Genomic DNA, 144,179 nt, shown 5'->3' on the forward strand with positions numbered 1-144,179 from the left:
CATAGATTTTCAGGGCCCGGACTACATCCAGCAACTTGGAAGCCTCCAAGTCCCGAGTAGCCGCAGGCACCACAATAGGTTGGTTCAAATGAAACGCTGATACCACCTTAGGGAGAAATTGGGGACGAGTCCTCAATTCTGCCCTGTCCATATGGAAGACCAGATAGGGTCTTTTACATGACAAAGCCGCCAATTCTGACACCCGCCTAGCCGAAGCCAAGGCCAAAAGCCTGACCACTTTCCACGTGAGATATTTCAACTCCACGGTCTGAAGTGGCTCAAACCAATGTGATTTTAGGAAATCCAACACAACGTTGAGATCCCAAGGTGCCACTGGAGGCACAAAAGGAGGCTGAATATGCAGCACTCCCTTAACAAACGTCTGAACTTCAGGCAGTGAAGCCAGTTCTTTTTGAAAGAAAATAGACAGGGCCGAAATCTGGACTTTAATGGATCCCAATTTTAGGCCCATAGTCACTCCTGACTGTAGGAAGTGCAGAAATCGACCCAGATGAAATTCTTCTGTTGGGGCCTTCATAGCCTCACACCAAGCAACATATTTTCGCCATATGCGGTGATAATGTTTTGCTGTCACATCCTTCCTAGCTTTTATCAGCATAGGAATGACTTCAACCGGAATGCCCTTTTCCATCAGGATCCGGCGTTCAACCGCCATGCCGTCAAATGCAGCCGCGGTAAGTCTTGGAACAGACAGGGCCCCTGCTGTAGCAGGTCCTGTCTGAGAGGCAGAGGCCAAGGGTCCTCTGAAATCATCTCTTGTAGTTCCGGGTACCAAGTCCTTCTTGGCCAATCTGGAACGATGAGTATAGTTCTTACTCCTCTCTTTCTTATTATCCTCAGTACCTTTGGTATGAGAGGAAGAGGAGGGAACACATAAACCGACTGGTACACCCACGATGTCACTAGAGCGTCCACAGCTATGGCCTGAGGGTCCCTTGACCTGGCGCAATATCTTTTTAGCTTTTTTTTGAGGCGGGACGCCATCATGTCCACCTGTGGCCTTTCCCAACGATTTACAATTAGCTGGAAGACTTCTGGATGAAGTCCCCACTCTCCCGGGTGGAGGTCGTGCCTGCTGAGGAAGTCTGCTTCCCAGTTGTCCACTCCCGGAATGAACACTGCTGACAGTGCTATCACATGATTTTCCGCCCATCGGAGAATCCTTGTGGCTTCTGCCATCGCCATCCTGCTTCTTGTGCCGCCCTGTCGGTTTACATGGGCGACCGCCGTGATGTTGTCTGACTGAATCAGCACAGGCTGGTTTTGAAGCAGGGGTTTTGCCTGACTTAGGGCATTGTAAATGGCCCTTAGTTCCAGAATATTTATGTGTAGGGAAGCCTCCTGACTCGACCATTGTCCTTGGAAGTTTCTTCCCTGAGTGACTGCCCCCCAACCTCGGAGGCTTGCATCCGTGGTCACCAGGACCCAGTCCTGTATGCCGAATCTGCGGCCCTCGAGAAGATGAACACTCTGCAGCCACCACAGCAGAGACACCCTGGCCCTCGGGGACAGGATGATCAGCCGATGCATTTGAAGATGCGATCCAGACCACTTGTCCAACAGATCCCACTGGAAGATCCTGGCGTGGAACCTGCCGAATGGAATTGCCTCGTAAGAAGCTACCATCTTTCCCAGGACTCGCGTGCAGTGATGCACCGACACCTGTTTTGGTTTTAGGAGGTCTCTGTTGACCAGAGATGACAACTCCTTGGCCTTCTCCTCCGGGAGAAACACCTTTTTCTGTTCTGTGTCTAGAATCATACCCAGGAACAGCAGACGCGTCGTAGGAACCAGCTGCGACTTTGGGATATTCAGAATCCAGCCGTGCTGTTGTAGCACTTCCTGAGATAGTGCTACTCCGACCAACAACTGCTCCCTGGACCTCGCCTTTATAAGGAGATCGTCCAAGTACGGGATAATTATAACTCCCTTCTTCCGAAGGAGTATCATCATTTCGGCCATTACTTTGGTAAATACCCTCGGTGCCGTGGACAGACCAAACGGCAACGTCTGGAATTGGTAATGGCAGTCCTGTACCACAAAACGGAGGTACACCTGGTGAGGTGGGTAAATGGGGACATGTAGGTAAGCATCCTTGATGTCCAGTGATACCATGTAATCCCCCTCTTCCAGGCTTGCAATAACCGCCCTGAGCGATTCCATTTTGAACTTGAACTTCCTTATATAAGTGTTCAAGGATTTCAAATTTAGAATGGGTCTCACCGAACCGTCTGGTTTTGGTACCACAAACATTGTGGAATAGTAACCCCGTCCCTGTTGAAGGAGGGGAACTTTGATTATCACCTGCTGGAGGTACAGCTTGTAAATTGCCGCCAGTACTACCTCCCTGTCCTGGGGAGTAGCTGGCAAGGCTGATTTGAGGTAACGGCGAGGGGGAGACGTCTCGAACTCCAGCTTGTATCCCTGAGATACCACTTGTAGAACCCAGAGATCCACCTGTGAGCGAACCCACTGGTCGCTGAAGTTCCGGAGACGGGCCCCCACCGCACCTGGCTCCACATGTGGAGCCCCAGCGTCATGCGGTGGACTTAGTGGAAGCAGGGGAGGATTTTTGTTCTTGGGAACTGGCTGTATGGTGCAGCTTTTTCCCTCTACCCCTGCCTCTGGGCAGAAAGGACGCGCCTCTGACCCACTTGCCTTTCTGAGGCCGAAAGGACTGTACTTGATAATACGGTGCTTTCTTAGGCTGTGAGGGAACCTGAGGTAAAAAAGTCGACTTCCCAGCTGTTGCTGTGGATACGAGGTCCGAAAGACCGTCCCCAAACAATTCCTCACCCTTATAAGGCAAAATTTCCATGTGCCTTTTAGAATCAGCATCACCTGTCCACTGCCGAGTCCATAATACTCTCCTGGCAGAGATGGACATTGCATTAATTCTAGATGCCAGCCGGCAAATGTCACTCTGTGCATCTCTCATATATAAGACTACGTCTTTAATATGCTCTATGGTTAGCAATATAGTGTCCCTGTCAAGGGAATCAATGTTATCAGACAGAGAATCAGACCACGCTGCTGCAGCACTACACATCCATGCTGAAGCAATAGCAGGTCTTAGTATAGTACCTGAGTGTGTATACACAGACTTCAGGATAGCCTCCTGCTTTCTATCTGCAGGCTCCTTTAAGGCGGCCGTATCCTGAGACGGCAGTGCCACCTTTTTTGATAAGCGTGTGAGCGCCTTGTCCACCTTAGGGGATGTCTCCCAGCGTAACCTATCCGTTGGCGGGAAAGGGTACGCCATTAGTAACCGCTTAGAAATTACTAGTTTCTTATCTGGGGAACCCCACGCTTCTTCACACAATTCATTTAACTCATCAGATGGGGGAAAAGTCACTGGCTGCTTTTTCTCCCCAAACATAATACCCTTTTTTGTGGTAACCGGGTTAATGTCAGAAATGTGCAACACATTTTTCATTGCCGTAATCATGCATCGGATGGCCCTAGTGGATTGTATATTTGTCTCATCCTTGTCGACACTGGAGTCAGACTCCGTGTCGACATCTGTGTCTGCCATCTGAGGTAGCGGGCGTTTTTGAGCCCCTCATAGCCTCTGAGATGCCTGGGCAGGCGCGGGCTGAGATGCCGGCTGTCCCAAAGCTGCGTCATCGAACCTTTTATGCAAGGAGTTGACACTGTCGGTTAATACCTTCCACATATCCATCCACTCAGGTGTCGGCCCCGCAGGGGGCGACATCACACTTATCGGCACCTGCTCCGCCTCCACGTAAGCGTCCTCATCAAACATGTCGACACAGCCGTACCGACACACCGCACACACACAGGGAATGCTCTGACTGAGGACAGGACCCCACAAAGTCCTTTGGGGAGACAGAGAGAGAGTATGCCAGCACACACCAGAGCGCTATATAACAGAGGGATATACACTATACACAAGTGAATTTTCCCCCAATAGCTGCTTATATCACAATTTGCGCCTAAATTTATGTCCCCCCCCTCTCTATTTTACCCTTTCTGTAGTGTATACTGCAGGGGAGAGCCTGGGGAGCGCCCTTCCAGCGGAGCTGTGAAGAGAAAATGGCGCTGGCTGTGCTGAGGGAGATAGCCCCGCCCCTTCAACGGCGGGCTTCTCCCGCTTTTTATAACGTTAATGGTGGGGGTTTTTGCACATATACAGTGTTAAACACTGTATTATGTGCTTTTTATTGCCAAAAGGTATATTAATTGCAGCCCAGGGCGCCCCCCCCCAGCGCCCTGCACCCACCAGTGACCGGAGCGTGTGGTGTGCTGTGGGAGCAATGGCGCACAGCTACAGTGCTGTGCGCTACCTTATTGAAGACCGAAGTCTTCAGCCGACGATTTCCTCCGGTTTCTTCCGTCTTCTGGCTCTGCAAGGGGGACGGCGGCGCGGCTTCGGGAACGGACGATCGAGGTCGGGCCCTGTGTTCGATCCCTCTGGAGCTAATGGTGTCCAGTAGCCTAGAAGCACAAGCTAGCTGCAAGCAGGTAGGTTTGCTTCTCTCCCCTAAGTCCCACGTAGCAGTGAGTCTGTTGCCAGCAGATCTCACTGAAAATAAAAAACCTAACAAATACTTTCTTTCTAGGAAGCTCAGGAGAGCCCCTAGAGTGCATCCAGCTCTGGCCGGGCACAGATTCTAACTGAGGTCTGGAGGAGGGGCATAGAGGGAGGAGCCAGTGCACACCAGATATAGTACCTAATCTTTCTTTTAAGAGTGCCCAGTCTCCTGCGGAGCCCGTCTATTCCCCATGGACCTTACGGAGTACCCAGCATCCACTAGGACATCAGAGAAATCACAGATTTGGGGGTAATTTTGATCCTACGGTATTATTAACCTCAATAACATTCATCTCCACTGATTTCCAGTTTATTCTGAACACCTCACATCTCACAATATTGGTGGTCATTCCGAGTTGTTCGCTCGCAAGCTGCTTTTAGCAGCTTTGCACACGCTAAGCCGCCGCCTTCTGGGAGTGAATCTTAGCTTATCAAAATTGCGAACGAAAGATTAGCAGAATTGCGAATTGACACTTCTTAGCAGTTTCTGAGTAGCTCGAAACTTACTCTGCCAGTGCGATCAGTTCAGTGCTTGTCGTTCCTGGTTTGACGTCATAAACACACCCAGCGTTCGCCCAGACACTCCTCCGTTTCTCCAGCCACTCCCGCGTTTTTCCCAGAAACTGTAGCGTTTTTTCACACACTCCCATAAAACGGCCAGTTTCCGCCCAGAAACACCCACTTCCTGTCAATCACATTACGATCACCAGAACGAAGAAAAAACCTCGTAATGCCGTGAGTAAAAAACCTAACTGCATAGTAAATTTACTTGGCGCAGTCGCACTGCGGACATTGCGCATGCGCATTAGCGACTAATCGCTCCGTTGCGAGAAAAAAATAACGAGCGAACAACTCGGAATGACCCCCATTGTTTTAAGGCCTAAAAGTTGCACCAAGGTTGCTGTATGACTAAGCTAAGCGACACAAGTGTGCGGCACAAACACCTGGCCCGTTTAGGAGTGGCACTGCAGTGGCTGAATGCCGAAAGTGGCCCACAATTCTTCGGGCCACCGACAGCATCTCTTGCACGCCCCTGTCGTTTTTTAAAAAATTCTGCACCACCAAATTCAATGTATGGGCAAAACATGGGACGTGCTGGAATTTGCCCACATGTAATGCACGCACAATATTGGTGGCGTTGTCCGATGTCACAAATCCCCAGGAGAGTCCAGTTGGGGTAAGCCATTCTGCGATGATGTTCCTCAGTTTCCGTAAGAGGTTTTCAGCTGTGTGCGTATTCTGGAAAGCGGTGATACAAAGCGTAGCCTGCCTAGGAAAGAGTTGGCGTTTGCGAGATGCTGCTACTGGTGCCGCCGTTGCTGTTCTTGCTGCTGGAGGCAATACATCTACCCAGTGGGCTGTCACAGTCATATAGTCCTGAGTCTGCCCTGCTCCACTTGTCCACATGTCCGTGGTTAAGTGGACATTGGGTACAACTGCATTTTTTAGGACACTGGTGACTCTTTTTCTGAGGTCTGTGTACATTTTCGGTATCGCCTGCCTAGAGAAATGGAACCTAGATGGTATTTGGTACCGGGGACACAGTACCTCAATCAAGTCTCTAGTTGCCTCTGAATTAACGATGGATACCGGAACCACGTTTCTCACCGCCCAGGCTGCCAAGGCCTCAGTTATCCGCTTTGCAGCAGGATGACTGCTGTGATATTTCATCTTCCTCGCAAAGGACTGTTGGACAGTCAATTGCTTACTGGAAGTAGTACAAGTGGTCTTCCGACTTCCCCTCTGGGATGACGATCGATTCCCAGCAGCAACAACAGCGGCGCCAGCTGCAGCACTAGGAGGAAGTGGTTCTTGATCTTTCCCTATTTTATCCTCCAAATTTTTGTTCTCCATTATTTTTCTGGAGTTATATAATAATATGCGGCACAGGAGAGCATACCCCTAAACCGGGTATGAGTCGGTGGGTCGACACAAATTAGGTCAACAGTCATTAGGTCGACCACTATTTGTCGACATGCATTAGGTCGACAGGGTCACTAGGTCAACAGGGCCATTATGTCGACGTACTAGGTCGACAGGTCAAAAGGTCGACATGAGGTTTTTTTTTCCTTTTTTGGTGTCGTTTTCTTGGTAGAGTGACCGGGAACCCCAATTAGTGCACCGTGTCCCCTCGCAATGCTTCGGGCAAGGTGCCTCTCGCTCCGCTACCGCTGCGCTCGGCACAGGTTACCGTTCTCAATTGTCCACGTGGATCGAAAAGTATGAAAACGTTCAAAAAGTTAACATTTTAAAAGAATTAATGTCGACCTTTCGAACTGCCGACCTAGTACATGTCGACCTAATGGCATGTCGACCTAGTGACCCTGTCGACCTAATAGTGGTCGACCTAAGTGGTGTCGAGCTAATGACCATATCCCCCTAAACCACACACACAGGGCAAAGCCTGTAAAAATTATTTGGATTAAATATTAATAATCCCTTTATTTGGAGTACATAATACACAGCACAGGACAGCACCACTGGACTGGACTTATACAGAACCACTGGACTTATACGGCAGTACCGCTGGACTTATACGGCAGTACCGCTGGACTTATACGGCAGTACCGCTGGACTTATACGGCAGCACCACTGGACTGTACTTATACGGCAGTACCACTGGATTTATGGCAGCACGGGACACCACCCCTGGAGTATCTGGACTGATGTAGCACAAGACAGCACCACTGGACTTATACGGCAGTACTGCTGGAGTTATACAGCAGTACCCCTGGACTTATACGGCAGTACCGCTGGACTTATACAGCAGCACCATTGGACTGGACTTATACAGCAGCTCCATTGGACTTATGGCAGCACGGGACACCACCACTGGAGTGACTGCACTGAAGCAGCACAAGACAGCACCACTGGACTGTACTTATACAGCACCACTGGACTTATACGGTAGTACCGCTGAAGTTATACGGCAGTACAGCTGGAATTATACAGCAGTACTGCTGGACTTATACAGCAGCACCACTGGACCGGGCTTATATGGCAGCACCACTGGACTGGACTTATACAGCAGCACCACTGGACTGGACTTATACAGCAGCACCACTGGACTTATGGCAGCACAGGACACCACCACTGGAGTGACTGGACTGATGCAGCATAAGACAGCACCACTGGACTGGACTTATACAGCACCACTGGAGTTATACGGCAGTACAGCTGGAGTTATACGGCAGTACAGCTGGAGTTATACGGCAGTACCGCTGGACTTATACGGCAGCACCGCTGGACTTATATGGCAGTACCACTGGACTTATTCGGCAGCACCACTGGACTGGACTTATACGGCAGAACCCCTGGACAAATGGCAGCACAGGACACCACCACTGTGACTGGACTGGTGCAGTACAAGACACCACCACTGGAATGATTCAAAAGAGCAGGCCGCCACCCCACCCACGCGCCACGCCACTTTCCCGCACAGACACTGAGGAGACACGTTCTCTCTCTACACTCTCCAAAACCTGTGAGAATCCGACAGCAGGATGATGAAGTTTTGCCTTGTTCTGGTTTTCGAGTCTGGCGGGAAAACCCGAGCCTGATTCGGATCCGGGCTCGGAGCGTGAAGTTCTCAGAAAACTGAACCCGCTCATCTCTAGCATTAACATAAGGAGAAATGAGACCCAAAGGGGGTGGAGGCTACACTTAGCGCTGCAGAAGCTGCGCAATGACAGAATTATGTGCGCAAGTCCTCGCTCACTAGGGTAGATGACTATGGACCTGAGATGGACAAAAATGCAATGCCGCATACAGGTATCTATGCATCTCTGTCCGATCTCCAGGAGGGGCATGCAGGAGACGTGTCAGCAGAAGAGACGCCACCTGCACGTAGCTGCGATCCCAGTACTGCGGCCAGCCTTGCGTGCTGGGATCCAACGTCGTGATGTTCCACACAGCCACCGACGAATACAGGGGCTGCAAGGCCAGGAAGTCTGCGGGGTAACACGCAGACCCCTGGCTCTCCCCTCCTAGTTCCTCGTAGGAACGCAGCTCTTATTCCACCTACTCTCCACCCACTCAACGCCGCTGCCTGTGAATGGAGCAGCGGCAGAGGGGAATTGCGGAGAACGGACATTGCGCAGCCGCAGATTCATGATAATCAGGAATTTTCGTGCAGTGCAGGACCTGCGCCAATCTCTGAATCAGTCCTATATGCCCACAGTCCCCCCTGATGGCCATAACACTGAAAAAATATGCGCATCGCGGAAAGACCGCATGTGTACTAAAGAAAATTAAAGCAATTTACGATTTTGTCTCGCTCTTGATAAGGCGCTTTGGGGCTAAAGCATGTGTGATCGCGAGTATCGTGTGTGTTTTCACACTGATCGTGTTCCCGAACCAAACCTACAGTATGCAAATACGCATGTTGTGCGCAATTCAGTGGCCCCTCCACCTGTCACTGAAGGGGCGCAGCCGGGCTGTAACGTGGTGTTCTCACATAGAGGGTGAGTTGGTGTAACTTTGGGCGCTGCAGAGTTGGATGTAAGCTGAAATACACCGGAGATCAGATCTGTTGCGCACAGAATAAGCCTGGTACAAGCGCAGAGATAACGCAGAGGGCGGCTATGAAACAACGTATACGGATGGGAACGGTCTGACCACTGAGGTGCATACAGCTTTCCATATGAGCTGATGGTGGTCATTCCGAGTTGATCGCTCGCTAGCTGTTTTTTATCAGCCGTGCAAACGCTATGCCGCCGCCCACTGGGGAGTGTATTTTAGCTTAGCAGAAGTGCGAACGAAAGGATCGCAGAGCGGCGTCAATTTTTTTGTGTGCAGTTTTAGAGTAGCTCAATACCTACTCAGCGCTTGCGATCACTTCAGACTGTTCAGTTCCTGTATTGATGTCACAAACACGCCCTGCGTTCTCCCAGCCACGCCTGCGTTTTTCCTGGCACGCCTGCGTTTTTTCGAACACTCCCTGAAAACGGTCAGTTGCCACCCAGAAACGCCCACTTCCTGTCAATCACTCTGCGGCCAGCAGTGCGACTGAAAAGCTTCGCTAGACCCTGTGTGAAACGACATCGTTCCTTGCAAAAGTACGAAGCGCGTGCGCATTGCTACGCATGTGCAGAAGTGCCATTTTTTTGCCTGATCACTGCACAGCGAACGAATGCAGCTAGCGATCAACTCGGAATGACCCCCGATATACGCATTTATTTTGACGGACGCAATCATGGCTGATTTGCGACCAACTCTGCCGTGAGAAGGAAGCTGAGCGCTTCTTGTGGTTGTGCCGACACCCCACATGCGAGACACAGCTGCCACCTCTGCAGCAACCGTGCTTCCCTCTCTAGTATATGCACCATGGGTGTTGGTACGGGTTGCACACCCCTTACGCCCAAGGAGAGGCCAATCTTACTGGCAAACCGAATCTGAACCCTAATTTGCATATTATAGTAAAGTAGGTGGGGCCTAAATAACGGGGGGGGGGGGGCTGCACTAAAGCGTTGAAGAATGATAAAGTAAAGAGAGATAAAGCACGAGCCAATCAGCTCCTAACTGTCATGTTACAGGCTGTGTTTGAAAAATGACAGTTAGGAGCTGATTCGTTGCCACTTTATCACCGTGCAATTTATCACTCTCCAAGGCTTGATAAATCTGGCCCATTATCTCCGTCCACTTTATCTCCAGACCCCCATGATGACCATAACTGATACAATATACCAGAGCCGGCCCTAACCAATATGATGCCCTAGGCAAGATTTTGGCTGATGCCCCCTAGTACCACCGCTGGTTCCGCCTGACCTTGCACCTCTTTCCCAGCACCATCACCCCTCACCAATAGCAGTCCTTATTTTGGTGTTTGTACCCCCTATATTTTAAATAGGAGCAGTTCGCACATTTGGCGCTCAGCCCAAAAAGGGGTGTGTTTTTGCTGGCAAGGGGTGTGGCCACACAATAGTAACTCCAATTCCATTTACGCAACACAGTACTGCAACTTTATTCACATTTGATCATGCGATAGTGTCCCAAATTCATATTACATCCCACAGTAGTATCACTTTACCTTATAAACGTTACTCCTCACAGTAGAGCCCCTTATTCACATTACATCACACTGAATTGCTCCTTATTCACATTACACCACACCCTATTGCTCTTTATTCACATTAGACGACACAGTATTACCCTTTCTATACGCAATGCCACATAGTAGAGCACCTTATACACATAATGCCACGGAGTAATGCCCCTTACACATATGAGACACATTATTAATGTCCTTAGAAACATAATGCGCCTTACACATTATGACAACCTTTATTAATGCCCTTTTACACATACTGTAATGTCCCTTATACATATGCAGCACATATTTAACGCCCTTATACGCATGACACACATAGTGCCCCCTACACATTTGCTGCACATTATTAGTGCCCCTATACACATAATGACACACATACAGTAGTACCCTGTTACACATATGCCGCACATTATTAATGCCCTTATACACATGACACACATAGTGCCCCTTACACATATGTGCACATTATTAATGCATTTTTACATGACACACATAATGCTCCTAACTCATATTCCGAACACTACTGCACAACCAACCCACTCACATGCACACATCACTCACACTGCCACTAACACTGTGACCTCTGCCTCTGCTTGGATACGGATGTGTCCTTATAAATCTTGCCTCAATGCTAACGTCGGGCACCTTTTTTTTAATGAAAATGCATCTTATTTGCATTGCTATGTGGCTAGGATGCACAAGCAGCTTCTGCTGATTACAATGATATGCAGCATGCCTATATACTGTGTGAGACTGTGGCTGTATCTGCATATGAAATGCTGCACACTGAATATAGGCATGCCGCATATCATTTTAATCAGCAGAAGCTGCTGATGCCCCTAGGCATATCAAATGCCCTAGGCAATTGCCTAGTTTGCCTATGCCTATGGCCGGCTCTGCAATATACAGAAGCTATATCCTGGAAGTGGATGTCTGGTTTGTTCGAGGGAATCGGAATCTTTCACCTGCATCCAAACCGCACCGAAACCACCGATCTGTGTGAACTCTGAACCACCGCCCGAATTCCACCCGTTCCTGGTTTATATGGATCTAAAGACAAATGCCAGCTATGCTGGGGTGGTAAGAGCGCATACATAGCCAGTATGGCGTTTCCTCAGTTGTACGACCCCAGGGAACGCAGTGGGGCCGGGCAGCGGTGTCACAGCGCCAGCTTTGGATCGCAATGGATTTCTGCACACAGCCAGCTCCCATCTGCATATTTTGGGGTGTCTGCTCTCCACCCTTCCACCATAAATACACTGGGCCACATTCCTCTCATACCAGCAGGGGTAGAACCTGCAGATAACATCCTAGAACTCAGAAGTTGCCCGGCAGGTTAGGGGGGATTTTAGCATTACAAGAAGAAGACGCGCGTGTTAACCCCTTCTGTCCTGTGCTGTGTGTCAGAGAGCAGACGAGAACCTACTACCTTGAAGAATAGGTTTTTGTGTCATGCAAAATACCTCACCCGCCCACTTGAGGAGATTTCTAGACGTTATCTCGTTAGAAAATCATTGGTAAATAAGGAGAAACATTTGGCATGTTACATGAAACTCAGATATAAGTGACAAGTGTCCCTTCCTCATGCTTCTCAGAATGCACAGGAGAGCTGCACAAAGGAAAATTGCCATTGCATCAGATCTATAGATAGGGTTGCGGCGGCAGGCGATAAGAAGCCAATAGGCTGCGGTTGCGGCGGCGAAAACCTGGCGGCCGGGTCTTAGTACATTTGAAAATGCGGTAAAACCCCTGGAAAACGGAGGTTTTACCGCATTGTTTTTTTCCCATAGCACACCCCACCCACACACACACACGGGATAATTTGTGTAGGGAGCCAATTACCCTATCAGTATATTTTTGAATCGTAGGAGAAAACCGGAGTACCGGGAGGAAACCCACGCAAGCACGGGGAGAATATACAAACTCCACACAGGGCGATGGGGGGATCAAACCCATGACCTCAGTGCTGTGAGGCAGTAATGCTGATCATTACGCCGTCTGTGCTGCCCCAAAAGTCACATAGGTTTTTCACTACACTGCAAGCTATTGTACTCTCTTATCAGCCATAGGCTGAGTATAGGACCCTATACTGGAAGCCTGAGGTAATAATAACAGATAAGCTCCAGAAACTCCTCCCTATATCAGTGTATCTATTACCCCTGTCACCAGGGCCGGTTCTAGCCCTTGTGGCGCCCCGGGGTGAACAATAGGGGCGTGGCTTCATACAGGGGCGTGGTCAGTTACGCCCCCTGTAGAGTTGTGCCCCCATTTGTGCCCCCTGTACAGTAGCGCCGCTTCCTAAAACAAAACAAAAACAAAACGTACTATCCCCGCTCCTGATTCCCGACCGGTGCAGACCTCTGCCGGCGCCGCTCCTCTCCTCGGATCTATGGGAGAGACGTCATGACGTCTCTCCCATAGCGCAGCATAGACAGTCACTAGAGGTCAAATATGACTCCTAGCGTCTGTGTCAGTCCCACAATGCTGTGCGGTGAGCGATGACGTCATCGCACACCGCACAGCAAAGGTCCTCTCCACGAAGGGAAACTAGACGCGTAGCCAGTGCCGTTTCTAGCGGCGGGCGAGCCGTGCAACCGCACGGGGCGCCCGCCGCGGCACTTTAAGTGTTATTTCCCCTCTCCTCCCTCTCCCCGAGCGCTCCTGCTCGAGGGGGCGGAGTTTTGCGAAATGACGCGTTTGCGTCGTGACGTCATGACGCAAACGCGTCATTCCACGAAGCCCCGCCCCCTCGAGCAGGAGCGCTCGGGGAGAGGGAGGTGAGAAGCCTGGAAGAAGGCGGCGGCGGCCGGCGCGAGGGACGTCCGGCGGCGGGATCCGAAGAGCGGAACATGTAAGTATATCTCTCTCTCTCTCCCCCTTCCATCCCCCCCACCACTTGACACCTGCCTGCCACACTGGGGATACCTGCCTGCTGCACTGTGTAAAATGGGGACACCTGCCTGCCACGCTGTGTAAAATGGGGGCCTGCCTGCCACGCTGTGTAAAATGGGGGCCTGCCTGCTGCACTGTGTAAAATGGGGACACCTGCCTCACTGTGTAAAATGGGGACACCTGCCTGCCGCACTGTGTAAAATGGGGACACCTGCCTGCCGCACTGTGTAAAATGGGGGCACCTGCCTGCCGCACTGTGTAAAATGGGGACACCTGCCTCACTGTGTAAAATGGGGATACCTGCCTGCCGCACGATGTAAAATGGGGATACCTGCCTGCCGCACTGTGTAAAATGGGGACACCTGCCTGCCGCACTGTGTAAAATGGGGATACCTGCCTGCGTACTGTGTAAAATGGGGATATCTGCCTTCCGCACTGTGTAAAATGGGGATACCTGCCTGCCACACTTTGTAAAATGGGGATACCTGCCTGCCGCGCTGTGTAAAATGGGGATATCTGCCTGCCGCACTGTGTAAAATGGGGATACCTGCCTGCGTACTGTGTAAAATGGGGATATCTGCCTGCTGCGCTCTGTAAAATGGGGACACCTGCCTTCCGCACTGTGTAAAATGGGGACACTTGGCTGCTGTAATGTGTAAAATGGGGACTTTTTTTATCTTTTCCCCCCTGTGGTGGGCGTGATGATATCAGATGAGGCTACGCCTTGTCGGGAGCGCGCGCGCCTCCGGCGCGCGCATACTTTTTATTTTTATAGCTATATGGGGGGTGACGCAATTTTTTTTATAGCAATGGGGGGGGGGGCGCATTTTTAAATCTCGCACTGGGAGCCAAATTGTCTAGAAACGGCCCTGCGCGTAGCGTCTAGTTCCCTTCACAGCGGGGGACACAGCGGGGAGACAGCGCTACTGCCTGTCACCTGTGCAGCTATATACCGGGTTTTTGCATGTGAATGCGCACCGGCCCGTGATTTATGCATGTATGACAGGGGACAACCCGGGACTGGGGCACGGGGCCATGACCCTGCTCCACACCAGGGTCATGGAGCCGAGACCTCCCAAATTCCCGGGTCACTCGTCTGAAAGTGGCAAATATTAGTTTCTTTTATATAAAACAACCTGCACACAAATTTTTTTGTTAAATTTCACTGTGGACCATTTGCAAAAACTGCTGCACATTGCTCATCAAAAAGGTGCGGTAATGGCGAGTCTATTGGGGTTGGGTACGGGTGACCGTCGGTCGGAATCGGGGTCAGTCAGCATACCCACTCTGCGATCCCAGGCGCAAGGGTGGCGAGCCCAACGAAGCCCCTTAGGGGCTCAGAGGCTTGCTACGCACGCCACAGGTTCTGATCCCCCACTACGGGTGTCGTGGAGACCCACGAGTGGGAATAGTCCTGGGCCTCCTGCCGGCATTCTGGCGGCCGGGGTTTCGGCGTTGGTCGCACACATTGGCCGGGATCATGGATGCACTAAAGGAAAAATGCAGTAAAACCCCCATTTTCCTTTTTTTACCGTATTTCCATATGCGCTAAGCCCTCTATCCCCAGGCGTCGGTGTAGAGGGCACTGTGCGGTGCTGTGAGGGAGCCAATCACATGTTATCTGTTTGGATGGTAGACCATGTTGAGGTCGACCACTATTGGTCGAAAATTTACATGGTCGACATGGACATGTGGTTGACGCAGGACAAGTCGACACACAGAAAGATCAACATGGCTTTTTTTTTTTTTAAATAGATTTTCAACTTTTTCATACTTTACCATCCATGCGGACTACGATTGGGAACGGTAACCTCTGCCGAGCGCAGCGAGTCACCTTGCCTGCAGAATGGCGAGCGAAACGAGGGGACACGGTGCACTAATTGGGGTTCCAGGTGATGTTACAGAAAAAAATTACACCAAAAACAGTAAAAAAAAAATCCATGTCGACCTTTTCACGCGTCGACCTGTCTCGCGTCGACCAATTTTCATGTGCCGACCATGTCTATGTCGACCAATAGTGGTCGACCTAATGAATGTTGACCTAAACATGGTCGACCATTCATACCAGAACCCGATCAGATACCTCCCAGTATCCCCCTGCTGCTGCCCGGTCGCTCTGCACATGCGCAGCCGCAGACGGACATCCGGAAGTCCAGTGACCGGCGCTCATCGCAAAGGACAGCTGTTATGGGAAGAGCTGTCCTTTGCTGTACCAATCGCATATGTTAGTACATATGCGATAAGTACCACTGCGACGCCAATGCGATGTGTGACGGAATGCATTCCACCTTAGTGCATCTCGCTCTTTGGGGGGTCATTCCGACCCGATCGCACGCTGCAGTTTTTCGCAGCGATGCGATCGGGTCAGAACTGCACATGCGCCGGCGCCGCAATACGCAGGTGCATGCCAGATGGCAGACGGCCATCGTTGCCTACCGATCGCCTCTGCTTGATTGACAGGCAGAGGCGGTCGCTGGGCGGGAGAGGGCGGCACAACGGCATTTGGCCGCCGTTTTCGGGGCACGGTCCGGCCAACGCAGGCGTGGCCGGACCGTGTGTGGGGTGGGGGGAGCGTATCGGCTGCATGATGTCACACGCAGCCGCTGCGACCCTGGCAGCGGCAAGTAGCTCCCGGCAAGCCGCAGGAGCTGCACTGGCTGGGAGCTACTCTGCAAGTACAAAATCATCGCCGCTGTGCGGTGGGGTCTGGCCTGACATGTGGGGCGGACTAGCTCTGTGCTGGGCGTCCCTCCGCATGTCAGTGTGACTGATCGTAGCTGTGCTAAATTTAGCACAGCTACGATCAGGTCGGAATGACCCCCTTTGTGCGGATGCCCCTTTTTTTGCAGGAAAGTGTACGCGTTTGTGGCACAAGTTGGCTGCACTTGCAAGGGGCACAATCTCGTTAAAGTAATTGGGGCATTCCCTGGTGCAAAAAGTATGCATATTATTATTATTATTATTATTATTATTATTATTATTATTAATCCATCTCCAGAGCAAAGCCTGCCGGAATGATTAGACCCTAGGGTGGCGTTTGCCTCTATGTAAACATGATTAAACACAGCGAGAAACACTTGTAACAATCCTTTGTTTTGCCATAAACCAGTTTGGCTGCAGACACTCAGTGTGACTCCGCTGTCCCCAACAATTGGGTTATTTGTAACAGATTTATTTACAGAATGCAGGAACGGTTACAGAGGTATCTGAGGTACCGGTGTCTCCTCCCCAAAACTTTCTGCACCACATGAGATCCAAAATAACCCCACCCCAGACCCAAGCTCCACTTCTCACACTGTAGAGCCCCAGTCAGCCTAGCAGAGGCTATAAGTAGCAGTGAGGGGGGTGAGGCGGGGACATTACACCTGAGTCAGTGAGGACAGGTGTGTTGGGCAGGTGGTCTGTGCACGGCTCCTGGGGAATTAAGCTCACATCACAGGTTGGTGGGTTCTTCTGAATGCACTGCACACAATTCATTGTATTGCAATGTTGTTGTTTTATTTTGTTATGTTTAGGAATTCAAAAACAATTAAGGATTGCTGTGGTTTAGTATAGTTTTATTGTAATTACAGCAATTAGGAGTTTTGTAAGCAGTGATCGTATACTGGGATCTTGTATAAGGTGTGTTATCCAATTATTGTTTTTTTCAACCTCACGCAGTCCTAACGGTGCATGGTGTGTCAGATCTTCTCTCTGGAGCTTTATTATCCGACCAGAGATTCTAGTAAGATATCTGGAAAACCTGTCCTGTTGGGGCTGTCTGTAGAGATATATGTGGGAGTTTGATTCTTTACGAGAAAGAAATTCCGAAAGTTGAAGTGTCTTGAGTCCTCTTGGAGAAAAGATCTATATATTGCTACCATACTGTCCCTTTAAACCTGCACACTAAAGAGGTTCTGTGGCTGGCTGACTTCAAGCCTGTATTCCACCTGGGTTTTTTTTTACGGTTTAAATGGATGCTATGGTATGTATGTATGTATTTATTGCATGTATGTATTTATTGCATGTATGTATTTATTGCATGTATGTAATGCAGGGGCGGATTGGGACCAAAAAACGGCCCTGTAAAAATTTGTACTAATGGCCCCACATGGGCAGCACCAGAGGTGTAAGGTCCAGCCATGGGCCGTGGCAGAAGCACCCAAACCCAGACTTCCCAGATAGTGAAACACCTTCAGAATTTAGGAAACTATATTATTCATTAGAAAAATATATTTTCTTGCTTATTACACCAACCGTATCCCAATCACTATTCACTCAATCTTATATGTCAGCCAAGCAGGCAGACAGAGCATACACTAGATCACAGGTTCTCAAACTCTGTCCTCAGGACCCCACACAGTGCATGTTTTGCAGGTGTCCTCGCAGAAATGCAAGTGAAATAATTAGCTCCACCTGTGGACCTTTTAAAATGTGTCAGTGAGTAATTAATACACCTGTGCACCTGCTGGGTAACCTGCAAAACATGCACTGTGTGGGGTCCTGAGGACCGAGTTTGAGAACCCCTGCACTAGATCATCTGCAATCACAGGCTAAGTGGCAAAGTCATTTTCATATATGCAAATTATTTTGCATCTTATTGATTATGTCTATAAAAAGGATCACATGTCCTCAAACAAAACAGGCCCCACGGGTGCGTCGGCCCACCGGGAATCCTCCCTGTAGACCCTGTGGCCAATCCACCTCTGGAGATATGTGTATATTATAGAGAGAGATATGTGTGTATATATAGATTGTTACCCATCTGTGCCTCTCTAGGTGTTGATCTACAGGTTCCAGCATGGCCTTTGGTTATCTTTCATCATAGCTGTCAGATCCTCTGGTGTGTAGGACAGACATGTTGGGAGTTTCAGTTCCACAACACAGTTTTACTGTCAGAGAATGCTAAAGCTGTGTCAGGGCATGCTGGGATGTGTAGTTTCTCAACAGCTGGAGGGCCGCAGTTTGGACATGCCTGATCTAGAGAGACATAAGTTGGCATGCTGTAGCTATGGTGGTTGTATGTAAACCCTTTACCTGCTGAAGGAGCTGGGAAAAGCTGCCTGCAATCCTCAGTAACATAGGCTGTGGCTGTCTGATACGTGCTGCATGGGAATAGGATGGTGTTTACCTCTGGTAGTACCTGCGTGTGGGTGAGTGACACACCCAAGCTGCAGCTCCCTCGTCCTGACACTGGAAATAGTGCATCAATGCACTTTACTGGTACAGCGGGATATTTACTACAGGGTGTCGAACCCTAACGCTGGCAAAACCTATTTCCCTAAGCCTTATTTTTGCATTACCCAATACATAAGAGGGGCGTCCGTCTCCACAGCGTGCAGTCACTGGGGACGTCTATTTAACAGACTGCGGCAGTACCTGATTTGTTATGGTGCCGCTTCTGTTTCTTGGGATAATACGGAGCAAAATCCTTAACAAACTGCTTTGTGCGGAGTATAAAACCTTTTTATTACAAAAAAAAAAAAATGTAAAAAATGAAGTAAATATAGTTTAGGGCTTGAGGCAGCAAATTATATTTTACTGTCAAACCTCCATAAATGTCGTCTTCAAGGGTTTGGCCTCTTAACGTTTATATGCACCAAGCTCCGGAATGCGATACCTTCTGGGGTATTAGATGGAATGTGAGGAATCTTACCAGAGGGGGCGCATCAAAATTTTAAAGTGTCCACAATAGCCAATACAAAATCACTGAGAACTTTTATTCACACATAAAGAATGATTTCATAATAAAACTATAGCAGTTGCATATAAGTAATCCCATATATGACCATTATAGACTTCAAGGACTGATCTTGACTTCAAGGACTCCGCTTACATCACAGGTTCTCAGACTCGGTCCTCATTACCCCACACGGTGCATGTTTTGCAGGTCTCCTCACAGAATCACAAGTGAAATAATTAACTCCACCTGCGGACCTTTTAAAATGTCTGAGTAATTAATACATCTTGCACTTGCTGGGTGACCAGCAAAACATGCACTGTGTGGGGTCCTGAGGACTGAGTTTGCAGACCTATGGCTTGGAGCAGGCATGTCCAAACTGCGGCCCTCCAGCTGTTGTGAAACAACATATCCCAGCATGCCCTGACACAGTTTTGCTGTCAGAGAATGCTAAAGCTGTGTCAGGGCATGCTGGGATGTGTAGTTTCTCAGCAGCTGGAGGACCGCAGTTTGAACATGCCTGGCTTAGAGTATGTTTGTGACACTCACACTAAGTATATATCTGGGACTTTCATAGATGAAGTCTACTGCCCAGTGCAGTCGGGGCTGCCATCAGAAATTGTGAATTGTGTGGTCTGTCACTCACAACAGACAGGCCCCAATGTTACATCTCCTGTGGGAATCCTAAACTAGGGGGGCCCAGTAGATGTGTTGTTGTATCTCCTTGCCCCCAGTCCGCACCTAGTCCTGCCATAGCGGCCCATTCTCACCTATGATAGTGGCACATACGTCACCCACTTCTCGTCACTGGGCTCCAGCAGACCAGGTGCCGCCTCCTGCCCCCCTCTAGTGCACCACCTATTTCTCTGGTTTCTGCTGCAGGTGCTGCTTGTGCCCTTTGCCAGGGAGACATCATTAACCGTTCTCCCAGCTCTGGTTGTGTTGTTCCCACCTCCTAGCTATAGCTACGACCAGGGCTGCCATCAGAAATAGGTATCAACAGTAGGAGGCAGAGGTGGGCCTATTAGGGTCTCAGGATGCCAATGCTGGCAGTCCACCCCTGTTGGTGGCCCTGAGTGCAGTTACCTTGGGGGGGATTGGCAGTTGTTGGGTATAATACTTAGTGTTCATTCTAGCACCCTGCACCTTTCAAAACACGTGCAGTTCCTCTTTCTTGCCTGGAGTGTCGCTCTCTGCTGTGGTGCTTCTCAGAACACACTGCTCTGTATTTTAGTGCTGAGATACAAAGCAGAGTGTTCTGAGAAGCACCAGGGCAGAGAGTGACACCCCAGGCAGGAAAGAGGAACTGCTAAAGTTTTGAAAGGTGCAGGGTGCTAGAATGAACACTGAATACATATTTATATGGTAAAAGTTTCTTATACAGTGCAGCATATTCTGTTGCACAGTGATAAACAAGACTGCGTAATAACAGACAGACATAGAGCTTAGGAGGGCCCTGTGCGCAAGCTTACACTCTATAGGGCAATAGGCAGTGATGCATAAGGATAGCTGCTGTGTATTGAATAATGGTCCACCAGATTGCAAAGGTTCTTGGTGGGCTGTATCATACGGTCGTACAGCAATGTTGGCCAAGGGTCAGGAGGATGGGAAAGTGCAGAGAGAAAATGTGAGGATATGTGTGGACTGTACAGAGGGGATGTAATTGGGTGGGAAACTGTTTCCTCTCTGGGAAAAACCTGGAGAGGAGACACTGCTAGCCACTTCGGGGGCTGGGGTGACATATCAATAGGCCTAATGATGCCCATCGAGTTATTAAACCCCTGCAGTTACGGTGGTTTTCTCCGCATCCTGCCCGCTTCACTAGGAAGCATGTGGGACGTGGGAGGGGCACATACTGTTTCGGGGCGATGTAGTTAAAATACTGCTGGGCGGGATCCCAGCGGTAAAAATACCAATGCTGGAATTTCCTAACGACTGCATAAGGCCAGCGTTCAAATCCCAATGGAGCTCGAGATGCCGGCGTCAAAATATTGATGCCCGGAATCCCTTTGGTTGTTCCAGCAGGATGCGTTTGCGTCCTGCCACATGGAGGGAATGTTGGGTTTAGGCATTAGAAGGGGGTAAGGGGGCAGGGAAGGTTATGGTTAGGGGAGGGGGTTTAGGGGGCAGGGGAGGGTTAGGGTACTTTTGGAGGGGTTGTCTAGATTCTGACCGGCATCCTGTCAATCGGGAAATCATACTGAATCCGTTCTGGGGGTGTGGGGGTCTAAATACATCAATAGCAAGAGATTAAAAAAGGAGAGTATAGGCCCTTTGAAGGACACCTTGGGAGTCTTAAGCAAAAATGATAATGACATAGCGGACACACTAAATTAGTTTTTTTTCAACAGTATTCACTAGAGAGGACCCAATTCAGGGACTGACACACAATCTCAATAAGGACAATATCACACTGATAGGTACTTATTTAAGCGAGGAAGTAGTCTGTCACCGATTTAAAACATTTAAAGATTAATAAATCACCAGGGCCCGATTGGTATTCATCCAAGGGTTCTAATGGAGCTTCACTCTGAACTGGCAAAACCGCTATCCCTGATCTTTGAGGATTCAGTTATATCAGGTATGGTTCCCAAAGACTGGCGTATAGCGGAAGTAGTGCCTATATTCAAAAAGGGAAGTAAAGCTGAACCAGGTAATTATAGACCAGTTAGTCTTACATCTATAGTGGGGAAAGTATTGGAAGGTATCCTAAGAGATAGTATTCAGAAGTTCCTTGAAACCAATAAGGTCATTAAAAGGAATCAACATGGGTTTATGAAGGACAGATCCTGTCAAACCAACTTACTTGGCTTTTATGAAACAGTAAGCGCAAACCTAGATCAGGGTAAAGACGTGGATGTAATCTTTTTAGACTTTGCCAAAGCGTTTGATACTGTACCACACATGAGACTTATATACAAGCTACAAGAATCAGGGCTAGGAAGCACAATATGCACTTGAGTCAAAAACTGGTTAGATAATAGGAAGCAGCGCGTTGTGGTTAATGGATATTTTTCAACTTGGACTGAAGTGCTAAGTGGTGTGCCGCAAGGCTCAGTATTAGGACCGCTATTGTTCAATATTTTCATTAACGACCTAACAGAAGGTCTAGAGAGCATGGTGTCAATTTTTGCAGATGATACCAAATTGTGTAAGGCTATAAATACAGAGGAGGATGCCGAGTCTCTTCAAAACGACTTAGTTAAATTAGAAGCATGGGCAGACAAATGGAGAATGCGCTTCAACACAGACAAGTGTAAGGTAATGCACTGTGGTAACAAGAACAAAAATTACACCTACCTACTAAATGGGGTAAAACTAGGGGATTCTGTACTGGAAAAGGACTTAGGTGTCCTCATAGATAGCAAGCTAAGCAGTACTACCCAAAGTAGGACTGCAGCAAAGAAGGCTAATAAGATATTAGCATGCATAAAACGGGGTATTGATGCTAGGGACGAGAGTATTATACTCCCATTATATAAATCACTAGTGAGGCCACACCTTGAATACTGTGTACAGTTCTGGGCACCGTACTACAAAAAGGATATACTGGAGCTTGAAAAGGTACAAAGGAGGGCGACCAAACTAATTAAGGGCATGGAGACGATGGAATACAAGGAAAGGCTTGAAAGACTAGGCATGTTTACATTGGAAAAGCGGAGACTAAGAGGGGATATGATCAACATCTACAAATATATAAGGGGACAATACACAGAGCTTGCGCGGGACCTGTTTTTGGTTAGATCAACACAGAGGACTCGTGGACACTCGCTCAGGTTAGAGGAGAGGAGATTCCGCACAATACGGCGTAAAGGCTTTTTCACGGTAAGGACAATACGTGTTTGGAATTCCCTGCCCGAGGGAGTTGTAATGGTGGAATCTGTCAACACCTTTAAGAATGGGTTAGATAAATTCCTATTGGATAAGGATATCCAGGGGTATGGTGCATAGTCATGCATTATAGTTACTATTTAGTCAAATCATCATGCAGAGGACACCACAAATAGGTTGAACTCGATGGACAATTGTCTTTTTTCAACCTCAGATACTATGTTACTATGTTACCTGAGAAATCAAGAGCCTCCCCCAACCTCCAGGACCTTAGGCAAGTATGGTATAGTTTAAGGGGGGCTACTTGATGCACCATGTCCAGAGGGAAACATGATAGATACTTTTTGCCCAGTGGTGGGTTCCTGACTCCTGGGGCAGTGTTTTGTGTAGCTCAGGTAGGAACAACTCTACAATGTTACTCTGTAGATTTTTATGTAGGGATTAAGAATGTGGCATTTTCCTTTTTGTTTTTCTCCTCCCGGGCCACCTTCTTTCTGCTGGTGGAAAGAAAACGAGAATATTGCAGAGAGCAAAAGATGGCCGTTCTACTATGGGTTACGCACCATTCTTTTCCAATCTTTAAAGCTCTTCTATGTAGAAGTGTATTCCAAGGGGCATCTGGTATGAGCAGGAGAATGCCAAGCAAGGATGTAACAGTGTCCATCCAAAAAATGGTAGAATAGGGGCTTCACTTTACTAAGCGCCTATATGTAGCGTGACACACTGTAGATCAGAGAGACGCGGTGGCGGGCTACTTTCCTTAAACAGGGAAGAGCTGAGTGAAGGGTACAAAAATAAATCAACTGCTGTGAATGAAACCATGCAGTGTTCTATTGAAGTGCAACTGGTGTCCTCATTGATGGGCTCCTCCATTGCACGTAGGCCACTGATATGCCGTAACCACCATCATGCAGTATCTGCACAATATAAGAGGCAGGGCGTTAAAGCAGAGAAGTTGCGTTGTTGTATATGGCGCATTAGAACTCTGGAGACCATTCCTATCTAATCCAGTATGACATTTGTCTTTTGCAGATCGTACAGATGGCGGAGAAAGGGTCTGCAGGCCTAGTGGCCGTCATTGTGTTTGGAAATGTCGTCATTATGGTGAGTTGAGGGTTTCATCTTTGTTTGTTGGGGGTAGAGAGATTGACAGAATATAGACCCACCACCAAGCACCCAATAGTCCACTGTAACCATCAGAGCTGGTACTGTATACACACAACCGCATACAAATTGTCAATATAGGTGACGCTTTTCTTGTTTGGTCAGTGGTCTCTGTCTTAGTGAGGTGTTTGGAGTATCTGTGGGCACTTATACCTTCTAAAAGCATTGAGGAGAACAACAGGAAAGAGTCTAGTGGTGGCTTCTGTCCATGCTGGGAACACTAAATAGCTCATTGCTATGTACTCTGGAACCCATATTAATAGACACAGGGGTGTGGTATGAACATTAGGCATGGTCTGAATGTTGACATTCATAATGCAAACATGCAGTTTCCCATAGGAATGTTCAGTGTCGACCTCCAGTCCATGTCAACAGTCTTAATGTCAATATTCAGAACTTCTACTTCTGGAAGGCAACAGGTTATGGGTTTGAATCCTGGGTATGGCGGTATATTGAATGTCATTTAATAAAGGGTATTGTAACTGAATAATAACCGAGCTCTCAAGTTAAATGCATGAATGTGGTATAAAGTGTCCAAATGTGATCTGTCCAAATTTTTGTCATGCCCCTTCCTCTTGAGGGTGTTCGCCTTATGTCCCCATTGGAAAAATGTGGTGTAGGTGGGGGGTGCCAATTCACTCTCTGGCACCAAAATGTTTAGTTATGGCCCTGCCAAACAGCAACACCATCTCAAATATCCATATAATTAGGAAAAGAACTAGTCTCCAGGAGACTTCACGTCTGTTCAAGAGGTACGAGTGCATACTCTAGAACTCCCCCCCCATCCTCCCCAAAGGTATTTAATGGTGGAGTTACTTTAACAGCTACAAATATTCAGGAAACCAGGTCTTATAATAAATAGTACTTAGTGATTTCTTTCAAGGATCCTGGTCTGAGATTTACAAACTGCAGTGTTCAATAAATTAATTAGCAAATTGCTAATACAAAGAGTAATACCCCTTTCAGACCGCAACAGGCACCTGGGAACCGTACATGGGTGCTTCCCGGGAACCGTACGTGGCCCCTTTCACACTGGTGTTCCAAGCCATAGTGCCGTGTTTGTGATATCAGCGGTGATGGTGCGAGGGCGGCGCTTGGACACTGTGAATGGGAAACTGGTCGCATTGACCCGGCTACCCGCTCGCACCACACAGCGATCAGGGTTTTGAACCCTGGTCGCTAGCAGGGTTGAATACCGGGTCGACCTGGGATAATTTCCCTGGGCCCTTTCAGACCACACAGCAACCCGGGTTACTGCGTGCTCATGTGCAATAACCCGGGTCACAAGATGGCGGTCTAAAAAGGTAGTCTGCAAAACATCATTTGGGGGTGTAGATGTTTTTGTTTCCCCCCTAATTTGCATACTGTAGCCACTGGCATTAAATCAAGTGAAAGGGACGATTAAAATGGGCAAATAGTAAAACAAATTTGTAGATAGTTTTACACAATGCACTAATATACTAGTATGGGTTGCTTCTTTTTGTTTTTAAAATCCAAAAATATTACCTTGGAAAAATGCACAAAATGTTGGCAATTGGAAGTATTGTCCATGGGATAAATTATTCTGATCTTGGAGAATATGTTGATACTGTTGTATTATGTGGTCTATACTGTGTTGGACTGGCCCACAGGGGCACAGTGAAAACCACCGGTGGGCCCCACTGCCTGGGGGCCCACCTCCTCCACTAGGGATCAGGTTCCAGACTGTGCTCTCAAAATGATACATTATACATATGTAACCTTGTAGTGCACAGGACTATGTGGAAGCTGGCCGCACCCACTCTGGAGAGTGGCCACACCCCTAAACATGGGCCCCAACCACTGCATCACCCCGGTGGGCCCTTCATGCCCCAGTCCGACCCTGGATCTATATACTGGTCCCACCAGTGACCCTGCCTCCTCAGTGGCTTCAGCAAGATCTTCCCTTGGTCAGTGAAGAAATTACAGAATGTCCCGCAACATCATTGGAATTGCTCTGTTCGGGGTCACAGAGATCTCCGGCAACCAGATTTACTGGAGATCAACCTGTTAGGCCTGTATTTTAATGCACAATCATAGGAATCTTTAGATGGCTTTGTGACCTTGCACTGCCTGGGGAGGTTAGACTAGCCATTCACCTAAAGATTTATTGTCCAACCTGGCTGGTTGGAACGAAGATCTGGCAATGTATGGGGAGCAAATGACAATTGACCATTTGCTCCCAAACACTGAAAAACAGACAAAAATGGTCAATCAGACAAATTGGGTAAATCCATTTGATTTACCCAATTTGTCTGAACGACTGTTTTTGTCAGTTTTCTGGCACAGAGCGACGCCACCTCCGGCACAGCATGGCGCCACCTCCTGTCTGCGCAGTATCCATGAAGTTTATTCGGCCTCAAATGTAGCAGCGCCTGCAGTGCTTGAATAATAGTCTTATCTTTGCACGTACTCTCTGCATTTGTGGAACTGCATATTTCTTCAGGACTGTGTGGAATTTGCTGCCCCAGCCAGGTGCTGCTTTCATTAATACCCCTCCGTGGGCGATGTGCGCTCGCTGAGGCCCACACATGTCAAGCTGAGGGGCAAAAAAATGCTTGAATTTCGACCTGCTCTAATATAGAATAGTTCTGTGCTTGCTATAGATTTCTTATATTCCTGCTCACAAGCCCCAGGTACAGGTTTCCGGAATGTGGCTGTACAGGTCAATCCGGACTCTGTGTGAAACTGGTCTGGTGGGAGTGGTGGAACCGGAAGGCTATTAATGAAGTGGTTCTTTTGGCGTGGGGAACATGTGTTTTTTTTTTTTTTTTTTTTCTACCGCCTTGAGGCCATTTTAGTAATTATATGTGCTGTGTGTTTGGGGAATTTTTCTTTCCATGGGACGGGTCACTGTCTGGTGTGAGAAGGCCCATCGGTCAATGCTCTCCTGGTGTGGAGTGGGTTGGGAGATGTATCCAATCTTCTAAAAAGTAGTGACTGAGGAGGCCTAAAGCCATCAACCAATGCGCTTCTAGCTATCATTTATCAAGTACATTCTATAAAATGATAGACAGAAGCTGATTGGGTGTTATGGGCGACTTCTCCAACTGTCCACTTTAGAAGGTTTGATGGATACCTCAGTACCAATAGAGGGCAACTAGGCTGCTGTTTGTGCAACGCTTATCTTAGACACTGATATTAATGTGTGACCTGTTTATTACAGTTGTGTGGTTTGGCGCTGTTTGCCGAAACCATCTGGGCCACCACAGACCCGTACTACGTTTACCCTGTTTTGGGGGTGACTGGAAAAGATGACGTATTTGCTGGCGGCTGGATTGGCATATTCTGCGGCTTCTCGTTCTTCCTAGTGGCAATTCTGGGCATCGTAGCCGCAATAAAGGGCAACCGGATGATGCTTATGGCGGTAAGTGTTATTTCGTGATGCCTTTAGGTGTCCGTTCCTAGAACCCAAAAACAATTCGTATCCTCTGACTTGTCACCATGGCTTTTTATTGACTGTTGAATAGCTCAAGATCGCTCATTAAAAAGTCTTCGCTCCACACACAACAGATCTCCTCAGCAAGTTGATGAAACGCGTGGCGTATAGGCAATATGTGGCTTTCTGGCTGTTGTGGAACTAGAAGTCCCATCATCTTCTGCTGGTCAGTCAAAGAAAGGCGCAGAGTGTTGGGTTCTCTAGATTGCAAAAGTTAACTTTAGATAAGAGACGCCAAGAAATTAATTTTTTAAAAACAAGATCAAGGTGCAATTAGAAGTTCTAGATTACAACCATAAGGCATCAAAAAACGTAACACAAGTGATTAACAAATTGCATATTGATGATTTGGAGAATGTAGGTTAAAAATTTAATGTCCAACTATTCATTGCGTTTCTCTTCATTCAAACTTCAGTTGCCCCCTTCATCTTTCCAGTTTGTAACGTGTTTATCACACTTATTTGCACTGTATATTATTGGACGTGTGACGCTTTGTTTCTGTATTTCTCCCTAGTACCTGGTGTTGATGATGATTGTCTATATATTTGAATGCGCTTCCTGTATAACATCTTTCACCCATAGGGATTACGTAAGTTGCACTGTTGTATTTTGGGGCTGCGGTGGGCAGGATCTGGATAGTAAGCAAGTTGAACAAATGTGAAACTGCGATACGTGAATTCAGGTGGGGGTACATTCAATTGTTATGGGGTGGCCTGTTGCTGGTAGACCTATAGTTTGATGTATCTTGTGTTGTAGACCCCATGTCTCACAACAAACCATAGGTGCTTCACAAGGCAAGGGGCGGAGACTAGCATGCCCAGGGGGCTTCCCCACTGGGCCTCAGTTTAAATGGCTGTGGTCGGAGCTTAGCACGACCAGAGGGTGAAGCTTTGGTTGAGTTTTGCGTGACCAGGGGGCTCCACCACTCGTGACACAGATTGGAGTGTCAGAGGGTGGAGTTTAGAGCATCCAGCTTAGGGTGGCCGGGAACTCTGATCACCGTAGCCATCCAAATGCTTCAAAACTTCCACCGGTCCTAGGCTTGGAATAGGTTGCCTAGGGCCAGCTGGCTGAATCCCAATTGCCCAATCCATGCGTGATTGGGTGTAGAGGGAGTGGCAGGCCCTGCAGGCAGCCTGGGCCCCATAGCAGCCGCACCTGTTGCACCCATGGTAGTTATGCCCCTAGTCCAGGTTTTAAAGATATTCATGGTTCATCTATGTACTTAAAACCTGGATTGTTAAGGAGCTTTGAGGAACAAGTTTTTGAACCTCTTTGGTAGACAACTAGTTCATACATGTATCTCACAGGCCTCAGGTGGGATGTGCTAAACGGAAAATGCATTTTCCTGGTACTATTCTCAGGCCGGCCGGCCAGTCAGCGCTGCGGCGGCGTTCGCCAGCTTTTGCTGGTGATACCCCCATAGAAGCCTATGGGCTTCTCTCCGCGGTGCTGGTTCCTTCCTCCTGTGAGGTCCATCTATTGCTACCCACAGCTGCATCCCCCATAGGTTTACCAAATATTCCTTATATTGATCCCTGCAGCATCTTCAGATGGCGGTAGCCTATTGTAGCCTAATAAATAATAAATTGTAGCCTATGGGCTACACATTGCTCTTGTCGCTGGTAGAGGGTTCCCCCGGAAGTGGCCTCTGTGCTTGTGCGGTCTTAGCTGACCGCACATGCACAGAATCCCCGGTAGCCGTCACAGCACATTGGCTATTTGTACTTTGGGGTTCTCGTGCCAATAAAATGCTAAGAGTTGGAGCAAAGATGTTCTGCGGTAGTTAGGGGTGGGGTGGATAAGTTGTGTGTTGGAGACGCATACTGGGGCGTTGTCCGTTGCTAACTGCTCTGTATTTGATTCTCTGGACAGATGATAAATTCCAACATAATAAAGCAGCAGATGCTGCAGCGATACACTGACAACTCCAATCAGGGGGTGGCCATCACCAACTTCTGGAACAGACTCATGCTGGAGGTAAGTGTGATTCCACCGCTGTCTCTGCACCCGTGACGTTATGTCTCTGCACCCGTGACGTTAAAGCCCAGCAGACGATCCTCTCCTGGTTCTGTGTGACGCATGAGGCTGCCGGAACCGGTCCCCCCCCAGAACGAGAGTAGGCGCGGTTTGTGTTGGTGCAATATACTGGAATACCAAAGTAAAACCCACTTTTTTTTTTTTTTCTCAGAAAGGGTGCTGTGGTGTCGACGGGCCCGCTGACTGGATTAACTACGCGTCCACTTTCCGCAGTTCGTATAACGAGTCCACCGCGCCATGGCCGTTCTGGTGCTGCCAGAGAGACAACAACTTCCAGATCCTGAATGTGCAAGGCTGCCGTGTCGGGTACCCCGATTACATCTTCTCTACGGTAAGGATGGTCGTCTAGGTCTGTCTCTATGGCGGGGGTCGCCTGTGGAGAATAGGGCCCATGGGTGGAAGCTCCATCATTTAGAGAGACTTAGGAGAACGATCCGCTCAGTACTGATGGAAACCCTTCTCTTTCAGGGATGTTTCGATCATATTGGCCACGCGATTGACAGCTACACGTGGGGAATCTCGTGGTTCGGATTTGCTATCCTCATGTGGACGGTAAGTTGGACGACAGGAGCTCCTAGCTGTGACATATTCCACCTGCAACTTCCAAGCCGTGGAGATCGCAGCTGTTTGCCATAAACCGGCCCAGGGGTTACGGCCTGACCATTGTGTAATAGTAGTATCATGGCTCCCGTGCGGACCCATGCCCACCCTGGCACCACTAACATGGCCTGGCCATGCCCTTGATGTCTATTTTAAACCTTTAACATGTAGAATTTCTCATTTAGGAGGAGATTTATTAAAGCGTGGAGAGAGAGAAACTATGAAACTAATCAGCTTCTAGAATTTTTTGGACAGCCTGTAACGTGACAGTTGGGAGCTGATTGGTTGGTACTTTATCTCTCTTCACTTTATCCCTCTCCAAGCTTTGATACTCTGTCAGTTTCTGGGATCAGGGCCGCACGGAGGCTGCGGGAGGGGGGGATCGGAAGATCCCTCTCCTACGAATGCCTAAAAAGGAATAAAGCCGTTTATGCCATCTGTATAGGGTTTAACCTGATGGGGCTAAACTTTCTTTCAGAGGGGCCAGACTGTAGTCCCGATTGATGATGATGGAGGCTGCGATGCGCAGCGCTAATTAGCCCTCTGCAGGAGGTTTCTGTGAAATCTGCATTAGGCTGTTAGTACATCACAAGGACTCATAAAATGATGCAGACACTGCGCTTTCTACATATAATCTATGGAAAAGAAAGTTTATAAATAAGCCCCAATGTCCGCACACCTATGCTGGCAGCCATTGACAGGAAGTTCAGTGGCGGTGCTCGTCTGCATGCTGGAACATGTAGTTCAGACCTAGCCAACCTGTGGCTCTCCAGATGTTGTGAAACTACACATCCCAGCATGCCCTACCTCAGTTTTAGCATTCCCTAATAGCAAAACTGTGGCAAGGCATGATGGGACTTGTAGTTTTACAACAGCTGGAGAGCCACAGGTTGGCCAGGCCTGATGTAGTTCATACTTACCAACTTTCTTAAGTCCCTCGACGGGAGGAGGGTACGGCCAGGAGTCCAGGACAACACAGTGGGGCGGAACAGGGGGGCGGTTCGGGGGTGCAGCACGGTATAGAGAGCTGGGCGTGGTGATGTGTTCACGTCATTGTAGCCACACCCCCACTATACAAGGCCAAAAATTACCGGCATTGTACAGCAGGGTGGGGGCGTGGTTATGATGACTCGATTCGGCCCAAAATCGTGTCATCTGACGGCTAATGAGAGAAGACTGGGGGCAGATAGAGGCCAGATCCGGGGGGAGACGTGACCACCTTCCCGGGTGTGTGGGTGTGTGTAAGTGGGGGGGGGGGGGGGGAGAAAGTGCCACGCGATTTTCTTAATCCACTTGGCCGTTCCAGGAGAGCAAGCAAGTATGATATAGTTGCAATTCCTCAACCATTGAAGCCAAAATACAGTAGCTAGGTCCCCATTTATGAAGCCTTGGAGAGTGGTAAATTGCATGGTGATAAAATCCCAGCCAATCAGCTCCTAACGGACATGTCACAGGCTGTGTTTGATAAATGACAGGAGCCGATTGGGTGGTAGTTTATCACCGTGCTATTTATCACTCTCCAAGGCTTGATAAATCTGGGCCTTAAGTTGGTGCGATAAGTGAAACTTTGCCTGTGAAGATGTGCGGTGTTTTCGAGCAAGAGAAAAGTTACGCTGACCCTAGCTGGTTTAGCGTCTGCCCCTAAGAGTGAGCTCTGTGGCTGGGACTCCGCTGACCGTGCAGCCTAGGGATGCATGTGTGTATTAGGATCTGTTACACAGAGCTGCTGTAATCTGTTGTGTAACATCAATATGGCATCTGCCAGTGTGTAACCATCACCTTCTCTCTGCAGATGCTGGTCATGTTTGCTGCAATGTATTACTACTTCACCATGTGAGGAGACGGATCATAGCGTCGCGACAGGATGCCGGGGAGGATTACGGCGGGGATTTGGGTCACATTCTGCTTTCTTCAGACATTCGGGACTTATGATTTGCCTGTGTGGGGCAATGTGCAGCTGTTATCTCTGTCCCCCTCCCCGGATCTAATTTATAAGCAGATGTTTAATCCCTGGGCTCGTTCATTTTTGATGTATTAAGAGACACAAGTCCGCACTCTGTACATAGCAAGTAGCGTGTCATTCAGCAGTTTTATTTCCGGTTTATATTCTAGTATTGCATAGTGTTTTTGTTTTTTCACTTTACTCATTTTTCCATTTTGTGTTTATTTCATTTGTATAAATTGCTGAAAATGGTCATGATTGAGAACGGTTCTTCCACCGATTGTCCAGGTTCTAGAGATCGGGTTTTCGGAAATTGTCCTGGGGCTGAGATCACTTTGCTCGTTGACGCCCCCTCTCTACAGTCTCCCAAACCTCTGACTTTTTTTTTATTTTTGTATTATAAATTTTTTTGGTATGTTTTATGTATGAAATAAATGGATGTTCTTAAACTCCATGTACGAAACCTCTATTCACACAATTGATAGATTATACAAGGTGGCCATAATTCTTCCTATACGGAGAAGTTTGCCTCTCTCTCTAATAGGCGGAATGCCGCAAAGTTTAGAGCGAGTACTACTCAAGGCATGGGAGAAGGAAAGTATGTTGCCAAAATCTACCAATATGGTAAAAAAAAAAGGGGGAAGACTAGGTGGGCCAAGTGGTTCTTATCTGCCGTCAAATTCGGTTTATATAAAATGTATAGTGAAGAGAACCCATTGCACTTTTTGATTTTGGAATTAAACTTTCGGGTCAGTGCAGTTTCTTTCCCCTACCAGCAAATTTGGAACTACATGGTTTTTCCCCCCCCCCCCCAAGGGACCCTTCTCCCCATGCCTTTAAATAGTCTTCGTCCGAGGTTCACAAATGTGGTCCTCAAGGCACCTCAACAGTCCAGATTTTAAGTTTGTCCATGCTTGTCCACAGGTGACTTCATTAGTAACGCAGTCCATTTGATTTAACCATCTTTGCTGAGCCTAGGATATACCGAAAACCTGGACCATCGGGGTGCCATGAGAACCTCTGGTCTACGTGTTACATTTGGCAGCATTCTGCCTCTTAGTGCCTGAATATTAGGGAACTTGTATATGGGCATTTGTTATGACATTATTAGATTAAAACCATGTGCACAGTGTTGGGATGGAACAGGCTGACCTCTGGTACAACGAGGCTCATTGGAACACTGTACTGACTCGGTGGGTTGTGCGAGACCCTCCCGTGGCCTCTTATTCATCTATCCAGAGCAAGTGTGTGCTTGATGCTTGTGCTATATGTAATCTTTATTTGGATGTGCTAATATTACTAACCGTATTACCAGCCAATCGGGGACCTTGGCTTCCAAAACGTGACTTATAGATGTGCATACTGCCCCCGTTCTCACTGTTCCTGCTGGTAGAGCTTTGTCCGCCATGGGCAAAGGGACTCTGCATATAGCAATAAATGGCTGGGCGAGGGACAGCCAAATGGAATTGTCTCCTATATATTAATATTGGCCAACTGCTCAGTATTTGTGTTCCATCACTTCCATGGACTTTGATACTTATTTTCAATAGATAATTGCTTTATAAAGCACTAAAAACAAATGATAAAAACAAATTCAATCAATCTCTGTTGTATTGTTGGCCAATGGGCCACTAAGGTCTACCCCATCTGCATTGCATGTGGGTGCACCTACTCAATCGGAAAGCATTGTGAGAACTTTTATTAAGACATTGGTGGTCATTCCGAGTTGCTCGCTAGCTGTTTTTAGCAGCGTGCAAACGCTATGCCACCTCCCACTGGGAGTGTATTTTAGCTTAGTAGAAGTGCGAACGAAAGAATCGCAGAACGGCTACAAAATTAATTTTGTGCAGATTCAGAGTAGCTTCAGACCTACTCAGCGCTTGCGATCACTTCAGACCATTCAGTTACAGTTTTGACGTCACAAACACGCCCTGCGTTCGCCCAGCCACGCCTGCGTTTTTTTGAACACTCCCTGAAAACGGTCAGTTGCCACCCAGAAACGCCCCCTTCCTGTCAATCACTCTGCGGCAGCCAGTGCGACTGAAAAGCATCACTAGACCCTGTGTGAAACTACATCGGCCGTTGTAATAGTACGTCGCGTGTGCGCATTGCGCCGCATGCGCAGAAGTGCCATTTTTCCCCCCTCATCGCTGCACAGCGAATTAATGCAGCTAGTGATCAACTCTGAATGACCACCATTACCCAAGAGGTGTTTGTGCTGCAACATGTAGTTGACTGCTAATTAGTGGCTGCCACCATTCCCCTTCCTATAATAGGCAGGACAGGCAGACATGACTGGAGGAGCATGAGTGGATGGCATGCATCATGGTATGGTTGGGTACACTTGACAACCTGGATTGTTGCCAATGTCATTGGTATATATGTCCATTACGCCATTACATTTCAGGTAAATGCACTTACCTCTCGGGCACAGAGGGTAACGTCCACCCAACGAAGCCTTGATTGACAGCAACCAAAATGCCACCATTACATCCAAAGTTTTAAAGATATCCATGCTTGACCACAGGTGATTTAATTAGTACCTTACTCAATTCAAATTAACCATCTGTGCTCAGCCATAGACATCCTTAAAACCTGGATTGGTGCCTTGAGGATTGAGTTTGGGAACCATTGCATTACACAGATGTTGGCGCCAATGACGAGACTTTTTGTTTTGTATACATATATATGGCATTAATACTGCCACACAGCTGGTACCACGAATAATGCAGGTAAAACTGAGACGAGTCTATTTCTTTGCAAATTTGGCCTAGTGTTGTCATGGTCCCTTCGTGTGTTGTGCCCCCAACGCCTCACCATCAACCATGACCGAGGTTAGGTGAAATGACCACAGACCTCGGTCCACAGCACGTCAATGGACCCCTTGTAGTGTGTCTATGAGCTGGTCGGTGCGGCGGGCTCTTCTAAACTATTTATTTGCCCTGAAGAGAGCGTTCCTTCGCATAATGTACTCTGAGGGTGGCCGCTTAGCCCGGAGAAACCCTGCGGCCTACAGCTCATCCTTTCACTTTTGTTTACTAAAGTATGTGGCAGCTGATTTATTTGTGATGATGTCAGCGTGCCCCCACAGCTGTGATCTATTTCCCTGTTATCGGATGGGTGATAATCATACAATCACTGGATTTATGGGGACCTGTGTGTATTGCCTCAGCATACACTAAGGAAGTTGTAATATTTATCTCATCTTGATAAATCTACCCCAATCTCTCATGTCCTATCACAGTAGTGAATCCTATTTTGTGCACAGTACAATTTCTCTTGTACTACAGATGCAGGAATTGCTAAATATCATTGATACCTGTATGGATGTTATACCCCCCCTGCTCTTACTGTGCAAAAATCCAGAAGATTGCACAGTGCAACTTCTCATGTCCTCTACACATGGTGCAGTTCTCAGATTTCAATGGTGTTCCGTACACCTGGAACATTTCCCCCTGGCTGGATGGAATTCTCAGCGACTCTTTATTCTGGACATTCTTTAAGTTAATATTTATTGATGATGACAATTTAAAATACAACATCATTTTATTATGATTCTATCCAGCAGTCCTGTCTGCAAACGCAGTGCCCACCCGGACTACACAGCGTGTGACGTACAGGTGACTCCCCCCTCCCCCCCCCCCCCACCCACCACACAGTGTTCCTGGAAATTGTAATTATAAAATGTTAACAAGTACAGTAATGGACATGCACTGTTTCTCATCTAATCACAGGCATCAGTTCTCCGTGTAGAGCCGCGGAAGTCTACGTCATCGGACGCGCAGTAACTCGGGATCCGTTTATCACGTGTGCTGCAGTGCCGATGCATGATAATAAAACTGGGGTTAGGGTTTAGGTGTGCCCTTAAACTACAAACACGCTCTACGCCGCTGCCTAGTATGCGTGATAAAAAGCCCGACCATTAGTAACCGGGGTTAGAAAACACGAGTGACAGGAAAATTGCGGCCTGCAGTCGCGCCGTGGGTTCTCCGGCCTGCTTATTACGCTGATGCTTAAACCACTTTGGGGTAAATGTACTTAAGCGTCTAAAACAGATAATTGGTGATGTTATTCATAGCGACCAATCAGATGCTGTCTATCATTTTCTAAAAGGCAATAGAGAAATGATAGACAGCATCTGATTGGTTGCTAAGGGCAGCATCACCAATTCTCTGTTTTCGAAGCTTTGGTAAATTTCCCCCCTTAGACTTCTAAAAACTAAGCAATACGGAGCGATGTCTTCCGTTTTGGATATGGCCCTGTCTCTGGAGAAAGGAATGCGGTTATTTTTTGGGGGAGGTGGGTGAGTAAAAGAAATGGCAAAATAAAAAAAAACAAATAAAAAGCATTTTGCGTCTGATCTAAAACACTTATGTACACACGTGTATATACAACAGACCTCTCCCGTACACGTGGCTCTCTAGGGATGGGGCCAGTGCGGTCCATGATGTGCGATGAAGTGTCGGACACGGCGGTAAGTTTCAGGCGGGGAATAAAGTGCCACGGCTTCTGTAGGTGTGAATCACCGGCCTTATCTCTCGTCCTTTGTCCCTTCATGTTTAATATTAATGTACGCCTATCACCCTCAACAATTCCATGAACCCTGACTAATATCATTCCTCTCAGTTGTGGCCAATTCGTGGCCCCTTTAAGGGTGGCGGGCCACATACAGAATTGGGGGGTTTGCGTGCAGGGATGTATGTCGCCCCAATTTAGACTGTATATTCTTTGGAATATTACCCACCTGTTCAGTAATTTATGAACCGCTTTTCATGAATGCTATCTAGGCTTAAACAAGATGGCTGCCTGCGCGCTACACAGGTGGTGTGAGCATTTAAAATCCAAACCCACCTAACAGGCCAGGCTCAAGGATTGCCTTAACTTTGCTCTGGTAATGTAATGACATTGGTCGATCCAGTACATAAAATAAAATCGTGTTGTTAAAAAGGAAATCTGGATCTGTTCAGAACGCTCGAGGAGAGGACTCTTTGCCGCCGGTAGATTGGAAGGGGTTCGTGGGGGTTATAGATCAGATGTTATTTGTAAGTCGGGGGGAGGTAAGGGGTAAGACTGGTGGTCGGCAACTGCCGCCAACCAGAGCGCGTCGTTAATAAGAAATAAATTATAAAGCAGCAGATAGTGGTTGTGTGACAGAGCTGGACGCGGTCAGTATATATTAAATCCCCTCTTGTTGCTGGTTTTTCTGCAGTATGAGAATGTCATTAGCAGGGGTGGGGGAGGGGGCGGCTGTTACATTACAAGGCGAATTCCAGTTGGGAGATATCCCGCTACAATAGGTTAATGCTGTATGGTCTCTTTTCCCTTCTAAGTCATAAATAATTTAAGTGCATTTCCAGGGGAGAGAGACTAAAACTTTAACCTGTTGTGTCCCACGTATGACCCTTACCCTACTGTTGGGTAACCTTTAATCTTGATCCCAGATGAGACGTGGTTCTTGTGTGTAGCTCAAAGGAAGGGGGAGGGGGGGGGATCAAATATTCTTCTTGGACGTTTTGGTCGCTCCCTTTTAGTAAATATTCCCTGTATGTTCGTATCCCCACCCCCAACCCATATTGTACCTCCCCCAAATTAAAGTCTCTCCCCTGTACCCAAAATAAATGGACCCGCCAACTCCCCCCAGACTGGCGCTCAGTTGTTCTCTTCCAGGTATCTGTAGGTTGGATTCTCGTATCCCTGGTTCTGCATCTTGCTCAGGTGTTTGTCCTCTGGGTTCCTGGAAGCTTCCACCTGCAGGAAGAAGAGGTGGGGTGGGGTGGGGTGTGACAAAGCATAAGGTATGAGAGTAGAGCTAAGTAGACAATTAGGACCCCTCCACCCCCACACACCCTTCCCTCACCGATGATGAACTGCGCTACCTACCCTTTCCTCGTTCCTACCAATGGTACAGATTTTTGGACCTTTAATGGGATGCAGCTTTTGTGAAAATAGGTGGAGCTTCACTGGAATGTAGTAAATGGAGGTGGGGCTAATATCTCACAGGTTTTGTAAATGTCTGGAAGGTTTTTAGACACTGACCACTACTGTAGGTGGCGCTTGAAGGAGCCAACATTTCTGCCCACAGCCTTCCTGAGGTGGCGAGCAGAAATTTGCAAAAAGTGTCCAATTTGGCCGCCAAAATGGAACGTTTCACGTTGTGGGCACTATTTTAGCTGGGTTTAGGCACTTTGCGTGGCTAGAACCGATGCTTTTGGGCACTTAAAAAGTAACGGGAGCCCAATCAGACCAACAATTGAATTGCTTTGATGGGCGCCCAATATTATTGGCCGCTGCCCAACAACACTGGCCTAGAGCATTAAGAGTTAATGCATTGCTACACATGGTCAATCTACAGGGAATGAGTATTACATATATTCAATAGATAATAATTGTAAATATTAAAAGCATAATAGGTAGATGTTTATTACAATTAAATTAATGTAATTCTTTACAGATAACATTACTATATAGGTTTGTGACTCACTAGGCATATATTTACTATATTAACAGCAATTCGGGGTATCCTATTAGCTGCAATATCACGGTTTTGCGATAATTCTGTATCCTGTTAGTGGCGATAAGTCTCCATAGGGTTTATCGCAGATTTCTATTCACCACCTCTGAGCGAGGGATAAATTATGTAAAATCCTTATTTTAAGCTAAAAATGTCGGGATTTGGTTCAGAACCCCTGGGACACCCCCTGAATGTCTAATTAGGCACTTATATGTTTTTAATTATTTTAAATTGGCCAATAATTACGTCATTTTTGGGGGTAAAAAAAAAAAAAGCAAAGTAATGGAAATTGGGGTGTAAGGTATGGGGCATGTATATTGGGGTGCTTTATGAGTGGGACAAGTGTTTTTAGGGTTGCAGGTGGGAGTAATTGGTCTGTTTCCACGTTTTTATTTTTAAAGTCCCCTAAAATGACCCAAATACATACCCATTTTTATGTACCCCAAGTTTAATAAGAGCACTCATTTTGCTGAAAAAAATAGCTTTCTATCATTTTTTTTCCACATTTAAAGAAAATGCATATAACAGCCATTTTCCCCGTTTTCTGTTGCGTTTTTTTGGGGGTCCAGGCACATTTCCCAACTTTTTCCTATGCTTTTGTTGGCTAGAATTATCGCGTGCAATAAACGGGAACACGCAGGGTGCGATAATGTGATTTTAGTGGAGATAGATGCGATAACATTTGCCGCCATCATGGATTGCGTTATCGCGGCTATTTGGAAACCCCCCTTGGTTGGCAGACTCTTTATATAGTTGGTATCAGACAGTAATATTTATTTGTACATTAAAATTAAGGGTAGAATCCATGATTTTAATTAAAAGCGCTTCATTGTGGCATCTCATTGCGGTGAACTTGTCGTGGCTGACAGATGCGCGGTAATTGCTGTGCAGTGCAACCCTGTCCAATGAACTGTTCCTAACATGGTACAGAGAGCAAGGGTGTGCTGTAACCCAAAGCCACCAATCACGTGACAGCTTTCATTACAGTGGCTACACCAGATTTCTAACAGCTGACATCCGATTGGTTGCTATGGGTTACAGTGCACCATTTCTCTTTGCGCTGTGCTATCTGATAGACATCTCACCTCTATTATTCCATGACTGATGGTCCCATAGGGCTTGCGTCGGATGAGTAGGAGGCTGATGATTATAACCATAGCCACGGCAACCGCCACCACCAGCAGACCAATCAGAGCTCCTCGGTTAAACGTCACCAGGGTGTCCGGTTCCTGCGGGACGAATCCTTAATGTATTATTGCTATAATATAGCCTGGCAGTGACGGTATCATCGTCACAAGTTACTGCAATTAGTGTCTGCTTTGTGCCAGTCAGAAGCCCTAATTTCCATACAGTGCCAGACCCCCCTGAACCCCTTTTCCTGCAAGCAGTAAAACCCCAGGGTCTCTGGAAATGTAGAGAGACTCATCAAATTGTACAAGTGGGCGTATCAAATAAAGCAACTTCTATTCTAAATAAAGTAATCCTGAAATTAATTGAATCTGTGACCAGAATTAAATACCCTCTTTCGTCACGCCGTCCGTCGTGTTCTCAGTGGTTAGCAAAAATGACAAAATTATTGCAAATGTCTTAACAATTGCACCTGACGACAAACGTCAGTTTACATCTGACTTCACACTGATTTCCTGACACCCCTTCCCAGGGCTGCCATGGGGGGGGGGGGAGGGAGGGACTGCCAGGATTGGAGTCCCAGATCCTGAGGGGTCCCGGCCGCAGATCAAATACAGACAGCCAGCCATGGAGAGACCGCTGCTTTATTTAGAATTTGGCGCATCTGCAAACCAATCGCAGCATGCGGATCCACAGCCAAGCAGGTGCGGCCGCAGCACACAATTATGGCAAATCAATGATATGTGTGCATTCAGAACCAAAATATTCTTTGGTGTTTGTTTTAGATAAATATGGTAGATTGACGTGTTATAATAACACCCAACCCCACAGCCCAAATTTTGACAATTCTTTTTTTTTTATTACTTTATACACCAATTGATGCCCCACCTCTGCTATAGCTCCACCCACATTATCCACAGCTCCGCCCATTCTTGGGGAAGGAGGGGGGGGGGGGGGTCAGCCCAGCCCAGCCTATTTTGTCAGTCCCAGACCCCACAATTTCTGATGGTAGCCCCGCCCCATCCTCTCCAGGTATTAATGTTATTTTTAACATACTGCCATACGGCATGACAACAAGTCAGTAAGAAAATTACAGTTGTCAGTAAATTTGTTACAAGTGAAATAGGATCACAGGCGCTTAGACCTTTACTCGTGTTGTTTGTGTCTGTGATGAGGAATCCCTACAGGCTGTCTTACATAAAAAGAGCTATTAGTAACATAAACAGACACATGGATCTACAGTATTAGTGATGATTTTTTTCCTAAGCAGTGCCTGTTGCCTTACTTTACTGTGGTAGGACACGGCAGTCATTAGTAATTGTTATATATGGACTCACCAGTTCATCACGTTGGATATCTTCTGACTGGTAGTGTACTTGTTTCACTGATCCATTATCCTAAACACAAGAGGACACCCTCAAGTTACCTTTTACAGAATATATATATATATATATATATATATTTGAAACTAAAGTATCCCTGCTTAGAGCAGTTTGGAGCAAGTTCTAAGGTTCCTAATGTTGAGAAATTTAGACAACAGGCACTACAATAGGATGTGCTATCGCTTTATTGAAAAATTATTCATTACAAATTTTGTCCACCAGGTGGCGCCGTGGCAGTACAAATCACTTGAAGTTCCTAAGGCAACACTTTACATATCACCCGCCCCTACTTTCAGACATCCTGCCCCATCACCGTATCCAGAAAGATCTCTTACAGTACCCTTTAAGATCTGAAAACAAACATTACTGCTATTTCACCTGACATGTTACGTTAGCATAAAGAATGATTTTCTTCTAGTGGAAACTGTTGTTGACCACAATGGAGGACACATTGAGCAATTGTAGCACTCTTCCAGTGATTTGTAGCACTACCTGCTGTCAATTTGTGACAAATCATTTTTTTCTTCAATGAATGGCTAGCACATCCTCTGAAGTGCCTGTTATTCAAATGTATCTTCATTACAAGCCTTGGAGCTTGGTCCGGAATGCTCAAGCAGGGATACTTTAATTTTAACCGCCCTGTACATATCCTACAATTAAAAACATGAAGACAATTCTACCTTCTGTCCAGGGAAAGTAATTGTCCTCTCGCTAGGGGGCAAATCTGAGTACATGTCCCAGACTGCTGAGCCTGTAGGAAAGACAGAAAGACCTCGTCATGACAGCTAGGGGTCAATAGGCAGGTACAGGGCCGCCCCAACGGGCAACAGACAAAAGGCACAAGGCTGAAGTTCCAGGAGAAAATTAAAGACAGAAGCAGAAGCCATTCACTAACCTTTCCTTTCTATCTGCTGGGAGTCTGTTGAGGCATCCAAAAGCAAAGGTAAGAGACAGCAAGGAAGACCGAGAGAGACAGAAAACACTCGTAAGAGACAGGCAAGAGAAGAGGATTTGAAAGGGAGACTTATCAGGCTTCAGGGACCTCACCCTCTCCTTGAGATGTCTCGGCAGAGGATTGGGGCGGCACTCTAATCTCAGGGTAGTCTGTGTCTTCACTCAGCTTCTTCTGTGTTGAGCTGAGGAGGTCTCCGGCTCCCACCCACTCCGTGTGCAGCCAGCTCTCTGCAAAGTGCCAACAGCCTGTATTACCATCCCCTCCATCATTACTGTTATGCCCAACTGTCACTCGACTGATTTCCCAAAGTTGGTGTCATATTCAATGGACGTAGTCAGTGTTGGACTGGGGCATGAAGGGGCCACCGGGGGAATGTGGTTATAGGGGCCCATACTTAGGGGTGTGGCCAGCCTACAAAGGGGGTGTGGCCAGCCTCCACAGAGGATTGAAATACACAATAGTTTAGTGCAGTGAAATGAAAACATATCTACCATGTATAATACACAGTCTGGAACCTGATCCCTAGAGGAAGGAGTGGGCCCTCATACAGTGGGGCCTACCGGTGGTTTCCCTGGTACCCCTGTGGGCCAGTCCACCCTAGACGTAGTCTATAAAAGTAGTGGAATCTGAGAAAGTCTTCTTTACACCAAATTCTATTAATAAATCCTTATTTACAATGTAAAAATATATATTTTTTAGTCCTTTCGTTTTTTCTTTCAGTGTTTTCTAATCAAAATAGATAAGTTTAAAATAATTTTCTATTGTCTTCATAAAGAATCATTTCCTCCATTTTTAGTATGTAACACAAAAAAAATTATAATTATTTGCATAAAAAAATGAAAAAGTGAAGATACTGTATAAAGTTACAGAGTTTCGAAAGACCTAAAGACAATTTTAGGCAAAACTGCCATTGCTCTTCATGTTCTGGAATATACCCCTAGAATCAGAGCTGGTGCAGGATACCTGTATGCCCTAGATTCCGCCCTCTGCTCCCCCAACCTGGTTAGAAGCTTCTGGTTGCTGCCCGCCATGTCAGCGGCTTAGTAGATAAGTACACATTATGTCACGCATTCAGTGCTTTCAGCACATGCTAAACTCTGGCGCCCTTGTGTGCCAATGTTTGGGACCCACGTCCACCAACTACACCGTGAGTGGGGAAAGGAAGCACCAGAGGAGCAGGCAGTTGGCAGCCGGGTACATACAGTGGGGTGCCTCTCCAGCAAGCTATACCTGGGTGGCAGGGTGTGTCACCAGGCTGCTTTCGGGGTAGCGACCATGTTGTCCCTTGGCCTTGGGTCACCTAGCCCTTGTTAATGCCCTGCCACCTAGGATTACATAGTGGTAGCACCGGCCCTCCTGTCTTTAAGGAAAGGTTTAATATGTATATTGAGAAGGTGGAGGGTGGGTACACACCGATCTGGTCACGTAGCTCCGGAGACAGCTGGGGGTTCCGATACAGCAGTGACAGAGATTGGTTCACTCGTTCTTCAATGACACGCAGGTGGGTTAAAACCTGAAAAAGAGACAGCCAAATAACAGATATATGAGACAAAGAGAGAGACAGAGAGACATAGGACCAAAGGTCTGATCACGGAGACTTAGGAAAGAGAATGCCAGATCATAAAGACAGAAGGTCCGATCACAGAGACTGCCAGACAGATCACATCCCAAAGATGTCATTCAGCGAAGTAGGGCAGTGGAATTACCTGGAACTGGATGGTCTCGGCTCTGTCCGGTTCTGCGCTGCTCACGTGCTGATAGTGGCGCACTGTATGGCGCTGGTCCCGCTGCTCAGCATGTATGTATCTCTTCAGGGCCAGAAGAACTCGTTCTGGCTGCTCAGACAAGAGAAGAAGACCTGTTATACAGAATGCTTTTATTTTTCTACCTACAACTTTTTCCTTCTCACTCACTCTGGTAACCTGCATGTGGCCGGCCGCGCACCCCCGGTAGTTGCGTTACATAGAATTGCACTTTTTTGTCTTTTGATAGACAAGACACAAATATATATAATATAAAAAAAACTGGATAGTTAAATAGTAAAAAATTGGAATCACAGCCCTTTGGATACAGCCCCCAAAAAAGTAATGACAAAATGATTGTGCTGTATTGCATTTCCATGCATACCAACTGTCAGAGCTGATAGCCAGTTCTGAAGTTACCCCCTAACTGCTGTCATATTTCTATGAAAGTCCATCCCGCATCTTCATGTGATATAAAATTTTACATAATTTCTTCTTTAAGGATTAAAAAAAAAGACTGAAGGGGGGAGTGGCTTACATCTAAGGGCGGGGTCTGTACGCTTGCCAAGTAGTTCTCCAGTGCCGCCCTGCGGTTATCATTGAGCGCTGCAACCACACGTCCCAGGTGCGTTTCCACCAGACGTTGCCGCTGAGCGGAAATCTGACTCTCCAGGGTCTGCAAGATGGACTGGAAGTGCTGGAGAAGGAACAACGGAAGGAGTCAGGGCTGGAAATAAGAGTGGCACCTTACGGACCACTAAATGTAAAACAGAATTTAACTTACTTAATTAAGGCCTCGGGTAACCGACAAACACAACCATTATAAAAATATATATTGTAATCATATGGAATAGAATACATAGAAACATGAAACTATCACTGCTCAATATGGCTGATACTCATCAATAGTGATCCAATATCAAAACTAGTGTTCTGTGAAAGTGGACAAACTTCTACATATACATTTGTGAAGGCAAAATCATCTCTCTTTATACTGGGTCCACTTCTATCTTATATCAGGTGTCTTTGGGGGTCATTTCGACTTGATCGTAGCTGTGCTAAATTTAGCACAGCTACGAACTTCTTCCCTGACATGCGGGGGGGACGCCCAGCACAGGGCTAGTCCGCCCCGCATGTCAGTCCGGCCCCCCCCCCCCCGCAGAAGTGCAAAGGCATCGCACAGCGGCGATGCCTTTGCACTTCAAGAGTAGCTCCCGGCCAGCGCAGCTTTAGCGTGCTGGCCGGGAGCTACTCATCGCTCCCCGGCCCGCAGCGGCTACGTGTGACGTCACGCAGCCACTGCGGCCTGCTCCCCGTTCGGTACGGCCATGCCTGCGTTCCAAACGCCGTCGTTCCGCCCCCTCCCACCCAGCGATCGCCTTTGCCTGTCCATCAGGCAGAGGCGATCACATCCCTGCTATGGCCTTCGGCCATCTGGCATACGCCGGCGCACTACGGCGACGGCGCTTGCGCAGCAGGGACCCGTTCGCTCTGCTGCGTTAAAACGCAGCAAGCGAACGGGTCAGAATGACCCCTTTACTTGTTGTGCCAGATAGTCGGATTGCAGTAGCAGTCATTCCCAGTTGTGCCACTAGGGGCAGCGGAACATATGCCTGTTTGGTTGGCATCACTGATGTGAATGGTATACCAGCAATGGTACAATAAGATCACAGCTAAGGGTTAGTCACGCACTCTGTGCCACGGTCTGCTGTGAGTAAAAGGCACTAATTAACATTTTCCACTCAGTGCAGCATTTGGCCAGTGGGCTGACATGACACACTCACCGATGCACTCCGCGTGCCGCCTACTCTAAGCATTTGCTTTCCAGCTACCGGTTATCATGAACGCTGCTGCCTGCAGACTTGTCATCTAATCTACAGATCCATTGCTCCTCCAGCTTTATAGTCAGCCTACGATTCCGTGTGTCTCACCAGGCTGTACCCAACAAAAACGGGTTAATATGCCCTTCAGCGGAGAGAAGCAGTCCGTGACTCTTGCTGGGGATGTGCGTGAATAATTGACATTCAGACTGTCAACATGAATGTTATTTAAAATTTCGACATTATCCTTTATATTTAATCACACATTTCTTAATTATACCGAGAACGTTCAGTCAGAACCTCCTTTAATTAATGCACACACTTCTTAACTTACCAGTCATAACCAGGACCGTCAGTCACATCCTCCTTTATTTAAAGCACACATTTCAAAATACAGTCATACCCGGGAATCAAACCCATGACCTTGCATATTGCAGTCAGACACCTTGCTCATGTACCCTATTTGCTCCTGTACGGAAAGCATGAGAATATTTTGAAACGTGTGCCTTAAACATAAGGAGTGTGTGACTGAAGGGGACCTAAGGGGGAGTTGGGGGAGCCCTGGACATCCCGGGGATTCAAGAGGAGGAATTTGCAGGTGAGAATGATTAAAACAGAAAATTGACAGCTGCCGTAGAACAGCGCCCCCCTGCCTTGCTGTGCCCTGTCTAGTGGCACATGTAGCACCCCCCCTAGTTACAGCCCTGACACTTGGAACCCATCTCTGCAGCTAAATCTACAGTGATCTGCTAGACAGGGGTCTGATGAGCTGGTTCATGTCCTGCTACTGGAGTCTCCTCGGTGAGAACGAGTGCCGCTATGTATTAAAGTCCAGGGAGTGCGGGCTTGCAGACATTGGCATAACCCTGGAGCGGCCAGAGGGACGCTGGGCCCCTTCTGGGTATGGCGGGGCCAGCGATCAATTTTCTTAATCTATGAAAACAATGTAATGTTATTTTATCCAGACAGGTGCAATGTGCGGCCGCTCCCTTGGCACCTTATCCTAGCTCTAGGTGTCATTAACAGCTTCACTGGCGTTAAACACGGTATTAATAAACCGCGCCGCCACAAAGCCGATAAGTAACCCCTCAGATCATCTCCCTAATCAGCCGAGATAAGGAGTGGAGCTGGGCGGCTTATTCGGAGATGTGAAATCTCCTGCACCGTGTAACCATATACATCATTATACAACCTCCTCGCCCCTCACCCTGTCTGACCAGGAATTATTAGATCAAGCTTCACAGTATCACCTCTCGCTGCCTGCAATGCTATCTCCTGTGCTCATCAGTAACATGACCCCCGGGGGATGAAACGTAAGTGGCCGCTAAAAGCTATCCTTTTCCTCAGACAGCAGGGATGGGCGAGATAAATGACTTGTACGTCTGCCCTTCGTATATATTTTCATTGTTAATGGTTTGTGGGACCCTGGAGTATTCGGAACGCTGACGGAAAAAATATCCTTGTCGCTGCAAAAAGAAGGACGGCCCTTTGGGCCTTTATGCCTATTTCTGCAGTGCAGAGTGACCAATAAAGTTGTGGGAGAGGGGCTACCGGGGCCATCTTAACATTTGGGCATACTGGGCAGTGGCCACGGGCCCCACACTTCTAGGGGCCTTCGAGCAGGTGTGGGTGGTGATCACACAATCAGAGTGGCAAGGCAGCATTCTCTACCTGCCCCTCCGAGCCTGCAGCCAGACAGTGAATGGCTGTTGGCATGCTGACTGGTGGATGGCTGGAGCTATCCAGCAATCAGAGTGTAGCATTCTCTACCTGCCTCCCTGCCTGCAGCCAGACAGTGAGTGACTGTCAGCATGTTGATTGGTGGATGGTTGGAGCCAGGCCCGGCGCTACCCGCTCAGCGAAGGGATGCAGTGCAGGGAGGCGCTGGGACGGGAGAGGCGCTCCCCCTGCTCTGCATTCCTTCCCTGCTGCGCCGTCCTGTCCCCACTGCTGTGCCTGTATGACAGGCACTGGCAGCGGCGCTTGTAGCATTAAAATCCTCCTCCCTCCGCTCCCCTCCCCTCACCTGTGTGACAGGACAGCGCTGTGTATGGGACAAAAGGGGGCGGAGCTACACGGGACAGAAGGGGCGGTGCTAAACGGGACCGAAGGGGGCGGAGCTACACGGACCAGGCTGCTATAGTGTACAGACTCAGAGGGAGACTGGCTTAGGTAAGTGAAGGGTGAGAGGGAAGTGTGTGTGTGTGCGTTTATGTGTGCTTTAAGGACGCTACTACTACAGGGGGGGGCATTACGTGTAACGTCGCTACTAATGGGGGGGCCATTACGTGTAACAACGCTACTAATGGGGGGGCCATTACGTGTAACAACGCTACTAATGGGGGGGCCATTACGTGTAACAACGCTACTACTAGGGGGGTCATTACGTATGAGGACGATACTACTACTTGGGGGGGCATTATGTATAGGATGCTACTATTACTTGGGGGGCATTACATATAACAATACTACTACTACTTGGGGGGCCTTACGTATAAGGACCCAACTACTACTGGGGGTGCACTATGTATAAGGATGCTACTACTACTGGGGTGCATTACATATAAGGACGCTACTACTACTTGTGGGGCATTACGTATAAGATGAACAAGATTGTGCTACATTGTGGCGTAATTTTGAATGGGGGTACTATTGTGTGGCTATGCCCCTTACTTGTGAGACCACACCCCTTTTCCCAGTGCGCGCCAAAGGAATATGGGAGGGCGCAAATTTATAGTTTGCAGGGGAGCGCCGAACACCCTAGCACCGGCCCTGGTTGGAGCTATCCACCAATCAGAGTGTAGCATTCTCTACCTGCCTCCCAGCCTGCAGCCAGACAGTGAGTGCTTGTCAGCACGTTGATTGGCAGATGTCTGGAGCTATCCACCAATCACAGTGCTGACAGCCATTCACTGCATGGAAGTACGTGGAGAGACAACGCAGGACCGCAGGAGGGGCATGTTACGATATTCTTTAATTGGTTCCCATGAATGGGTGTGTAGGGGCCCCAGTGCATTGCTTTGCCCAGGGCCGACAAAGCTATTAGGACAGCACTGGGGGCTACAAGGATGTGACAAACCCATCCCGTACTATGGACGGAGATCATTGCCCATCCTCACTGTCAGCCATTGACACCCTTTATTCGAGCACAGGAAATGCTTCTTGTATTTCCAGCAGCGGCCGCTAGTATCAGCTCACGTAATGAAATTCATATACATCTTGGCTTTCCTCCTATTAATCTCTGGATAACACAGACACCCGGAAGCCTCCCCCGCCCCCACGCACTAGACGAGCAGCGATGAGCATAGTTAAGACTTTCCATTTATCATTCCCAAGGGAACGAGCCTTAACGTAACGCTGCATCTTCTTCTCATTAGAATTCTGCATTAGTCGCTGACTAATGTACCTCATTAAGGGCCTGGCGGTCAGACTTGGGTAGATTTTTGGCCTGGTTGTCTGCCTCCGCCCATTCCTTCATCACCTGGAAGACATCAGGTCATAAACGTCAAAGGCAGATGAAAAACAGATGAAAACTTTTTTTGCAAAAAAAAATGTTGTTGCAAAAACAAATGACCGTTGCTGATTAATAATAATAATAATAATAATAATAATAATAATAATAATAAATTATAATAAACACACATATATCATTTTATTCCAGTGACTCGGAGACAATAATCTTTTTGAGCTTTTGTTATGGTTCTGGAATAAAATCGTTTTGTACTGCAACACGGCGTTCTCTGCTCACCTCATTAATCTGTTTCATGCGCCTTTCCTCCAGTTCCATCTTTGCTCGCAGGAAGTTGGCGTGTTCAGATCCGTCCCGCGGGGACTCAAAGTAGATATCTACCCCATCGGTGGGGCGGGAAACTGCGGAACAAAGCAGAACTGTCGCGGTCAGGGAAATGATTGGGGTACAGAACAATTACTGGGGGGACGAGGTTACCCCTGATGAGAACTGCTCTGCGTAAGCCGGGGGAACAATCAAATGTGTGGTTAAAAAATTTTTTTTGGACACGAGCCGCTCCACACTTTTGTCTTAGGATGGGATAAGGTCAGGAAAGGTCAGATACAGCTTGTTCCGACTGGTGTGTAAGCGGATAGACGCCTGTTAGCGGACGCATCTCTTGTACCTTGTATAGGGCAAATGCAAGTACACTCTGCACTGACTCCTATGATATCCCCGGTTCCCAGGAAATTGATAGTGGGTTTTCCTCACAAAATGGCTGCCACCACTTTATGTAGCATACAGGTAGGTTTTAAGGGAACTCTGGTGCGGCCCGTTAGCTTTGTTTGCCCTGGTCGCCCTGCAACGCAGTATTAATGGCCGTCCCAGCACCGCAGTCTGTGGAAATATCTATTCAGTTGTAGGTTAAACGCGCGACTGACCTTTGACCTCTGGTGGAAGGGTGGGCGCGCTACTGGTTGTTTCGTCCTCGTAGCCACTTCTCACAAAATAATCGTCCCATATGGGTGGGTGCTGGTCTGGGGTGGCTTCGGCGGTGTCCTCTCCTCCGCCGTCTATGATGTCGACAGCGTCGTCTTCAATCTCCACGTCGTATCTGGGAGAAAGAGAATGTCAGTCAGCAGACCACGAGTCACTGACCCCCCCACCCCCCTTCCCTCTTCATGCCTGCCCATGTGACCCCTCAGAGATGGTGAAGTGTGCTTGGGTAGTTCTTGGCGTGAGAAGACTTTGGTGGAGGCCCGCAGAGGTTCTGATGTGGCAGTCAGTCATCAGGTCTGAATAAAGGGAAGAATGGCTGATCCAGCCATATAGTAGCTGTCCCCTAGAACAGGGTTGACGCTGGTGATCCCATAATTCCCTATAGGATCCACACTGTTATCAGATTTTCCCTGTGTGTCCTTACAATGGGAGTACCCAGCAATATATAGCGCCACAGGTCAGTATATGATGGCAGAGTGGTGAGTACAAGTGGTGACGGAACGCGGGAGCCCTCTTACCCTTTCTCTGTGTCCTGCGGCTGTATCTCAGTAACAGGGTGACCCTTTGTGGGCTCTGCCTGGTGGGGCGCACGGACAGGGCAGCACACGTACTCCACGCCGCGGAATCTGTCCGGACGGCAGGGCAACAGCATCCCGTAACTGTGCAGATCCAGGTCTTCGTTGGCGCAGGCCTGGGAAAGGAAAGACATTACTCATCTGAAAATCCTTTTCTAACTGGTAAAGATGTTCTTGCTGAAGCAACATGGGCACTCCTATGTGTGAGAGTAGTTGTATTGCTCAAAACATACTGCTTGCCGAAACCAAAAAAACATTCACTCTTTTCCTATTGCAGTTTGGCCACCAGGGGGTGCTGTTGCACTGAGGTTTACAAATAATATATTATACCTCAGTAAGCAGTATGGCAGCTCCCATTCAGTTTAATAAATGCAATATATGAGGGGAACGCAGGGACGCGGCCGTAATGAGCTAAATACCGCTTATTTCTAGTTTTATTCACAGAACATAGGCATTCTCACCGTGCGGGCTGTCTCGTGCCAGTGCTGGTAACTCTCGCACAGGTCCATCTGCTCCCGGTGGAGGAAGCGGCACTTGTCGGGTACCAGGAGAGCATCGCTGACGAATTCGTTCACTGCGAAAGACAGGCGCAGAAAGGTTCAGACACAATGCGACAATAAAGAGAAGGACATTGATAACAGCGCAGTTGGCACAGTGGTTGGGTGTGCTGCCTCACAGCCCTGAGGTCACGAGTTCAATTCCTGACCAATATATTATCTGTGTAGAGTTTGTATGTGCATGTACAGAGTTTGTATGTTCTCTCCATGATAGAGAATGATTGTAAGCTCCACTGGGGCAGGGACAGATGTGAATAAAGTGCAGTGTAATAAGAATACTCTTATTACTTCCAATCGACGAAAGTCACCAGGGCTGGAACGTCTTATATGCTGAAATAAACAATGTTCAAAAATCATATGGTGCAATTACACAGCTAGGGGGAAATGTATCAAATCTTCAAGAGAGATAAAGTACCAACCAATCAGCTTCTGCCATTTTACAGCCCATGCTAGAAAAATGACAGCCACGAGCTGATTGGTTGGTAGTTTATCTCTCTCCAAGATTTGATAAATCTCCCCCTAGTCTGAAGTAACCAGCCCGGTCCACGTCGGGAGCAGATCTGATTGGTGACGATCTGAGTCAGTGGGGCGCTCCCGTAGGATGATGACCTGTGAGGTGGGTGCGGATGTGGGGGCGCCGTGATTCTTGTCACCCAATTATTCTGCAGTGTTATTTAATGAACAAAACAAAAATGACAAAAAAAGTAAAATATAAAGATAATCGGGTAATGAGTAAGTTGTATGTATAGTGACGGTCAAAAGACCACCATGAAATTAGGATCCGTTGGGCTCACCCAGACACAGATACGGGACCACGATATGCAGGCGACGTTTGCACTCCGGCTTCTGTTTCTGACACCAGTTCGCCACCGTGACCGGCTGCGCGGCCTCCGTCACCCCCGTGATCTGCAGTTCAGGATACATCTACAGAGGGAAAGAAGACGACAGAACCGGCGGATAATCAGCCCCTGAGTTACCATTCCCTATCCGATACTTAGGCCCTCATTCCGAGTTGTTCGCTCTGTAAAAATCTTCGCATCGCAGCGATTTTCCGCTTAATGCGCATGCGCAATGTCCGCACTGCGACTGCGCCAAGTAAATTTGCTATGCAGTTAGGAATTTTACTCACAGCTTTTTCATCGTTCTGGCGATCGTAATGTGATTGACAGGAAATGGGTGTTACTGGGCGGAAACAGGACGTTTTATGGGCGTGTTGGAAAAAACGCTACCGTTTCCGGAAAAAACGCAGGATTGGCCGGAGAAACGGAGGAGTGTCTGGGCGAACGCTGGGTGTGTTTGTGACGTCAAACCAGGAACGACAAGCACTGAAATGATCGCAGATGCCGAGTAAGTCTGGAGCTACTCAGAAACTGCTACGAGGTGTGTAATCGCAATATTGCGAATACATCGATCGCAATTTTAAGATGCTAAGATTCACTCCCAGTAGGCGGCGGCTTAGCATGAGCAAATCTGCTAAAATCCGCTTGCGAGCGAACAACTCGGAATGAGGGCCTTAGTACAATACGAGGGGTTCACTAAGTTATAACGGTTCAATCCCGGATCAAAACCAAATCAGGCCGCTCAGTGGCAGGCTGGACGTGGCGCAGATTTTAGACCCAGTTCTTCTGGGTAAAGGTTCTCTTTTATCCCACCACCTGTATATTAGAGCCACAGGGTCCAACTATTCATTCTGTATGTTCTGGTCCTATCTGTAATATAGCGGAATCAGTGATAGGCTCCCTGGTATTCTGCAGGGGCCATGACAGAAGGCCAAGCCTTCACCAGGACCGTACATTACATGTAATATCACAAATAAGTTCAATGCATACAAGCAGGTCCGCCATCAGAAATTGTGGGGCCCAGGACTGATAAAAGGTGGGTGGAACTGTGGATGATGTGGGTGGAGCTACAGCGGGGGTGGGGCATCAATTGGTGCGTAAACTGGAGTCAGGTGTTATTATAACATGTAAATCTGTCATATTTATCTATAACAAACATCAAATCACATTTTGGTTCTAAACGCACACATATCATTGATCTATAATAAGTGCAGGGTCGGACTGGCCCGCAGCGGTACCAGGGAAACCACCGGTAGGCCCCACTGCCTGAGGGCCCACTCCTTCCTCTAGGGATCAGGTTCCAGACTGTGCACTTGTATTATACATGGTAGATATGTTGCATTACACTGCACTAGACTATTGTGTATTTCAAGCCTCTGTGGAGGCTGGCCACACCCCCTTTGTAGGCTGGCCACACCCCTAAGTATGGGCCCCTATCACTGCATTCCCCCGGCAGGCCCTTCATGCCCCAGTCCGACATTGAATAAGTGTCCCATCACTGAGGTAAACAATGCATTATTCCTTACCTGTCTGCAGTACTGCAAGATCTCCTCATTGCTCCCTGGGCAGCTGGGGGCGCCACGAGGGTCTGATACCCACTCCCCGCGCATTAGGTCCATGTGCAGGGGCACTCGGCCGCAGAAGAGCGCCAGCTGTGGTCGCCATGCTGTGAGACACTGGAGACATAGGGAAGGATAGATGTGCTTAATATACAATTATAGATACTTGTGCAATGTCAGGCGCTATGATGCAATTTGCTCTCTTATTATTAGCTACCTGATGTACATGGCATTCTCATCCAGCGGTGGAAATGGTATTAACACTGAGAGGAGCTATTTCTGTAGTAAATCTAGGTCACGCTAAACTGGCTGCATACAGTATGTCCGCACGTAGTGGGTCATTCCGAGTTGATCGCTTGCTAGCAGTTTTTAGCAGCCGTGCAAACGCTATGCCGCCTCCCACTGGGAGTGTATTTTAGCTTAGCAGAAGTGCGAACGAAAGGATCGCAGAGCGGCTACAAAATAATTTTGTGCAGTTTCAGAGTAGCTTCAGACCTACTCAGCGCTTGCGATCACTTCAGACTATTCAGTTCCTGTTTTGACGTCACGAACACGCCCTGCGTTCGCCCAGCCACGCCTGCGTTTTTCCTGGCACGCCTGCGTTTTTTCCGCACACTCCCTGAAAACGGCCAGTTGACACCCAGAAACGCCCTCTTCCTGTCAATCAATCTGCGGCCAGCAAGGCGACTGAAAAGCTTCGCTAGACCTTGTGTGAAACTACATTGTTCGTTGTAATAATACGACACGCGTGCGCATTGCGCCGCATACGCATGCGCAGAAGTGCCATTTTTTTTGCCTGAACGCTGCGCAGCGAACGAAAGCAGCTAGCGAACAACTTGGAATGACCCCCATAATGTCGATGCTCGGGCAATGTCAGTTTAGTGGAAGGAGAACTGTATCTTTTTGTCTTTTTCTTGAATTTCAGAAGAGCTCTGTTCAGTTATGAAAATCATTCAAATGTTTCTCAGCGCACACTGCCATATATGTGCGAGAGTCCACCCGTTGTGTAATGCTGCAATGCAGGAGGGGAGGAAGGGGGGGATTACATGAATGATCACGGCTGCATCCAGTCAGTAACCAGATGCAGGACGTTGCAGAATAGCCATTGATCACAGTCACGGGCATGAATCGACACCTTGTTTCTTAAATTATGTCCTGTCACGTTTCCAGAGTTAGCTACAACTTAATCCATTGAAAGCGCCTGTAGGAGAATATGTTTTAAGTAAAAAAATAATTTCCCTTTCAGTATATAGAAGTATAACGATTACCCGTCACATAATGCACGCACGGCAACATAACAGCAATCTAGATCAGCTCTCAGGGAAAATATAATAATTATGCAGATTAAAGGATTATATAAACATCTTGTTGGCCTAGTTTTTGCAACGGGAATCAACCATTATTTGGAAAGGGGATAAACTGCCTCTTACGTAACAGAAAACACAACGAGTAATTATACATTAATATCCCCTGGGGGCCGGCTGTGAGATAAATCATTGTTATTATTGTACATCCGTGTTAGTTGCCTTTCTCCAAATTATAAGTATAGTATAGATATATAATGTACTAGTAACTGCTCATGGTTGTAGACGGCGCTGACGCCATTTTCAGGCAGCGAGGTGTTGGCGTGCCGTCATTTCATAGAGAATGTCCAGTAACCCAGATGCTGAAGAAGTTGTGCATCCTATGGCATAAGGTGAATGACGCCGCGAAGGGCTACAGCCTTCAGTGCAACCAGAACATTGTATGGACGGCGTAGAGTGCGTGACGCTCAGGTGACGCAATGCTGGTAGGTTGGGTCGCTTGTTACGCAGCATCAATAGCTACTGGAATAATTCAACCTGCCAGTGCAAACAGAGCCAGCCCAATTCACACTGAGCTTATAAATATACGGTGTATAGGGACTCAGCAATTCTCAATTCATGGCAGCACAAGTATGAGCACGTCCAGATACTTCTCTCACTCTGGTTCCAGTCACAACAATGACACACTGACACTCGGGGTACAGGAACAATGACACACTGACACTCGGGGTACAGGAACAATGACACACTGACACTCAGGGTACCGGAATAATGACACACTGACACTCAGGGTACAGGAACAATGACACACTGACACTCGGGGTACAGGAACACTGACACACTGACACTCGGGGTACAGGAACACTGACACACTGACACTCGGAGTACAGGAACAATGACACACTGACACTCAGGGTACAGGAATAATGGCACACTGACACTCGGGGTACAGGAACAATGGCACACTGACACTCGGGGTACAGGAACACTGACACACTGACACTCGGAGTACAGGAACAATGACACACTGACACTCAGGGTACAGGAATAATGGCACACTGACACTCAGGGTACAGGAACAATGACACACTGACACTCGGGGTACAGGAACACTGACACACTGACACTCGGAGTACAGGAACAATGACACACTGACACTCAGGGTACAGGAACAATGACACACTGACACTCAGGGTACAGGAACAATGACACACTGACACTCAGGGTACAGGAACAATGGCACACTGACACTCGGGGTACAGGAACAATGGCACACTGACACTCGGGGTACAGGAACAATGACACACTGACACCCAGGGTACAGGAACAATGACACACTGACACTCGGGGTACAGGAACAATGACACACTGACACTCAGGGTACCGGAATAATGACACACTGACACTCAGGGTACAGGAATAAAGGCACAGTGACACTCAGGGTACATGAACAATGACACACTGACACTCGGGGTACATGAACACTGACACACTGACACTCGGGGTACAGGAACAATGACACACTGACACTCAGGGTACAGGAATAATGGCACACTGACACTCAGGGTACAGGAACAATGACACACTGACACTCGGGGTACAGGAACAATGACACAGTGACACTCAGGGTACAGGAACAATGACACACTGACACTCAGGGTACAGGAACAATGACACACTGACACTCAGGGTACAGGAATAATGGCACAGTGACACTCAGGGTACAGGAACAATGACACACTGACACTCAGGGTACAGGAACAATGACACACTGACACTCAGGGTACAGGAACAATGACACACTGACACTCAGGGTACAGGAATAATGGCACACTGACACTCAGGGTACAGGAACAATGACACACTGACACTCAGGGTACAGGAATAATGGCACACTGACACTCAGGGTACAGGAACAATGACACACTGACACTCAGGGTACAGGAACAATGGCACACTGACACTCGGGGTACAGGAACAATGGCACACTGACACTCGGGGTACAGGAACAATGACACACTGACACCCGGGGTACAGGAACAATGACACACTGACACTCAGGGTACCGGAATAATGACACACTGACACTCAGGGTACAGGAATAAAGGCACACTGACACTCAGGGTACAGGAACAATGACACACTGACACTCGGGGTACAGGAACACTGACACACTGACACTCAGGGTACAGGAACAATGACACACTGACACTCAGGGTACAGGAATAATGGCACACTGACACTCAGGGTACAGGAACAATGACACACTGACACTCAGGGTACAGGAACAATGACACACTGACACTCAGGGTACAGGAACAATGGCACACTGACACTCAGGGTACAGGAACAATGACACACTGACACTCAGGGTACAGGAACAATGGCACACTGACAATCGGGGTACAGGAACACTGACACACTGACACTCAGGGTACAGGAACAATGACACAGTGACACTCGGGGTACAGGAACACTGACACACTGACACCCAGGGAACAGGAACAATGACACACTGACACTCGGGGTACAGGAACAATGACACACTGACACTCGGGGTACAGGTATAATGACACACTGACACTCGGGGTACAGGAACAATGACACACTGACACTCAGGGTACCGGAATAATGACACACTGACACTCAGGGTACAGGAATAAAGGCACACTGACACTCAGGGTACAGGAACAATGACACACTGACACTCGGGGTACAGGAACACTGACACACTGACACTCAGGGTACAGGAACAATGACACACTGACACTCAGGGTACAGGAATAATGGCACACTGACACTCAGGGTACAGGAACAATGACACACTGACACTCAGGGTACAGGAACAATGACACACTGACACTCAGGGTACAGGAACAATGGCACACTGACACTCAGGGTACAGGAACAATGACACACTGACACTCAGGGTACAGGAACAATGGCACACTGACAATCGGGGTACAGGAACACTGACACACTGACACTCAGGGTACAGGAACAATGACACAGTGACACTCGGGGTACAGGAACACTGACACACTGACACCCAGGGAACAGGAACAATGACACACTGACACTCGGGGTACAGGAACAATGACACACTGACACTCGGGGTACAGGTATAATGACACACTGACACTCGGGGTACAGGAACAATGACACACTGACACTCGGGGTACAGGAACAATGACACACTGACACTCGGGGTACAGGAACAATGACACACTGACACTCGGGGTACAGGAACAATGACACACTGACACTCGGGGTACAGGAACAATGACACACTGACACTCGGGGTACAGGAACAATGACACAATGACACTCGGGGAACAGGAACAATGACACACTGACACTCGGGGTACAGGAACAACGACACAGTGACACTGCGAGGAACAGAAATAATGACACAATGACACTCGGGGTACAGGAACAATGACACACTGACACTCGGGGTACAGAAACAATAACACAATGACACTCAGGGTACAGGAACAACGACACAGTGACACTGCGAGGAACAGAAATAATGACACAATGACACTCGGGGTACAGGAACAATGACACACTGACACTCAGGGTACAGGAACAACGACACAGTGACACTGCGAGGAACAGAAATAATGACACAATGACACTCGGGGTACAGGAACAATGGCACACTGACACTCGGGGTACAGGAACAATGACACACTGACATTCGGGGTAAAGGAACAATGACACAATGACACTCGGGGTACAGGAACACTGACACACTGACACTCGGGGTACAGGAACAATGACACACTGACACTCGGGGTACAGGAACAATGACACACTGACACTCGGGGTACAGGAACAATGACACACTGACACTCGGGGTACAGGAACAATGACACACTGACACTCGGGGTACAGAAACAATGACACACTGACACTCGGGGTACAGGAACAATGACACACTGACACTCGGGGTACAGAAACAATGACACAGTGACACTCGTGGTACAGGAACAATGACACAATGACACTCGGGGTACAGGAACAATGACACAGTGACACTCGGGGTACAGGAACAATGACACAGTGACACTGCGAGGAACAGAAACAATGACACAATGACACTCGGGGTACAGGAACAATGACACAGTGACACTGCGAGGAACAGAAACAATGACACAATGACACTCGGGGTACAGGAACAATGACACAATGACACTCGGGGTACAGGAACAATGACACACTGACACTCGGGGTACAGGAACAATGACACAGTGACACTCAGGGCACAGGAACAATGACACACTGACACTCGGGGTACACGAACAATGACACAGTGACACTCAGGGTACAGGAACAATGGCACACTGACACTCGGGGTACAGGAACAATGGCACACTGACACTCGGGGTACAGGAACAATGACACACTGACACTCGGGGTACAGGAACAATGACACAGTGACACTCAGGGCACAGGAACAATGACACAGTGACACTCGGGGTACAGGGACAATGACACACTGACACTCGGGGTACAGGGACAATGACACACTGACACTCGGGGTACAGGAACAATGACACACTGACACTCGGGGTACAGGGACAATGACACACTGACACTCGGGGTACAGGGACAATGACACACTGACACTCGGGGTACAGGAACAATGACACACTGACACTCAGGGTTACAGGAACAATGATACACTGACACTTGGGGTACAGTAACAATGACACACTGACAGGGCCGGTTCAAGGGCGCAGAGCGCCCCGGGCAGGAAAGGGGCGTGGCCTAATACAGGGGGCGTGGTGAGTCACGCCCCCTGTACATTGAAAGCGCCGCTTGAATGCTGAGCGGTGCGCGATGACGTCATCGCGCACCGCACAGCAAAAGGTCCTCTCCACGAAGAGAAACTAGACGCTATGCGTCTAGTTCCCTTCGTGGAGAGGACCTTTGCTGTGCGGTGCGCGATGACGTCATCGCGCACCGCTCAGCAGTTACTCTCCACGAAGGGAAACTAGACGCATAGCGTCTAGTTCCCTTCACAGGAGGCGCCGAGGACGGGGACGGCAGCGGGCAGCGGAGGCGGACGGGGGACACAGCGGGCAGCAGTGGCGGATCTTGCCACGGTGCGGCGCCCTCCGGATGGCGCCAGCGCCCTCCGGAAGGCGGCGCCCCGGGCAAAAGTCCTGCTTGCCCGTGGCAAGAACCGCCACTGCACACTGACACTCTGGGTACAGGAACAATGACACAGTGACACTCAGGGTACAGGAACAATGACACACTGACACTCGGGGTACAGTAACAATGACACACTGACACTCGGGGTACAGGAACAATGGCACACTGACACTCGGGGTACAGGAACAATGGCACACTGACACTCGGGGTACAGGAACAATGACACACTGACACCCGGGGTACAGGAACAATGACACACTGACACTCAGGGTACCGGAATAATGACACACTGACACTCAGGGTACAGGAATAAAGGCACACTGACACTCAGGGTACAGGAACAATGACACACTGACACTCGGGGTACAGGAACACTGACACACTGACACTCAGGGTACAGGAATAATGGCACACTGACACTCAGGGTACAGGAACAATGACACACTGACACTCAGGGTACAGGAACAATGGCACACTGACACTCAGGGTACAGGAACAATGACACACTGACACTCAGGGTACAGGAACAATGGCACACTGACAATCGGGGTACAGGAACAATGACACACTGACACTCGGGGTACAGGAACACTGACACACTGACACTCAGGGTACAGGAACAATGACACACTGACACTCAGGGTACAGGAACAATGGCACACTGACAATCGGGGTACAGGAACAATGACACACTGACACTCGGGGTACAGGAACACTGACACACTGACACCCAGGGAACAGGAACAATGACACACTGACACTCGGGGTACAGGAACACTGACACACTGACACCCAGGGAACAGGAACAATGACACACTGACACTCGGGGTACAGGAACAATGACACACTGACACTCGGGGTACAGGAACAATGACACACTGACACTCGGGGTACAGGAACAATGACACACTGACACTCGGGGTACAGGAACAATGACACACTGACACTCGGGGTACAGGAACAATGACACACTGACACTCGGGGTACAGGAACAATGACACACTGACACTCGGGGTACAGGAACAATGACACACTGACACTCGGGGTACAGGAACAATGACACAATGACACTCGGGGAACAGGAACAATGACACACTGACACTCGGGGTACAGAAACAATAACACAATGACACTCGGGGTACAGGAACAATGACACACTGACATTCGGGGTAAAGGAACAATGACACAATGACACTCGGGGTACAGGAACACTGACACACTGACACTCGGGGTACAGGAACAATGACACACTGACACTCGGGGTACAGGAACAATGACACACTGACACTCGGGGTACAGAAACAATGACACACTGACACTCGGGGTACAGGAACAATGACACACTGACACTCGGGGTACAGAAACAATGACACAGTGACACTCGGGGTACAGGAACAATGACACACTGACACTCGGGGTACAGAAACAATGACACACTGACACTCGGGGTACAGGAACAATGACACACTGACACTCGGGGTACAGAAACAATGACACACTGACACTCGGGGTACAGAAACAATGACACAGTGACACTCGGGGTACAGGAACAATGACACAGTGACACTGCGAGGAACAGAAACAATGACACAATGACACTCGGGGTACAGGAACAATGACACAGTGACACTGCGAGGAACAGAAACAATGACACAATGACACTCGGGGTACAGGAATGATGACAAAGTGACACTGCGAGGTACAGGAACAATGACACAATGACACTTGGGGTACAGGAACAATGACACAGTGACACTGCGAGGAACAGAAACAATGACACAATGACACTCGGGGTACAGGAACAATGACACAGTGACACTCGGGGTACAGGAACAATGACACACTGACACTCGGGGTACACGAACAATGACACAGTGACACTCAGGGCACAGGAACAATGACACACTGACACTCGGGGTACACGAACAATGACACAGTGACACTCAGGGTACAGGAACAATGGCACACTGACACTCGGGGTACAGGAACAATGACACACTGACACTCGGGGTACAGGAACAATGACACAGTGACACTCAGGGCACAGGAACAATGACACACTGACACTCGGGGTACAGGAACAATGACACAGTGACACTCAGGGTACAGGAACAATGACACACTGACACTCGGGGTACAGGGACAATGACACACTGACACTCGGGGTACAGGGACAATGACACACTGACACTCGGGGTACAGGAACAATGACACACTGACACTCAGGGTTACAGGAACAATGATACACTGACACTTGGGGTACAGTAACAATGACACACTGCCAGGGCCGGTTCAAGGGCGCAGAGCGCCCCGGGCAGGAAAGGGGCGTGGCCTAATACAGGGGGCGTGGTGAGTCACGCCCCCTGAACATTGAAAGCGCCGCTTGAATGCTGAGCGGTGCGCGATGACGTCATCGCGCACCGCACAGCAAAAGGTCCTCTCCACGAAGAGAAACTAGACGCTATGCGTCTAGTTCCCTTCGTGGAGAGGACCTTTGCTGTGCGGTGCGCGATGACGTCATCGCGCACCGCTCAGCAGTTACTCTCCACGAAGGGAAACTAGACGCATAGCGTCTAGTTCCCTTCACAGGAGGCGCCGAGGACGGGGACGGCAGCGGGCAGCGGAGGCGGACGGGGGACACAGCGGGCAGCAGTGGCGGATCTTGCCACGGTGCGGCGCCCTCCGGATGGCGCCAGCACCCTCCGGAAGGCGGCGCCACGGGCAAAAGTCCTGCTTGCCCGTGGCAAGAACCGCCACTGCACACTGACACTCTGGGTACAGGAACAATGACACAGTGACACTCAGGGTACAGGAACAATGACACACTGACACTCGGGGTACAGTAACAATGACACACTGACACTCTGGGTACAGGAACAATGACACAGTGACACTCGGGGTACAGGAACAATGACACAGTGACACTCGGGGTACAGGAACAATGACACACTGACACTGCGAGGAACAGAAACAATGACACAATGACAATCGGGGTACAGGAACGATGACAAAGTGATACTCGGGGTACAGGAACAATGACACACTGACACTCGTGGTACAGGAACAATGACACACTGACACTCGGGGTACAGGAACAATGACACACTGACACTCGGGGTACAGGAAAAATTACACACTGACACTCGGGGTACAGGAACGATGACAAAGTGACACTCGGGGTACAGGAACAATGACAAAGTGATACTCGGGGTACAGGAACGATGACAAAGTGACACTGCGAGGTACAGGAACAATGACACACTGACACTCGGGGTACAGGAACAATGACACAGTGACACTCTGGGTACAGGAACGATGACAAAGTGACACTGCGAGGTACAGGAACAATGACACACTGACACTCGGGGTACAGGAACAATGACACACTGACACTCGGGGTACAGGAACAATGACACACTGACACTCGGGGTACAGGAACAATGACACAGTGACACTCGGGGTACAGGAACAATGACACACTGACACTCGGGGTACAGGAACAATGACACACTGACACTCGGGGTACAGGAACAATGACACACTGACACTCGGGGTACAGGAACGATGACAAAGTGACACTCGGGGTACAGGAAAAGTGACACAGTGACACTCGGGGTACAGGAACAATGACACAGTGACACTCGGGGTACAGGAACAATGACACAATGACACTCGGGGTACAGGAACGATGGCACAGTGACACTCGGGGTACAGGAACAATGACACAGTGACACTCGGGGTACAGGAACACTGACACACTGACACTCGGGGTACAGGAACAATGACACAATGACACTCGGGGTACAGGAACGATGACAAAGTGACACTCGGGGTACAGGAACGATGGCACAGTGACACTCGGGGTACAGGAACAATGACACAGTGACACTCAGGGTACAGGAACAATGACACAGTGACACTCGGGGTACAGGAACGATGACAAAGTGACACTCGGGGTACAGGAACGATGGCACAGTGACACTCGGGGTACAGGAACAATGACACAATGACACTCGGGGTACAGGAACGATGACAAAGTGACACTCGGGGTACAGGAACGATGGCACAGTGACACTCAGGGTACAGGAACAATGACACAGTGACACTGCGAGGAACAGAAACAATGACACAATGACACTCGGGGTACAGGAACAATGACACAATGACACTCGGAGTACAGGAACAATGACACAATGACACTCGGGGTACAGGAACAATGACAAAGTGACACCCGGGGTACAGGAACATTGACACAATGACACTCGGGGTACAGGAACAATGACACACTGACACTCGGGGTACAGGAACAATGACACACTGACACTCGGGGTACAGGAACAATGACACACTGACACTCGGGGTACAGGAACAATGACACACTGACACTCGGGGTACAGGAACAATGACACACTGACACTCGGGGTACAGGAACAATGACACACTGACATTCGGGGTACAGGGACAATGACACACTGACACTCGGGGTACAGGAACAATGACACACTGACACTCGGGGGGAACAATGACAAAATGACACTCGGGGTACAGGAACAATGACACAATGACACTCGGGGTACAGGAACAATGACACAGTGACACTCGGGGTACAGGAACAATGACACAGTGACACTCGGGGTACAGGAACAATGACACAATGACACTCGGGGTACAGGAACAATGACACACTGACACTCGGGGTACAGGAACAATGACACACTGACACACGGGGTACAGGGACAATGACACACTGACACTCGGGTTACAGGGACAATGACACACTGACACTCGGGGTACAGGAACAATGACAAAATGACACTCGGGGTACAGGAACAATGACACAATGACACTCAGGGTACAGGAACAATGACACACTGACACTCGGGGTACAGGAACAATGACACACTGACACTCGGGGTACAGGGACAATGACACACTAACACTCGGGGTACAGGAACACTGACACAGTGACACTCAGGGCACAGGAACAATGACACACTGACACTCGGGGTATAGGGACAATGACACAATGACACTCAGGGTATAGGAACAATGGCACACTGACACTCGGGGTACAGGAACAATGACACACTGACACTCAGGGTACAGGAACAATGACACACTGACACTCGGGGTACAGGAACAATGACACAGTGACACTCGGGGTACAGGAACACTGACACACTGACACTCGGGGTACAGGAACAATGACACACTGACACTCGGGGTACAGGAACAATGACACACTGACACTCAGGGTACAGGAACAATGACACACTGACACTCAGGGTATAGGGACAATGACACACTGACACTTGGGGTACAGGGACAATGGCACACTGACACACGGGGTACAGGAACAATGACACACTGACACTCGGGGTACAGGAACAATGACACACTGACACACAGGGTACAGGAACAATGACACACTGACACTCGGGGTACAGGAACAATGACACACTGACACACGGGGTACAGGAACAATGACACACTGACACTCAGGGTACAGGAACAATGACACAGTGACACTCGGGGTACAGTAACAATGACACACTGACACTCGGGGTACAGGAACAATGACACACTGACACACAGGGTACAGGAACAATGACACACTGACACTCGGGGTACAGGAACAATGACACACTGACACACGGGGTACAGGAACAATGACACACTGACACTCAGGGTACAGGAACAATGACACAGTGACACTCGGGGTACAGTAACAATGACACACTGACACTCGGCACAAGAACAATGACACAGTGACACTCGGGGTACAGGAACAATGACACACTGACACTCAGGGTACAGGAACAATGACACACTGACACTCGGGGTGCAGGAACAATGACACACTGACACTCGGGGTACAGGAACAATGACACAGTGACACTCAGGGTACAGGAACAATGACACACTGACACTCGGGGTACAGGAACAATGACACACTGACACTCGGGGTACAGGAACAATGACACAGTGACACTCAGGGTACAGGAACAATGGCACACTGACATTCAGGGTACAGGAACAATGACACACTGACACTCGGGGTACAGGAACAATGACACAGTGACACTCGGGGTACAGGAACAATGACACAGTGACACTCAGGGTACAGGAACAATGGCACACTGACACTCGGGGTACAGGAACAATGACACAATGACACTCGGTGTACAGTAACAATGACACACTGACACTCGGGTTACAGGAACACTGACACTCGGGGTACAGTAACACTGACACACTGACACTTGTGGTACAGGAACAATGACAAATGACACTCGGGGTACAGGAACAATGACACACTGACACTCAGGGTACAGGAACACTGACACACTGACACTCGGGGTACAGTAACACTGACACACTGACACTCGTGGTACAGGAACAATGACAAATGACACTCGGGGTACAGGAACAATGACACACTGACACTCGGGGTACAGGAACACTGACACACTGACACTCGGGGTACAGGAACACTGACACACTGACACTCGGGGTACAGGAACAATGACACACTGACACTCGGGGTACAGTAACAATGACACACTGACACTCGGGGTACAGGTATAATGACATACTGACACTCAGGGTACAGTAACACTGGCACAATGACACTCGGGGTACAGTAACAATGACACACTGACACTCGAGGTACAGGAACAATGACACACTGACACTCGGGGTACAGGTATAATGACACACTGACACTCGGGGTACAGGAACACTGACACACTGACACTCGGGGTACAGTAACAATGACACACTGACACTCGGGGTACAGGTATAATGACACACTGACACTCAGGGTACAGTAACACTGGCACAATGACACTCGGGGTACAGTAACAATGACACACTGACACTCGAGGTACAGGAACAATGACACACTGACACTTGGGGTACAGGAACAACGACACAGTGACACTGCGAGGAACAGAAACAATGACACAATGACACTTGGGGTACAGGAACAACGACACAGTGACACTGCGAGGAACAGAAACAATGACACAATGACACTCGGGGTACAGGAACGATGACAAAGTGACACTCGGGGTACAGGAACGATGGCACAGTGACACTTGGGGTACAGGAACAATGACACAGTGACACTCAGGGCACAGGAACAATGACACAGTGACACTGCGAGGAACAGAAACAATGACACAATGACACTCGGGGTACAGGAACAATGACACAATGACACTCGGAGTACAGGAACAATGACACAATGACACTCGGGGTACAGGAACAATGACAAAGTGACACCCGGGGTACAGGAACATTGACACAATGACACTCGGGGTACAGGAACAATGACACACTGACACTCGGGGTACAGGAACAATGACACACTGACACTCGGGGTACAGGAACAATGACACACTGACACTCGGGGTACAGGAACAATGACACAGTGACACTCGGGGTACAGGGACAATGACACACTGACACTCGGGGTACAGGAACAATGACACACTGACACTCAGGGTACAGGGACAATGACACACTGACACTCGGGTTACAGGGACAATGACACACTGACACTCGGGGTACAGAGACAATGACACACTGACACTCGGGGTACAGGGACAATGACACACTGACACTCGGGGTACAGGAACAATGACACAGTGACACTCGGGGTACAGGAACAATGACAAAATGACACTCGGGGTACAGGAACAATGACACAATGACACTCAGGGTACAGGAACAATGACACACTGACACTCAGGGTACAGGAACAATGACACACTGACACTCGGGGTACAGGAACAATGACACACTGACACTCGGGGTACAGGGACAATGACACACTGACACTCGGGGTACAGGAACACTGACACAGTGACACTCAGGGCACAGGAACAATGACACACTGACACTCGGGGTACAGGAACAATGACACACCGACACTCAGGGTACAGGAACAATGACACACTGACACTCGGGGTACAGGAACAATGACACACTGACACTCGGGGTACAGGAGCAATGACACACTGACACTCGGGGTACGGGGACAATGACACACTGACACTCGGGGTACAGGAACAATGACACAGTGACACTCGGGGTACAGGAACACTGACACACTGACACTCGGGGTATAGGGACAATGACACAATGACACTCAGGGTATAGGAACAATGGCACAGTGACACTCAGGGCACAGGAACAATGACACACTGACACTCAGGGTACAGGAACAATGACACACTGACACTCGGGGTACAGGAACAATGACACACTGACACTCAGGGTACAGGAACAATGACACACTGACACTCGGGGTACAGGAACAATGACACAGTGACACTCGGGGTACAGGAACACTGACACACTGACACTCGGGGTACAGGAACAATGACACACTGACACTCGGGGTACAGGAACAATGACACACTGACACTCAGGGTATAGGGACAATGACACACTGACACTTGGGGTACAGGGACAATGGCACACTGACACACGGGGTACAGGAACAATGACACACTGACACTCGGGGTACAGGAACAATGACACACTGACACTCGGGGTACAGGAACAATGACACACTGACACACGGGGTACAGGAACAATGACACACTGACACTCAGGGTACAGGAACAATGACACAGTGACACTCGGGGTACAGTAACAATGACACACTGACACTCGGCACAAGAACAATGACACAGTGACACTCGGGGTACAGGAACAATGACACACTAACACTCAGGGTACAGGAACAATGACACACTGACACTCGGGGTGCAGGAACAATGACACACTGACACTCGGGGTACAGGAACAATGACACAGTGACACTCAGGGTACAGGAACAATGACACACTGACACTCGGGGTACAGGAACAATGACACACTGACACTCGGGGTACAGGAACAATGACACAGTGACACTCAGGGTACAGGAACAATGGCACACTGACACTCGGGGTACAGGAACAATGACACACTGACACTCAGGGTACAGGAACAATGACACAGTGACACTCGGGGTACAGGAACAATGACACAGTGACACTCGGGGTACAGGAACAATGACACAGTGACACTCAGGGTACAGGAACAATGGCACACTGACATTCAGGGTACAGGAACAATGGCACACTGACACTCGGGGTACAGGAACAATGGTACACTGACACACGGGGTACAGTAACACTGGCACAATCACACTCGGTGTAAAGTAACACTGACACACTGACACTCGGGGTACAGGAACAATGACACAATGACACTCGGTGTACAGTAACAATGACACACTGACACTCGGGGTACAGGAACACTGACACACTGACACTCGGGGTACAGTAACACTGACACACTGACACTCGTGGTACAGGAACAATGACAAATGACACTCGGGGTACAGGAACAATGACACACTGACACTCGGGGTACAGGAACACTGACACACTGACACTCGGGGTACAGGAACACTGACACACTGACACTCGGGGTACAGTAACAATGACACACTGACACTCGGGGTACAGGTATAATGACACACTGACACTCAGGGTACAGTAACACTGGCACAATGACACTCGGGGTACAGTAACAATGACACACTGACACTCGAGGTACAGGAACAATGACACACTGACACTCGGGGTACAGGTATAATGACACACTGACACTCGGGGTACAGGAACACTGACACACTGACACTCGGGGTACAGTAACAATGACACACTGACACTCGGGGTACAGGTATAATGACACACTGACACTCAGGGTACAGTAACACTGGCACAATGACACTCGGGGTACAGTAACAATGACACACTGACACTCGAGGTACAGGAACAATGACACACTGACACTCGGGGTACAGGTATAATGACACACTGACACTCAGGGTACAGTAACACTGGCACAATGACACTCGGGGTACAGGAACACTGACACACTGACACTCGGGGTACAGGTATAATGACACACTGACACTCGGGGTACAGGTATAATGACATACTGACACTCAGGGTACAGTAACACTGGCACAATGACACTCGGGGTACAGGAACACTGACACACTGACACTCGGGGTACAGGTATAATGACACACTGACACTCAGGGTACAGTAACACTGGCACAATGACACTCGGGGTACAGTAACAATGACACACTGACACTCGGGGTACAGGAACACTGACACACTGACACTCGGGGTACAGGTATAATGACACACTGACACTCAGGGTACAGTAACACTGGCACAATGACACTCGGGGTACAGGAACACTGACACACTGACACTCGGGGTACAGGTATAATGACACACTGACACTCGGGGTACAGGTAAAATGACATACTGACACTCAGGGTACAGTAACACTGGCACAATGACACTCGGGGTACAGGAACACTGACACACTGACACTCGGGGTACAGGTATAATGACACACTGACACTCGGGGTACAGGTATAATGACATACTGACACTCAGGGTACAGTAACACTGGCACAATGACACTCGGGGTACAGGAACACTGCCACACTGACACTCGGGGTACAGGTATAATGACATACTGACACTCAGGGTACAGTAACACTGGCACAATGACACTCGGGGTACAGTAACAATGACACACTGACACTCGGGGTACAGTAACACTGACACACTGACACTCGTGGTACAGGAACAATGACAAATGACACTCGGGGTACAGGAACAATGACACACTGACACTCGGGGTACAGGAACACTGACACACTGACACTCGGGGTACAGGAACACTGACACACTGACACTCGGGGTACAGGTATAATGACACACTGACACTCGGGGTACAGGAACACTGACACACTGACACTCGGGGTACAGTAACAATGACACACTGACACTCGGGGTACAGTAACAATGACACACTGACACTCGGGGTACAGGTATAATGACACACTGACACTCGGGGTACAGGAACACTGACACACTGACACTCGGGGTACAGTAACAATGACACACTGACACTCGGGGTACAGGTATAATGACACACTGACACTCAGGGTACAGTAACACTGGCACAATGACACTCGGGGTACAGTAACAATGACACACTGACACTCGAGGTACAGGAACAATGACACACTGACACTCGGGGTACAGGTATAATGACACACTGACACTCAGGGTACAGTAACACTGGCACAATGACACTCGGGGTACAGGAACACTGACACACTGACACTCGGGGTACAGGTATAATGACACACTGACACTCGGGGTACAGGTATAATGACATACTGACACTCAGGGTACAGTAACACTGGCACAATGACACTCGGGGTACAGGAACACTGACACACTGACACTCGGGGTACAGGTATAATGACACACTGACACTCAGGGTACAGTAACACTGGCACAATGACACTCGGGGTACAGGAACACTGACACACTGACACTCGGGGTACAGGTATAATGACATACTGACACTCGGGGTACAGGAACACTGACACACTGACACTCGGGGTACAGGTATAATGACACACTGACACTCGGGGTACAGGAACAATGACATACTGACACTCGGGGTACAGGAACACTGGCACAATGACACTCGGTGTACAGGAACACTGACACACTGACACTCGGGGTACAGGTATAATGACACACTGACACTCGGGGTACAGGAACACTGACACACTGACACTCGGGGTACAGTAACACTGACACACTGACACTCGGGGTACAGGTATAATGACACACTGACACTCGGGGTACAGGAACACTGGCACAATGACACTCGGGGTACAGTAACAATGACACACTGACACTCGAGGTACAGGAACAATGACACACTGACACTCGGGGTACAGGTATAATGACACACTGACACTCAGGGTACAGTAACACTGGCACAATGACACTCGGGGTACAGTAACACTGACACACTGACACTCGGGGTACAGGTATAATGACACACTGACACTCGGGGTACAGGTATAATGACATACTGACACTCAGGGTACAGTAACACTGGCACAATGACACTCGGGGTACAGGAACACTGACACACTGACACTCGGGGTACAGGTATAATGACACACTGACACTCAGGGTACAGTAACACTGGCACAATGACACTCGGGGTACAGGAACACTGACACACTGACACTCGGGGTACAGGTATAATGACACACTGACACTCGGGGTACAGTAACACTGACACACTGACACTCGGGGTACAGGTATAATGACACACTGACACTCAGGGTACAGGTATAATGACACACTGACACTCGGGGTACAGTAACACTGACACACTGACACTCGGGGTACAGGCCCCCCCAGTGGAGGCTGGCCATAACCCTAAGATTGGGCCTGTGTCAGTGCATTCCCCGGTGGGCCCTTCCAGCCCCAGTCTGACACTGGCCATGGATATATATAATTGACTCCAGAACAGTCTCTGTTATTGCTATATCTGTCACTGATGACGCAGAGTCCTGAATATCATTAATTGCACATTTCTGAATGGATTGCGGTCACTGGTAGGTATATGTTTATTCCTTCTAATGCCCACTCACTCCTCCATATTACCAGACTGGTCACGGCCACCGCGGGGGAAGTATAATAGGAAACTTCAGCAGCCGTCAGTTGTCAAGGAGGGGAGTAGTGACAGGTATTGATAGAACAACGGCCAATGGCTTTACGTTATAATATACGAAATAATGATGTGACTCATGTCTTCCCACTCGCCAACTGGATTCCAAACCTTTTAAATGAGTCTATTTTATTGTGTTTTTGTATTATTTTTATGCGTCTTGTTGTTACTGTGAATGGTGACAGCGACAATTTACTGTAAGCTCGCTAAAGCCTCAATAAAACTTTATTTAACAAAACTAAAAAGTGACAGTGGAAAAACAAACCTTGTTACAGTGGGAAACGTTTCGACCTTTTCTAAAAAGCATTTACTAATTTGCCGCGCTCACGATGCTAAAATCGGCCCATGCAGGTAATAATGGCCCTAATTCAGACCTGCAAATTTACAGTGGTCAGCAATCAGATAGTCGCCGCCCAGGGAGAGTGAAAACCCGCCCTGTGCAAGTGTGCGAACAGGAGCGGTTCTTGTTGCGGGCCAGCAGTGCCTGAGCCCGGGGCGCTGCGGCCTGGAGGGAGCGGCCGCAGTCACCCCGCAGGCACCGCCGCCTACCCGCACCCCACTCCCCGGCAGCAGCAGACGCCGTGGGCTGTGTTGGCGTCCGCTGCAGCCGGCTCCAGTGACAGACACTAGAGGTCATTATTGACCTCTAGTGTCTGTGCGGCGCTACTATGGGAGAGACGTCATGACGTCTCTCCCATAGAGAGGAGCCGCGGGAGGCCAGACGGAGCAGCAGCAGCGGTCGGGAAGCAGGAGCGGGGCAGTGGTAAGTATTGTTTTTTTATTTTTGTGTGTGTTTGACAGCGACAGGGGGCACAACTACTGTGGGCACAGCAAGGGGGGGCACAGCAGCAGAGGGCACAACTACTGGGGGCACAGTGACAGGGGACACAACTACTGGGGGCAAAGCAACAGGGGGCACACCAACAGAGGGCACGACTACTGGGGGCACAGCGACGGGGCACAACTACTGGGGGCATAGCTACAGGGGGCACAGCTACAGGGGGCACAGCTACAGGGGGCACAGCTACTGGGGGCAAATCAACTGGGGGGCAAATCTGGGGGCATAACTGTGGCCACACCCCTCCCCCATAAAGCCACGCCCCTATTTTTTGCCACGCGCCTCCGGCGTGCACTAACTGTTTTGCCAGGGGGGGACGCCAGTGGAAACTTTCGCACTGGGCGCCACAAGGTGTAGAACCGGCCCTGTGTGCGAATGCATGCGTACGCCGTGCAAAAACTTCGCCACTCAGCGGACATCTGCAAATCCGTTCACAACTCCCTCACCATGGATTGATTTCCCCAGTCTGAGCAGTGTGTGCGCAGCCCAGGAATTACTCCTCCAGTGTGATACACACAGGCTGATCGGGGGGCGGAGCTGACATCACACACCCTCCCTGAAAACTCTGCCAAAAGTCCGCTCCCTGTCAGTCGCCTTGCGTACGCCGTGCAATCTAAATTCTGCGCCATTCTGCCGCTGTTTGGGCTTGCGCCTGTGCATTACGGTGCATACACATGCGCAGTCATTCGCTAATCGCCAGCTGTGCTGTTTCAGGTCTGAGTTAGGCCCAATACCTGGAGCTGTGGCGTTACCCGGGTTTTCTCTTTTCCCTACCATAATAAAAATCCTGGTCCCGGGATATAAAGCCCTATGGACAATTTGCTCGTACCTCCACGCCATTGTTTTTGTGCCTTAAAGCTTGGGGGTGGCTTTAGTAAAGTTTTTAAAAATGAAAAAGTGGGTGTTGCCCGTAGCAACCGGAGTCTATCTATCATTTTCTCTGTTACATTCCAGAAAATCTGTTTGGTTGCTATGGGCGAAACCAGAGCACGTCTGTTTTATAAGCTTTAGTAAATCTTCCCCTTTTAAGAGGGATAAAGTGAAGTTGCTCCTAGCAACCACAAAGCTTCGACCTGTCATTTGTTAAAGTGTGCTAAGCAAATGACAGAAGCTGATCTCTCCAATGCTTGGTACATCTCCCCCTAATTCTGTTGCATTAGTTAGTAGTCAGGTTTTGCCAGTTAACATTAGGCACTCGGAGCGTTAAAAGCCATTTATTGAACATATATGTATATAGCGCCAGCATAGGCCGTCGCGCTTTACAATTGGGAACAAAACGGTCATAGATGGAGGCTGGGTGATAACAGACAGAGAGACCTGGGACACGTGGGCCTGACCTCTTCATGGTCACCGGTGATGGTATGCGAGCTGCGGCGTGGAGCCAGCCCTCGGCCTCACCGGATATAGGTGGGCGCAATGGTGCCACACGTCTCCCTGACTTTCTATGCCCCTGTACAGGCGTCCCCATCTTTATCCCTGCTCACTCCCAGCCTCTCTCGCTCACTTTCGGAAGCAAGCTGCCATGGTAACAGGTTCCCGGTGGAGATGCTCTATCTCTCTCTGTTGCTATGACGACCTCTTCCCAAAAGGATGTGAAGGCTGATTTTGCTCTCTCATCTTCCTCCCCCAACCTATCTTGATCTATCCAGCAGCCTCCCCCCCTCACCTCGGCCTCCGTTTCACTTACACGCCTCCTGCGCTCCCAGACTGAAATCCCATATCTGCACTTTTTTTTCTCATCTCATATTCTTGGGCCTCTCGATTTTCTCCGGCTTTCATCCCCGCAGCGCCCGTCTCATATTCACAACATGTTTTTCACATTTCCTCTGGCTGTCACCTTCCCATTTCACCAGCCTTCATCATTCATCACCCTCCTGGTGGTTTACCTCTCTGGCCTCCCTTCTGGCCTCACCCGCCAGGCTACGTGGTAACGTCACCTTACGCGTGCTCGTGTTTGTATCCCCTCTGCCACCCATCCCTTTAACCCTATCACACGCTCCGAGACAGACGCTATACGGCTCCGGCCCACAATCCTATTAATACACTACTATCCTTTATTCGTGTAGCGCCAACATATTACGCAGCTCTGTACAGAGAACGTTTAATTTATGTTTTGGACTGTGAGTAATAAACTCAGGCAAACATGGGGAGTACATACAAACTCCACACCATGCTAATTAGTGCGCTGCCACATACAGCATACAGGGATATACTGTACAGTACGTATTTCTCTAAAAGGTCATTAATGCATTACTCTTCATACCAGCCTTTACGTATATACCAGCATTTTACCAAACAATAACGCATATGATCTCACTAGACAAGATTAAATAGCAGTCACAGTGCCCCCTATGGTCAAATGATCGGGAAATCTGCCAGGATTTGGCCGGTGTGGCCCTATGAAGCTTTCATATAAAACATTAAAATAACAGACGGAAGAAACCTTTTACGTTCTGCTGGAAGAGATGGATCACACATATATTACTTTATAAATTATTGATTATTGTATTGAGTATAAACATGTGAGCAGTAAGGGCCAGCTCCCAAGGCGGCTTTTACCGGACAGATTATCTGTCTTGGAAGCTGACCCGGACGCGCTGGGGGCAAGTCACTCGCCATTTAAACGACCCAGTGCCTCCAGCCTGTTCTGGCAGGTTTTCTCCTGCTCGCTGGCTGTATAACGGGGGTCATTCCGCGTTGATCGCTAGGTGCATTCGTTCGCTGTGCAGTGATGAGGCAAAAAAAGGCACTTCTGCGCATGCGTATGCGGCGTAATGCGCACTCGTGTCGTACTATTAGAAAGAACGATGTAGTTTCACACAGGGTCTAGCGAAGCTTTTCAGTCGCACTGCTGGCCGCAGAGTGATTGACAGGAAGAGAGCGTTTCTGGGTGTCAACCGACCGTTTTCCGGGCGTGCCAGGAAAAACGCAGGCGTGCCAGGAAAAACGCAGGCGTGGTTGGCCGAACGCAGGGCGTGTTTGTGACGTCAAAACAGGAACTGAACAGTCTGAAGTCATCGCAAGCGCTGAGTACTTTCGTTCGCACTTCTGCTAAGCTAAAATACACTCCCAGTGGGAGGCGGCATAGCGTTTGCACGGCTGCAACAAACTGCTGGCGAGCGAACAACTCGGAATGACCACCAATATCCAGTATATGATTAGGAGGGATAACGAGAAATACTCATGTCCCTACTTTACAATATGTGAGTTTCTGCATAAACTGGTTTTGGAATATCACTCCCTGTACCCTGAACACAGTAGTTCTCATCTCTTTATGAATCGATATAAAGGTAGAAAATCATTAACAAAATGCTTTATTATTGAATCAAGCGTGTTTTTTCTTTTTATATGGAATGGGTTTTTTAAATACTTCACTTTTCTGATAATTTCACTATTTTTTTGACAATTTTTTTTTATTTTTTACATTTTTTTTTAATAGAATTTAAAGCGCAAATATGAGATTTCAGGCCAACAGCGCACATGCGAGGGACTAAACGGCTGACGCATAGCAGCAGAGACCGGCTAATAATTACCGCCCCAGGTAAGTATCAGTGGTATTTTCTCGATTGCGTCAGCCAGGGATTTTATTTAAAAAATAATAATAATTCCTATCGCCGCATTTTGATACACAAACCCCTTCCCCTGCCCTCTACCCTAACCGTCAGGGGGGAGGGGGGGGCGTCTGTGGCTAACCCCTGAGGGGTGTTGGCTACGGCTAACGCTCGAGGGTTGGCGGCTATGGCTAACCAGCGCCTCTAGTGCCTAATACTAACCCCCCCCCCCCCCCCGCCCCCTCCCCCCTGTGCCTTCTAACCCTAACTTTTAACCCCGATTCTCACTTTTGGGATGTTGGCTGTCAGTTATCTGGCACCGGTCTCCTGAGTGGTGTCAGAATTCCGGCGTCGGTCACATGACCACCAGCATCCCAAACCGGCGGGTTGCTGAATGCATCACGATTTAACTTTTACTCCATCGTTGCTGTCTTATCTAATTGTCTACATCATGAATTTTAAACACTTTGAAGTGTTAGCGCTAAAAGGGATATTTAATAACTAATACTGCGCTTCCAAACTTTATTCATGGATTTATATAGTAAATATTTCTATAGCCAGATGATATTTACATAATTTTTAATAATCTTAAAGGCTTATAAATAGACGGCAGCATCCCCATAGGTTGGTCCTCTACCTGAATGGACCTCTTAATTAGATACTAGAATTGTTTCTTTAGGGGGCGCCTATTAGTAATACAGGTTGAGTCTCCCTTATCCAAAATGCTTGGGACCAGAGGTATTTTGGATATCGGATTTTTCCGTATTTTGGAATAATTGCATACCATAATGAGATATCATGGTGATGGGACCTAAATCTAAGCACAGAATGCATTTATGTTTCATATACACCTTATACACACAGCCTGAAGGTCATTTTAGCCAATGTTTTTTATAACTTTGTGCATTAAACAAAGTGTGTGTACATTCACACAATTCATTTATGTTTCATATACACCTTATACACACAGCCTGAAGGTCATTTAATACAATATTTTTAATAACTTTGTGTATTAAACATAGTTTGTGTACATTGAGCCATCAAAAATCAAAGGTTTCACTATCTCACTCTCACTCAAAAAAGTCCGTATTTCGGAATATTCCGTATTTCGGAATATTTGGATATGGGATACTCAACCTGTAATAATAATAATAATAATAATAATAATAATAATAATAATAAAATTGTCAGTGTCAGTGCCCTTTGGATTTAGATTAACCGTGCAAACACTTTTTTCCTTTTTAACAAGCTGTTTAGTGAGTACAACCACATATGATGCTCTTGCAATACACATATATTTATTAAAATGCTTCCTTAAAATGCTTCATAAATATATTTCATCAAAAAATGAAACCTTATACCAAGACCAATATTGTACAAATCAGTTTTTCAACAAATGTTTGGTAGACATCTTTCTTTTGTGACTCCAGAGAAATCATCCAATGCGTTTCGTCATCTATGACTTCATCAGGGGTGTCACAATACAGAATATTAATGTAGTAGTATTCTCTACTGATTCTGTAGTCTTATTGGTTAGCTTTTATTCAAATTGGTGTCAGTAGCAAAACAAAGCCTTTGTCTGGTACTTGGAGGTATATCATTTTTTTTTATCTCTTATCCAATAATGGATTACAATTCTACTCCAAAGGGGTTCCCTCAGAGACAAATCTTTTTCACAGACTGATTATAAGGATCAGTGATCCCGACTGGATCCAAAGAATTTAAATTGCTCTTCTGGAGCCCAATTAATCACACTGCTCCTCTAATACCTCTAGTGGAGATTCCTTTTCCTCTGATCTGTCTTGCTCATGTTTCAGTTATGCTACTGACACCAATTTGAATAAACGCTAACCAATAAGACTACAGAATCAGTAGAGAATACTACTACATTAATATTCTGTATTGTGACATCCCTGATGAAGTCATAGATGACAAAACGCGTTGGATGATTTATTCTCTGGAGTCACAAATGAAAGATGTCTACCAAATGATTTGTACAATATTGGTCTTGGTATAAGGTTTCATTGTTTTGATGAAATATTTTTATGAAGCATTTTAAGAAAGCATTTTAATAAATCTATGTATATTGCAAGAGCATCATATGTGGTCGTACTCACTACTCACTAAACAGCTTCTTAAAAAGGAAAAAAGTGTTTGCACGGTTAATCTAAATCCAAAGAGCCCTGACACCCAGAATTTTATTATTATTATTATTATTATTATTACTACTAGGCGCCCCCTAAAGAAACAATTCTAATATATGTATATATATATATATATATATATATATATATGCTCCACAATCAGCCGGCACTCGGGTACTCCAAATACACCGGGCTCAGGTGCTCCATCCAGTTCAATAACACAGAATTCCCAGGATTAAGATGGCACTCAGAGACTTAGATATATGAATGCAAAAAGAAGCTGTATTTGAGATTCAATGTTTCGGGGTGCAACCCCCTTTCTCAAGAATACAAACAGCACTGTGTTGTGCTGTTTGTATTCTTGAGAAAGGGGGTTGCACCCCGAAACGTTGAATCTCAAATACAGCTTCTTTTTGCATTCATATATCTAAGTCTCTGAGTGCCATCTTAATCCTGGGAATTCTATATATATATATATATATATATATATATATAATATATATATCCACCACAATGTATATCTGCTGTGGAACAGTCGGTCTGCGACAGTCTGTCTTCGTATTTAATCAATATGTCCCCCCATGGTGGCCCTGTCCGCTGTCACTGGCAATTATATATTTTTTCTCTATAAGGACATAAAAGAAGTTAGAACATGTTCAGAATTTTGATTTCTACTCAGAATTGTTGCGGTTTGATATTATATAACGTTGCTGCAAGTCCCGAGCCGCGAAATATCTATTACCAAAGAGAAAAACCTATTTATTTAAAAGCTGACTCGGCTGTGGTCCAAGATGCTGTTATAAAGCAGTGCTATACTAAATTTATTGTTTGGGTCATAAAACAAAGGCAAGAAACAGTAACTGTGACTAAAATGCCAAAAATTGCAGCTGTAGCAGGTGAGTAAACATGGCCGCCAGGTGGCTGCCGGGGCAACAGAGTTATGGCATATTCTGTGCTACAGGCTGCTTTATCTATTTTGTAGTATGTACTAAAATGAAGGAGATATTTTTCTTCTGGGTGCTAATAAAGATGAGTTTGTGCTCAGAAGTATTTTCTGGTGGGTGGTATTAAATATTCCAGTCATTTTGTCAATATTCAGCCATTACTTGGGGGATGATTCAATAGCCATGAGAAGGCAACCAATCAATTCACTAGGAACGAATGACATCACTGCTGACATCAGTCTCTTGCCTCAGCACGGTTGAGTGATTATCTGCTACTGCACATGCATGGAAAGTCCAGAAAACTCCCAAGGCGCATTCGTTCCCCCACCTGTATATGGAGTCACTTGCTTTAGAGCGTGGGGCGGGTGGTGTTGCCCGTGAAAGAGCAGCCAGGTCGGCTCAGCTGGGGGGCGGTGCTGGGGTGTGCGGTGCGGGAGTGTGATGCACTAATTAGGGTTCCCGGTCACTTTACGGAGAAAACGACACAAAAAAAAAACTATTTAAAAAAACACACCTCATGCCGACCTTTTTCTTGTGTCGCCCAACTGCCTGTCGACCAATAGTGGTCGACCTAATGAGTGTTGACCTAAATAGGGTCGACTAAACAAACCCATTCCCTCCATGATAGCGTACCACAGGTTTAATGCAATGGTTTCAATCATAACCGGCTGAGAATGTTAATACTTTGCATAGTACTACATAGTGTAAAAAAGTCATACAAAATAATGACTCCGTCACCCGCCTCTCCCGTAAATATAACTGGGACACCCAGACACATAGCAGAGACTGAGAATAGCACCCAGCATGCAGTAGAGGTCCTGTCTGGGGCATATTAAAACTCTTTGTTAATATTAGCTGAGGGGAATAAAGTTTTGCCAGGACATCATTACTGGGTCATAAAAGCAGCAGCCATTTTTCTGAAGACCACAAAACACTGAGACCTATGTGAAGAACTCAGCCACTATGGCTTCAGCATTGGAGACAAATTTGAATGTGACACTTGAACAACAAGGGGTAAATTTACTAAGGACCTCCAATTAAGGCCATTTTGGGGAAGATTTACTACAGTGGTGGTGGTGTTGCCCCTAGCAACTAACCAGATTCTAGCTATTATTTCTCTATTGCATTCTAGAAAATGCTAAACAAAATCTAATTGGTTGCTAAGGGCAACGTCATCACTTATCTGTTTTAGAAGCTTGAGTAAATCGACCTCTTTGTCTTTGACAGTTTCGACCGCTGGATTTCACAGGGTCGTCTATATTTTGTGCGCTTGCTCAACCTTTCTCCCTGTGGGACATTGAGGCTCGCCGGTGGGACAGTGGACAGTACCTGAAAGCAGGCCCATTAGCAGATTCAGGAAGTTAGCATGTGCCCCCATGTAATTTCTTGCCACACTTTTCTGATTATCAATAGGTGTTGGGGCTAAAATTCTGGCGTTTGGGATGCCGGCGGTCAAGAATCCCGACAGGAGTCAAATAAGTATGCTAACCTTTTCACCCTAACTCCCTAACCCTCCCTTACTGCAGCCTAGCCCTAACCCTCATCACCCGCAGCCTAACGCTAACCCTTCCCGGTGGTGCCTAAACCTAACCCCCCCCCCCCCTTCCCGCAGCCTAAGCATAATCCCACCCCCATGCAGCCTAACCCTAACCCTCCCCATAGGTGCCTGAACCTAACCCATCGTCCAGCAGTCTAAACCGACACGCCCTTTGCGCATCCTAACCCTAATCCTCCCCCCCGCAGCCTAAACCCAATCCCCATCCTCCTTGACCGTTGGAATCCTGACCGGATTCCATCAATATAAAGTACTGTTCCAGAACCCTGCCACCTCCCTGTGCTTCTCTTCGCAGTCTGGAGGTCATTCCGAGTTGTTCGCTCGCTAGCAGATTTTAGCAGCATTGCACATGCTAGGCCGCCGCCCTCTGGGAGTGTATCTTAGCTTAGCAGAACTGCGAATGAAAGATTAGCAGAATTGCGAATAGAAAATTCTTAGCAGTTTCTGAGTAGCTCGAGACTTACTCCTACACTGCGATCAGCTCAGCCCGTTTCGTTCCTGGTTTGACGTCACAAACACGCCCTGCGTTCGGCCAGCCACTCCCCCGTTTCTCCAGACACTCCCGCGTTTTATCCTGGCACGCCTACGTTTTTCCGCACACTCCCAGAAAATGGTCAGTTTCCGCCCATAAATACCCACTTCCTGTCAATCACACTACGATCACTTCAACGATGAAAATTCTTAGTTCGGACGTGAGTAGATCTACTAAGTTTTGTGCTAAAATACAAGGCGCATGCGCACTGCGTACCATGCGCATTTTTGCCTCAATCGCTCCGTTGCGAAAATCGGCAACGAGCGAACAACTCGGAATGACCCCCTCTATGCGCTACTGCAGAGCAGGGATGGACATTGGATGCCCAAACAAGCAGGTGACAAGAGTGACAGTAGCCAAAACCTTGTTTCCCCTCACTGGAATCGCTCAAAAAATAGTCTGGACATGAGGAATAATAACATAATGCGTTGTCGCTTCTAGCATCACAAAATAACAATGCAAATTTGATTTAAAATCTATTTAGAATATTGTTCCCTGCTAAAAAGCGGTGGTACTCTCATTTTAAGATCACTACTTGAGACTTTTCCTGTGTACTCTCTTCATACAAACTAATCTCATCGCATTCATTGCGTCAAGCTTCGTCTCCGACCTGTCCCACACTAAACTTAGGGGAACTGTCCTAATCTTATAATTAGAGATGAGTGACTCAGATTTTAAGAAATGCGAATCCGCCCAAACTTCAGGGATCCGAGGCGATCCGAGCCGCAGCTCGGATCTCCCTGTGTGCCCCGGAACCCTATCCGGGGCAAAGCCTTGAGATCCCACTGTCGGATCTCGCGGTTTTGCATCAGACGCCAACTTCAAAAGTCCCATTGAAATCAATGGGCTGACTGCTGATTGGCTGAGAGAGCCGTTTGTCACAGCTCTCAGCCAATAAGCGCTTCCCCATAGACTTCAATGGGGCAGATGCACGGAAGATGGCGGCGCCCACTACACTGAGGACACTGACGCCTGCACTGCTGACACCACTGGCACTCTCGTACTGCCGATACCGCCAGCACCTCCCGCACTGAGGACACTGCCGACACCCCCAGACTGCCAAAACCACTGGCACCCACGCACTGAGGACACCACCGGCACCCCTGCACTGCCGACACCCCCGGCACCCCCGCACTGAGGACACCACCGGCACCCCCTGAACTGTTGATACCGCCCACACACCCGCACTGAAGACACCGCCGGCACTCTTGCCCTGCCGACACTGGCTGCATGCCTCGTTCAGACAAAGACACTGCAGGTGCAAGTGTCGATGGAGGACTGTCTAGAACCACCAGCGGTGTTAGAGCATTCAGGGGTGCAGAAAGTGGGGGGTCACATTCCGGCGCATGCTAGTGCACAGTCGGAAGGCTTCATTTACATATTATCGCCCCCGTGACTCAGGCAGCTGGTAATAGTGCAGACGAGCAGCCTCCACCTCTGAATTAGGCTCTGGATGTTTGGCAATGCACCCATGCACCAGAAATTTCTATAGTGATTGGTCCATGTTTTGTTTCTCTGCCTTCTGCTGTGTCTCCTCATTCCCGCCATGCCAGGGCTGTAACTAGGGGTGTGCAAGCAGTCCCATCGCCCTGGGGCCGGCACCATCGCTGCCCTACGGCACCTGCATGTGGTTTGCAGGGTGGAACGGCCTGGCAGCACTGCACTGCAGCAGACCCGCCGATCCTGCAGCCTGTGGAGCTTCCTTGAGCATCCTCAGCTCCAGCCAGTGGCGGGGATGGAGAGCGCGGACGTAAGGGAGCACGGCCAGGCGGGCGAGCCCCGGCCGCGCCCACCCAGTGTCTCCTGCACCGCAGCCGCAGCAGGCCTGCCCCGGCCCGGCCGGACCTCAGAGGAGTCTATGAGCCGAGCGGGGAGGCCCGCGCTGCGTCTGGGTCTGGCGGCCATCATAATACACAGACACTTCAAGAAGGATCAGAGGAAGGTAGGACAGGAATAAGAGATAACAGGGGTCAAGAAGGAAGAATAGGGAAAGAGCCAGAAAGTGAAATGAAAGGAAATATGGAAAATGAAACTGTTATTAGGTAAATCAGTTGTACTTAGCAGTCCACGAGAAAACTGGAAAGAGGCAGGATGTCCTAGGTCTGCAGACTATATGTATGACAGACCAGCCCCTATTCACAATCCAGCCACTCAAGATGATCCAGAACGTTTTCCCTACGTTCCTCCCACAAAAAAAAACATTAACCCCCTCCACGCCAAGGTGATGCATTAAGAGGCGCGCTGCAAGCCCAGATGGTGAGTTTATGCTGCTCGGTCACATTATATGCCCTACACAGTCTTTCATAGAGCCGGCTGGCCCGCCACCTAGGTGTGACATCATGGGCGGTATTCAATTGTTTGAAAAGTCAGTTGGGTGTTTGTTTTTTCCTATGTAATAGACAGGAAAAAAACAGACACCCAACCGACTTTTCAAACAATTGAATATCCCCCCATGAGTTTAGGGGGCGTGGCCAACACATGGCGACATAGAGCCCAGTTCCGTCCCATAGATGTGCCGCACCGGCGGTAGCTACATGTAAATGCCGGTCACCTGCTAATCCTGATGCCTAAAGACACCTAACAATACCCCCAGCATATACACTTTTTACTCTACTACCTAATGTACATTATTAGATTGCGAGCTCACTGGGGCAGGGCCATCTGCCTTCTGTTCCCTGTCCTTGTATATAATTTGTGTTATGTCATTAACCCCTCGGTGTACAGAGCTGTGTAATATCTCAGTGCAAAAAAAATTAAAATAACTAGACACATATGCATAAAATAAGAAATCATATATAAACCGCAGATGCTTTTGCAATTTGTCACTAAGAGGATTACTTTTCTGGGATAGTCTAGTACTGGGAATGATACCTCGTTCTTTATTGCCTGAGTCTCAGTGAATTTACAGCTTCCTTCATTAGCAATATTGCATTGTGTGGCGCCATGAGACGGGCGTGTAAATCGTACAACACACTTTGCGAGAGTGTAATTACGCTAAGTTAATGCAGCGTCACACCTGCCAAGCGTTTATATTTCATAATAACATCCATTTCTGTAGCAGGTTTAGACAATATCACACTCCAGCTGTTGAGTAACTGCAAGTCCCAGAATGGCCTGTCAATCAACGGCCATGTCACTGTAGAATAACATGATCATTAGTATGTTGAGCGTGATAACAAAAATGTATCAGATTGGGATAATACAAAGTCATGTAACAGGGTACGATAAAGAGACATGTTTGTTAGCAGGGTGCTTGCCCCTCCCCTAAACATGTGATGCAAGGAGCTTAGTCCATAGGTTCATTCCAAACCAGAGTAAGTTTAATGGAAGATAATAGGAACAGGTGATAGAAGATAAACAGCAGTCACTATGATAAACTATCACTCTCTCTTTGGCTAAGTACTGTACAGTCATACAGCACTGTGACGCTCCAAAAACACAATCACAGGCTTGGGTACATGCAGACCCTATTATAGAGCCAAGTAAACAATGCGTGCCTGCAGTCTAATCAGCCTGACCTTTAAGTCTGGTAACTCAGACGCATGATGTTATTGAGGCTGATGAGTCATGCACAATAACGCTAAGTTAATAGACAGCTTCTAGCGTTTAACCATTTAACTACATGTCAACAGCTATGACATCAGAATGAGAGGGCGTGGCCACCATTAAGTGTCTCTAGCTGTCTAATGATGCTCTGAGCAGCTCTTACTGTTATAGTATAAACAGTAATATAATTACATGATGAACCCTGTACATATACGTGTGCAGCACCCCCTTTGGACTGGGTGTATGGTTGGTCGCACCCATTGGTGACATGGGAGAATGAGCCTCAGCAAGGGGCTGTGGTCAACCTGTTACAGTTGGGAAAAGCTAGAGCTGAGATGACCAGTAAGTGACGGTTCAGAGTGATATCAGAGCTGGGGAGAGGGGCAGGAGGAAGCTCCCATGTTACACCGGCGAGGAAGAACTATAACGAATGCCATGATGTTCATCCAGCCCAGGAGAGAGAGCGAGAGAGAGAGTGACCGTCAGATATGGGGTCCATACATCTGCAATTAATTGAGACAATTACCCATTCTGCCGATGCCTGTCTCTGGGGATCGGAATAATCGAACATGTTGAGAATAATCGATTAGCTGATTCAGAACCTAGAATGATCGGAATCATCAAGGCTGGGATTTTCAACATGTAGGATTTTACTGATGCCCGGACAAATCACGGATTTCTGAGTTGACGGAACAGATCACCATTGGGGAGTTGCCAGGTAGATGTACGGCCCGCATAAGAACTAGGGTAGGAGCCTAATGGTTGATTAGCTCCAGAGAAAGATAGAGGAGAGGAATGTGCTCATCTAAAGAGCCCCCAACAGCCATTAGAGGATGGGTCACTGTGAGGCAAATGGTCTATAGACGTAATGTTCCCAGAGAAACTGCAAGGCTTTGTATATTGGGGGATGATTCAGAGTTGATCAAATTTAGCACAGCTATGATCAGGCACACTGACATACGGGGGGACGCCCAGCACAGGGCTAGTCCGCCCCGCATGTCCGTGCCTGCCCCGTCGCACAAGTACAAAAGCATTGCACAGCGGCGATGCTTTTGTATCTCATGAGTAGCTCCCGGCTAGCGCAGCTCCTGCGCGCTGGCCTGGGAGCTACTCATCGCTGCCCGGGTCGCAGCGGCTGCATATGACATCACGCAGCCGCCGCGGCCCGGCACAGTCCGGACACACCTGCATTGGCCGGACGCGCCCCTTAAACGGCGGGATTAACGCCGCCGTCCTGCCCCCCCCCCCCCCTCTCGGCGACCGCCTCTGCCTGTCAATCAGGCAGAGGCAATCGCTAGCTAAAGACAGCCGTCGGCTGTCTGGCATGTGCCGAACTAAAGTTTTAGGGGCATATTTTTCCAAATCTGTATCCTAGATGTGGATGAAATGGGATAAATTCATCCCAATCCACACTGCGAAAATTGAATACATTGCATGTATGTAATTGTATCAATCATCGGATCCTTTGTTCCTGCTGTGACCCCCGGTGCTGTAAAGTGAGCTGACACAACGCAGTATCACTTTACTGCAGTATCACTTTACTGCACAGAGATCCGATGACCGGCAGTCCTCCCGGATCACCGCTCACCGGTCCCTGGGTGTAGGCAAGTACACATTTTTGGTACACTGTATCAGCCTGTGCATCCATCGGGCACACATAGTGGATCACACTGACCGGATCCCAGCACAGCGTTCTCTGCCAGCGGGCAGGATGCAGGGAACCTGTGATTACGCTGTATCAAAACAAAGTTATTATCACAGGGACCCCCGCGGTGTTACATAGAAACATAGAATTTGACGGCAGATAACAACCACTTGGTCCATCTAGGCTGCCCCTTTTTAAACCATATTGTTGCCTCAAACCCTATTTGATCCTTAGTTCTTTGTAAGGATATCCTTATGTCTATCCCATGCATGTTTACATTGCTCTACTGTCTCAGCCTCTACCACCTCTGATGGGAGGCTATTCCACTTGTCCACTACTCTTTCTGTGAAGTAATTTTTCCTCAAATTTTCCCTGAACCTCCCCCCTCCAGTCTCAATGTATGCCCTCGTGTTCTAATACTTCTCTTCCTTCGAAAAATATTGCCTTCCTGTACCTTGATAAAAACCATTGGTGAAAGTTTCTATCATGTCCCCCCTTTCCCTTCTCTGCTCCAAACTATACATATTGAGATTTTTTTTGTCTTTCTGGGTAAGTTTTGTGATGTAGGCCATGCACCATTTTAGTTGCCCTTCTTTGTACACTCTCGAATGTATTTATAGCCTTCTGAAGATATGGAGGGTCATTCCGAGTTGATCGCTCGCTAGCTATTTTTTGCAGCGCTGCGATCAGATAGTCGCCGCCTATGGGGGAGTGTATTTTCTCTTTGCAAGTGTGCGATCGCATGTGCAGCCGAGCGGTACAAATATGTTTTGTGCAGTTTCTGAGTAGCTCAGAACCAGGGCCGGTGCTAGGGTGTTCGGCGCCCCCCTGCAAACTATAAATTTGCGCCCTCCCATATTCCTTTGGTGCGCGCCGGGAAAAGGGGTGTGGTCTCACAAGTAAGGGGCATGGCCACACAGTAGTACCCCCATTTAAAATTACGCCACAATGCAGCACAATCTTATTCATCTTATACGTAATGCCCCACCCGTAGTAGTAGCGTCCTTATATGTAATGCACCCCAGTAGTAGTAACATCCTTATACATAATGCCCCCCAGCAGTAGTAGTGTCCTTAAACATAATGCCCCCCCCAGTAGTAGTAGCGTCCTTACACATAATCCCCCCCAGTAGTAGTAGCATCCTTATACATAATGCCCCCCGTAGTAGTAGTGTCCTCACACATAATCCCCCCCAGTAGTAGTAGCATCCTTATACATAATGCCCCCCCGTAGTAGTAGTGTCCTTATACGTAGTGCACCCCCAGTAGTAGACACGTCCTTATACGTAATACCCCCCAGTAGTAGTAGCGTCCTTATACGTAGTCCACCCCCAGTAGTAGAAGCGTCCTTATACGTAATTCCCCCCTAGAAGTAGTAGCGTCCTTATACGTAATGCCCCCCCAGTAGTAGAAGCGTCCTTATACGTAATGCCCCCCCAGTAGTAGTAGCGTCCTTATACGTAATTCCCCCCTAGAAGTAGTAGCGTCCTTATACGTAATGCCCCCCCAGTAGTGGTAGCGTCCTTATACGTAGTGCACCCCCAGTAGTAGTAGCGTCCTTATACGTAATGTCCCCCCAGTAGTAGTAGCGTCCTTATACGTAGTGCACCCCAGTAGTAGTATCGTCCTTATACGTAATGCCCCCAGCCCCAGTAGTAGTAGCGTCCTTACACGTAATGGCCCACCCAGTAGTAGCGTTGCTACACGTAATGCCCCCCTGTAGTAATAGCGTCCTTATACGTAATGCCCCCCCAGTAGTAGTAGCGTCCTTACACGTAATGGCCCACCCAGTAGTAGCGTTGCTACACGTAATACCCCCCCTGTAGTAATAGTGTCCTTATACGTAATGCCCCCCCAGTAGTAGTAGCGTCCTTATACGTAATGCCCCCCCCAGTAGTAGTAGCGTCCTTATATGTAGTGCACCCCTATAGTAGTAGCGTCCTTATACGCAATGCCCCCCCACAGTAGTAGTAGCGTCCTTATATGTAATGCCCCCCCAGTAGTAGTAGCGTCCTTATACGTAATGCCCCCCCAGTAGTAGTAGCGTTCTTATACGTAATGCCTCCCCCAGTAGTAGTAGCGTTCTTACATGTAATGCCTCCCCCAGTAGTAGCGTCCATAAAGCGCGCGCACAGACATACCTCACACACACACACACACACAATTCACACATATATACACACACATACACACCCACCATATACACACACTTCTCTCTCACCCTCCACTTACCTAAGCCAGTCTCCCTCTGTACAGCAGCCTGGTCCATGTAGCCCCGCCCCCTTCTGACCCGTTTAGCCACGCCCCTTCCGTCCCGTGTAGCTCCGCCCCCTTCTGTCCCGTACTCGGCGCTGTCACACAGCACAGGTGAGGGGAGGGAGGAGGCTTTTCATGCTGCAGGTGCCCGCTGCCAGTGCCTGTCGTACAGTGACAGACACAGCACTGGCAGCAGCAGCAGCAGGAGGGGGGACAGGACGGCGCAGCAGGGAAGGGATGCAGAGCAGGGGAAGCGCCTATCCGTCCCAGCGCCTCCCTGCACTGCATCCCTTCGCTGAGCGGGTAGCGCCGGGCCTGCTCAGAACTGACTCAGCCGCTGCGATCACTTCATCCTGTTCTTGTCCGGAATTGACGTCAGACACCCGCCCTGCAAACGCCTGGACACGCCTACGTTTTTCCAAACACTCCCAGAAAACGGTCAGTTGACACTAGAGATGAGCGGGTTCGGTTTCTCTGAATCCGAACCCGCACGAACTTCATGTTTTTTTTCACGGGTCCGAGCGACTCGGATCTTCCCGCCTTGCTCGGTTAACCCGAGCGCGCCCGAACGTCATCATGACGCTGTCGGATTCTCGCGAGACTCGGATTCTATATAAGGAGCCGCGCGTCGCCGCCATTTTCACACGTGCATTGAGATTGATAGGGAGAGGACGTGGCTGGCGTCCTCTCCATTTAGATTAGAAGAGAGAGAGAGAGAGAGAGAGAGAGAGAGATTGACCTGATTTACTGGAGCTTAGGAGTACTGTAGAAGTGTAGAGAGTGCAGAGTTTACTAGTGACTGACCACAGTGACCACCAGACAGTGCAGTTTTATTTAATATATCCGTTCTCTGCCTGAAAAAAACGATACACACAGTGACTCAGTCACATACCATATCTGTGTGCACTGCTCAGCCCAGTGTGCTGCATCATCTATGTATATATATCTGACTGTGCTCAGCTCACACAGCTTATAATTGTGGGGGGAGACTGGGGAGCACTGCAGTGCCAGTTAATAGTTATAGGTTATAGCAGGAGCCAGGAGTACATATTATATTAAAATTAAACAGTGCACACTTTTGCTGCAGGAGTGCCACTGCCAGTGTGACTGACCAGTGACCTGACCACACTGACCACCAGTATAGTTAGTAGTATACTATATTGTGTGATTGCCTGAAAAAGTTAAACACTCGTCGTGTGACTTCACTTGTGTGGTGTTTTTTTTTTTATTCTATAAAAAACTCATTCTGCTGACAGACAGTGTCCAGCAGGTCCGTCATTATATAATATATACCTGTCCGGCTGCAGTAGTGATATATATATATTTTTTATATCATTATTTATCATCCAGTCCCAGCAGACACAGTACGGTAGTTAACGGCTGTAGCTACCTCTGTGTCGGCACTCGGCAGTCCATCCATAATTGTATACCACCTACCCGAGGTTTTTTTTTCTTTCTTCTTTATACATACATACTACTACATCTCTTTATCAACCAGTCTATATTAGCAGCAGACACAGTACGGTAGTTCACGGCTGTAGCTACCTCTGTGTCGGCACTCGGCAGTCCGTCCATAATTGTATACCACCTACCTGTGGTTTTTTTTTCTTTCTTCTTTATACATACATACTACTACATCTCTTTATCAACCAATCTATATTAGCAGCAGACACAGTACAGTACGGTAGTTCACGGCTGTAGCTACCTCTGTGTCGGCACTCGGCAGTCCGTCCATAATTGTATACCACCTACCCGTGGTTTTTTTTTCTTTCTTCTTTATACATACATACTACTACATCTCTTTATCAACCAGTCTATATTAGCAGCAGACACAGTACGGTAGTTCACGGCTGTAGCTACCTCTGTGTCGGCACTCGGCAGTCCGTCCATAATTGTATACCACCTACCCGTGGTTTTTTTTTCTTTCTTCTTTATACATACATACTACTACATCTCTTTATCAACCAGTCTATATTAGCAGCAGACACAGTACAGTACGGTAGTTCACGGCTGTAGCTACCTCTGTGTCGGCACTCGGCAGTCCGTCCATAATTGTATACCACCTATCCGTGGTTTTTCTTTCTTTCTTCTTTATACATACATACTACTACATCTCTTTATCAACCAGTCTATATTAGCAGCAGACACAGTACGGTAGTTCACGGCTGTAGCTACCTCTGTGTCGGCACTCAGCAGTCCGTCCATAATTGTATACCACCTACCCGTGGTTTTTTTTTCTTTCTTCTTTATACATACATACTACTACATCTCTTTATCAACCAGTCTATATTAGCAGCAGACACAGTACGGTAGTTCACGGCTGTAGCTACCTCTGTGTCGGCACTCGGCAGTCCGTCCATAATTGTATACCACCTACCCGTGTTTTTTTTTTCTTTCTTCTTTATACATACATACTACTACATCTCTTTATCAACCAGTCTATATTAGCAGCAGACACAGTACAGTACGGTAGTTCACGGCTGTAGCTACCTCTGTGTCGGCACTCGGCAGTCCGTCCATAATTGTATACCACCTACCCGTGGTTTTTTTTTCTTTCTTCTTTATACATACATACTACTACATCTCTTTATCAACCAGTCTATATTAGCAGCAGACACAGTACAGTACGGTAGTTCACGGCTGTAGCTACCTCTGTGTCGGCACTCGGCAGTCCGTCCATAATTGTATACCACCTACCCAAGGTTTTTTTTTCTTTCTTCTTTATACATACATACTACTACATCTCTTTATCAACCAGTCTATATTAGCAGCAGACACAGTACGGTAGTTCACGGCTGTAGCTACCTCTGTGTCGGCACTCGGCAGTCCGTCCATAATTGTATACCACCTACCCAAGGTTTTTTTTTCTTTCTTCTTTATACATACATACTACTACATCTCTTTATCAACCAGTCTATATTAGCAGCAGACACAGTACAGTACGGTAGTTCATGGCTGTAGCTACCTCTGTGTCGGCACTCGGCAGTCCGTCCATAATTGTATACCACCTACCCGTGGTTTTTTTTTCTTTCTTCTTTATACATACATACTACTACATCTCTTTATCAACCAGTCTATATTAGCAGCAGACACAGTACAGTACGGTAGTTCACGGCTGTAGCTACCTCTGTGTCGGCACTCGGCAGTCCGTCCATAATTGTATACCACCTACCCGTGGTTTTTTTTTCTTTCTTCTTTATACATACATACTACTACATCTCTTTATCAACCAGTCTATATTAGCAGCAGACACAGTACAGTACGGTAGTTCACGGCTGTAGCTACCTCTGTGTCGGCACTCGGCAGTCCGTCCATAATTGTATACTAGTATCCATCCATCTCCATTGTTTACCTGAGGTGCCTTTTAGTTCTGCCTATTAAAATATGGAGAACAAAAATGTTGAGGTTCCAAAATTAGGGAAAGATCAAGATCCACTTCCACCTCGTGCTGAAGCTGCTGCCACTAGTCATGGCCGAGACGATGAAATGCCAGCAACGTCGTCTGCCAAGGCCGATGCCCAATGTCATAGTACAGAGCATGTCAAATCCAAAACACCAAATATCAGTAAAAAAAGGACTCCAAAACCTAAAATAAAATTGTCGGAGGAGAAGCGTAAACTTGCCAATATGCCATTTACCACACGGAGTGGCAAGGAACGGCTGAGGCCCTGGCCTATGTTCATGGCTAGTGGTTCAGCTTCACATGAGGATGGAGGCACTCAGCCTCTCGCTAGAAAAATGAAAAGACTCAAGCTGGCAAAAGCAGTAGCACCGCAAAGAACTGTGCGTTCTTCGAAATCCCAAATCCACAAGGAGAGTCCAATTGTGTCGGTTGCGATGCCTGACCTTCCCAACACTGGACGTGAAGAGCATGCGCCTTCCACCATTTGCACGCCCCCTGCAAGTGCTGGAAGGAGCACCCACAGTCCAGTTCCTGATAGTCAGATTGAAGATGTCAGTGTTGAAGTACACCAGGATGAGGAGGATATGGGTGTTGCTGGCGCTGGGGAGGAAATTGACCAGGAGGATTCTGATGGTGAGGTGGTTTGTTTAAGTCAGGCACCCGGGGAGACACCTGTTGTCCGTGGGAGGAATATGGCCGTTGACATGCCTGGTGAAAATACCAAAAAAATCAGCTCTTCGGTGTGGAGGTATTTCAACAGAAATGCGGACAACAGGTGTCAAGCCGTGTGTTCCCTTTGTCAAGCTGTAATAAGTAGGGGTAAGGACGTTAACCACCTCGGAACATCCTCCCTTATACGTCACCTGCAGCGCATTCATAATAAGTCAGTGACAAGTTCAAAAACTTTGGGTGACAGCGGAAGCAGTCCACTGACCAGTAAATCCCTTCCTCTTGTAACCAAGCTCACGCAAACCACCCCACCAACTCCCTCAGTGTCAATTTCCTCCTTCCCCAGGAATGCCAATAGTCCTGCAGGCCATGTCACTGGCAATTCTGACGATTCCTCTCCTGCCTGGGATTCCTCCGATGCATCCTTGCGTGTAACGCCTACTGCTGCTGGCGCTGCTGTTGTTGCTGCTGGGAGTCGATGGTCATCCCAGAGGGGAAGTCGTAAGACCACTTTTACTACTTCCACCAAGCAATTGACTGTCCAACAGTCCTTTGCGAGGAAGATGAAATATCACAGCAGTCATCCTACTGCAAAGCGGATAACTGAGGCCTTGGCATCCTGGGTGGTGAGAACCGTGGTTCCGGTATCCATCATTACTGCAGAGCCAACTAGAGACTTGTTGGAGGTACTGTGTCCCCGGTACCAAATACCATCTAGGTTCCATTTCTCTAGGCAGGCGATACCGAAAATTTACACAGACCTCAGAAAAAGAGTCACCAGTGTCCTAAAAAATGCAGCTGTACCCAATGTCCACTTAACCACGGACATGTGGACAAGTGGAGCAGGGCAGGGTCAGGACTATATGACTGTGACAGCCCACTGGGTAGATGTATGGACTCCCGCCGCAAGAACAGCAGCGGCGGCACCAGTAGCAGCATCTCGCAAACGCCAACTCTTTCCTAGGCAGGCTACGCTTTGTATCACCGGTTTCCAGAATACGCACACAGCTGAAAACCTCTTACGGCAACTGAGGAAGATTATCGCGGAATGGCTTACCCCAATTGGACTCTCCTGTGGATTTGTGGCATCGGACAACGCCAGCAATATTGTGTGTGCATTAAATATGGGCAAATTCCAGCACGTCCCATGTTTTGCACATACCTTGAATTTGGTGGTGCAGAATTATTTAAAAAACGACAGGGGCGTGCAAGAGATGCTGTCGGTGGCCAGAAGAATTGCGGGACACTTTCGGCGTACAGGCACCACGTACAGAAGACTGGAGCACCACCAAAAACTACTGAACCTGCCCTGCCATCATCTGAAGCAAGAAGTGGTAACGAGGTGGAATTCAACCCTCTATATGCTTCAGAGGTTGGAGGAGCAGCAAAAGGCCATTCAAGCCTATACAATTGAGCACGATATAGGAGGTGGAATGCACCTGTCTCAAGCGCAGTGGAGAATGATTTCAACGTTGTGCAAGGTTCTGCTGCCCTTTGAACTTGCCACACGTGAAGTCAGTTCAGACACTGCCAGCCTGAGTCAGGTCATTCCCCTCATCAGGCTTTTGCAGAAGAAGCTGGAGACATTGAAGGAGGAGCTAACACGGAGCGATTCCGCTAGGCATGTGGGACTTGTGGATGGAGCCCTTAATTCGCTTAACAAGGATTCACGGGTGGTCAATCTGTTGAAATCAGAGCACTACATTTTGGCCACCGTGCTCGATCCTAGATTTAAAGCCTACCTTGGATCTCTCTTTCCGGCAGACACAAGTCTGCTGGGGTTGAAAGACCTGCTGGTGAGAAAATTGTCAAGTCAAGCGGAACGCGACCTGTCAACATCTCCTCCTTCACATTCTCCCGCAACTGGGGGTGCGAGGAAAAGGCTCAGAATTCCGAGCCCACCCGCTGGCGGTGATGCAGGGCAGTCTGGAGCGACTGCTGATGCTGACATCTGGTCCGGACTGAAGGACCTGACAACGATTACGGACATGTCGTCTACTGTCACTGCATATGATTCTCTCACCATTGAAAGAATGGTGGAGGATTATATGAGTGACCGCATCCAAGTAGGCACGTCACACAGTCCATACTTATACTGGCAGGAAAAAGAGGCAATTTGGAGGCCATTGCACAAACTGGCTTTATTCTACCTAAGTTGCCCTCCCACAAGTGTGTACTCCGAAAGAGTGTTTAGTGCCGCCGCTCACCTTGTCAGCAATCGGCGTACGAGGTTACATCCAGAAAATGTGGAGAAGATGATGTTCATTAAAATGAATTATAATCAATTCCTCCGCGGAGACATTGACCAGCAGCAATTGCCTCCACAAAGTACACAGGGAGCTGAGATGGTGGATTCCAGTGGGGACGAATTGATAATCTGTGAGGAGGGGGATGTACACGGTGATATATCGGAGGATGATGATGAGGTGGACATCTTGCCTCTGTAGAGCCAGTTTGTGCAAGGAGAGATTAATTGCTTCTTTTTTGGGGGGGGTCCAAACCAACCCGTCATATCAGTCACAGTCATGTGGCAGACCCTGTCACTGAAATGATGGGTTGGTTAAAGTGTGCATGTCCTGTTTTGTTTATACAACATAAGGGTGGGTGGGAGGGCCCAAGGACAATTCCATCTTGCACCTCTTTTTTCTTTTCTTTTTCTTTGCGTCATGTGCTGTTTGGGGAGGGTTTTTTGGAAGGGACATCCTGCGTGACACTGCAGTGCCACTCCTAAATGGGCCCGGTGTTTGTGTCGGCCACTAGGGTCGCTTATCTTACTCACACAGTCAGCTACCTCATTGCGCCTCTTTTTTTCTTTGCGTCATGTGCTGTTTGGGGAGTGTTTTTTGGAAGGGCCATCCTGCGTGACACTGCAGTGCCACTCCTAGATGGGCCCGGTGTTTGTGTCGGCCACTAGGGTCGCTAATCTTACTCACACAGCTACCTCATTGCGCCTCTTTTTTTCTTTGCGTCATGTGCTGTTTGGGGAGTGTTTTTTGGAAGGGCCATCCTGCGTGACACTGCAGTGCCACTCCTAGATGGGCCCGGTGTTTGTGTCGGCCACTAGGGTCGCTAATCTTACTCACACAGCTACCTCATTGCGCCTCTTTTTTTCTTTGCGTCATGTGCTGTTTGGGGAGTGTTTTTTGGAAGGGCCATCCTGCGTGACACTGCAGTGCCACTCCTAGATGGGCCCGGTGTTTGTGTTGGCCACTAGGGTCGCTAATCTTACTCACACAGCTTCCTCATTGCGCCTCTTTTTTTCTTTGCGTCATGTGCTGTTTGGGGAGGGTTTTTTGGAAGGGACATCCTGCGTGACACTGCAGTGCCACTCCTAAATGGGCCCGGTGTTTGTGTCGGCCACTAGGGTCGCTAATCTTACTCACACAGCTACCTCATTGCGCCTCTTATTTTCTTTGCGTCATGTGCTGTTTGGGGAGGGTTTTTTGGAAGGGACATCCTGCGTGACACTGCAGTGACACTCCTAAATGGGCCCGGTGTTTGTGTCGGCCACTAGGGTCGCTAATCTTACTCACACAGCTACCTCATTGCGCCTCTTATTTTCTTTGCGTCATGTGCTGTTTGGGGAGGGTTTTTTGGAAGGGACATCCTGCGTGACACTGCAGTGACACTCCTAAATGGGCCCGGTGTTTGTGTCGGCCACTAGGGTCGCTAATCTTACTCACACAGCTACCTCATTGCGCCTCTTTTTTTCTTTGCGTCATGTGCTGTTTGGGGAGGGTTTTTTGGAAGGGACATCCTGCGTGACACTGCAGTGCCACTCCTAGATGGGCCCGGTGTTTGTGTCGGCCACTAGGGTCGCTAATCTTACTCACACAGCTACCTCATTGCGCCTCTTATTTTCTTTGCGTCATGTGCTGTTTGGGGAGGGTTTTTTGGAAGGGACATCCTGCGTGACACTGCAGTGACACTCCTAAATGGGCCCGGTGTTTGTGTCGGCCACTAGGGTCGCTTATCTTACTCACACAGTCAGCTACCTCATTGCGCCTCTTTTTTTCTTTGCGTCATGTGCTGTTTGGGGAGGGTTTTTTGGAAGGGCCATCCTGCGTGACACTGCAGTGCCACTCCTAGATGGGCCCGGTGTTTGTGTCGGCCACTAGGGTCGCTTATCTTACTTACACAGTCAGCTACCTCATTGCGCCTCTTTTTTTCTTTGCGTCATGTGCTGTTTGGGGAGGGTTTTTTGGAAGGGACATCCTGCGTGACACTGCAGTGCCACTCCTAGATGGGCCAGGTGTTTGTGTCGGCCACTAGGGTCGCTTAGCTTAGTCATCCAGCGACCTCGGTGCAAATTTTAGGACTAAAAATAATATTGTGAGGTGTGAGGTATTCAGAATAGACTGAAAATGAGTGGAAATTATGGTTTTTGAGGTTAATAATAATATGGGATCAAAATGACCCCCAAATTCTATGATTTAAGCTGTTTTTTAGGGTTTTTTGAAAAAAACACCCGAATCCAAAACACACCCGAATCCGACAAAAAAAATTCGGTGAGGTTTTGCCAAAACGCGGTCGAACCCAAAACACGGCCGCGGAACCGAACCCAAAACCAAAACACAAAACCCGAAAAATTTCAGGCGCTCATCTCTAGTTGACACTCACAAACGCCCTCTCCCTGTCAATCTCCTTGCGATCGGCTGTGCAAATGGATTCTTCGTAAAATCCATCGCTCAGCAACAATCCGCTTTGCACCCGTATGATGCGCCTGCGCATTGCGGTGCATACGCATGTGCAGTTCTGACCTGATCGCAGCGCAGCGAAAAAACCTAGCGTGCGATCAGGTCGGAATGATCCCTATAGCCTCCAGAACTGGACACAGTATTCTAGATGAGGCCGTACCAATAACCTATACAGTGGCATTATTACTTCTTTCTTTCTGCTGTTGATTCCTCTCCCAATCAGAGGTGTAGCTAGGTTCCATGGAGCCCGGAGCAAGGGTATGTTTCGGCGCCTCCTCTCCTGTACTGGATTGGGTGCATGTTACATGTCTAAGGGGTGCAATAAAAGTATAGGGGCGTGGCTTCATGGGAAAGGGGAGTGGCCACGGAATATTACCAATTCAGATTACACCACACAGTATTGTCCATTATTCACATTACACTACACAGTAGTACCCCTTAAACACTTTATGCCCTTATACACGTTACACAACACAGTAAAGCTGCTTATACATGTTATGCCACAGTAGAGCCATTTATACGCATTATACCACAGTAGAGCCGTTTATACACGTCACACCACAGTAGTCGCTTATATACGTTATGCCACATTGCAGCCGCTTATACATGTTACTCTGCAGCTTCTAATGCAGAGAGAGGTGCTGCAGCAGCAGCTGGGGCAGAGAGAGGTGCCGGAGCAGAGAGTGGTGTAGCTGCAGCAGCTGGGGCAGAGAGAGGTGCCGGAGCAGAGAGTGGTGTAGCTGCAGCAGCTGGGGCAGAAAGAGGTGCCGGAGCAGAGAGTGGTGTAGCAGGACAGAAGTAACCCCGCGCACAGCTACAAGCAGACATTGAAACATATAAAGAGGACGGCAGATCTCCGGTATGTGCCGGCTGTCCGTGTCTCCTACTGTCGCCTCTGGCCTGCCCTGTTCCCTACCTAGTATCCGAGTTAAGTCAGTGTGCACCCCCTTGCTTCTCCTCCTCCTCCTCTATGGCTGACTGTCCCTTCACCCATGGTATAGCGCGTGGAGAGAGAGGGGGGGGCAGGAGGCAGCGCGCCCTTTAACTTTTCCGGCACCTGGAGCACGCGCTCCCCCGGAGCCACCCTCGCTGCACCCCTGCTCCCAATGCAGCCAAGCATCTGACTAGCCTTCCTCGTTGCTTTGTTGCATTGCTTACCTGCCTTTAAGTCACCTGAGATAGTGACTCCTAGATCCCTTTCCTCCTCAGTAGTTTCCACTTTACTGCCAATAATACTATATTCAGCCTTTGGATTTTTGAGACGCATGATTTTGCATTTTTTTGGCATTAAACTGTAATTGCCACACTCTTGACCATTCCTCTAGTCCACAGGTTCTCAAACTTGGTCCCCAGGACCCCAACAGTTCACCATTTTCCAGGTCTCCTCACAGAATTGCGAGTGAAAAAAACCCAGCTCCACTTGTGGATCTTTTAAAACGTGTCAGTGAGAAATGAATACACCTGTGCATGTGCTGGGTGTCTTGAAAAACAAGAACTGTTTGGGGTCCTGACTCCTGAGGACTGAGTTTGAGAACCACTGTTCTAGTCTCCCTTGATCCTCAAGTTTTACCCTCCCTGGTGTGTCTGCCTGCCCTGTTCCATACCTTTGTGTCATACTTTCCCTTTAATGCCATTTGCAATGTCACCAATAAAGATATTAAAAAGCACTGGTCCAAGTACAGATCCCTGGGGTACCCCACTGGTAACATTTCCCTCCTGTAATGCACTCCATTTACTACAACTCTCCGTTTTCTATCCTGCTACCAAAATCTAATCCATTCACCATTTTAGTATCCAATCCCATGCGTTCAAGTTTATTTAGCAGTCTGCGGTGCGGGACAGTGTGAAAAGCTTTACTAAAGTCTAGATACGCTATATCGATGTTAATGTTTCACATTATTTTTTTTAGTACATTCCGCCATATCGCATTTCCTATTATAAGCATGGAAAATGCGATCTGATTACTAAAAAAATTTAATTTAAATAAGCTCTATATTACATTCAGGGAAACTAAAATAATGTGATACGGGTGTGAAAACAGCCTTTTACTTGCTATATGGCCAGCGTGTGCGGGGACCCTGTCTGTTGTTGCTAAACACCCTTAGGAGTTTGCAAAGTAAGGCTGGGATGTACTAAAGGAAAAACGCAGTAAAAAAACACAGTTTGACCGCATTTTCAAATGTAGTAACCCCCAGCCGCCAGCTTACCGATGAGGAGGGTAACACCAGCTTTTTTTTCCCGTATCCCGCCGTCCAACACCGATCACTCCAGCCTCCCTCACCCGTGTGCTGCCAGCGTCCTGGCGCGCTCCTGGATACCCCAACCTCCTCCTCCCCCAGCAACACCGCCTTCCGGGCTGCAGGGAGGAGGAGGAGCCTAGGACTCCCTGCAGACGTATCCTCCCGGGGCTAGGAGGTGACGGAGACCTACGCACACCCTCTCACCCGGCGACGCATACTTAGCAAGGGGCAGCTCTTAACGCATTACAATAGTAATCGCATATGTGATTAGTATCAATTCTAATTGTGGCGGAATGTATTCTGCCTTCTTACTACAGTCCAGCCTAATACTAGAAGAGAGTTACCACACATGGTCCTGACAGCAAGCGTGCAACGAGAGGGGCTACATACATGTGCAAACATAATTACACGTGTATACCTATCAACTCAGTAATAATAAGAATTTACTTACCGATAATTCTATTTCTCATAGTCCGTAGTGGATGCTGGGGACTCCGTAAGGACCATGGGGAATAGCGGCTCCGCAGGAGACTGGGCACATCCAAAGAAAGCTTTAGGACTAACTGGTGTGCACTGGCTCCTCCCCCTATGACCCTCCTCCAAGCCTCAGTTAGGATACTGTGCCCGGACGAGCGTACACAATAAGGAAGGATTTTGAATCCCGGGTAAGACTCATACCAGCCACACCAATCACACCGTATAACTTGTGATCTGAACCCAGTTAACAGTATGATAACAGAGGAGCCTCTGAAAAGATGGCTCCCAACAATAATAACCCGATTTTTGTAACAATAACTATGTACAAGTATTGCAGACAATCCGCACTTGGGATGGGCGCCCAGCATCCACTACGGACTACGAGAAATAGAATTACCGGTGAGTAAATTCTTATTTTCTCTGACGTCCTAGTGGATGCTGGGAACTCCGTAAGGACCATGGGGATTATACCAAAGCTCCCAAACGGGCGGGAGAGTGCGGATGACTCTGCAGCACCGAATGAGAGAACTCCAGGTCCTCCTCAGCCAGGGTATCAAATTTGTAGAATTTAGCAAACGTGTTTGCCCCTGACCAAGTTGCAGCTCGGCAAAGTTGTAAAGCCGAGACCCCTCGGGCAGCCGCCCAAGATGAGCCCACTTTCCTTGTGGAACGGGCTTTTACAGATTTTAGCTGTGGCAGGCCTGCCACAGAATGTGCAAGCTGAATTGTACTACAAATCCAACGAGCAATAGTCTGCTTAGAAGCAGGAGCACCCAGCTTGTTGGGTGCATACAGGATAAACAGCGAGTCAGATTTCCTGACTCCAGCCGTCCTGGAAATATTTTCAGGGCCCTGACTACGTCCAGCAACTTGGATTCCTCCAAGTCCCTAGTAGCCGCAGGCACCACAATAGGTTGGTTCAGGTGAAAACGCTGGAACCACCTTAGGGAGAAACTGAGGACGAGTCCTCAATTCCGCCCTGTCCGAATGGAAAATCAGATAAGGGCTTTTACAGGATAAAGCCGCCAATTCTGACACGCGCCTGGCCCAGGCCAGGGCCAACAGCATGACCACTTTCCATGTGAGATATTTTAACTCCACAGATTTAAGTGGTGCAAACCAATGTGACTTTTGGAACCCAAACTACATTGAGATCCCAAATTGCCACTGGAGGCACAAAAGGAGGCTGTATATGCAGTACCCCTTTTACAAACGTCTAAACTTCAGGGACTGAAGCTAGTTCTTTTTTTTTTTTTTTTTTGGAAGAAAATTGACAGGGCCGAAATCTGAACCTTAATGGACCCCAATTTCAGGCCCATAGACACTCCTGTTTGCAGGAAATGTAGGAATCGACCCAGTTGAATTTCCTCCGTCGGGCCTTACTGGCCTCGCACTACGCAACATATTTTCGCCAATTGCGGTGATAATGTTTTTGCGGTTACATCCTTCCTGGCTTTAGATCAGGATATGGATGACTTCATCCGGAATGCCTTTTTTCCTTCAGGATCCGGTGTTCAACCGGCATGCCGTCAAACGCAGCCGCGGTAAGTCTTGGAACAGACAGGGTCCTTGCTGGAGCAGGTCCCTTCTTAGAGGTAGAGGCCACGGATCCTCCATGAGCATCTCTTGAAGTTCCGGTTACCAAGTCCTTCTTGGCCAATCCGGAGCCACGAATATAGTGCTTTCTCCTCTCCATTTTATCAATCTCAGTACCTTGGGTATGAGAGGCAGAGGAGGGAACACATACACTGACTGGTACACCCACGGTGTTACCAGAGCGTCTACAACTATTGCCTGAGGGTCTCTTGACCTGGCGCAATACCTGTCGAGTTTTTTTTTTTTAATCATGTGGACGACTTCTGGGTGAAGTCCCCACTCTCCCGGGTGGAGGTCGTGCTGAGGAAGTCTGCTTCCCAGTTGTCCACTCCCGGAATGAATACTGTTGACAGTGCTATCACATGATTTTCCGCCCAGCGAAGAATCCCTGCAGCTTCTGCCATTGCCCTCCTGCTTCTTGTGCCACCCTGTCTGTTTACGTGGGTGACTGCCATGATGTTGTCCGACTGGATCAACACCGGCTGACCTTGAAGCAGAGGTCTTGCTAAGCTTAGAGCAGTGTAAATGGCCCTTAGCTTCAGGATATTTATGTGAAGTGATGTATCCAGGCTTGACCCTAAGCCCTGGATATTCCTTCCCTGTGTGACTGCTCCCCAGCCTCGCAGGCTGGCATCCGTGGTCACCAGGACCCAGTCCTGAATGCCGAATCTGCGGCCCTCTAGAAGATGAGCACTCTGCAACCACCACAGGATGGATACCCTTGTCCTTGGTGACAGGGTTATCCGCTGATGCATCTGAAAATGCGACCCGGACCATTTGTCCAGTAGGTTCCACTGGAAAGTTCTTGCGTGGAATCTAACGAATGGGATTGCTTCGTAGGAAGCCACCATTTTTACCCAGAACCCTTGTGCATTGATGCACTGAGACTTGGTTCGGTTTTAGGAGGTTCCTGACTAGCTCGGATAACTCCCTGGCTTTCTCTTCCGGGAGAAACACCTTTTTTCTGGACTGTGTCCAGGAACATCCCTAGGAAACAGAAGACAAGTCGTCGGAACCAGCTGCGATTTTGGAATATTGAGAATCCTATCGTGCTGCCGCAACACTACCTGAGATAGTGCTACACCGACTTCCAACTGTTCCCTGGATCTTACCCTTATCAGGGAATCGTCCAAGTAAGGGATAACTAAAATTCCCTTCCTTCGAAGGGATATCATTTCGGCCATTACCTTGGTAAAGACCCGGGGTGCCGTGGACCATCCCTACGGCAGCGTCTGAACTGATAGTGACAGTTCTGTACCATAACCTGAGGTACCCTTGGTGAGAAGGGTAAATTTTGACATGAAGGTAAGCATCCTTGATGTCCCGAGACATCATGTAGTCCCCTTCTTCCAGGTTCGCAATCACTGCTCTGAGTGACTCAATCTTGAATTTGAACCTCTGTATGTAAGTGTTCAAAGATTTTAGATTTTAGATTTAGATTTAGAATCGGTCTCACTGAGCCGTCTGGCTTCGGTACCACAATAGTGTGGAATAATACCCCGTTCCCTGTTGCAGGAGGGGTACCTTGATTATCACCTGCTGGGAATACAGCTTGTGAATGGCTTCCAAAACTGCCTCCCTGTCAGAGGGAGACGTCGGTAAAGCCGACTTTTGGAAACGGCGAGGGGGAGACGTCTCGAATTCCAATATGTACCCTTGAGATATTACCTGAAGGATCCAGGGGTCTACTTGCGAGTGAGCCCACTGCGCACTGAAATTCATTGAGAACGGGCCCCCACCGTGCCTGAGCTTGTAAGGCCCTAGCGTCATACTGAGGGCTTGGCAGAGGCGGGAAAGGGTTTCTGTTCCTGGGAACTGGCTAATCTCTTCAGCCTTTTTCCTCTCCCTCTGTCACGAGCAGAAAAGAGGAACCTTTTGTCCGCTTGCCAACAAAGGACTGCGCCTGATAATACGGCGTCTTATTTTGAGAGGCGACCTGGGGTACAAACGTGGATTTCCCAGTTGTTGCCGTGGCCACCAGGTCTAAAAGACCGACCCCAAATGTCCCTTTTCAAAGGCAATACTTCCAAATGCCGTTTGGAATCCGCATCACCTGACCATTTTACTGGTAGAATTGGACAACGCACTTATACTTGATGCCAGTCGGCAAATATTCCGCTGTGCATCATGCATATATAGAAATGCATCTTTTAAATGCTCTATAGGCAATAATATACTATCCTTATCTAGGATATCAATATTTCCAGTCAGGGAATCCGACCATGCCGACCCAGCACTGCACCTCCAGGCTGAGGCGATTGCTGGTCGCAGTATAACACCAGTATGTGTGTGAATACATTTTTGGATACCCTCCTGCTTTCTATCAGCAGGATCCTTAAGGGCGGCCATCTCATGAGAGGGTAGAGCCCTTGTTCTTACAAGCGTGTGAGCGCCTTATCCCCCCTAGGGGGTGTTTCCCAACGCACCCTAACCTCTGGCGGGAAAGGGTATACACCAATACTTTTTAAGAAATTATCAATTGTTATCGGGGGGAAACCCACGCATCATCACACACCTCATTTTATTTCTCAGATTCAGGAAAACTACAGGTAGTTTTTCCCTCACCGAACATAATACCCCTTTTTGGTGGTACTCGTATTATCAGAAATGTATAAAACATTTTCCATTGTCTCAATCATGTAACGTGTGGCCCTACTGGAAATCACGGTTGTCTCTTCACCGTCGACACAGGAGTCAGTATCCGTGTCGGCGTCTGTATCTGCCATCTGAGGTAACGGGCGCTTTAGAGCCCCTGACGGCCTATGAGACGTCTGGACAGGCACAAGCTGAGTAGCCGGCTGTCTCATGTCAACCACTGTTTTTTTTATACAGAGCTGACACTGTCACGTAATTTTCAACAGTACATCCACTTAGGTGTCGACCCCCTAGGTGGTGACATCACTGTTACAGACACTCTGCTCCGTCTCCACATCATTTTTCTCCTCATACATGTCGACACAAACGTACCGACACACAGCACACACACAGGGAATGCTCTGATAGAGGACAGGACCCCACTAGCCCTTTGGGGAGACAGAGGGAGAGTATGCCAGCACACACCAGAGCGCTATATATATATACAGGGATAACCTTATATAAGTGTTTTCCCCCTTATAGCTGCTGTATGTTTTAATACTGCGCCTAATTAGTGCCCCCCTCTCTTTTTTTAACCCTTTCTGTAGTGTAGTGACTGCAGGGAAGAGCCAGGGAGCTTCCCTCCAACTGAGCTGTGAGGGAAAATGGCGCCAGTGTGCTGAGGAGATAGGCTCCGCACCCTTTTCGGCGGCCTTATCTCCCGTTTTTCTGTATATTCTGGCAGGGGTTAAATGCATCCATATAGCCCAGGAGCTATATGTGATGTATTTTTTGCCATGTAAGGTATTTTTATCATGTTTTATTGCGTCTCAGGGCGCCCCCCCCAGCGCCCTGCACCCTCAGTGACCGGAGTATGAAGTGTGCTGAGAGCAATGGCGCACAGCTGCAGTGCTGTGCGCTACCTTATTGAAGACAGGAACGTCTTCTGCCGCCGATTTTTCCGGACCTCTTCGCTCTTCTGGCTCTGTAAGGGGGCCGGCGGCGCGGCTCCGGGACCCATTCAGGCTGGGCCTGTGATCGTCCCTCTGGAGCTAATGTCCAGTAGCCAAGAAGCCCAATCCACTCTGCACGCAGGTGAGTTCGCTTCTTCTACCCTTAGTCCCTCGATGCAGTGAGCCTGTTGCCAGCAGGTCTCACTGAAAATAACAAACCTAAACTAAAACTTTCACTAAGAAGCTCAGGAGAGCCCCTAGTGTGCACCCTTCTCGTTCGGGCACAGAGATCTAACTGAGGCTTGGAGGAGGGTCATAGGGGGAGGAGCCAGTGCACACCAGTTAGTCCTAAAGCTTTCTTTGGATGTGCCCAGTCTCCTGCGGAGCCGCTATTCCCCATGGTCCTTACGGAGTCCCCAGCATCCACTTAGGACGTTAGAGAAATGAGATTAAGGGGAGGGAATAGAGAATAGGAAGGAGACACATTATACCCCTTTCACACCCGTATATAGGGGGTCATTCCGAGTTGATCACTAGCTACATTTGTTCGCAGCGCAGCGATCAGGCAAAAAAACGTCACTTCTGCACATGCGTATGCGGCGCAATGCGCACGCAAGACGTGCTATTACAACGAACAATGTAGTTTTGCACAGGGTCTAGTGAAGCTTTTCAGTCGCACAGGCAGCCGCAGAGTGATTGACAGAAAGTGGGCGTTTCTGGGTGGCAACTGACCGTTTTCAGGGAGTGTTCGGAAAAACGCAGGCGTGCCAGGAAAAATGCAGGCGTGGCTGGGCGAACGCAGGGCGTGTTTGTGACGTCAAAACAGGAACTGAACAGTCTGAAGTGATCGCAAGCACTGAGTAGGTTTGAAGCTACTCTGAAACTGCACAACATTTTTTTGGAGCCGCTCTGTGATCCTTTCGTTCGCACTTCTGCTAAGCTAAAATACACTCCCAGTGGGCGGCGGCTTAGCGTTTGCACGGCTGCTAAAAACTGCTAGCGAGCGATCAACTCGGAATGACCACCATTGCCGGGTCGAAACGGGTCACTGTGCGGTGTGAAATGGTCCCTTCAGAAATCCCGTGTCGCCTGACCCGGTAATTCAATCCGGGTTATAAGAAGGGTTGTTCCCGGGTTGAATACTGGGTCAGGGGCAGTGTGAACGGGTTGCCGGGTCGATGCGGGGATGCATAGGGAGAGGCGGAGCAGAGATGAGCTCATCTCTGAGCACCGCCCCCGCTCCTGGCTCCGTCTCCCGCCGCTATGGCAACCCGACCCGGTTTGATCGGCAGTGTGAAAGGTCCAATTCCGGGTCCCACCCGAGAAGGACCCGTTTTCCAACAGATATATTTGCTGGTGGATGACTGTCAGGTGCGGGTGTATACCGTCAGTCAGCAGCATTATCAGTCTCCAGTATAAAGGAGCCGCCAGTTTTCCATGCATGTACCGGTGGTGGGGTACGGCTTCAATGAAGAGAGAGAGAGCAGGAGGCAGAGACACGGACCAGTGTAATGACAGTCACGGCTTCATGTTTCGTGTCTCCACCTTCTGCTCTCTGTACTTGGTCCAACAGTACCGCAACAACGGTGGCAGCACAGAAATGACAGCCAATGGTGTTGAGGGGGCGGGCATTGTTTAACCGGGCCCGGGCTTATTGGAGGGGCCCGGGTCAGTTGCTAAGCAGCGCTGCCGAGGGGGACATAAAGGGTCGCAGTACCTTACAGAGGGTCTGATTCATGTTTGTAAACCCAAAAAGCAAGCAACTGGACAAAACCATGCTGCACTGCAGGAGGGGGGGGGGGGGGGCAGGGGCAGAGGTAACATGTGCAGAGAGAGTTATTTTTGGGTGAGGTGTGTTCAAAGTGAAATCTAAATTGCAGTGTAAAAATAAAGCTGTCAAACATTTGTGGGCTACATGCAAAAGCAGCCGGTATTTACCCTGCACAGTAAAAATATAAATGTATGTGCCCCCCTTATGTCCCAGACACAAAATTACTTGCTTTTTTGCTTTACTTACAAACATGAATCAGACCCAGAGTACATACGCGGCATAATGTAAGCAAGCGGATACAAAGTAAAGTACATAACGTTACAATACAAATACGATAAATCACTGGCAAACAATTGTGCATGTACAGTCATGGGGGGGTGGGGGGGGTCTATTAATCATTCAATTATAGATGCGGAAATATTACTCACATTGGAGCATCGGGGCTATTCCTTATGTAGGCAGCGCAGGAGACTTATGTGAAAGCCCCAAAGCTGAGCGCAGCGCCCATACACTAATATAAGTCCATCAGACGGCGTTAGTTCCCGGTACCCCACTATTTGCTATGGGTAAAGAGATCTGGGTTGCAGAGTTCCATTAGAATCCCCTCCACCGGTGCTTTTGTGCATTTTATAAACCGAAACCCGGCAGGGTAACGTTTCGCTGCCACTAATTAGCGACAAAGTGCCATTGATAGGGCTAACAGGAACAGCTGCTTTCCAGACCTTGGGGTCTGCCGCCACAAGTCACAACAACGTCAGATCTGACGCTGACTGAAACCTGGGCCATGGTTGGTGGGTGAAGGTGGCAGGTTCAGGCCTACTGTGAGCATGGGGGCAGGTTATGATATAAGAGAGGAAGAGCGCTGTATAATGAAGGAGGAGGGCCCTGCTCCTGAGAGCTTACAATCTAAAAGGGGGAGAGTTACACAGGGGTCCATTTATCAATAAATATTTGCGGGGTAACCGCATATCTTTAGCATCACCGCGATGTATTACTGGTGGGCTGCTCTGATAACCTGCTGTCATCCCTCATAAATTTCTATTTGGATGCGATGCTGACAGATTTACCAACTATACCAAGATTGGCCCCCGCAGATGGCGGTAGCCCGCTGTAGCCTATAGGCTACGCATCGCGTAATTAGCCGGCGGAGGGTCCTCAGCAATGGCCGCAGCGTAGGTACGGTCAGCGGGACCACGCATGCGTAGGAGTCCTGGCAGCAAACTGAGCACATCGCAAGGACCGGCTCCTTCCAGGACCTCTGTTCCCGCCGGGGCTCAATGATACATCCCGCCGTAAGAATCCCACAATGCAATGCGATTCTGGACGCTAATATCTCATTGCGTATGCAATTCTTGATGAATGTGCCCCACAGAGAGGTAAGTCTGTGTGCTGGGACATAGGGGTGGCTTAGGATGCGATCATGGTATCCAGACGATTGGGAATAGTCACCTTGCCCAAAGCATAGCGAGCCGTGCGAGAGGACGTGGTGCGCTAATTGGGATTCCTGGTCACTTTACGAAGAAAACAACACCAGAAAAACATGTCAACAGTTTTCCTGATCAACCTTATTCATGTCGACCTTTTGGCCGCGTCTACCTATTTCTGTCATCGACATAAGGGGTGTGTCGACGGGTCTGGGACTCCGGGTCGACAACAAAAAGGTCGACACACCTTAGGTCGACACCAATTGGTCGACACACCTTAGGTCGACATGGACAAAAGGTCGACATGGACAAAAGGTCGACAGGAACAAGATCGACATGAGTTTTTTATGTTTTTTTGGTGTCGTTTTCTTCGTAGAGTGACCGGGAACCCCAATTAGTGCACCGCTTCGCTCGCCATGCTTCGGGCATGGTGCCTTCGCTCTGCTACCGCTTCGCTCGGCACAGATTACCGTTCCAATCGTAGTCCACGTGGATCGTTAAGTATGAAAAGGTTCCAAAAAAGAAAAAAATCGTGAAAAACTCACGTTGACCTTTTTCCATGTCGACCTTGTTCCTGTCGACCTTTTGTCCATGTCGACCCTTTGTCCATGGCGACCTAAGGTGTGTCGACCAATTGACGTCGACCTAAGGTGTGTCGACCTTTTTGTTGTCGACCTGGAGTCCGGATACCGTGTCGACCTAGACGCTGTCAGCCCTGAGTCCCAGACACAGATCATGTACGTACACTGGGGCTGATTCAGAGGAGGGCGATTTGCAGTTCTAGCGTTGCGATGCCGCTCGCGGTGTGCCACGCACGCCGCAGCATGAATGAAACGCTGCTGGCGTTTCAGAGCAGCATGAGGAAGCGTCCCAGAAATGGAGACGTGTCGGCCCTGTTTTCTGGGTGTGCCAAAGCCAGTGGCCTCGGACGCAGCTTCACTGTCCCTGGCAGCGTGATTTGGCCAGGGAGTTTAAGCGACCTCAGAATGGTGGATTTTCTTTCATCGTACCGCCGGCCTTACTACAGACCTAGAATTGGGTGCGCAGACGGTATAGCATCTTCCTTATACAAGGCAGCAGTCTTGCCCTTAGCACAGGTGATCTAGAGCATAGGTGAAGATACAATGGTGCCGGAGTATATGGCAAGCCCTTTGCGGAATTCAAGTACGCCTTGAATTCCCCCAAAGAGAGTAGCTTCACTGCGCAAGATGGCGGCATTTGTGAAGGAGTAAAAGGTGGCCTGGGATGGAGCGAGGGACGGAACACGCACGCCGGCCTTATTTTATTAGTAGTGCACTGCAAATACAGGGTTACGCCACACAGACCAAGGTTACATAAATTGCGTAGATGAATGGTGGAGATTTAGTGATCTATGTACTAACCCTTGGAGAGAGATAAAGTAGACTGAGATAACGCACCAGCCAATCAGATCCTAACTGCCGTGTCACAGGCTGTGTATGAAAAATGACAACTAGGAGCTGATTGGCTGGTACTTTATCTCTGTCCCCTTTATCTCTCTCCAGAGCTAAGTGCACAGACCCCTTAGTGATCCTTGCTGTGTGCGTTGTAGCGCAGTTGTCATAAGCGCACCTTGCTCGCTGTAGCGCAACACTTCTAACGCCGCACGCCATAAAGACAATGCCAGCGTCCCCTCTCTCTCCAGATTAATTTCAGCCAGAAACGAGATACAGAACCGAGAACTAGTTTAGCAACAATCTGTGGTTACTCTTCTTGCGTATTGCGCTCCTTCAGGGTTCCCCGCCTTACCTCACACCTAGGCGCACTAATGGTTTGCGGACGCTTCTCCCAATAGCAGACAGTAGGCGCCACCTTTGGGGGTCTGTTCATGAAGCAGTGAAAAGAGTGGAGAAGTGAAGCTGTGGAGAAGTTGCCCATGGCAACCAATCAGCTGCTCCGTACAATTGTATAGTATGCAAATTATAAATGTTACTTCAATACTGATTGGTTGCCATGGACAACTTCTCCACTTGCTCACTTCTCCACTCTTTTCACTGCTTCATGAATAGACCCCTTGGTCTCGGGGCAATAACAAGGCCCGCGCATTATTTACACAGTTTGCAGAACATCTATTGAGTACTGTTTGCCCCGAACAAGAGAGCTATTGAGAAATGACCTGTTAGTCCAAATAAGGGGTACATTTACTAAGATGGGAGTTCTGTTTAAGATGGGATGTTGCCCATAGCAACCAATCACATTCCAGGTATTATCTTCGAGAAGGTGCTAGATAAATGAGAAGTAGATTCTGATTGGTTGCTATGGGCAACCAATCTTGAATAGAACTCCCATCTTAGTAAATTTACCCCTAAGTGTCACCAAATACTATATACATGTGCAAGCATTGATCAGCTGTATACGCTTGTGAGGAAACTCGTGCTCTGCTCTTAGTGCATGGCATTATCTCCAGCTGATACCTTTATATTGTTATAGAAAACAATTGTGATGTAACCAATTACAGTCTCTGTGCCGCGCGCTGCTCCAGCCGCTGATTACTCCTCACATGGGTATTTACAATACACCCTTGTTCCTTTGTTAAAAGGGCTCTGTCTGTGTTGTTGGCATGGAGGCGGGCAGTGCCAGGGGGAGACAGAGGAAGGTCAGTGTGATCTGGCTCCTCCGGGCCACAATACGCAGCCACCTGTTTCTCCCCTCTCCTACAGCCGCATCTTCTCTTTTTTTTTTTTTTACGCGTTTTTCGGAAACACGTCCCAGAAAGTGCGCAAGGCCGGTTCACCCATCCCAGCCTGTCGCACCGCACCGCCAAAATTGGAAAACAATCGCTTTTTAAGCATTTTAATACGTCTCTCTTGCGCATACAAATCAAATAGATTGCAAGCTCATGCGACAAGTCGTCTCTCCTGTCTGCGCTGCGACTCGTGACTTCTGCTGTCGTCTGCAACTGAGTATAGGGCTGCGTAGGTAAATGTAAACATGCAGAGCGCCGACATCTTGTAACTCAGCCCCAGCACGAAATCTGATTTATGCATGACAATGCCAGAGGCTTCCAACCTTTCATTACCTAACCAGAGAGAGAACCCTGCCCCCCCCCCCCTCCTACAGCACCCCCCCCCCCCTCCTACAGCACTGCTCACTCCCAACATTATCTGCTGTTCCATTACAGACCCATCACACGATTAGTAATTCCATTAATCTCTGTCCTGGCATCAGCCACCAGCTGCTATTCCAGCGCAGCCTGTACCACACTGCACCAACCTCTGCTGTCCAGACACCTAGCCCTGTGTCCTGCAGGGCTTGCTCTTTGGCCACTACACAATTAACCCCTTGAACTTATCCCCTGGCACCTACTGAGCTGTCTCCTGTGGACTGGAGACCCCCCACACGTGTGCCCTGTGCCCCCCTTCCCCTCATCCTTATCACCTGTCACAGCACACTTGACACACTGGCTCTGCTATTTCCTTATCTGCTGCTACAGAGTGTCAGTGCAGAACACTACACACCTACAGAGCTCTGCTGCTGCTACTACTAGTCCACGGATCCCCACCATGTTCTGACCACAGCTTCACCTTCTCCCACACAGTGCACCATCTCTGACCCTGACAGCGGTGCCCATCCCAGCCTGCAGCCCACCTCCTCCACCAATACCCAGTGGTAGCACCACAGGGCCCCCCCCCCCTTGTCCATGCAGTGGGCCGGTGGTCCTCCAGTAACCGTGGCAGGGTGACCTATGCAGTGGCGGTGCTGGAAAACACATGAACTCCACCCAGTCCAGCTGTGCACTGCAGCTGACCCTCCACCCCCCCAAACACACACACCTCCAGCCCTTCCTCACCTGGGCACTCAATAGCAGGACGCAGCTCGCAAGGAGCAGGGTGTGTTCCATTCTCTCGGATGCGCCCGTCCTGTCCTCTCCTCCTGTCCTGCTGCCTAGGTGGTGATGCCGGCTGTCTCCCTCAGGTCCGGGGACGTCTCAGCTGCGCAGATCCTGCACGCTCACCCTGCAGATGCTGTCTGGTTGCGTACCCTCTCACGCTGGCAGATGCCTCCGTCTCTCAGTGTGCATATCATACAAATATTGGGTATCTCTATCTGGGTGTCTGTCTGATGAAGCCTCGTTCCTGCTATACAAAGACGTGCCCCATCCCCCCTCCTCATCTGTCTCTCTCTCCCTCTCTGTCTCTCCTCCCATCCCTCTTTCACTTCCTCCTCCTTCCCTCTCTCCACCCTTTCTCCTCCCAGGGAGAATTCAATCCACAGAAGCTAAAAAAAAAAAAGAAAGCAAAAAATACATGAAAAATTCAGTGAGAATGCGGAATGACAGCCCGCAGGAAGCTGATCCCCACATTCATTCCCCGGGAACAGCAAAAAAAACAGGGATCATGGAATTAGTCCGTGGGGTCTGCAGAATGAAAAAGAGGTTTTCTCTGCCGATCAATAATTCCATAAACAGACATCACCGAGTTCCAGACAACATCTCATTTCCCTAATCACGTCCACAGACCCCAGGGGTAATGTATATCCGCAGATGCTCAGGAGACCCCGACTTCCTCATACTATGGGGGTACGCCGGGGAAAATGATAATCAAGACGGTTTATTTGTTGTGATAACATGGTGCGAATTGCAGTAGTAGAATATGTAATATCAGGTCATATCCATCCCTCACACATTCGGCGTGAGTACGGTGTTACTGTGTTAGGGGCAAATTTATTAAGCGTTGATAAGTTCTTTTTTTTATAGAAAAAAAGAAAGGAAAAGGTTATTCTCGCTTCTCAGTATGACGCCCATTTATAAATACAGGTCTGGTATCCATTATCTAAATACACGTTAACTGAAATATTCAGAAAATTTTAATATTTTGGCCCTGTAGTGGCGCCAGGACGCAGCCGGCGTCATGACATCACTGGAGTCCGCGGACAATCACAGACAGGTGGGGGAGTGGCTTTGCAGCTATTCCCTCACCGCCGCTGACTCCTGCGGACCCACCGATGACTCACGCAGAGCCGACGCTGACTCCCGCGGACACACCGGACCCCGCCGCCGACATGCCGGACCACTCGGTCGACCCCCAGACTCCACCACCAACTTGTCGTACCTCCTGCCGACCCACTGGACCCCCGGAACCCGTCGGAATACCAGAATACCTGTTATCCGGAAAAATCACATATGCGGAATGCGCCTTGTCCCGGGCGTTCCAGATATGGGATATTCTACCTGTATTCGCATTTGCATTACGATCTGCGTGTGATATATGCACTAGAGATGTGTGATTCGGTAGAAATCCGAACTCACCCGAATTTTGCCGATCCAAACCGAACCGAAGTCCGAGTTCGGATCTTCCTGCAGTTCGGAATGTGGATTTTAAATCCGAATTCCGAACCAAAACACCTGAGAGTGGTTTTACAAAATCACATCCTCAACCAAATATGACGATGAAATTAGAACCGAACCCAAAACACAAAAACTCAGCGCACATCTTTAATTAGCACCCATGCAATGATACTGGTGGTATGTATCAAGGGGCACCCAAAGAGACAGGGGCTGCGGAAATAACCCGTTCCTGTGATATGAAGCGTAACTCCTGCGCAGGCGCGGTCCCGCTGACCATAATGTAATGAAGTGTCCTATACTTCTTTTTCCACTGCCCCAATAATCCGGTTTATTGCTGGATCCCCACTCGATGTAAAACAGTCTCTGAAAAATAACCCAGGTTCCGTTACCTGGGAATCTTACCCTGGTGGCTGCCAGGGTCGAACCCGAGAAGGACCCGGATAGCCAACGGTGGAAGTGACCTCCGACCTGGGTCACGCTTAAAGCCCATGGAGAGACGGCTTGCAGGTACTTGGAGATGAAGTGATCTCCAAGCGCCGACAGAGGGAAGACCCAACACTAACCCAACCTGCGGTGTGAACGGGGATACAGGCCGCAGTGACACGACTGTGGCTGTTCAATTAACCAGGTCGGAGCTGGGTTTTTGGTGGAAAAGGGGTATAACAGTCTCAGGAGAAAATTTTTGTCTTGTCATTGTTATTAATAGGGGTAAGTTGGACAAGATGAGCCAATGGGTAAGTTGACCCACCCCTGTATCTAGGCAGCGGTACACTTTTGCTGTCATGTGACCATAAATTCAGGAAGGCCCCGTCATGTATTCCTGGCTGTGATGGGGGCTATGCCGCCTCCCACTGGGAGTGTATTTTAGCTTAGCAGAAGTGCGAATGAAAGGATCGCAAAGTTTTTTTGTGCAGTTTCAAGAGTAGCTCAAAACCTACTCACAGCTTGCGATGACTTCAGACTATTCAGTTCCGGATTTGACGTCACAAACACGCCCTGCGTTCACCCAGCCACGGCTGCGTTTTTTTCTGGCACGCCTGCGTTTTTTTGAACACTCCCTGAAAACTGTCAGTTGCCACCCAGAAACGCTCACTTCATGTCAATCACTCTGCGGCAAGCAGTGCGACTGAAATGCTTCGCTAGACCCTGTGCGAAACTACATCGTTCGTTGTGCCCATACGACGCGCGTGAGCAATGCGCATAACTGACATTTTTTAGCCTGATGGCTGCGCTGCGACCAAATGCAGCTAGCGATCAACTCGGAAAGACCACCTTTGACTGTTATGTCAGAGCAAATTTATCCAGGTTGTAAAATATACATCATACTTGGTGATTTGCCGCTGTATAACATCATGTTAATCATTTAGCTATTTATTAGCCGGAATTACTAAGCTGGGCCGTTATTTCCAAAAATGATGGCGGTGGGGTAAGTTTCTGAGAAGAATCTGGGGGGAGCGCTGGCAAAGAGACACCCACTTTTGCATTTAAGGAAACGAGTGTGCATTTTCTCCCACAAAGGAGGAGATTTATCAACGCTTGGATAGAGATAACGCGGAGAGAAAGTACGAACCAATCAGCTTCCAATTGTCATTATTGAAACACAGCCTGCAAAATGACAGGAGCTGATTGGTTGGTACTTTATCTCTCTCAGCTTTAATTAATTCTGATAACTCTGCCCCAAAGTGATTGGCTGACGAAGCTGCCTCATCCCCAAAAGGCTGAAGGAACGACAAGGAGGGAACAACACTTCATATTGCCCTGTCACGTTGATTCAACAATGAAAATTATTTCATTGTCGGATGATAACGTTTATTTGGTTGTTTTTATATTGTTTACAGTTACCTTTAAGAAAATAAATACGACTATATGGAAAAGGAAAAGGTGTTAATAAATATTTTCCTTTCATTATTCTCATGTTTAATCTTGAAAAACTGAATCGGTCAATTTACCCCCAGATTTGGAGAAGTCGTATTTTCATAGCCCTTTGTCATAGATGTATTATCATTCCGATTGACAGGAGACCTGTAGATGTTTTCATTGGGATCCGGACTATAGATCTACAATGTCTACGTCGGCAGTCAATAGGTGTCGACACCATATGGTCAACACATGCATAAGGTCGACAGGTTCAAATGGTGGACACATTTTTCCCCCATGTTTTTGGACTTTTGCCATCCTTGACTATCCATGTGACACATCATATTCTTTAGTAACCTTGTGGCGGGCGAAGCGGAGCAGAGTGAGACACCGCGCTTGAAACGCGCCGGCAAGTCTGTGAGCGGACACGTTTCTAATGGTGGTTCCAGATGGAAAAACTATCCATACTAACCCCCCAAAAAATGCAAAAAAGTGTGTAGACCATTGTTGTCTCGACCTTTTGCCAATGTCATTAGTAAAAATTGTCTCACCTTACCCCCCTAACCACTAATTGCAGAAGTCATATTTCCTATATAAAAACCAACACCCCACGTCTGCTTTAATAATAGAGGGACGCTCCTTTCCTGATGTTGTCCAATGGTAATGAAGAGTGAGTGCAAATAGCACAAGCGTTTGTAAACTTCAAGGCCGTGAGGATTGCATGGGCCTTGCGCAATTAGCAGGTTAGCAAACAGTTAAAGAGGTCTGGGGGTAGGATGTTAATTAGAATAATGGGAGTGTTAGAGAGGAGCTAGCAGCCATTTTGAGGGAGACAGAATTGTTCATCTGCCTCTTTCTCTCCAGAATTTCCCCGCCCTCCCACCCCAAGTCACCTCACGTTTCCCCACCCGTTTTGCTTTTTCTTTGCCGGTTGGGGTTTGTCAACCATCTCTGTGGCGGGAAAGAACGGTGGTTGCAGTGGCTATTACGCCACTATTTGGAGGTGCGCTCTTTGCCCAATACATTGTATACTCTGGCCCTTCTTACCGGGGGTCATTGGGCTTGGCTGTCTGGCCGGCCCTATTGCGGTGTATTGGGGAGAGAGTTGGAGACCCAGCGCTTATTGGCGTTGCCAATGAGATAAATAAAGTAATGTCGTGGACATGGGTAGCAGCAATAAGTCGTAGTGTCACTGCTGATCCGACCGTTCTTTCTTATTTGTCACCATACTTAAAGTATTATAATTAAATAAATAACGGTTGACCGATTTTAATGGCATTTCAGTTGTCTGTGTCGTTATTTCTCTGTGTCGTTATTTCTAGATAAGTTAAGGTAGTTCACAATTTGTGGTAAGGTTATTGTGCAATGATGTCGTGCGGTCCGACATCGGCCGATAGAAAGTTTATAGCAAATAAAAAAATAGACGGCCACAGCTTCATGCAGTACCTGTTCTCCTCCACCAGAGGGAGCCACCAGCTTCTGATGCAGTGGTTCCCAATCTCGGGCCTCAAGGAACACCAACAGTTCATGTTTTCCAGGCCACCCAGCAGGTGCACAGGTGTACTCATTACTCACTGACACATTTTACAAGCTAATTATTTAACTTCTGTGAGGAGACCTGGAAAACGTGATCTTTTGGGGGTCCTTGAGGAGCGATTTTGGCAGCCGTGGGCATACCATGGTTGATTTAAGGAGGACAGTTGCTTGGAGCCCGAGGTGCCAGGGCTCCTGGAGGCAAGCAAGGCCCGGGGGTGACGGTATGGTGGAGGGACTGGAACGTGCCCTTGTCACACAGAGTTGTCATAGGTACTTTTTTTTTGTGTGTTTTTATTTTGAGAGGTTTGGGTTTGACCCCTTACAGGAAGCCTCCTCCACAAGTGGTTGGGGGCTTCTTCCTTTTTTGGGTAGCTAAATATCCAGTTTCCTGATGGAAGCTGTAGGAAGAAAGCGGTCCACCTGAGCTTTGCCCTCTAAGGGGATGTATGCTCCGGGGGAAGTGGAATATCCGAGCCCGTCTCTCCATTTGGAGCCCTTCCTGTACTGTCACAATGTCTGGGGTAAAATCATGTATTTTTGCACCAGTCCTCCAGCGGCCAACAAGAACTAGTAACGAATTTGATGATGCGTCCGTGCCTAATTATGTCGGACTTGTGTGAACACATCCTCACTGTATTCAGCCTAGGTCTAGGCTGTGTGTGTGTGGTTATGGGGGCAGTGTGTGGTTATGGGGGCAGTGTGTGTGTGTTGTGTGGGGATATGGGAGCAGTGTGTGTATGTGTGTGTGGCGATAGGCAGGGGTTAAAGTGTGTGTGTGTGTGTGGGGGGGATGAGGTGGAACTGAGTTCCACCACTTGTAATGGTAGGGGGAACTGAGTTCCACCACTTGTAATGGTAGGGGGAACTGAGTTCCACCACTTGTAATGGTAGGGGGAACTGAGTTCCACCACTTGTAATGGTAGGGGGAACTAGTTCCACCACGTGTAATGGTAGGGGGAACTGAGTTCCACCACTTGTAATGGTAGGGGGAAGTGAGTTCCACCCCTTGTAATGGTAGGGGGAACTGAGTTCCACCACTTGTAATGGTAGGGGTAACTGAGTTCCACCACTTGTAATGGTAGGGGGAACCGAGTTCCACCACTTGTAATGGTAGGGGGAACTGAGTACCACCATTTGTAATGGTAGGGGGAACTGAGTTCCACCACTTGTAATGGTAGGGGGAACTGAGTTCCACCACTTGTAATGGTAGGGGGAACTGAGTTCCACCACTTGTAATGGTAGGGGGAACTGAGTTCCACCACTTGTAATGGTAGGGGGAACTAGTTCCACCACTTGAAATGGTAGGGGGAACTGAGTTCCACCACTTATAATGGTAGGGGGAACTGAGTTCCACCACTTGTAATGGTAGGGGGAACCAGTTCCACCACCTCCATTGCCCTGCACAGTAATACCAACAAAAAAGCCCACCCCATTACCTGCGTCAGTCGATCATGCAGGCGGTGCTAGTGTTACTGATGAGCTGCAGCCACCTCCCCCTTCCTCAGGACCTGGTGGCTGCATGGTCCTCCTCCATCTACAGCCCAGCCCTCCTGGTGCTCACACACACTATGTCTGTTGGACAGCATTCATCCCCTCCTCAGGTCCCAGTGGCTTTCTTTTCCAGCATGGCGTATGTGATGTCATGCTGTCACCGCTGCTGAAGTGAAGAGGAGCCATGAAGAGGAGCAGGCTCTGTACATCTTGAAGACAAGATGAGAGGTGGCTGGAAGGACAAGAGATGTGGGGAAGCTGCTTGAGGGATACAGGGCATTGAGCAGCTGGAGAGACACGAGGCAGAGGTGTGTTTAAGCACCACTTCTGTGGGCATTATGTGTATAAGCGGCACTACTGTGGGCACTATGTGTAAGGGGCACTGCTACTGTGGGAATGGTGTATAAGGGGCACAACTGTGGGCATTGTATATAAGGGACACTACTGTGTGGCATAATGTGTATAACGGGTACCACTGTGTAGCACTTGAATACAGGGCACTACTGAGTGATATAACCATAATAAGGGTCATTACTATGTGATATAATGTGAATCAGGGGGACTATAGGGGCAGTGAGTGTGAAATTGCATGCAGTTGAAGGAGGGGGGCCCCAATCTTGCTTAGGGCCCCATGAGGTGTACATCCGGCTGTGTCGCAGATAGTGTGCAGTATACAGCAGGCGGCTACAATACTGGGCATTAGTTTTAGGTCCACATCACTGCACTTCAGTAAGCAGCAGTAGCGGATCTTGCCACGGGCAAGCAGGACTTTTGCCCGGGGCGCCGCCTACCGGAGGGCGCCGGCTCCATCCGGAGGGCGCCGCACCATGGCAAGATCCACCACTGTGCCCCGCCGCTGGTCCCCCGCTGTGAAGGGAACCAGATGCTACGCATCTAGTTTCCCTTCGTGGAGAGGACCTTTGCTCTGCGGTGCGCGATGACGTCATCACGCACCGCACAGCATTGTGGCACAGACGCTAGGGGTCATAATTGACCTCTAGTGTCTATGCATCCGAGGAGAGGAGCGGCGCCGGCGGAGGTCTGCAGCGGTCTGGAATCAGGAGCGGGGATGTAAGTATACTTTTTTTTTCTTTCTTTTCTTTCAGCGGCTCTACAAATGGGGGCGTAACTGACCACGCCCCATATTAAGCCACGCCCCTAACATTGGTTTTTCTTTTTTAGCCCGGGGCGCCACAAGGGCAAGAACCGGCCCTGGTAAGCAGAGCCAATGTCCTATTAACCATCCACAGGCATTTTCCACGGCCACCCAGGCAGAACTGAGGGTGTGGGTGAAGTTCATTTTGTCTGGCGACAACGTTATACGTTGGGTGTAACCCTTCATTAGCCACCGACACAAAGGATCTGCTGTATCCCAAACCAGGTGCATTGGGATCTCCACCCCATCCATAGTCTGTAATGATTATCTCTATACTGCAGAGGTGGGGCATATTCACCCGGGGGACATGTAGGTGACTGGCGTGTGATATGTTAATCACTGCAGAATTGATGTGTACTTGGGTCTATAGTGCACACATTTCGCAGCGCTTTGCACATACTATTTTGCTCATTGACAACAGTTGCAACATCAGCTTACACTCTATAATGGCTATTACACGGATACACATAATATAGCTGTATTTCAGACTTATGGTTACAAGTCACAGCATGTACACTTGATGGCGTGGTGATTATGTATGAATTGGTAAGTGGAAGTAATGCTTACCATCACACCAACCATGCTGCCAAATTTGCTGTCAAAGGGTAAAAAAACAAAAACAAAAAAACTAGTGAGTGGCAGTAAAGCTGGGTGCACATTCGATTTTTGTTAACGATGTTTTGTGTGTAAGCACCTGCTGATGTCGGCACCCCTGCCAGGTGCCGTTGTCACTGATGTCGTGCTGGGTACACATCGTGCTGGGTACACATCGGTTTTTCCCGGCTGACCCGAGAAAAACCAGATTTCGAAAGTGCAGTGGAAACAGGGTCTAAGCCGGTTCTGAAATTACGGGTCGAACCCTGGATTTTGGTGGAAAAGTGGTATTATTTATAGAGTGACAAACACACATCCCACATCACTGTCCAAAAAACATTGGTAACAAAACAAGAACATCACTGGAGACAGAGTAAAGGGGAGATAGACAGATGTGACAATATTGCAGTCTCATAGGTAACAGAAACAGTTTGGATTGGCAGGGTGACCGTTTCATACCATACCTTTTTGCGCTTGACAAAGTTATACATGTAGTTGAAACCCCCCTCATCTTGGACATCGACAACAATAGCCACATCATGGAATTTAAGGGACAGAGCAGAGCTGCTGCACATGCCCAGTGGTAGCTGCTTCTTCTACCAAGTTTGTTGTGGCTGTGGAACTGAGCGCTCAATCAGTGCACTGGACCAGAGAGTAGCTACCAGGAAGAAGAGACAGGAGCCTCAACATGAGGTGGGAGAATGTGTGCTTAGAAAGTGCAGTTCTGTCTCCTACTTGTTCTGTAATGTTTGTGTATTTATTCATTATGGAATGTGTAACATTTACCTGACCACTTATTATATTTATATTAGTGAAATATATTTGATACAGTCTATAATATAGACCATCTATAGGGTTAAATATTAATACTGTATTCAACACGGTATCCAGTGGATAAAAAGACCAATGTGTACATTAATGTCCAGGGTCTGTACTAGCCTAGGTTCTTCTACCGCTCCCCCAGATTCCCGCACTTGGACCCTCATTCCAGGTTGTTCGCTCGCTAGCTGTTTTTAGCAGCAGTGCACACGCTATGCCGCCGCCCTCTGGGAGTGTATCTTAGCTTAGCAGAAGTGCGAACGAAAGGATCGCAGCGCGGCTACAAAATAATTTTGTGCAGCTTCAGAGCAGCTCCAGACCTACTCCTAGCTTGCGATCACTGCAGACTATTTAGTTCCTGTTTTGACGTCACGAACACGCCCTGCGTTCGCCCAGCCACGCCTACGTTTCCCCAGCCACTCCTGCGTTTTTATCTGACACGCCTGCGTTTTTACACGCACTCCCCGAAAACGGTCAGTTACCACCCAGAAACGCCCTCTTCCTGTCAATCACTCTCCGGCCAGCAGTGCGACTGAAAAGCGTCGCTAGACCTTGTGTGAAACTACATCGGCTGTTGTGAAAGTACGTCGCGCGTGCGCATTGCGCCGCATACGCATGCGCAGAATTGACGATTTTTTTTGCCTGATCGCTGCACAGCGACCGAAAACAGCTAGCGATCAACTCGGAATGACCACCCTTGTGTCCTCACGATTGATTGTTATCCTTGCTATGCAATTTATATTCCTATTGTTCTCACTGACTGCACAGCGCAATTAAAAAAGTTGGTGCTACACGCATCTATAGATTGTTCTCATGCGAGCAACGGTGTTGCTAATACGTCAGTAAATGTTAATAATATAATAATAATAATAATAATATGACACAAGGACAGAAAAGTGATGACGCAACAATCTGGGGCGCAGCTCAGTCTGTCTGTTACTATCCGTCTGTTTCCGCCACCTCAGCAGATGTTTAGCTGTGGCCTCCGGGCTGTATGATACATCTTTTGCGGTTTGTTAGGGAGCGGAAGGAAATATTTTGTCACATTTGTTTCTAAACAAATCTGCCATAGGAAGCAACAATGAGACCCCATATCGCATTTTGCATCAATGTATTTGTTGGCAGATGGTGTATTACTGGGATGGGGCTCTGGAACTGTGCGCGGAATCCATCTTTATTGGTTATTATTACACTGCAGTCGCTGCCCCAGCACAATAGGAGTTCCCAATCTTCGTTGGCAGGTGACTGCGCTGTGGTGGATTATAACAGGAGCGGACGGTTCATTTGGATCTTTCCATGCAGGGTATAGCATACTCCTATACTCGTGTCAGTTTTCCCGTGAATGCATTTGGCCCTTGTATGGCTCATCTCCCACTGTGTAACCTTCGTAGTGCGCCCAACATGGCTGCCCCATATGGTACACTTGTGGATGGGATGAAAAATACATGGACCTGATGGTTTTATTGGAACCCTACTCTGAACCTAAGGACTCTGCAATCTCCCCGTTTTGTGTTCTCTTCTAGGGGTGGACTATTCCACCCTGGGTAATCCTACGCAGAGCGCCTAAGATGGCTGCCGCACCTGGTACCTTGTGAGGGTGGAATACACAACCCCTGGAGGTTATTACCCAAAATGCTTACACCAACCCTGCATTATGCTTTCTGTCTTTATTGTCTGTGTGGTTTATCTTTTGATGTAATACTTAAATCTTCTGTATTATGTGCATTGTTTGAGTTCTAGTTGGCGCCGCGGATGGCTGCCTCGGTGCTGCTCTGCCAAGCAGCCTTTGTGTTTAGTCCTACGTGTATAATATGTCTAATATGTTGAGTCTATTGTACAGTTGCATGTGCAGTATCAACTCATACGTGTAATGGCCCTCATTCCGAGTTGATCGCTCGCAAGACGATTTTAGCAGAGTTACACACGCTAAGCCGCCGCCTACTGGGAGTGAATCTTAGCTTCTTAAAATTGCGACCGATGTATTCGCAATATTGCGATTACAAACTACTTAGCAGTTTCTGAGTAGCTTCAGACTTACTCGGCATCTGCGATCAGTTCAGTGCTTGTCGTTCCTGGTTTGACGTCATAAACACACCCAGCGTTCGCCCAGACACTCCTCCGTTTCTCCAGCCACTCCTGCGTTTTTTCCGGAAACGGTAGCGTTTTTAACCACACGCCCCTGAAACGCCGTGTTTCCGCCCAGTAACACCCATTTCCTGTCAATCACATTACGATCGCCGGAGCGAAGAAAAAGCCGTGAGTAAAAATACTTTCTTCATTGTAAAATTACTTGGCGCAGTCGCAGTACGAATATTGCGCATGCGTACTAAGCGGAATTTCACTGCGATGCGATGAAATATACCGAGCGAACGACTCGGAATGAGGGCCAATGTGTGTAATGTATGCTACGTTCTTCCCCCTTCGTATGCTATGTATTCCCCCTTCATGTTGTTGCTTGGCGATGCATTGTACCACAAAGAATTCCTAGTGTACTTGAGTACACCTGGCCAATAAAACTGATTCTGATTCTGATTCAGCCGTCCAGGACCAGGGGAAGTCAGCTAGACTTGGAGGAGCAAAGATTAAACAAGACCAGGTCATGCTTCGGAGGACAACATGCTCCAGCAAACCAGGTTGGGAAACAGCTAAAGGAAACGTGGACAAACACAGTCATCATACGGCTTAAATATCCACGTTCACCTTTATGTGGGAGATGTAAGTGCCTGCAGTCCAGGTCTACCACTGTGAGATGTATCTCCACCCAGAGGACACACAAAGGAGAACCCGTCTGCTAATGAATGTAGCTTGGAGATTTTTATTCCAGGTTGAACAAATTGAATTGTGGATCTCCTGAGCAGACTTGCAAGGTCACCGCCAGCAATGGTGACTGGAACAACAGGCATTGTAGCTGTTAACAAAAAGGTAGGGTCTTCTTTGTGAGGCTGTCATGGCCACCGTCAAAAACAACTCTGTGAATTATTGTACAAAGTTTAGGAAGGCAGAAACACTCTCTACAGATGCCTTCAGTATTACCTGGACTTCTGAGTCTGAGTTCTAATTCTTCATAAGTTCCACAAAGTTCTCCTAAGGCTCAGATTATAATAGTTCTGCCCCGGAGGAGAGTGGTTCTCACGTCTTTCCAAGCCAGCTGTTCTGCCCCCATCCAGGCTGAAAATGAAGGGTTTGCTATTGTAAGTCCAATATTCCATCAAGAGAATGATCGCCTGGCCTATTCGTCATGGACAGTGAAAGGGCCTGGATGCAACTAAGAGACCTCTCACATTATGCTATTGATGACTTGATAGTATATAGGAAATATTCCATACTGTCAATATAGTACAGAGTCCATCAAACCCTTGTTTTCATTCTCCTCGATAGTCTCCATTAGCAGTAAAAATAATGTAAGTCAGCTTACACATATACAGCTTACACATATACAATTTAAGCCTTAGGGCCTGATTCAAAGTTGTGCGCAATGTCAAAGTTCATGTAGTTGGGAGAGTTTTCTCTTACGTCCTAGAGGAACCTGGGAATCCATTTAGTACCATGGGGTATAGATGGGTCCACTAGGAGCCTTGGGCACTTTAAGAATTTGATAGTGTGGGCTGGCTCCTCCCTCTATGCCCCTCCTACCAGACTCAGTTTAGAAAATGTGCCCGGAGGAGCCGGTCATTTCGCTGGAAGCTCCTGAAGAGTTTTATGCATTTATTTTGTATGTTTGTTATTTTCAGGCAGATCTGGATGGCATCAGCCAGCCTGCTTCGTGGGACTTAGGGGGGGGGGGGCAACTTCCTGAAGAGTTAATGGTCCCGTTCCCGGCTGACAGGACACTAAGCTTCTGAGGGAACTATTTGCAAGCCCCACCACGGCGAGCGTACATTCCCGCAGCACGCTGCCACTCCTAACAGAGCCAGAAGAAAGAAGAGTGGTGAGTACTAAGCCGGCGTCCCGGTTAGCGGGTCGCCGGCCATTATGGCGGTATGAGGGTACACACGGCTTCTACGTGGGGCGGCTGGGTCTCCAAACTCAGTACACAGTGCGGACGCACCGCTTCTGAGGGAGCAAACTGAGCCTAAGTACACTACGGGTGTTCACAGTACCCAGACTGGCATTACAGACTTAAAAGGCGGCTGTCTCCATTTTAAGCAGCCAGTATAAAAAAGCGGGAAGACTGCGCGCCATTGAAGCGGCAGGGCTTCACTATGAGTGGATCCAGCAGCTCAACAGCGCCATTTTCCCTCTGCAGTGGACACAAAGGCTGACTGACAGAGACACACAGCTCCTCCAGAGAGACTCCAGATTACTTCAGCGGTACCAGGGGGTCATAGCAGGGAGGGAGCGCTTACTAGTGTACTAAATCCCCAATCTGGGTACTTAGTCTGCGACCCGGCTAAGCTTGGCATTAGCAGTATGGGCGCTGTGTGCTGGCTCCAGACTATCTCTGTGTGGGTTAACTGTGCATTTAACATCTTCCTGTGTGTGTGTGTGTGTGTGTGTGTGTGTGTGTGTGTGTGTGTGTGTGCTGTCACTGTCACTGTATGTCAGACAAAGAGTGTGTTTCATGTAAGGCACAGTGGCTCTCATTCCGAGTTGATCGCTTGCTGCCGTTTTTCGCAGCTAGCGATCAGGCTAAAAATCGGCTGTTCTGCGCATGCGTATGGGACGCAGGGCGCACGCGCCAAGTAATTTCACACAAAACTAAGCAATTTTACACAGGGGCGAGCGACGCTTTTCAGTCGCTCTGCTGATCGGTTAGTGATTGACAGGAAGTGGGTGTTTCTGGGTTGAAACTGACCGTTTTCCGGGAGTGTGCTAAAAAACGCAGGCGTGTCAGGCTAAAACGCAGGAGTGGCTGGAGAAACGGGGGAGTGGCTGGCCGAATGCAGGGCGTGTTTGTGACGTCAAAACAGGAACTAAACAGTCTGCAGTGATCGCAATCTAGGAGTAGGTCTGGAGCTACTTAGAAACTGCAGGAAAAGATTTTCGAGCAATTCTGCTAATCTTTCATTCGCATTTCTGCTAAGCCAAGATACACTCCCAGAGGGCGGCAGCTTAGCGTTTGCACTGCTGCTAAATGCAGCTAGCGAGCGATCAACTCGGAATGAGGGCCACTGTTCCTTTTCTCCAGGGGGTTCACTGCAGTGTACTCAGTGTAGTGCACCCTCCCAGGCTAGCAGGGCAGAGCCAGCTTGGCTGGATTCCATTAGGGGAATGATTTCCAATATTTCTTCTAAATTGTCCCGCAAGGAGAAAGAGACGCAATACTTAAGACAGTCAATGACTGAGTTTATGATCAGAGACTCAGTAGCCAAATCAGCATCTCAGTCCCCTACCATTTGTCTGCAAAAATGTCCTTTGGCCCATATCCTGCAGTCTGATTCTGATGATGAGGGGTCAGACATGGAGGAGGGGGAGGTGGACGCAGAGGTGGGGGAGGCTATTCTGTCACAGGGAATAGAGGCTCTCATAGAAGTTATCAGAGAAGTCCTGCATATCCCTGATAAGGTGACAGAGGAGAGTGAGGAATCCTCAGCCACTTTTCCTGTGTCAAAGGAACTAAATATCCTGTTTGAAGAACCGTGGGTTAATCCTGATAGGAAATTTCAAATCCCTAAAAGATTGATATCATCTTTTACATTTCCTCCTGAGGATAGGAAAAAATGGGAAAATCCATCGATAGTGGATGCATCAGTATCCAGGCTGTCACGGAAAAATGTACTGCCTGTTCACTGTGCAGCTTTCCTGAAAGACAAGGCTGATTGTAGAATTGAGAATACACTCAAATCTTTGTATACAGCTGCTAGGGTGGCACAGAGACCCACTATAGCATGTGGGTGGATTTCTAAGGCCCTCGCAAAATGGTCGGGTAACCTAATTGAGGGGTTAGGTACCTTGCCTAAGGGGGAGATTATTTTACTCCTGCAACATATACAGGACTCTGCAAATTTTATGGTGGAAGCCATAAAAGAAATAGGCTTGCTTTATGCACGCACCACTGCTATGCCAGTGTCAGCACGCAGAGGCTTATGGCTACGCCAGTGGACTGCTGACGCGGACTCCAGGAAAGGTGTGGAAGGCCTACCATTCACAGGAGAGGCCTTATTTGGAGATGAACTATACAAATGGATCTCCAAAGCTACTGCGGGTAAGTCCACGTATCTTCCTTCTGAGCTCCCCCAGGACCTAATCTACAGTCCTTTCAGACTGCCAAGTTTAAGGGCAAAACCAGAGCTTCTTCTACAGCCACCAGAGGCGCTAGAGGTAAACCAGGAAAACCAACAACTGCCGGTTCACAGGAACAGAGCTCAAGCTCTGCTTCCTCAAAGCCTTCAGTATGACGGTGGACCGCGATGCCTGGAAGACAGGCAGGTGTGAGCCCGACTAACATTTTTCAGTCACATCTGGACAACATCATGCCAGGATCCCTGGGTCATAGATCTCATTTCCCTGGCTACAGACTGGAGTTTCAGGAGCTCCCACCTCACAGATTCTTCAAATCAGGCTTACCAGTTTCACAGTAAGCAAGTATAACCTTACAGGACGCAATTAAAAAACTGGTGCAGACTCAGGTCATTGTTCCAGTTACACCTCATCTGCAAAACAAGAGATATTATTCCAACCTGTTTGTAGTACCGAAACTGGATGGTTCGGTAAGACCGATTTTAAACCTCAAGACGTTGAACCCGTACTTACGAGTGTTCAAATTCAAGATGGAGTCTCTGAGAGCGGTGATCTCAGGTCTGGAGGAGGGGGAATTCCTAGTGTCTCTGGATAGCAAGGATGCGTACCTTCACATTCCGATCTGGCCACCTCATCAGGCTTATCTACGGTTCGCAATGCGGGACTGCCACTACCAGTTCCAGGCCCTGCCATTTGGTCTCTCCACGGCACCGAGAGTGTTCACCAAAGTGATGGCAGAGATGATGTTTCTACACCGCAAACAGGGAGTGAACATAATTCCATACCTGGACGATCTGCTGATAAAGGCACCATCCAGGGAGCAGTTATTGGACAGCATTGACCTCTTAACCAGACTACTCCTGGATCACAGGTGGATTCTGAACTTACCAAAATCTCACCTGGAACCGACGCAGAGGCTTTCCTTCCTGGAAATGATACTGGACACGGAATCTCAGAGAGTGTTCCTTCCCTTGGAGAAAGCTATGGAAATCCAGTAGATGGTTCGGGCTGTCCTGAAGCCAACCCGGATCTCGGTGCATCTGTGCATTTGCCTTCTGGGGAAAATGGTGACCTCTTACGAGGCAATTCAGTACGGAAAGTTTCATGCAAGGCCTTTCCAGCTGGATCTGTTGGACTAATTGTCCGGATCGCATCTTCACATGCACCAGAGGATCTGTCTTTCACCAAAAGCCAGAATCTCCCTTCTGTGGTGGCTACAGATTTCTCACCTCATCGAGGGTTGGAGGTTCGGGATTCAGAATTGGATTCTGCTGACCACAGATGCAAGCCTCAGAGGTTCGGGAGCAGTCACCCAAGGGATGCAGTTTCAAGGAAGACGGTCAAGTCAGGAAGTCATCCTTCCAATAAACATCTTGGAACTTCGGAATCAGGCCATTCAAGTCCAGTCGGAAAATGTAACGGTGGTAACGTACATAAAGGGTGGAACGAAAAGCAGAGCAGCAATGTCAGAGGTGTCAAGAATTCTCCTCTGGATGGAAAAACACGCCGTGGCATTGTCGGCGGTCTTCATTCCGGGAGTAGACAACTGGGAAGCAGACTTCCTCAGCAGACACGACCTGCACCCAGGGGAGTGGAGCCTTCACCCAGAAGTGTTCAGGTGCTTGACACGTTAGTGGGGATATCCACAAATCAACATGATGGCCTCTCGTCTCAACAAGAAGCTCAAGCGGTATTGTTCCAGGTCGAGTGACCCACAGGCAGTGGCGGTAGACGCTTCGACGGCTCCTTGGGTCTACCAGATAGTGTATGTGTTTCCCCCACTTCCTCTGATCCTTAGAATTCTAAAAAGAATAAGAAGGGAAAGGTTTAAGCAATATTCATTGCTTCGGAGTGGCCAAGAAGGGTCTGGTGCGCGGACCTTCTGGAGATGCTCCTCGAAGATCTGTGGCCTCTGCCTTTTTGCAAGGATCTTCTGCAACAGGGCCAGTTCGTCTATCAAGACTTACCGCGGCTACGTTTAACGGCATGGAAGTTGAGCGGCTAATCCTAGCTAGGAGAGGATTCCTGACAAGGTCATCCTGACTATGATCCAAGCCAGGAAAGGTGTAATGTCTAAACATTACCACCGTGTATGGAAGAAGTATGTCTCTTGGTGTGAGAGCAGACAATATTCCGCGGTGGAATTTCATGTGGGACGTCTCCTGCTTTTTCTGAAGTCGGGAGTGGATGTGGGCCTACGCCTAGGTTCCATTAAAGTCCAGATTTCAGCTTTGTCTATTTTCTTTCAGAAACAATTGGTTTCTCCCCCTGAGGTCCAGACGTTCTTGAAAGGTGTTCTGCACATCCAGCCTCCCACGGCACCTTGGGATCTCAATTTGGTGCTGCAGTTCCTGCAATCAGACTGGTTTGAACCATTACAGGAGGTTGACGTAAAGTACCTTACGTAGAAGACCGTCACACTGTTGGCCTTGACCTCAGCAAGATGTGTGTTGGAACTAGGGGCATTGTCTCACAAGAGTCCCTACTTAATTTTCCATGAGGATAGAGCTGAACTCAGGACTCATCAGCAATTTCTTCCTAAGGTGGTGTCCCCTTTTCACATCAACCAACCTGTTGTGGTGTCGGCTGTGACGGATACCTCTGCTACTTCAAAGTCTTTGGATGTTGTGAGGGCTTGAAGGTGTATGTAAAGAGAACAGCTCATCACAGGAAATCCGAGTCACTGTTCGTTCTCTATGATCCCAATAAAATTGGGTGTCCTGCTTCAAAGCAGTCTATTGCACGCTGGATCAGGCTCACTATCCAGCATGTTTATTCCACGGCAGGATTGCCGGTTCCAAAATCTGTACAAGCTCACTCTACTAGGTCGGTGGGTTCTTCTTGGGCGGCTGCCCGGGGTGTCTCTGCTTTACAGCTCTGCCGAGCAGCTACTTGGTCAGGTTCGAAGACATTTTCAACGTTTTACAAGTTCGATACTTTGACCAAACTGAAGGTCCTCAGAGGCCAATCAGTTCTGCAGGAACCTCTGCACTCTCCCACCCAGTTTGGGAGCTTTAGTACTTCCCCATGGTACTAAATGGATTCCCAATATCCTCTAGGACGTAAGAGAAAATAGGATTTTAATTACTTACCGGTAAATCCTTTTCTCGTAGTCCGCAGAGGATACTGGGCGCCGACCCGGTGCTTCGTTCTTCCTGCACTGTTACTTGGTTAAATATTCTGGTTTGTTCAGCTGTTGCTGTTCATGTTTCAAGTTTGGTTAGCATGGCTTTCCTATTGTTCTGTGCGCTGGTTCGTAATCTCACCACTTTTCTTATCTATCCTTCTCTCAAAGTATGTCCGTCTCCTCGGGCACAGCTTCCTAGACTGAATCTGGTAGGAGGGGCATAGAGGGAGAGCCAGCACACACTATCAAATTCTTAAAGTGCCCAAGGCTCCTAGTGGACCCATGGTACTAAATGGATTCCCAGTATCCTCTACAGACTACGAGAAAAGGATTTACCGTTAGGTAATTAAAATCCTATTTTTACTACTGTGTATGCACAAAAATTTGTAAAAACTTGTACGGCCCATGCGTTATAAAGAGTGTACGCTCAAAGGTGCTGTTGCTATCGAAACGGAAATGTTGTGAAAAACTGATGGGCGTTCCTGAGTCGTGACTGGGAGGTGGTTAGTAGTGCATGCAGAAATTATTATCCGTTCAGTGGGCGTGTTATGGGAGTGTCGCAGTTGCGCCAGTGAAAACGGCTTTATACACAGACACACAGAAAGAAGCAACACAGAAATCCCCCAGCACACTATAATGGACCACAAAATGAGATTTACATCCTACATGATAGCAGAAATACAGAGATCTCAGATATATTTGCAAACATATGGCTAAACCACCACCCACTTTTACAACATCTCTGATGTGGTGGTCCTAACACTTCATGATAATAGTACACACTTTGAGTCACACCTGTGTGTAATGCTACATGACAATAGCACATACATTTCTCTAATTCTAAATTGAGAGCTAACTCACCTGGAGGGACCCCTGCATGCCCTCCAGCTACTGTTCCCATACATTGGTCCATTACACATGTTTGCAAGGATGGGGCTAATCTAGGCAATAAAAACTATACAGAATTCCCCCAGCTCACTATAATGGACCAATAAATGAGATTTACATCCTATATGATAGTAGAAATAGAGAGATCTCAGTTATATATATTTTCAAAGATACAGGGCCATCTTAACATTTAGGCACACTGGGCAGCTGCCCAGGGCCCCACGATTCTAGGGGCCTTTGAGCAGGGGTGGGCTGTGGCACGCTGGACCATTGGTGGTGGTGGTGGTGGTGGTGGTGTGTGTGTGTGTGTGTGTGTGTGTGTGTGTGTGTGTGTGTGTCATCTGTCAGTGAATGGTTGTCCGCATGCTGGAGCTATCCACCAATCAGAGTGCAGCATTCTCTACCTGTCTCTCAGTCTGCAGCCAAACAGTGAATGGCAGTCAGCGTGCTGACTGGTGGATGGCTGGAGCTATCCACCAATCAGAGTGCTGACAGCCATTCACTGTGTCAGGAATCTGCATTTTGCATCACGTCACTTACCGGTGCTCTGATGTGCTGGCCTCCGGAGGTCACACCCTCAGCCTGGCAGCATGTTCCATGATTGCCTGCAATGTGCAGAGACTCTCTCCAGTGTGTACCTCGCTTGCCATACAGCGTGTACCCCAATGTATTCCCACCATCTCCAGGGTATGGGCGTCGCCATGACAACTGCAGCCAGCTGACTTGGTGCTATCCACTCCTGAGCACTCAAGCGCTCACATGACTTGATTCTCCAATCCCTGCTGACCAGGGGGTATATAGCCAGAGTTCCTGCTCAGTATCATTGCCTTGAACAACGCGTCACATCCTGTGAACAAGCGGCTCCAGTCTCCTGTCTTCAGAGATTCCCTTGTATCAGTGCTCTGTGGAACTACAGGCACCAGCCATCTACAATAGTTCAGTAGCAGCTCCATCTGCATTCTGCTCCAGCATTCACTATCAGTCTCCTCAGACTCTCCTGTGTCAGTGCTCTGTGGAACTACAGGTACCAGCCATCCAGTTCAGTTACAGCTCCATCCGCATTCTGCTCCAGCATTCACTAGCAGCAGTCTCCTGAGACTCTCCGTCAGTGCTCCGTGGAACTACAGGTACCAGCAATCCAGTTTGGCTTCAGCTTCAGCTACACTCTGCTCCTACAATCACTTGCAGTAAGAGACTCTCTCCAGGTGCTGCATATCATACTCACCTGTTTGTTATTACTCTGCATCAGCACTGTGCTATTCCACCTGCCCTAAAGCATCCAGTTCAGCTGTCTCCTGCAATAACAAAACCTGGTTCTGTTGTTGTATGCAAGCATTGCCTACTGACTGTGTAGCTCTGTTTAAAGTTCCTATCAGATTCCAGGCCGATCATCTGTGTTACCAATTGCCTGTACAAATCCTGTTTTCAAGTTGCCATCGGTTTCCAGGCCGATCATTTATATTGCCAAGTATTTGTGTAAAGTTCTGTTGACTGAACTTTCTGTGGCCTACACAGAAAAAAAAAATGTATGTGTGGATTTTTTTTTTTACTGTGAGGGCCAATGTGTGTTTTTTTTTCCTGTAGGGAACTGATGGTGCGCCTTGGCAATTTTAGAATATTGTTCTGTGTGCCGCGAGTAAAAAAAGGTTGAAAATCACTGCTCTAGAGCCATGTGCATAGTCAAGCATTGCGACCACACATTGAGTACAACTAAATGCAGGCCTTCAACTCTAATACTAGAACACGTGGGTCTATTAAAAAGTAGAGATGAGCGGGTTCGGTTCTCAGAGAACCGAACCGTACCGAACTTCACCATTCGAGTGCGGTTCCGAGCCAGGCTCGGGTTTTCCCACCTGATTCGGAAACCAGAACGAGGCAAAACGTCATCATCCCGCTGTCGTATTCTTGCGGGGTTTGGATTCCATATAAGGAGCCGCGCGTCCCCGCCATTTTCACACCGGCATTGGAGAGTGTAGAGTGGACGTGTCTCCGTCCTCAGTGTCATCTGTGGTAGTGTCTTGTGCTGTATTTGTCCAGTCACAGTGTTTGTGTCCTCTTGCTGCCATATGTCCAGTGCTGCTGTATAAATAGTCCCTTACAGTGTTGCTGTGTTGTGCTGCATCAGACCAGTGGTAGTGTCCAGGCCATCAGTCATTCCAGTGACCAGGCAGTCACAGTGGTATACGCTGCTGCTATATGTCCACTGCTGCCGTATTATAATAATAATAACAACAAGTCCCTTACAGTGTTGCTGTGTTGTGCTGCATCAGACCAGTGGTAGTGTCCTGGCCATCAGCCATCAGTCATTCATGTGCCGCATATTGTGTTATATAACTTCAAAAAAATGATGGAGAACAAAAATTTGGAGGATAAAATAGGGAAAGATCAAGAACCACTTCCTCCTAGTGCTGAAGCTGCTGCCACTAGTCATGACATAGACGATGAAATGCCATCAACGTCGTCTGCCAAGGCTGATGCCCAATGTGATAGTAGAGGGCATATAAAATCCAAAAAGCCAAAGTTCAGTAAAAAGACCCCCAAAAAATAAATTTAAATGTTCTGAGGAGAAACGTAAACTTACACAAAGGGGGCGACCCGGCACCGGTCTAAAAATAGTTTTTGATTACAGAAAAACCAAATTTGGACAATTTTCAAGTAAAATCTTTAATATAATGTCCAGTTTGGGGGTGCGCCCAGAGCCAGTGACATATGCATAAACAAAAGGGAGAAAGAAGAAGGCTCTTGTGTGGGCGCACTCATTAATGGTAGTTAAATAACTAGAATGAATAACACTAGGTTGATTAGTCAGCAGATAAAACAAAATTTATTTGGAAATATTAAGAATATAATTGCCCCTGGTTGAGGAGATGTGAATGATCCCAGATAAAAATGTTCTGGTCCTGCCTCAGGAAATGAGATGGAGAGGGGTAGAGACACTGCAAGTCATAAACCCTTTCTCACCCGGCCAGTACAGATGATCTGTGTTAATGAGATCAATTAAGTCAATTGATTTTAGATTCTGTCATAATCCTAATGAAGGAATAACAGCTATTATGGCAATGAGTAATAATAGAAACAAATCAAAGGATATACCAGGGTAAAGAAAGAAAAGGATAGGAACAAATGGTGATGCTGCTGTTGGAGTCACATACCACACATCATATGCAATGATTGATGTTCTACAACACTGAGTATTCCCTGTGAGTCTCCACCTCAGGTACTAACTCAGCCCACACTGTTTCGCTTCCAAGATCGGACGAGATCGGGCATTAGCAGTGTGGTTTGATAGTAGAAGGATTTGGTCAGACGTCCAATGAGAGTGCACCTATATAGGGGGGGATAATTAGCTGGGTCTTATAGATACAGTGTGGATCTGCTTTTTGTGTTAGGCAGGAGACATCAAGTCCCACACCGGTGGTATTGTGTCCCTGGATCACAAATGAGAGTCCACGAAAAAGGAAGATATATAGATTTATGAAAAAAACGAAGATATATAGATTTATGAAAAAAACCCTAAAAAGGAAAATGGAGATCAATTAGGCTGTAGTTATTAGGAACGGGTGATAAAAATTACCCGTCCGTATAGATACAAATGGATAAGGAAACACGGATCAAGAAATTTTTTTATATATATGTGTACATTGGTACTGGTGTAAGGAACAGAAAATATGTCAAAGATAATTGTAGATACAAATAAATAGTACTGGTATATGCAATGAAATAATCACTAGTGACATGGGTGTCATTAGAAACACTTTGTGTGAATTGGAGCTGTTATAATCATTAGGATATAGGGAAATAGACATGAAATTCTCATATAACCCATGCAGCAATATGACAACAGGATCTGCAGGAGGAAAGTCAAAGAAGAATGCAGTATTACTTTCCTATAAAATGCAGTTTTTAATCCTGATGCAATAAACTAAGATGCATAAACCTGGAAAAAGGCATAAATGAAGCCACACAAAAAGCAGATAAATAGTACTGGTATATGCAATGAAATAATCACTAGTGACATGGGTGTCATTAGAAACACTTTGTGTGAATTGGAGCTGTTATAATCATTAGGATATAGGGAAATAGACATGAAATTCTCATATAACCCATGCAGCAATATGACAACAGGATCTGCAGGAGGAAAGTCAAAGAAGAATGCAGTATTTCTTTCCTATAAAATGCAGTTTTTAATCCTGATGCAATAAACTAAGATGCATAAGCCTGGAAAAAGGCATAAATGAAGCTGCACGGATATAGATACAATTTCTATGACAGCTGGGCAAAAATTAGCCCAAAATGGCAGGATGGAATGATCTGACCTGAGGCTAGGAGTGAATCACTTGCAGTTGGACAAAACAGGACCCATTGGAATGGAAAACATGTTTCACCCCTGTGGAAGTGAGCAAGCCCCACAGGGGTGAAACATGTTTTCCATTCCAATGGGTCCTGTTTTGTCCAACTGCAAGTGATTCACTCCTAGCCTCAGGTCAGATCATTCCATCCTGCCATTTTGGGCTAATTTTTGCCCAGCTGTCATAGAAATTGTATCTATATCCGTGCAGCTTCATTTATGCCTTTTTCCAGGCTTATGCATCTTAGTTTATTGCATCAGGATTAAAAACTGCATTTTATAGGAAAGAAATACTGCATTCTTCTTTGACTTTCCTCCTGCAGATCCTGTTGTCATATTGCTGCATGGGTTATATGAGAATTTCATGTCTATTTCCCTATATCCTAATGATTATAACAGCTCCAATTCACACAAAGTGTTTCTAATGACACCCATGTCACTAGTGATTATTTCATTGCATATACCAGTACTATTTATCTGCTTTTTGTGTGGCTTCATTTATGCCTTTTTCCAGGTTTATGCATCTTAGTTTATTGCATCAGGATTAAAAACTGCATTTTATAGGAAAGTAATACTGCATTCTTCTTTGACTTTCCTCCTGCAGATCCTGTTGTCATATTGCTGCATGGGTTATATGAGAATTTCATGTCTATTTCCCTATATCCTAATGATTATAACAGCTCCAATTCACACAAAGTGTTTCTAATGACACCCATGTCACTAGTGATTATTTCATTGCATATACCAGTACTATTTATTTGTATCTACAATTATCTTTGACATATTTTCTGTTCCTTACACCAGTACCAATGTACACATATATATAAAAAAATTTCTTGATCCGTGTTTCCTTATCCATTTGTATCTATACGGACGGGTAATTTTTATCACCCGTTCCTAATAACTACAGCCTAATTGATCTCCATTTTCCTTTTTAGGGTTTTTTTCATAAATCTATATATCTTCGTTTTTTTCATAAATCTATATATCTTCCTTTTTCGTGGACTCTCATTTGTGATCCAGGGACACAATACCACCGGTGTGGGACTTGATGTCTCCTGCCTAACACAAAAAGCAGATCCACACTGTATCTATAAGACCCAGCTAATTATCCCCCCCTATATAGGTGCACTCTCATTGGACGTCTGACCAAATCCTTCTACTATCAAACCACACTGCTAATGCCCGATCTCGTCCGATCTTGGAAGCGAAACAGTGTGGGCTGAGTTAGTACCTGAGGTGGAGACTCACAGGGAATACTCAGTGTTGTAGAACATCAATCATTGCATATGATGTGTGGTATGTGACTCCAACAGCAGCATCACCATTTGTTCCTATCCTTTTCTTTCTTTACCCTGGTATATCCTTTGATTTGTTTCTATTATTACTCATTGCCATAATAGCTGTTATTCCTTCATTAGGATTATGACAGAATCTAAAATCAATTGACTTAATTGATCTCATTAACACAGATCATCTGTACTGGCCGAGTGAGAAAGGGTTTATGACTTGCAGTGTCTCTACCCCTCTCCATCTCATTTCCTGAGGCAGGACCAGAACATTTTTATCTGGGATCATTCACATCTCCTCAACCAGGGGCAATTATATTCTTAATATTTCCAAATAAATTTTGTTTTATCTGCTGACTAATCAACCTAGTGTTATTCATTCTAGTTATTTAACTACCATTAATGAGTGCGCCCACACAAGAGCCTTCTTCTTTCTCCCTTTTGTTTATGAGAAACGTAAACTTGCCAATATGCCATTTACGACACTGAGTGGCAAGGAACGGCTGAGGCCCTGGCCTATGTTCATGGCTAGTGGTTCAGCTTCACATGAGGATGGAAGCACTCATCCTCCCGCTAGAAAAATGAAAAGACTTAAGCTGGCAAAAGCACAGCAAAGAACTATGCGTTCTTCTAAATCACAAATCCCCAAGGAGAATCCAATTGTGTCGGTTGCGATGCCTGACCTTCCCAACACTGGACGGGAAGAGGTTGCGCCTTCCACCATTTGCACGCCCCCTGCAAGTGCTGGAAGGAGCACCCACAGTCCAGTTCCTGATAGTCAAATTGAAGATGTCACTGTTGAAGTACACCAGGATGAGGATATGGGTGTTGCTAGCGCTGATGAGGAAGATGATGATGAGGATTCTGATGGTGATGTGATGTGGTTTGTTTAAGTCAGGCACCGGGGGAGACAAATCCGGACAACAGGTGTCAAGCCATATGTTGCCTCTGTCAATCTGTAATAAGTAGGGGTAAGGATGTTAACCACCTAGGAACATCCTCCCTTATACGTCACCTGCAGCGCAATCATCAGAAGTCAGTGTCAAGTTGTGAAACTTTGGGTAAGAGCGTAAGCAGTCCACTGACACCTAAATCCCTTCTTCCTCCTGTACCCAAGCTCCTGCAAGCCACACCACCAACTCCCTCAATGTCAACTTCCTCCTCAGTCAGGAATGTCAGTAGTCCTGCAGGCCATGTCACTGTCAAGACTGAGGAGTCCTCTCCTAACCGGGATTCCTCCGGAGGATCCTTGAGTGGTACGCCTACTGCTGCTGCCGCTGCTGTTGTTGCTGCTGGGAGTCGATCGTCATCCCAGAGGGGAAGTCGGAAGACCACTTGTACTACTTCCAGTAAGCAATTGACTGTCCAACAGTCCTTTGTGAGTAAGATGAAATATGACAGCAGTCATCCATTTGCAAAGTGGATAACTGAGGCCTTGACACTTATGTTGGTATTAGACGTGCGTCTGGTATCCGTCATTACTGCAGTTGGATTTAGACAATTGATTGAGGTAGTGTGTCCCCGGTACCAAATCCCATCTAGGTTCCACTTCACTAGACAGGTGATACTGAGAATGTACAAAGACATCAGAAAAAGAGTCACCAGTGTCCTACAAAATGCAGTTGAATGCAGTGTCCACTTAACCACGGACATGTGGACAAGTAGAACAGGGCAGACTAAGGACTATATGACGGTGACAGCCCACTGGGTAGATGTATTGCCTCCAGCAGCAACAACAGCAGCAGCAATGGCACCAGTAGCAGCATCTCGCAAACGCCAACTCGTTCCTAGGCAGGCTACGCTTTGTATCACCGCTTTCCATAAGAGGCACACAGCTGACAACCTCTTACGGAAACTGAGGGACATCATCGCAGAATGGCTTACCCCAATCAGACTCTCCTGGGGATTTGTGATATCGGACAACGCCACCAATATTGTGCGTGCATTACATCTGGGCAAATTCCAGCACGTCCCATGTTTTGCACATACAATTAATTTGGTGGTGCAGAATTTTTAGAAAAATGACAGGGGTGTACAGGAGATGCTGTCAGTGGCCTGAAAAATTGCGGGCCAATTTCGACATTCTGCCACCGCGTGCCGAAGACTGGAACGATATCAAACACTCCTGAACCTTCCCTGCCATCAACTGAAGCAAGAGGTGGCAACGAGGTAGAATTCAACACTCTATATGCTTCAGAGGATGGAGGAGCAGCAAAAGGCCATTAAAGCCTATACATCCACCTACGATATAGGCAAAGGAGGGGTAATGCGCCTGACTCAAGCGCAGTGGAGAATGATTTCTGTCTTGTGCAAGGTTCTCCAACCCTTCGAACTTGCCACACGTGAAGTCAGTTCAGACACTGCCAGCTTGAGTCAGGTCATTCCTCTCATCAGGCTTTTGCAGAAGCAGCTGGAGAAATTGAAGGAGGAGCTAAGACGGAGCAATTCCGAAAAGTATGTGGGACTTGTGGATGGAGCCCTTCATTTGCTTTGCCAGGATTCAAGGGTGGTCAATCTGTTGAAATCAGAGCACTACATTTTGGCCACCGTGCTCGATCCTAGATTTAAAACCTACGTTGTATCTCTCTTTCCGGCAGACACAAGTCTGCAGAGGTTCAAAGACCTGCTGGTGAGAAAATTGTCAAGTCAAGCGGAATGTGACCCGTCAACAGCTCCTCCTTCACATTCTCCCGCAACTGGGGCTGCGAGGAAAAGGCTAAGAATTCCGAGCCCACCCGCTGGCGGTGATGCAGGGCAGTCTGGAGCGAGTGCTGACATCTGGTCCGGACTGAAGGACCTGCCAACGATTACTGACATGTCGTCTACTGTCACTGCATATGATTCTCTCACCATTGAAAGAATGGTGGAGGATTATATGAGTGACCGCATCCAAGTAGGCACGTCAGACAGTCCGTATGTATACTGGCAGGAAACTGAGGCAATTTGGAGGCCCTTGCACAAACTGGCTTCATTTTACCTAAGGTGCCCCCCCTCCAGTGTGTACTCCGAAAGAGTATTTAGTGCAGCCGGTAACCTTGTCAGCGATCGGCGTAGGAGGTTACATCCAGAAAATGTGGAGAAGATGATGTTCATCAAAATGAATTATAATAAATTCCTTTGTGGAGACATTTACTAGCAATTGCCTCCAGAAAGCACACAGGGAGCTGAGATGGTGGATTCCAGTGGGGACGAATTAATACTCTGTGAGGAGGATGTACACAGTGAAAGGGGTGAGGAATCAGAGGATGAGGATGAGGTCGACATCTTGCCTCTGTAGAACCAGTTTGTGCAAGGAGAGATTGATTGCTTCTTTTTTTGGTGGGGGCCCAAACAAACCAGTAATTTCAGCCACAGTCGTGTGGCAGACCCTGTCGCCGAAATGATTGGTTTGTTAAAGTGTGCATGTCCTGTTTATACAACATAAGGGTGGGTGGGAGGGCCCAAGGACAATTCCATCTTGCACCTCTTTTTCTTCTTATCATCATGTGCTGTTTGGGGACTATTTTTTTTTAAACTGACTTGCTGTCTGACACTTCCGTATATGTCCAGTGGTACTACCTTTTAATTCTAGTGATTTGGACGTATAATTCCAGTGATTTTTCCCATTTAATTCCAGTGATTTGGACGTATAATTTCAGTGATTTGGACGTATAATTCCAGTGGGAATTGTTTGTGTCGCTTGGCTTAGTCATACAGCTACCTCATCTTTGCATGAGGTGCTGTTTGGGGCCTACTTTTTGAAAAGTGCCATCCTGTCTGACACTGCCGTATGAGTCCAGGGGTACTGCTGTATTAGTCCTGGGGTACTGCCGTATAAGTCCACCAATTGCAGAATTTTTAAAAGATGACAGGGGCGTGCAGGAGATGCTGTCAGTGGCCCAAAAAATTGCAGCCCACTCTTAACATTCAACCACTGCGTGACACTACTAGATGGGCCAGGTGGTTGTGTCGCTTAGCTTAGTTATACAGCAACCTCGGTGCACCTTTTTTTCTTCTTTGCATCATGTGCTGTTTGGGGCCTTTTTTTGATATCTGCCCTCCTGTCTGCCACTGCAGTGCCACTCCTAGATGGACCAATTGTCTGTGTCGCTTGGCTTAGTCATACAGCTACCTCATTGCACCTCTTTTTCTTCTTTGCATGATGTGCTGTTTGGGGCCTAGTTTTTGAAAAGTGCCATCCTGTCTGACACTGCAGTGTCACTCCTAGATGGGCCAGGTGTTTGTGCTGCACACTTGTGTCGCTTAGCTTGGCCATCCAGCTGCCTAATTGCACCTCTTTTTCTTCTTTGCATCATGTGCTGTTTGGGGACTAGTTTTTGAATAGTGCCCTCCTGTCTGACACTGCAGTGCCACTCCTAGATGGGCCAGGTGTTTGTGCCACACACTTGTGTCGCTTAGCTTAGTCATACAGCTACCTCGGTACAACTTTTAGGCCTAAAAACAATATTGTGAGGTGTGAAGTGTTCAGAATAGACTGGAAATGAATGTTATTGAGGTTAATAATACCGTAGGAGCAATATTACCCCCAAATTCTGTGATTTTAGCTTTTTTAATGTTTTTTTTCTAAAATCATCCAGATCCAAAATCAAAACACGAAAGTGGAATTAGAACCAAAACACAAAACACGAAAAGTGCCCGCCGCACATCTCTATTAAAAAGGATCCCATATTGTATTAATGTAGTTATATACTGACTAATTTATTATACACCGTTCCTAGGTAATCTTGTTAATGACTCGCACACATTTTTCAATATCCGCTTCGGTCCTTCTTACCGCTTGATCAGTGACACAACCCTGGTAGCACCATACAGTCCCTGTATCAAGCTTCATAGGCAAACGCAGTGGGGGGTTCCGGTTGCCCAGAAACCCCCCTCCTCTTGTCAAGTGGCTCAAATTCTGAAAACAATAGCAATGGTATATAATACGATAACGAGAGCTATTGCCACATAATGCAGTTTAAGGGACAGAGCAGAGTTGCTGCATATGCCCAGTGGTAGCATCTTCTTCTATCATGTTTGCTGTGTGAATCCTCAATCAGTACACTGGACAAGAGAGTAGCTACCAGGAAGAAGAGACAGGAGCCTTACCATGAGGTGGGAGAATGTGTGCTTAAAAAGTGCAGGACTGGTTCTATTGTTTGTGTATTTTTTTTATTTATTATGCTATGTTTAATCTTTTTCCTGACCACTTATTTATATTATTTAAATGTGTGATACAGCCTATACTATAGACCATATATAGTGTTAAATATGAATACTGTATTCCATATAGTATACATTAATGTCCAGGGTCTTTACTAGGTTCTTCTACCGCTCCCCCAGACTCCCACAATTGCTCCAACGTTTCGCAGAGTGGGAGATTGTGTACTGCATTTGGAAACCCCCCTCTAGTAATCCTGCGTTTGCCACTGAGCTTAGGCCCAAATTTTCATACTAAGGCTCAGATTTATCAAGCCTTGGATAGTGATAAATAGTGATAAAGGCGGAGATGTATGAAAGTGCGCTGTGGTTTTTATCGGCAACAGCGCACGCTAAACCTGCTTTTGGGGGAAGTACATAATGTAAGAACGCCGTGTGCTATGAGGGTCGCGCGCCCCCGCCGCTTACCGCTTCCCTGCTCTGTAGAATGAGAGACGAAAGGCAGAGGCAATGTATGATTGCCTCTGCTGTCATTTTTCGCCTTCCCCGACCAGGCGATGTGTGGCAGCAGCATTCAGGGATATTTTTTTTAAATTTTTTTTTAATTGTAATTTGGAGGCTAAAACTTTATTGATCGTGGACAAACACATCCACACAGCCTATTTGCGCATGCGCCTCATGCCGCCAGCGGTGCGAGCAGGGTAAACGGCAAAAGGGCACATGTGCAGAAACACAGCAACAGCGATACCAGGCCAGCCGATGTGGAGGGTGCGTTATCGTGGGACAGGTAAGATAACGCGCTCCC

General features: G+C 48.0%; 2 protein-coding genes across 4 annotated transcripts; one reads left to right on the plus strand and one right to left on the minus strand.

Annotated features, from left to right (window-relative positions):
- The first annotated feature begins 16,848 nt into the window (after window positions 1-16,848).
- UPK1A (uroplakin 1A) lies at window positions 16,849-32,659 on the plus strand. 2 transcript variants are annotated; one of them, XM_063943926.1, is made up of 8 exons: window positions 16,849-16,956; window positions 24,040-24,111; window positions 27,356-27,556; window positions 28,143-28,217; window positions 29,504-29,608; window positions 29,820-29,999; window positions 30,137-30,220; window positions 32,061-32,659. In XM_063943926.1, exons 2-8 carry the CDS (start codon window positions 24,049-24,051, stop codon window positions 32,103-32,105), a joined length of 753 nt encoding a protein of 250 aa, XP_063799996.1. In that variant the 5' UTR covers window positions 16,849-16,956; window positions 24,040-24,048; the 3' UTR covers window positions 32,106-32,659. The 2 variants fall into 2 exon arrangements, with proteins under 2 accessions (XP_063799996.1, XP_063799997.1); XM_063943927.1 differs by lacking the exon at window positions 16,849-16,956 and adding an exon at window positions 17,118-17,138.
- A 3,046-nt stretch (window positions 32,660-35,705) lies between these two features.
- Window positions 35,706-113,792, minus strand: APLP1 (amyloid beta precursor like protein 1). Of its 2 annotated transcripts, XM_063942198.1 has the most exons (17): window positions 113,454-113,792; window positions 53,693-53,842; window positions 52,122-52,251; window positions 51,232-51,344; window positions 50,714-50,886; window positions 50,138-50,310; window positions 49,497-49,618; window positions 49,155-49,229; window positions 44,467-44,625; window positions 43,893-44,021; window positions 43,600-43,699; window positions 42,279-42,413; window positions 42,127-42,150; window positions 41,912-41,982; window positions 41,187-41,246; window positions 39,807-39,950; window positions 35,706-37,958 (listed from the first exon to the last, which is right to left on the minus strand). In XM_063942198.1, exons 1-17 carry the CDS (start codon window positions 113,502-113,504, stop codon window positions 37,860-37,862), a joined length of 1,908 nt encoding a protein of 635 aa, XP_063798268.1. In that variant the 5' UTR covers window positions 113,505-113,792; the 3' UTR covers window positions 35,706-37,859. The 2 variants fall into 2 exon arrangements, with proteins under 2 accessions (XP_063798268.1, XP_063798269.1); XM_063942199.1 differs by lacking the exon at window positions 42,127-42,150.
- Between the last annotated feature and the right edge of the window lie 30,387 nt (window positions 113,793-144,179).

Source organism: Pseudophryne corroboree, chromosome 10, assembly GCF_028390025.1.
Source record: "Pseudophryne corroboree isolate aPseCor3 chromosome 10, aPseCor3.hap2, whole genome shotgun sequence".
In the NCBI taxonomy this organism is placed as follows: Eukaryota; Metazoa; Chordata; class Amphibia; order Anura; family Myobatrachidae; genus Pseudophryne; species Pseudophryne corroboree.

Excerpts from the sequence above, each read along its gene's own strand:
- UPK1A (XM_063943926.1), top strand. The coding sequence starts at position 24,049 with ATGGCGGAGAAAGGGTCTGCAGGCCTAGTGGCCGTCATTGTGTTTGGA. Across the intron at positions 30,000-30,136 it reads CCGATTACATCTTCTCTACG|GGATGTTTCGATCATATTGG; the intron begins GTAAGGATGGTC and ends CTTCTCTTTCAG. Across the intron at positions 30,221-32,060 it reads TTGCTATCCTCATGTGGACG|ATGCTGGTCATGTTTGCTGC; the intron begins GTAAGTTGGACG and ends TTCTCTCTGCAG.
- APLP1 (XM_063942198.1), bottom strand. The coding sequence starts at position 113,504 with ATGGAACACACCCTGCTCCTTGCGAGCTGCGTCCTGCTATTGAGTGCC. Across the intron at positions 52,252-53,692 it reads TCTTGCAGTACTGCAGACAG|ATGTATCCTGAACTGCAGAT; the intron begins GTAAGGAATAAT and ends TTCCCTCTGTAG. Across the intron at positions 50,311-50,713 it reads CCGCAGGACACAGAGAAAGG|ATACGACGTGGAGATTGAAG; the intron begins GTAAGAGGGCTC and ends TCTTTCTCCCAG.